At 35.9% G+C, this 133,571-nt stretch overlaps 6 protein-coding genes and 1 non-coding gene across 9 annotated transcripts in view; 4 read left to right on the top strand and 3 right to left on the bottom strand.

Annotated features, from left to right (window-relative positions):
* Positions 1-17,849: 17,849 nt before the first annotated feature.
* On the bottom strand, positions 17,850-31,142 carry LOC126726669 (probable LRR receptor-like serine/threonine-protein kinase At3g47570). Its single transcript, XM_050432022.1, has 3 exons — positions 30,825-31,142; positions 26,335-29,269; positions 17,850-18,243 (listed from the first exon to the last, which is right to left on the bottom strand). The coding sequence occupies exons 1-3, from the start codon at positions 31,140-31,142 to the stop codon at positions 17,888-17,890; spliced, it is 3,609 nt and encodes a 1,202-aa protein (XP_050287979.1). The 3' UTR covers positions 17,850-17,887.
* A 7,634-nt stretch (positions 31,143-38,776) lies between these two features.
* On the bottom strand, positions 38,777-53,414 carry LOC126724018 (protein VACUOLELESS1). The gene is made up of 15 exons (XM_050428081.1): positions 52,480-53,414; positions 51,380-51,670; positions 48,915-49,054; positions 47,083-47,188; positions 46,897-46,989; positions 43,814-43,903; positions 43,611-43,724; positions 43,367-43,474; positions 43,207-43,280; positions 42,455-42,509; positions 41,573-41,754; positions 41,063-41,192; positions 40,668-40,770; positions 39,712-39,809; positions 38,777-39,284 (listed from the first exon to the last, which is right to left on the bottom strand). Exons 1-15 carry the CDS (start codon positions 53,287-53,289, stop codon positions 39,120-39,122), a joined length of 2,559 nt encoding a protein of 852 aa, XP_050284038.1. The 5' UTR covers positions 53,290-53,414; the 3' UTR covers positions 38,777-39,119.
* A 21,623-nt stretch (positions 53,415-75,037) lies between these two features.
* On the top strand, positions 75,038-79,086 carry LOC126723999 (probable magnesium transporter NIPA6). Its single transcript, XM_050428049.1, has 9 exons — positions 75,038-75,322; positions 75,433-75,489; positions 76,303-76,393; positions 76,503-76,663; positions 76,751-76,878; positions 77,099-77,236; positions 77,654-77,746; positions 78,028-78,148; positions 78,269-79,086. The coding sequence occupies exons 1-9, from the start codon at positions 75,199-75,201 to the stop codon at positions 78,403-78,405; spliced, it is 1,050 nt and encodes a 349-aa protein (XP_050284006.1). The 5' UTR covers positions 75,038-75,198; the 3' UTR covers positions 78,406-79,086.
* A 1,420-nt stretch (positions 79,087-80,506) lies between these two features.
* Positions 80,507-88,436, top strand: LOC126723985 (protein ARV 2). Of its 3 annotated transcripts, none has more exons than XR_007654562.1 (11): positions 80,509-80,679; positions 80,786-80,833; positions 80,974-81,063; positions 81,595-81,640; positions 81,746-81,828; positions 81,938-82,032; positions 82,684-82,750; positions 82,888-82,963; positions 85,741-85,817; positions 87,343-87,455; positions 88,065-88,436. XR_007654562.1 is itself a non-coding variant. In XM_050428041.1 (10 exons), the coding sequence occupies exons 1-10, from the start codon at positions 80,584-80,586 to the stop codon at positions 88,131-88,133; spliced, it is 747 nt and encodes a 248-aa protein (XP_050283998.1). In that variant the 5' UTR covers positions 80,507-80,583; the 3' UTR covers positions 88,134-88,436. The 3 variants fall into 3 exon arrangements, 1 of the variants encoding a protein (XP_050283998.1); XR_007654561.1 differs by having other exon boundaries at positions 87,343-87,475; XM_050428041.1 differs by lacking the exon at positions 87,343-87,455 and having other exon boundaries at positions 80,507-80,679.
* An 18,917-nt stretch (positions 88,437-107,353) lies between these two features.
* On the top strand, positions 107,354-107,426 carry TRNAR-ACG (transfer RNA arginine (anticodon ACG)). The gene has a single exon. It is a non-coding gene; the product is annotated as a tRNA-Arg (tRNA).
* Positions 107,427-117,487: 10,061 nt separating this feature from the next.
* LOC126723982 (cytochrome P450 94A1-like) lies at positions 117,488-119,344 on the bottom strand. Its single transcript, XM_050428022.1, has one exon. It carries the CDS (start codon positions 119,177-119,179, stop codon positions 117,554-117,556), a length of 1,626 nt encoding a protein of 541 aa, XP_050283979.1. The 5' UTR covers positions 119,180-119,344; the 3' UTR covers positions 117,488-117,553.
* Positions 119,345-130,970: 11,626 nt separating this feature from the next.
* The window catches only part of LOC126726442 (uncharacterized), a 4,115-nt gene continuing 1,514 nt past the window's right edge, over positions 130,971-133,571 (top strand). Inside the window, exon 1 of the mRNA XM_050431726.1 lies at positions 130,971-133,571. This exon is cut by the window's right edge and continues 351 nt beyond it. Coding sequence (XP_050287683.1) covers positions 130,971-133,571 — 2,601 coding nt within the window.

Here is a 133,571-nt window from a genome sequence, read left to right as displayed (position 1 = left end):
CTTCTAAAACTTTTTGACATTTGGAAGTTGGATACAAAGTTATATGTATATATTAGAGGGTTTAAACCTTTTATAACGTATATATGCAAAAGCTCAAAAAGTAAGACCATTAATTTTTTATTCAAAAACGAAAAAATAGGAAAAAAAAAAAAAAAAAACAAACAAAAAAAGGTGGATTTTTCTTTTAGAGTTGAGGTGACTTTTGCCAAACTTTGATGGCGTTTGAGTTAATGGACTAATGGTTGAATACTTGAAGTTGTGCCTATTCATTATAATAAAGTGGTTCTAAATTTTAATAAAAATTACAACCATGCACCCTTGACGTGATAGTTATTCTTTTAAGTATAAAGTTTTTGTGGGATAAATTACTTTGATGGGGAGAGAGATGAGCATAATTAATAGGAGATGCAGAGGGAGGGAGAGAAGGAGGTTGAGGATGGAGAGAAGATGAGAGAAGACGATCACTCGTTTGCACTACAATTAACATAGGTGTGATTGATTAGCATTAATATCATCATCACCACAAGTCTCCCCATACCATTTACATCCATAGCTTCTTTTACTCCCATAAATGTTCTTATAATTTGGAAGTTGGGATACAAAGCCATATATTGCATGGCCTTTTATGGTAACACATATGGAACATCTGAGAAGATAAACTATTTATTCTTTATTCAAAAATTAAGAAAGAAAATAAAGAAGTGAGTTTTGCCTCTATGAAGAGTTGTTTAAGGTCACTTTTGCCAAAGTTTGGGGGTATTTAATACTGTGTTTGGTTGGGGGGATAATAGCGAGGATGGAAAACAAAGGGAGGAAAATAGGGTGAAAAACAGTGTTTTCCACTGTTTGGCATGCTGAGGATGGAAAACCCGAGAGAAAATTTTCTCTCCCGGGCCCACAATTTGCATCCTCCCAAATCGGGAGGAAAATTGTGGAGAGAAAACTGTTTTCACCGTGGAATTATATAAATGCCCTTTCCCACCTATCCTCTTCACAAACACAACGGCTGTTTTGGAATCAAGTAAAAAAGAAAAAAAAGAGAAAAGAAACAGAGAATGAGAGCTGGAGAAAAAAAAAGAGAGAATGAGAGCGCTAGCTGGAATGTTCTTGAATGAGGGAGAAAAAGAAAGAAAAGAAGGGGAGATAAAGAGATAAGAACAAACGTGTATGGAGGAAGATAAAAAAAGAAAAAAGAAAAAAAAAGGAGAGCGAGAGCTAGAGAAAAAAAAGATAGAATGTGAGCATTTCTGGGAAGGTAGGAGACAAAGAAAGAAAAGAAGGGAGAAATGAGATAAGGACAAACGTGTATGGTGGAGGAAAAAGAAAAAAAAAGAAAGAAAAATGTATGGATGAAATGAATTGAGAGAAAAGAGAAATAATATAAAGAATAGAAAATCTTAATTGAGAAATGTTACCACAATATTTTCATAATAAATTTTAAGTAATAGATTGTTATTAGTTAATATTGGTGAGTAAAAAAATAATTTCAATGGTGGGTTCAGATTAGAATTAGTAACAACTTTCCACATAAATTTTGTTGTGAAAGTATTGCAAAAAATGTTGTGGACGTAACACTTCTCATTGAAAAATATAATTATTGGTAAATTTTATATAATTTAATGAGTACAAATAAATCTATTTCTTACCTATTATGTAACAAGGGTATAATAGTTAATTTATATATAAACTACATTTTCTATCCTTCCACTTTTCTTTTCAACCAAACAAAAGAATTTTTCATCCTTCCACTTTTCCATCCCTCCAACCAAACACACACGAGGGAAAACTAAATATTTTCCATCTTCCTACTTTTCCATCTTCTCACAATTTTCTATCATTCCACTTTTCCACTCCTCCAACCAAACATACCCTAAGTGACTTTTGGTTGAGGTTACGTGACTTATGTCTATTTGCTTTCTAAAAGAGTTAATGGTTATCATGTTGAAGTTAATTAATTATGTCTATATGCTATATAAACTTATAAACTATAAAGTAATAAACGAATATACCAGTTTTTTTCTTTTTGGAATCATAACAAAAGGGTTTTATTCAGCAACTTGAAAAATCAGAAACAAAAATTCAAGAATGTCTGGAGGGACAGACTCCACTCGTACTAACAAAGTAAAAAATAATCTTACTATCCTAACTAACCTTCTAGATGTCTTAAGGACAGTTTGCAAGGTATATTTTAGTTTGGTCGAATAATATTGAAGCTTATTCAAAAAAAAGCATGAGCTACAACATTGCCTTGCCTTCTAATATGAGAGATGGAATGATTCTGTAATGAACCAACAATAGACTTAGACACTTAGAGTCTTTTACAAGATGTTCGATAGAAGATAGAAACGTATCATCATGTCAAAGAGCATTGATAACAAAATCTGAATCTCCCTCGAAAATACATTAAGAATACTGATATTATGAACAAACTAGACAGCCTTTTGTGTAGCTAATATCTCCAGCACCGCAATAGATGAAGACATTGGTATTTTCTCAAACATTTCTGCCATAACTTCCCCCTTTGAGTTTTAGACCACAACACCAATTCTAGCTTCATTTGAATATTCAAAACCGCGCCATCAAAATTTGAATAAACATATATACCAAATGATTTCACTGTTTACTATAATGACATAGTCACGCTAATGTTAATTAAACAAATTTTAACAACAAATAATCACAACTCACAGCATTAAATAAAGAAAATATTAGTCAAAGACTCGAAAATAGAATATTTAGAGGCATAAATGTCAAGTTATGTGAAGATACAACATAAAGTAATCAAGTTATGTGAAAACTAGTGGGTTCCAGTTAACTCAATTGGTAAAGTTTTTGATGGTTGAATAAGAGATCTAGGGTTCAATCCCCCCGCCTACACCAAAAACTGATTGGTATCTTAGTTTGATGATAAAAAACTATCATCAGGAGAGGACGCTATAAGTTAAAAACTCTCTAAAAAAAAGTTATGTGAAAACTATTATTTTTATTTTTTGAGATACAAAATTGATAATTAAGTTTTTTCATTTAAATTCCCTTTTAAAAGTTCTTAAAAAATTGATTGTCAATAAATAATTAATATATATATTTATTTATTTATTTATCAGTTTAAAGTTTCATTTTGAGGGGATTTCTTGGAAGGGGGGGGGGGGAGGATTGCAAAATTCACATATATATATTTGAGACTTAAAAAAAAAAAATTATAGCAATTTTGAGAGCCTTTTGTTTATGTAATGAGGGTCTTGAGGATACAATGCTAGCTCAGAATATTTGGGCAGAGGTGGCAATTCACCATTCATATTTCATTATTTCTTTCTCATGGGAAAAGGGTTAGCCTAAGTTGTTGGGCTCTCTTTGCTTACCCTTAGCATTGCTAGTAATCTAAAATTGGGTAGTGATATAGGCAGTCTACAAAATGTTTGGAAAATTATTACAAAACTTATTGACTTCACACTTATCCTTTATGGAAAAACCAAGATACAATTGTGCAAACCATGTATTATTAATGGTCTTGATACCAACTGCGCAGGAAACAGAAACAAATCTATGAAAATTAAAATTAAAAAAAGGGCCAACAATCCCCAATTCATAGATGTGGATCTCAGACCTATGGATGGGGATCCCTGAAACTCACAAAGAAAAAAGGAAGTGAGTTCCATCCAAGTCAATCTTGAACAAAATATTAGCCTAGGCCTCATATGCAGTCACTAAACAAATCATTGTATACATAATTGAAAGTTCGGATTTGTGTTAAAAACACAAGAGTTGTTCAGACCCATAAATTAAAAATTACGGCTCGGTTGATTTTACTCTAACTTAACTAAGTGGGGAATAGAGTAAATACGAGCGAACAAATAATAAAACTATTCTAAGCCATATTTATCATATATCAATAGCAAAATGAAAGCTAAAAGAGTAGGGAAGAAAGATGCAAATACAAGATAACACGGCAGTGTGTTATCGAATAGGAAACCGAAGAACTCGGTGAAAAACCTCTCCGCCACCCTTCAAGCGGTAAATCGATCTACTAGACAATAAGTTGGGATACATGAATAGCAAGAGACCTTCCAAGCCTAATCTACCCCATACACCTAAGCCCTCCAAGCTCCTACTCCAACAAGGCTTTTCGGAACTGTGTTTTGTCTAACTTTCCAGATCTCGCAATACGCTCGATTGCATCCGCCAACGCTTGGCTTCTTCCAATACTTCCCAACAGCACCAAAACCTCACTTAACACTTAGATTGGGTGTGGTAAGTGTTTGAGCTATCAACCTCTCAAGGATATGGATATGGATATGGAGAGGTAGGAGTAGAGGAAAACCACAAATGATTGTGTAGAGGATTGTGGGTATAACAATCTCTAACTCTCAAGTATGTATGCTAGGGTTTTCTCTCAAAAAAGCATTCCCTACAATATGTGGGGTAATGAGGGTATATATAGTGTGAGTGAAGACATGGTGTAGCAGATATGCCAAAATAGCAAAACGGAACATTTCACGGATATTTCGTGGGAAGGCCTAGCCCAGGAATTACTTGTGAAAACTAGCTGTCATGACTCTTCGCATTCTAGTCATGTGCTCTGCATGTGGCTCACTTCACGGGAAGGCTTCTCGCGAAACTTCTCACGAAATCCACTTATTCTTCAATAACAGCTTGAGTCTTCATACCCTCTCTCACACACAACCCATACAATGAAATCCCACATAAAATACAGGGTAAACATGATTGAACAAAATTACAATCAAATTTGACACGGAATTAAAGCCAACACAAAATAGTTGTAAATCACAACTTTACAATCTCCCCCTTTGGCTATTCCGTGACAAAACCCCTAAAACAGACTCTAGACTTAAATGTGAGTTTGAGGACAGTGGTAAAACTCACTCACACCTAATCTAGAAGCTGTGAAGCACTTGCACATATACACCTATATCCTGAAACACTCACACACAAACAAAACTTTCATCAAGCTTATGACAAGTTGAATACAAGGTACGTATAGGAACAGGTAAAATGTGATCAAGGAATTAAACAAGATATAAACTATGAAGCATAACTTGATCAAACAAGATCAGTCATTAAAGAATGACTATAATGAACATTTAATGAGTAAATGATCATCTGGACACACAATGCAAGTAAGAGCAATGCAAAAATCAATTGCATGTCCAACACACAACCGATACAAAAACACAAAAGGTATTTGCATTAAGGATAAAAGATCCAACTAGGGCACAAGTGTGTTCCAACACACAACCAATGCAAAACACAAGAGGTATTTGCATTAAGGATACACGATCCAACAATGGCACAAGTGTGTAGTTAAAGATAATGTATGCATTCATTTAAAAGTACTTAAAATGCTACAAAGCAAGGATACATTAAAAACAAAGTACTAAAATATAAACTAAAGTTTTAAACTAAAGTACTTTAAAGCTTTAAAAGAAAGCAATGTAAATATCCAAGAGTTATAAAAACTATAAAGGTAGACCAAAATAAACCACTAAACCACCAAAATAAACCAATATCTATGATATGCTATGTTATGCTCCCCTCAAACTTTCTCCCCCTTTTGACTGGAATGGCCAAAGAGGCTAGAACTGCTCAGATTTTGATTTAGAGCCCTTTTGTTGCTGCCGCTGCTCCATCATCATGTTATCAATTTGAGACGATAGTGCAAAAATCTGGCCTTCAATATAGATAAACTGATCCGAGGTGTGCTGCACATGGGATTTTAGCATACCATACATCTATTCAACCCATGCAATGAGACGATCAAGGCGATCGGGTGCCCGTGCTTGTGCTTGGGAGGATGGTTGTGCAGAGCCCTCTGGGGCTGATGTGAACTTGTCAATCTCCTCTTCCGTGTCCCTACCTTCTTCCTCAACATTGTCCCTTAGGATTTGAGAAATGCCGGTTTTTGGTCCGATGACATGGGCTTTGCTTTGGGTCATTGTTGGAGCACCAATCGGAGAATCCCTTTCAATGATGATAAGACCACTCAGAAACTTCAGCCTTGTTCTTGTTATAAGAGCCATGATGAGACTTGGTGATGGCTTTGGTCAAGAGGTAGTATATGTGACTACATATGTCAATCTCCTTATGTGTGAAGAGATCATACAGAAACATAGCTCTTGGTCTGGAGAATGTGGTCAAGTTCGTCATCGGGTAGAGGTTGTGGATCATGATATAGGCCAATGTCCTTATCTCCGTGGTGAAAGGAATTGTGTACATTGACTTCTTTTTGAGAGAACCACTGAGGAGATCCACCATTTGCTAAAGAGAACCAAACCTATCATCATATTGGATAGAAATTTGTTGAGATGGTGGACGAACTTCTAATACCTCTTGAATGGAGTCCCTCGTGATAAAGAACTCTCGTTGCCTCACCCAACAATTTATGCGCTCCCTTTCCACAAAGGCATTTGCAAAGAATTCCCTTATGATTTCGGAAAAGACATTCCTACTTGGGTTCAATAACTTTATCCATGTCCTCTCCTTGAACACTTCAGGAATGAAAGTGTTTTCAAGGGTCTCCATTCTTATAACCTTTTCCATGATGATCGTTGCTTTTGTAGAAGTCGTTGTAGGCCATGTCTGCCTCAATGCTTCAGAAATTCTCTGAGTCTGAGTGTGGATGCTTTGATGATTTCTTTGTGGCAAAATGCTTGGTAGGAGACATCTGCAAAAACAGTCACAAAACACAAGGAACAAGTGCAAAATCACAAAACAAGAACACAAACTTGATTGTTACCAAGTTAGTTTATAAAGCAACTACAAAGTCCTAAAGAGAACATAAACAATGTCACAAGATCATGTAATGAGTGCTAAATATGTAACAACATATATCTAGCATGAGTGATATGCAAAACATGACAAGTGAACAAGTGTGTGCATCAAGTGTGCATGTGGTGTGCGTATGTGATGCATGATCAAGACATGACTAAGCACATTTGCGTCAAAGTGTGTAAAACACACAACCAATGATCACAACATGATAAACATGTATAATCATGGTAATCCCTAAAGTTTAGTACTCATCATAGTCCAAAACAACACCAAAATGCTATGTGGGCATTTTATCAAACACTTGGTATGCACAAACACAACTAACATATAAGCAATGCATGAACATATGGAAATTTTGCCTAAATACATGTTAAAATGCCACAAGGGGCCAACACAAACACAAACTGAGCAAATGGGACAGAGCCCAATCAAGAAATTGAATTTTTTTTTGCACAAAAGTAAGTTTTTCCCGACCCTTTTTCAAAAATATACCCAACTCATGAAAATCCTAGAATCTAAGGCTTAAACCAAGGAATCAAAGAGTAGAAAGTGTTGAAACATACCTTAGAGTAGTTGTAGAGGAGATTGATTTTGAGTTTTTGTTAGGTTTTTTAGAAAAAATAGGTTTAGGGTTGAGAGAGGGTTGAGGGAGGCAAAGGGTGTAAGTTTGAAAAACTGTCTTGTTCTGCCCTTTAAAAACTGAAAACACACGTTTTTCGTGGGTTAGCTTCTCACAAAGTTACTCGTAAAAAATGCCACTGAAGCACAAAACTTTTCACGGGTAAGATTTACTCGCGAGACAGTTGTGAAAGTTTATGTTTGAATTTCTTGTTTTGCCTATCTCATTTTTGCAGGAAGAGCTTACTCGCGAGCTTCTCGCGAAAATGCCTCTGAAGGAGTTTTTTATGAAAAACATTAAAAACGCAATATGAACAAAAACTCAAAACACAAAAGCATAAAAACACTTTCAAAAACATATAAAATACTCCAAAATATTTTTGGGTTTGATCGACAAGCAATTGAGTATACACATCATATTTGAACATGTACAATCACACAAATGAAATAAGCATTCATTGAACAATAGATTTGTGTGTTGTGTGTGTGTATCAAATGTGGAATAATCCTTAGTCTTGAGTGAAGCTTCAATGATCAATTTAATTAAGTCATACATAACTAGTACAAGTCAAGTGGTCTATCTCAATTATAGAAATGAATATATATAACCTCTCACAAGAAAATGATTACATATCTTTGAAGCTTTTCTTGTTGGCTTCTTTCAACTCATAACTTTTGATCATTTTCGAACAAATACATCTCATTTTGAGATCGATGCCTGAAATTTTTTATATTTCAATTTTGATAGTAAGCCTTTGGGTTTTTGAGGCACCATACATTTCAATACAAGTCGCTTTCCCTTTTTCCTAGTCAAATACTAGCATGTACAATGGCTTTTGCAGCTCAATATCTCTTTTCAAGATTTGACATTTGATTGAACTATAAAGCAAAAACATAAAAAGTGGGAAGATATATAGGCACAAGTCTATGCATGTATCAAAACCATCAAGACTATTGACTAATCATTCAGGACAAGTTTGAAGATTGATTTACAACAATCACACATAGATGTCAAGATTTTTCCCACAAAGATAGATATGCATACATAACAAGCTAAGCTTGTAAATGTATTACGTCATTAGTACGAAGGTACTAGGCCAAACTCACATGTGATAAACACAACACAAGCGATCAAACTTTTTGGAGATTTTTCAATTTTTTATGGTTTTTGAATTTTTCAACACATTCAAAAACAGACTAAGTAAAGTAAGATCAATAAAAACAACAAGTACAAAAACTTGAAAAGAAACATGTTAAAAGTCGAAAGCAATGACACAAGAAGAATGTATATGTCATGATGCATGAACCTATGACCCTAAAACATTGGAAGTATTAATACATGGGCATAGAGAGTGATCATGCATGAGTACCCTTCTTCATCCACACTTTACGAGTGTTTTGGGTAAGATCCTTAGATGGAGGGGTACGACCGACATAACTTTCAAACCTCGGGGTGAAGCTAGCAAGGCATAGTGAGATGTTCTTCAACATTTCTATAACGTCTCTAATGAGGTGTCCCTCACTTTCTCCCTTAGCTTATGCTCCCTTTGGTATTATTCTTGAACTTTCTGGGCCACGCATAGAATCAGCCTTCTTGAGTACATGAAGCTTGAAGCAATTTGGCCTTGTGTGCCCTTGCACACCACAATGATGACACACATGCTTCACTTGAGGTCCCCTTTGATTTTTGGGTAATGACTTTCCTTTATCCTTTGGTTTTGCACCAATTGTTCTCTTTGCAACAACAGGGGTCTCAATCTCAGGCTTCACTTCTTTGAGTTTCTCTAGATTCTTGGTTGATACGAACCTTACTTCTTTTTTGGGTTCGCTGCTAGAGCTTCCTTCACCGGTATAACCTAGATTGGTCTTATCATGTGAAGATTTTTGTGAAGACCGCACGTTGTCAAGTTTCCTGGTGAAGATGCATTCAACCTTGACAATAGCTTGGATAATTTCAAGTTCGAGAAACTTGATCTTAGAATAAGCTTCCACCAATTCTCCCTTGAGTCCTTCTACTTCACACTTCGCTTCCTTAAGTTGCACGAGTGTACACTTATGCTCTTCTTCAATCTTCTTCATCTTTTTCATAGCATGGTTTGCAACCTTGGTGTATTTACCACAATCTTCTAACAAAGCATCATAGACTTCTTGAAGGTTTTTCTCACCTTCATTGTGGCATACTTCCTCATCATCCGAACCTTTAACTTCTTCACTATCCGAATGCACACCAAGTTCATCAAACAAATTGCTTAAATTATCCTTAGAATCAACAGAGCTAATTTCCATGAAGGCCCTATAATTTCCATCACTATCACACTTTCCTTCTGTGTCTGAATTTGAGCTTTCAGAGTTGCTAAGGGTAGTTGCAAACACTTTACCCTTCCTTCTCAGATAGTTGGGACATTCCTTCTTAAGATGTCCATGACCGTTGCATTCGTATCAAACGATTCCTTGAGGGGATTGAGAATTCTTCCCATCTTTCTTCTTGAACTCCTTCCTATCTCCTTTGAAGGATGAGAACTTTCCTTTGCTAAAAGACTTTCCACTGTTTTTCATCTTCAGAAATTTCCGGAAGTCCTTTGTAAGGAACGCTACCTCCTTCTTCACATTATCTTCTTCGGAGGAGTCATCCATTCTCTCGTTGATGGTTTTGAGAGCAAGTGATTTGCTTGGCTTGTGGGAAGGTAGTCTGAGCTCATATGTTTGGAGAGATTTAATGAGTTCTTGAATCTTGATCTCATCGAAATCTTTGCTCTCTTCTATAGCTATGACCTTTGCACGGAAGCTCTCCGGTAAGGACCTCAAATATTTCTCACCACCTTAGCATCCTCAATCTTCTCTCTGAGATTGAGCTTGGTAATCACAATCTCATTAAGCTTCCCATAGAATGAAACAAATGAATCATCGTCACTCATCTTGAACTCTTCAAATTGGGTAGTAAGCATTTGGAGTTGTGTCCTTGACTTTCTTGGTACCTTCATAGGTAGTCTCAAGAATTGTCCAAGCTTCCTTGGTGGTTTTCACAGGAGATATACTGTGAAATTCATCAGTAGACACACCACAAAAAATAGCGTTAATTGCTTTGCTATTGGCATTTGCCAAAGCAAGAGCTGCCTTATCCCATTCAGATTTGGCGGTAGTGGGTCTATCATACCTATTCTTGATGAAATCCGATACCGTCTCATCTATAGCATAAAGGAATGCCCTCATACGGACATTACAAAATGCGTAGTTGCTCCCATCAAAGAATGGTGGAGCATTAAGTGATTGTGATCGATCCATCACAGAAGGGGTTTAGGATCGCACTTAGGTAATGAAACCACAACAAGTGCACCCACTCTAATACCAATTGAAAGCTCGGATTTATGTTGAAAACACAAGAGCTGTTTAAACCCCCAAATTAAAAATTACGCCTCAGTTGATTTTACTCTAATTTAACTAAGAGCATAATAGAGTAAATGCGAGCGAACAAACAATAAAACTACTCTAAGCCATATTCATCATATATCAACAGTAAAATGAAAGCTAAAAGAGTAGGGAAGAAATATGCAAACACAAGATAACATGGCGATGTGTTATTGAAGAGGAAACTGAAGAACTCGGCGAAAAATCTCTCTGCCGCCTTCCAAGCGGTAAATCGATCCACTAGATAATAAGTTAGGATACACGAATAGCAAGAGACCCTCCAAGCCTAATCTACCCAATGCACCTAAGCCCTCTAAACTCCTACTCCAATAAGGCTTCTCGGAACCGTGTCTTGTCTAGCTTTCCGAATCCCGCAATATACCCGATTACATCCGCCAACGCTTGGCTTTTTCCAATGCTTCCCAGCAACACCAAAACCTACTTAATACTCAGATTGGGTGTGGTAAGTGTTTGGGCTATCAACCTCTCAAGGATATGGATATGGAGAGGTAGGAGTAGAGGAAAACCACAAAAGATTGTGTAGAGGATTGTGGGTATAATAATTTCTAACTCTCAAGTGTGTATGCTAGAGTTTTCTCTCAAAAAAGCACTCCCTACAATATGTGGGTAATGAAGGTATATATAATGTGGGTGAAGACATGGTGTAGCAGATATGCCAAAATAGCAAAATAGAACGTTTCACGGGTATTTCGAGAGAAGGCCTTACCTGCGAATTACTTGCGAAAACCAGCTGTCATGACGCTTCGCATTCCAATCATGTGCTCTGCACGTGGCTCACTTCGCGGGAAGGCTTCTTGCGAAACTTCTCGTGAAATCCACTTATTCCTTAATAACAACTTGAGTCCTCACACTCTCTCTCACACACAACCTAGACAATGAATACCCACATAAAATATAGGGTAAACATGATTGAACAAAATTACAATCAAATTTGGCATGGAATTAAAGCCAACACAAAATAGTTGTAAATCACAACTTTACAATAATATCTAAAATGATACCATGCTATTTGTGCAAATTTGAGATATCAAAACTAACTGAAGTCCTGCTTTTGAATAAAGACCAAAGTACCAAACAATGACGATGCCAGCTATGTGGCATAGCATACCAATTACCATGTGGAAGGTTTTACCCCAAAACTACATTCAAGACCTTAGCTTAGTTCAAACACCTTTTTAAGCTCATCTTAAATATATAGAAATAGGACTGAGTTAAGAAAAAAAAAATTATGTACCTGACCAATTGCATTCATTGCCTTCATAGCCTCATTCAGACTTGAGAACTTCTTTGCAGCAACTGCACCAAGAATGGAAGCACCCAAAAGCACTAACTCATTTTCTTGAGGAAGAATAATAGGGCAACCTACAACAATCATCAGCAAGTATGCCAATATTTCATATGCATACAATAATGCTTAAGAGAAGCTAAAATATAACATCATGGACATTCTTCAATAAATTTCTTTATTGGCAAGTAAATTTATTGCAATTTTTTTTGTAGCCCTGGTGTGGAGCTTTCAAAACTTTTGAAAGCACCCTCCAATTGCAGGTTTAGAACTTTGATATCAATAATGGTCCCATCAAATAATACCCCTTTGTAAACATAGTCAAAACCTCTAGTTCCAAGTAAGTTGCTTTCACAAAAGTTGTCCCACAACAAAGCTCATGATATGATATCATTCTATAATCCACTGCACGTAATGTGTTAATAAAACTTGGAATCTAGATTTTATATTTTGGTGTCTTTTTAGCATAGTGACCAGTGCAGCAAAGATTATAATTGATGCAATGGCAGGAACAATATATCTAAGCAAAAGTTGCTTCACCCTTGATCATTGAGAAGAAATCGGACTTGTGCAAGGTGGAACTCCAAAAATTGGGTTCCCACAAAGTTCTTCATTGCCTAAAAATGATTTTGCCGTGAAGTTTATAAAAACTCCACCAGATGGAATCTCTCCTGATAGCTTATTAAAAGACAAATTCAAATACTTGAGATATGAAAGTGCCTCAAGAGACTTAGAAATTGCACCGGAGAGATTATTATTTGAGAGGTCCAACAGATCCAATTCTTTCAAGTGTTCGAAGGATTTTGGAATATGTCCTTGAAATGAGTTCTTTGACAAACAAGACTATGTAGGCTTTCAAAAATACCAACGATACTTGGAATATTTCCAATAATTTGGTTACGACATAAGTTCATGAATATAATACCATCCAGTTCTCTCATGTTTGGAGACAAAGATCCACCAAAGTAATTCGATGATAAATCCAAGAATAGTAGATTTTCAGGGCTCCACAATTTCAGTGGGATTGATAACGTCAATTCGTTGTAACTCAGGTTTAATCTCTGCAAAAGACTAAGGTTTTCGATGCAATTTGGGATGGATCCAGAGATTTGGTTATGTGAGAGAAATAATTCTCCCAAATTCCTTAGCTGAAAAAGTTCTTCTAGAATGTTTCCTCCAATATTGTTCTCACTAAGATGCAATCTTTGCAACCCTTGAAATCCTTCTAATGTTGATGGTATGCTTGCAGTCAAATTGTTAGAGCTCAAATCAAGAAAGATCAAGTTTTTCAAGGAACCAATTCCCATTGGGAGTTGACCCTTTATTTGGTTAGAACTTGCAAGGAAGGTGTTAAGTGAAATGGAAGGAATTGTAGTATTGAAGGAATTGTAGGATATAACCAGCCCTTCCAAAAATGTGCAATTAGATAAAGATGAAAGGAAAGTCATTTCTTACTCTCCAGGCTCCCCTGTGAACTGATTGTTATTCAGATTAAGACTGCGAAGGTATTTCAAGTTTCCAAGACTTTTGGGTATTGGTCTAGAGAGTTAAGTTTATTGCAAAATCTACTTGGGCGAGATTGGAACAATTTGAAATATCCGGTTGGATATGACCACTAAGTTTGTTGCCACCCAAATACAGAGTTTCAAGATTAGGACAAGAAAGCTCAGTATCTAATGGAAGATTTCCGTATAAAGAATTTTCCATTAAGGAGATCCCTTGTAGAGAGGAAATGTTTAAAATGTTGTTGGGTATTGTCCCTGTGAGATCATTCAATTCAAAATTCAATATATATAGATTAGTAAAATGCCATGAATCACTCGGAATGCTTCCTTTAATATTGTAATCTTCAATATAGAACTCTCGTAACCTCAAAAGGTTACCTAGGCTAGGTTCGCTAGGAGGTATGTTACCACTTAAATTGTTACCACCAAGATAGAGCAGTTCAAGGTTTTCTAAACTCCCAATACCTTTTGTAATACTTCCAACAAACTTATTGTATGACAAAGATATTGCTACAAGGTTTCTACAGTAATGGATAATGCCATGTTCTGGTACTAGTCTGAATGAGGTATGCATGGGTGCATTGTTCTCAACTTTTGTGGGTCTGGGTTATTATTGATGAAGGGTATTGGTTGATTAATCTATTGTTGCTTCCTTGGATTGGCTCATTTCTTTACGTTTGCTTCAGGTGACACGTGTAGACTTCAAGAAAGCCAAGGAAAAAGTGATGTACAAAAAGAAAGAAGGGGTGCCAGAAGGGCTCTACATGTAGAAGGTGGCCAGTTCCACTGGCCCGAAAAATACATGTGCATCTTCTTTGTTGTTTATAGCTTTTGATGTCAAATTAATATGATGTGAAATATTTTGCTGAACAGTAGAATGCCAACACCTTTTTTTGGACATCACTAGTATCGAATTCAGGAACTGCCATGGGTTGACTAAAAAATTTTAATTTGATGAGTTCTCTAATCGAGATAGGAACCCTTATTTTAGGAATTGCATGTTTTAGGCTAAATTATGATCCAAAGTGGGATGTATTTTAGTATTTGGATACGACAAGCAAGATAGGTAATTACATGTTGGGCTCAGAGTGCCCAACAAAGTTTACAAAAAAGCATGAGGCAATGCCTAGCCCACACTGACACGAAGCCTAAGGCTCTTAGATTCACAACAAAACAACTAAATATATAGAACAGTGCCAAGAGATTATGTTTTCTTCTCCAAAACTGATTTGAAGTGTATGCCGTGTCAAAATAATCCTACTGTTAAAACCTCGAGTTTTGTTTGACATAGTGTTTCTAGTTGCAACCAATGTGATATGTATTAGTCTACTTAGGCCAAGTGGATCATTATTGGGTCTTCGTCTTGGCCAAGTGATAGAGCTACACTCTCGCCCAACATGTAGTACGTGAGTGGGTTTTGTCAGGGCCCTCAATTTCAAGCATTTTTTATTTTTCCCCCTCTGTAAATCCCTTGGTTGAATGCGATCAAGTTATAATTCGTTGTTTCAAGTAAAATCTAAATATGCATTTCTTAAAATTCTAATATTAAAACATGAAATTATTTAAGTTGTCTTTAATCATTCAAATCATTAAAAACCCCCAAATTCCAAACTAAACTATATGAAGATTTAGAAAAGTTAAAAAAATATATATAATGGAAGATTTCTTACCTTTGGGAATTGGGATGCCTTGATGATGTTGGTTCTTGCAATTTTCGGTTTGTGTATATTTATAACTCAAAAGGAGGTTGATTTCAGAATTAACTAACCTTATATATATATATATATATATAGAGAGAGAGAGAGAGAGGGTTGTCTACAAGTTTATAATTCACTCATTTACTTCAATTAAACTCACTAATTAAATTTCTATCCCTATATAATAATAATAATAAATAAATAAAATATAAATAAAGCTTGTTAACGAAATGTAGTAAATTTAAAGGGTAATCCTACGGAATTTTTAAAAATTCAATCATAGATATTTTTAATTTTGAATGAAAAATGAGGTCCTTTTTTTATAAATGAATGATTTGAAATATATTGATAAACAACAAGATTTTTATTTTTATATTTTTTATATTTTTTTCCGAATGCTAATTGGAATGGAAGTTTTGTTACATAAACACTCAATAATGGCATGTTGCACATTTTTAGGTGAAATTTTTTGTCATGGTTTGTTGTGTGTATGATTGGTTTAGCCTTTTATTATTCCGTATTATTTTGATTTCAAAAGAAAATGTGTAAATTTTTTAAAAAGCTACTGTTTATATATATATATATCAGACAATGTACAATTTCAAAAGAAACTATAATTTTTCATAAACTTATTTTTAAATCAAAATAAATCAATAAAATTAAATCTGATCAAGCAAACACTAAAAAACAAACACGCAAGAGATCCAACATGAAATTAGAGATTATTACTCTTTAGCATTTAGTGTGATATATTAGAGATACAATTTAGGTTCGCCTAATATTATATAACGCATATGTTTGCTTTTCAAGTCTATCATTTTTTATTGTGATGATATTGGTGGGACATATATATGATTATAAAGCTCTGTGTTCCCAGCTAGGACGAAGCACCTTAAGATTGGTTTTTATTTTGTTAAGGAAAGGATTGCCAATGGTTGCATTGTATATGCTATGTGTTAAGACATATGTGTTTCACATGTTAGGAACATATGTCACTATTTTATGTAATTGGCTAATCCTTTGACAAAACGCACTTTACTTGTAATTGAGTAGATCTAGGGTGTGTTTAATACTTCAAGGAACAAGATTTCAAGTTTAAGTGTTAAAACCATGCAAGTCTGTCCAAGATTCAAGTGTGAAAAGTGTTGTTTGTTAAAACTCGACAGCTAGCATCTATCGAGCCCTGAAGAAGCTGTTCCAACCCGTGGCTCGACAATTGCTCGACAGATAGGTATCTGTTGAGGTTTATGAAAAACAGATTTCTCAGTTCTATTTTCATCAAATCCATGAATATGTGTTTGGGCTTTCTTTTCTCACAACCCTAAACATATATAAGAATTATTTTAAGGGCCGTAAAAGGTTATGCACAATTGCACAAGAGCAAATTTCACAAGAGTAAATAAGTGTGACCGAAAACCTAGTTTGCCCTAGTTCTTGAAGAAACTGTTGTGTTTTGTACACCATAGGATTTTGTGACCAAGCAACTTCATGATCTTCATCTTAGGATGAACAGAAGAACTTTGTAGCTGACAACCTTCTCTAGTTGGTGATTGAAGTCGCGTACTGGGATTCGCGCAATTGGTTAGTCACGTATTGGGAGCGGTGCATTGAAAGGAGAGATTGTCACTACAGAACAAGTCCAATTAGGTATTGGGGTAAGGGTTCAATTGTAGGTTGGTATAAGGTACTAGGATTCCTTTACATGTAACTGCTTGTTTTGATAATAGTGGATTCTCGGGAGTGGTGACCTTAAAATCACTCGGTGGAGTTTTTGTTGTGTAGATTTTCCCCATTCGTAAACAAATTACTGTGTCAATTTATTTTCCATTGCATACTGTAGTTATTGGTGATTTGTTTGTGCTACCACGTACATTTCATGTTAATTTGATTAATTAATAAACTTGGCTAATTAATTTATCACAAAGGGTCAATACATTCTTGGCCTATCATTGTGTATCCCACAAAAGACTGGTTAGCTCATATTTTCATCAAGTTGCTTCCTTTTGCCAAATTCTAGATGATCAAATTCAACCTAAACCTTATTTCAAATTGTACTTAGTTATTAAGCAAAAAAAAAAAAAAAAAAACGCAAATTATTGCAAATGAATTGTATACATATTTGCATGTATTGAAAACATTTGTGTAATTACATGTGTCATTCCTTAATACAGTTGGTATTTATGCCATTCTTCATATAGTTGCTATAAAATACATAGTTCCACAGCCATTGTATGTGGGGTTGACAAATTGAAATTTTTTTTAGTCATTCTTTGCCTACTGATACTAAGAGTATAGGTTTTCTTATGCATAAGACTCCAAATACCTTTTTCATACAACATTTTAGAATGTTTAAGTAAATCATCTTTATACCATGTATTAAAAGCCAAATATATTAACTTCAAATACTAATAACTTGGGATAGTTTTAACTAATTTTGTTTTCCCAATTAACACCATTTGTAAGTACCTTACAGAATTAGAGGGCATACCAAACCAATGTCACATAATCACATCTCGAAAAAAGAAAAAGAAAAAGAAAAGAAAACTTGAGCAATAACACAGATTTTAATATTAGACACCCCTGCTTATGTTTCCATGTATTGCCAATTGGATTTTGTTAACCTTGGTCACAACGTCCTTGATGTCTGGTCTTTCATCTGGTGATTCTTCAGAACATCTTAAGCCTAATTCTAAGATAGATAAAAGAATAGTTTGCATACCAGTTACATGTCTTCCATCTTCAATCTTGAGTAAACCATCATCCACGACTTCCATTCTATCTGGAAGTGATGCAATCCATTGCCTCATAGCTAGTTCTCCAACAAACATTTCATCAGTGGGTTTCTTTCTTGTGATGATCTCCAACAATATTATTCCATAGCTATAAATGTCACATTTGGTTGACACTCTCCCTTCTGAGCCATACTCTGCCAAGTTCACATTTGTCAAGATGTTGATAAGTTAGTGGTCCACATGCTTGCCAACAGGAGAGAGAATAAGTTTATAAAAATAACCATTCACACATTTATGCAAGTTTTATATTTTATTTTTAAAACTTTTTTATTGTATTCATCTATCATCAATATATTGATGTATATATGTAGATTTGATTTATTGAAAAAAAAAATTATGATATGATCAAGATATGTCCATTTGCTATTATCTTGATTCTAATAAAAATAAAAATACATTTGATATTATGCTCTTAGGGTTTACCTTTGTTATAGGAGTATATATGTATATATATCATTTTCTGGTTCAATTACCCAAGATAAATCTAAGCACATTTACATCTCCTTGGGAGGTGGTTTAGTAGTAGGAATCCAAATGATTCATCACACATGATAGTCTTAGAATTATGGGTTTGACTAGTGGCAAGTCTCATTTGTTTCTAGGTGGTTTGATGCCATAATGCAATACTGGGTTTAAATGGTGTAAAAATAGCAACCATACTTGCAAGCTTTTTTTTTTTTTTTTTTTTTTTTAATTCTATAAAATATAAACACATCTTCGAGTACCTACCTATCCATTTACATCTTCATTTCCAATAAATATAGGAACACAATATTTTTCACAACTTTTATTTTAAGTATTGACATCACCAGATCTACCATGGCCACTATATTGTTTAGTGTCAATGGCTATAAAGTTGGTTCTAATTAATATGTGGCGTAAGGCAAGCTGAACATTACTGTAGTTCTATTAACAAGTCCAATATTGAAACTCACACTAAATTTATTTTATTGAAAAAATTCATATTTGATTAGTGAGCATGGCTCATATAACAAATGGCTTTAATACAAATTATTTATTTATTTTCTTGAAATAATAATTTTGTAGAAAAAATTAACACCAGTAACTCGAGAGACTAACAAGTAATTAATTAATTATCCATTGAACCAGTCACGCTGTAATTTAAAGTGTATGTTCATATGTATCTATTGTGTTAGGACATATGTGAATCATGTTAGGAACATAAGTCATTTAGAATTGGTTAATCATTTGACAAAACACACTTTACTTGTAATTGGGTAGATCTAAGATGTGTTTAATACTTCAAGAAACAAGAGTTCAAGCCATGCAAATTTGTCCAAGAAACAAGTGAAGAAGTGCTGGATTTTAAAACTCGACATCTAACTCGACAAATAGCATCTATCGAGGTTTAAAAGGATGGTTTTGCCCGATGTTCGACAGCTACTTGATATATACCCTATCTATCGAGATTTATGAAAATCAGTTTTTCAGATTTGATTTCATTCCAATCCATGTGCACATGTTTAGGCTTTCTTTTCTCACAACTCTAAACATATATAAGGATTATTTTAAGGGCGGTCAAAGGTTGCGCGAGTATAGAGCAAGGTTTTGTTCATGCAAATTGTGACTGGAGACAGAATTTGCCCTAGTTCATTTTTCTCTTGAAAAAGTTACTGTGTTTGTACGCTATTGGGTTTTGTGACCAAGGAGCTTTGTGATCTTCATCGTGTTGATGAACTGAAGAACTTTATAGCCAACATCTTTCTCAAGTTGGTGATTAAGTTGTGTACTGGGATCCGCACATTGATTAGTTCATCACGTACTAGGAGCTGTGCATTGAAAATGAGAGATTATCACTACAGAACAAGTCCAATTGTGTATTGGGGTAAGGGTTCAACTATAGGTTGGTATAAGGTACTGGATTCCTTTACTTGTAACTACTTGTTGTGATAATAGTGGATTTTCGGGAGTGGTGACCTTAAAATCACCTGGTGGGGTTTTTGCCTTGGAGGTTTTCCCCATTTGTAAACAAATCACCGTGTCAACTTTATTTTTTCGCTACATATTAACTTAGTTGGTGATTTATTTGTGCTACCATGCGCTTTGCATGTTAATTGGATTAATTAATTCACTTGGCTGATTAATCAATTAATTTATCACAAGGGGTTAATACATTCTTGGCCTATCAAATGGTATCAGAGCAAATACACTCTAATTAGGGTTAATCTTTGCTATGTGATCCATTGACCCCTGTTTTTCATGGATAGAGGATAGTCTCTAATTATACCTCCTTTATTTAATGGCACTAACTATGCATACTGAAAAATACGCATGTGAGCTTTCTTGTAGTCATTAGATGAAAAGGTGTGGCAAGCTTTGGAGATAGGTTGGACCAAGCCAAAGGAAGCACTGGCCGATTGGGATGATGATAAGATCAAGGCGGCAAACTTCAGCAACAGGGCATTGAATGCTTTATTCAGTGCGGTCACGAATGAGGAGTTTAAGAAAATATCCTCGATGGAAATTGCTAAGGAAGCCTGGACCATTCTCCAGACAACCTATGAGTGAACCAAAGCTGTCAAGGACTCGAAGCTTCAGAGGCTCACTAGAAACTTCGAAAAGATCAAGATGGAGGAGGGTGAGTTGTTTGATAAGTTCTATGCCAAGCTTAAGGACATAGTGAACTTAGCCTTTAATTTTGGGGAAACCATTCCCAAACCCAAGATTGTTAGAAATGTGCTCAGATCTCTACCTGAGAGATTTCATGCCAAGATCACCACAACTGAGAAATCAAAGGACCTCGACAAAATTCCTTTGACAGAGCTGGTTGGCAATTTGCAGACCTATGAGTTGGGTTTGACAAGAATTAGAAAATCGGGTAAGGATAAGAGCATGGCATTGAAGCCAAGAGCAGTGACATGGATGAGTCTTCAAACGATGAAGATTCTAAAATGAAGTCCTACATCACAAGGCAGTTCAAGAATTTCATGAAGAATGCCAATGGGAATGGCTTCAACAAGGACCGTAGGCAATCTAGTTCTTCTCAGTTTAAAAGCCAAGACAAAGGGAAGAAGAATGCTAGGGATGGAGGTCAGTACACTGTTCCCTCAAGACCTAAGTGTTTCGGGTGTCAAGACTTTGAACATATGAAACAGGAGTGCCCCACATATCTCAAGACCATTGAGAAAAGCAAGGCACTTGCTGTTACATTGAGCGACACCAAACCTGAGGATGATTTTGAAAATGAGGATGATGGAATCCTGAATGCTTTCACTACCACTGTCAATCATACTGATGGGATTATTGAAGATATGGATGAAGAAGAGGACTTAGTGGAGTCTAAGTTTGAAAAGATGGATGAGCAAGATGACATCCACACAGCTTATGCAAAATTATACAAGATCTTAGAAAAACATGAGAAGTTGTATAGGTTGGCCACCAAGAAGCTCAATGATGTGGAGCTTGAACGAGAAGAAATCTCCACAAAGTTTGATGAAGCCAATTAGACTATTGGAGCACTGAGATTTGAGAATAATTTCTTGGCTAAGAAGACCAAGAAGCTTGAGGCAGAGTTGTTCCAAGTCAGAACTCAGCTAGAAAGGACTTCAAGTGCAAAGCTTGATGAGATGCTCAGCCTTCAGAAATCTGTTTCTGATTGAACCGGTTTAGGGTATGATTTCTCTTCTCCTAATATTGCTTCCTTTAAGAACAATGATGTCAAAACTGTGCTAGCTAGTGAGAACATAGACAAGGGTAAATCCATCTTAGGAGCACCCCCTAAGCTTGTTAAGAAAGAAACTAAAATCCCTAGGGCTAAGAAGGGTAATACCCAAAAGTCTAAACAGAAGAAGCATCATCTCTGCCATCACTGTGGAGCAACCAGACATACTCGACCTAATTGCTATAAATGGCTAGCCATTCAACAAAGCAACAGTATGATCTCATCTGGAAACCAGAGTCAGTTTTCATCCTCTCTTGCTCCTTTTGGAGATCTTCTCAAAGCTCTCATGTTCCTTTCGAACTTGAACGGTTGCAATTCTTTCCCCTCTCTGCCGATTCAAGGGTTCGTTAAAAGGAGAGGTTCTTCCAAGGTGTGGAAGGAAAAAGGCTCAAAGTGATTTTGTCACTTTTCTCTCTCTCCCTTTCTATTTTTGATTTCATTACTTGTGTTTTTACTTTCTTGTTTCAAGTCAGTCTAGTTTTATGCTATGCTATGTTTAACATGTTTTTGTTTGTTTGTTTTCAACCTCGAAGGTGATAGTCCCCATCAAGCAGTTATGATCGTGTGTGAGTTAAATTGATTTGCTTATATCTTAAATCGTCATAAAATGTAGACACTTGTGCAATCTTATGATGCTTTTCACACATAACACACAATATACATATGCAAGTACAATGTGATTTGGCCATCACAAGGAATACAAGTGTTAATGTATGCTCATTAAACTGTCTTAACTTGTTTTTGAAATATAAAATCGGTTAGACTTATTTAGTGTGTGTTTGGGATCTATATGCTTGACAATTTCTTGCTGAGAGATGTTTTTGAGAGTTTAAAATGTTGTTTGGATCCTTGGTAGAGTAGCTTGATTGATTGCATTCATGTTTGTATTTTTCTCTCATTTGAAAAACTGTTTAGCAATCTCGATGGCTTCTCGATACCTCTCGACAGCTAGGCTATCTATCGAGCTCTTGATCTTCCTTTCTTGCCAGCTGCTATAGCAATTTCGATCCATCGAAGTTTTTGAGAATTTGTCTCGATAGCTTCTCAACAACTTCTTGATCTATCGAGAAAGTTTATGTCTCCTCGATAGCTTCTCAATCCATCGAGGTCTATTTGTTGTGGATACCTCTCGATAGCTCTTTCTGTCACATTTTAATTCTTGACACCTCTCGATCCATCGAGCTGCGTATCTGTCTATGTATAGGGTCAGCATGAATTTCTCTCATTTCTTCCTAATCTCTCTCGACAGAACTTGTCTTCTCACCTTCCCAAACTCATCTCTCTCTCTAAACTTCAAACCCAGAAGTTTTTCGGCCTAAAGATCTTCTTTTTCCTCTGGTATGATCTCATTTCACTCATCTTATCATGCATTTCATCTTTTTGACCTAACTTTTGGGATTTTTTTGAAAAATTTGGGGTTTTTCAAATTGATGAGTTTTTCACAAAATTTTTGGGTTGGTTTTTGTTTAAATCATCATGCATTGCATCACACTTGCATTTTAACAATGTTTCATTCATTTTAGATGTGTGTTTACTTTGTTGCAATAATGTGTGCTGGTAGGTTTGGATTGGGTTGAGCCCATGATGCTTTTATTGTTGCATATCACATGCTCAAGCATTTTTCATGCATACGTACCTTCCTTTTTCTATCTTTTGATATTAATTTTGTTGGTGCTTTTCTGCTTGTCTCTCCCTCTCTCATTCTTTTAGTCTGCATCATGGCACCTAAACGTAAGTCCATTCCGTCCCAAAATCTTCTTCATTCCCGGGCATCTTCTTCTGATTCTACCCCTTCTCATCTTTAGTTTCATGATGAGAAAGTCTGTAAGGACTTCTCGGAGAACTTCTCCCGACGAGGCATTCATTTGGAATGCCAAGTCATCTTATTGGATTTTTTTGATACTGACCTTCCCATTGTCATCTACAGTAGAGGTTGGGAGGCATTTTATGGCATCCCTGTCACTTGTCCTTCCGTGGTCATACAGGAGTTTTACTCCAATATGCACGAATTCGATTATTCAGTACCTCTTTTTGTCATTCGCGTTCGAGGAACGCGCATTATGGTCACTCTGAATCTTGTATCTGAGGTGCTTTACGTCCTGAGGGTAGCGCATCCTGACTACCCCAGCTATGATTGTCTTAGGACTGTGTCCAAAGACGAGCTCATGTCTCGTTTTTGTGAGACTCCTTCATCGTGGGGTGGTCATCAAAACACCCATTGCTCGGCCTTTGCTAAAGGTCCGAGGTTTCTTAACATGGTGATGACATTCGTTCTCCATCCATTGTCTCACTATAACTCTATCACAGAGCCTTGTGCTCAATTTTTATTATCTCTCTTAGAGAACCTCTCTATAGACTTCCCTTCTCACTTCATTCTTTCCCTCATTGATGTATATAGGGATACGGCGACCCGTGATAAGCTTATCTTTCCTTTAGCTATCACGAGGATCCTTCACCACTTTTTTGTCTCCTTTCTTGTGTCGGATTCTTTCTTTGTCATGTGTGCCATTGATGAGGTGACTATTAGACAAAGTGAGGCCCAGTTTCAACCGAAGCGGCCACGGACTAAAACGGCGACTCCTTTAGCTTCTTCAGCTCCATCCACATCCGCTCCTTCTTCTTCCGTGGATGGTGTAACCTTCGAGGTGATTATGGCGTAGCTTCAACGCATGGATGCTCGACTTAACACTCTCAGCGATAAGTTGTGTCAAGTGAACACCTGTGTCAGTCATATTGCACAATGACAGGCTCGCCTTGGTGGCTTCGTAGAGTCTTCCACTCCTTCTCTAAAGACTCTGTCTCCCACTCCTTCTCTAGAGACTCTGAGGATGAGGACAATGATGGTGGCTCTGATGGCGATGGTGATGAGGATGATGGTGCTAGCTCTTCCAGTGATGGTGAGATGACTGCTTGAGTTACTTGCCCTTTGTCATTTATGACAAAAAGGGGAAGTAGTTTTGGGTATGAGAGTAGTCATGTACTTAGGGGGAGAGTTAGTATAGGAGATTTTTGTTAAGGGGAGTGTCTATACTTATTGAGGGACGTAGTGAGGACTTATGTATTTTTTTTCACTTCTATCCTTTATAGATACATTGTTCTTACTTTGTGATAGCAAATCTTGTACTTACTATTGATATATATATATATATATATATATATATATATTGAGGTTGTTATTACTTTCTTTCACCTATCTCTTTATGTGTTGTTTCTTTTCTCTCTTTATGCACATGCTTCTTATTACTTGTATGCAATCTTTTATTTCTGTTTCACACATGAACTCTCTTCTTCAAGGTTTTTCAAGAGTTTGTGTTAGGATAGATTTTATTGTATTCAACAAGTGAGAATGAGTTGAGTGATTTATGACTTCTCTCATATGTTCATTTGTTTGCTGTGATTTTGTCACAGATTTCCAAAAGGGGAGATTGTTAGGACATTTGTCATTTAGAATTGGCTAATCCTTTGACAAAACGCACTTTACTTGTAATTGGGTAGATCTAGGATGTATTTAATACTTCAAGGAACAAGCGGTCAAGTCCAAGTATTGAAGCCATGCAAATCTGTTCAAAAAACAAGTAAAGAAGTGCTAGATTTTAAAACTCGACAGCTAGCTCGACAGATAGCATCTATTGAGGTTTAAAAGGCAGGTTTTGCCCAATGCTCGATAGCTGCTTGATAGATACCCTATCTATCGAGATTTATGAAAATCAATTTTCAGATCTAATTTCACTCCAATCCGTGTGTACATGTTTAGGCTTTCTTTTCTCACAACCCTAAACGTATATAAGGATTATTTTAAGGGTCGTCAAAGGTTGTGCAAGTATAGAGCAAAGTTTTGTCCATACAAATTGTGACCGAAGACAGAATTTGCCATAGTACATCTTTCTCTTGAAGAAGCTACTACGTTTGGTCGCCATTGGGTTTTGTGACCATGGAACTTCGTGATCTTCATCATGTTGATGAATCGAAGAACTTTGCAAGCCATCATCTTTCTCAAATTGTGATTAAGTCGCGTACTGGGATCCGCGCATTGATTGGTTAGTCACGTACTAGGAGCCGTGCATTGAAAATGAGAGATTGTCACTACAGAACAAGTCCAATTGTGTATTGGGGTAAGAGTTCAACTGTAGGTTGGTATAAGGTATTGAGATTCCTTTACTTGTAACCACTTATTGTGATAATAGTGGATTCTCGGGAGTGGTGACCTTAAAATCACCCGATGGGGTTTTTGTCTTGGAGGTTTTCCCCATTCGTAAACAAATCACCGTGTCAACTTTATTTTTCCGTTGCATATTAACTTAGTTGGCGATTTGTTTGTGCTACCACGCGCTTTGCATGTTAATTGGATTAATTAATTTACATGGCTAATTAATCAATTAATTTATCACAAGGGGTCAATACATTCTTGGCTTATCATAATGCAATCACAAAACTAAGCTATGAACTACCAAACAATATGTTAATATTTAAAATTGTATCTATTAAAGCAATGTACATAATTAGCCTAGTAATTAAATAGATAGACAAAGGCGAACTCATGTACCTGGTGCGATGTAGCCAAGTGTACCGAGAGTTTTGGTTTGCGTTGCGTCCTTGTTTAGGGCTAAAGTTTTTGCAATGCCAAAGTCACTAACATGTGCAACCATGTCCTCGTCCAAAAGAATATTGGAAGGCTTCAAATCACAATGCACCACAGCTTCTGATTGACCATTGTGGAGATATTCCAACGCTGATGCAACATCAACCATAATGCTCACTCTTTGGACAAGATTCAAGTAGTTATTATGAGAGTATAACCACTTTTCAAGGGTACCATTTGACATGTATTGAAGCACCAAAGCTCTAAACTCAAGGTTGGAGCATGTACTAATGACTTTGACAAGATTCCTATGTCGAACTGCCCTTAACACCTTGCATTCAGCATCAAAACTTTTGAAAGCAACCTCCAATTGCAGGTTTAGAACTTTGACAGCAATGATAGTCCCATCAGATAGTATTCCTTTGTACACAAAACCAAAACCTCCTATTCCAAGCAAGTTGCTCTCACAAAAGTTGTTTGTTCCACAAGAAAGCTCTTGATATGATATCATTCTATGATCCACTGTAGGCAATGTGATAGGCAAACCTGGAATCTGCATGTTACATTGTGGATGTCTTCTTCGCATTATGACCAATGCTGCAAAGATTATTATTGATGCAATGGCAGGAACAATATATTTGAGCAAAACTTGTTTCACCCTTGATCCAAGAGAAGTTGGACTTATACAAGGTGGAACTCCAAAAATTGGATTCCCACAAAGTGCTTCGTTACCTAAAAATGATTCTATGGTGAAGTTTGCAAAAGGTCCGGTGGATGGAATCTCTCCCGATAGCTTATTGAAGGACAAATTCAAATACTTGAGATATGGAAGTGTCTCAAGAGATTTTGGAATAGCACCAGAGAGATTATTGTTTGAGAGATCCAATTGATCCATTCCCCTCAATTGTCCAAAAGATTGTGGTATGTTTCCTTGGAATGAGTTCTTTGACATGTTTAGATAACTTAGGCTCTCGAAAGCACCAATGATACTGGGAATATTTCCAGTAATTTGGTTATAGGATAAGTCCATGACTACAATAGTGGACAATTTTGTCATGCTTAGAGACAAATTTCCGCTGAGGAAATTCGATGATAAATCCAAGAATAACAGGTTTTGAAGACTCCACAAATTCAATGGGATTGATGATGTCAGTGCGTTATTACTCATGTTGAATTTTTCTAAAAGACTGAGGTTTCCAATGCAATTCGGGATGGGTCTTGAGAGACTGTTAATAGAGAGCGACAATTCTCCCAAGTTCTTTAATTGACAAAGTTGTTCTGGAATGGATCCTTCAATCAAGTTCTCGTCAAGAAACAATCTTTGCAATCTCTCCAATCCCCCCAATGTGGATGGTATGTTTCCCATCAAATTGTTACCCGACAAATCAAGTAAGTACAAGTTTTTCAAGGAACCAATTTCCTTTGGAATTTGACCCTTTATTTGGTTTTCACTTGCATCAAAGACTTTAAGAGAAAGTGAAAAATTTCCAATGGCATCTGGAATTGTAATATTTAAGGAATTGAAGGATAAATGTAGCTCCTCCAAAAATCTGCAATTAGTTAAAGATAAAAGGAAACTATGCTCTTGATATCCAGGGTTCGCTGTCAGCTGATTTCCACCTAGATAAAGCCTTTTTAGATTTTTTAAGTTCCCAAGATTTCTGGGTATATGTCCAGAGAGAAAGTTATCAGCAAAATCTACCAAGAAGAGGCTGGAAAAATTTGAAAGATATGATGGGATATGACCACTAATTTTGTTCAAACCAAGGGTTAGAATTTCAAGATTAGGGCAAGAGATCCAAGTATCTAATGGAAGATTTCCAGACAAGGAATTTTCAGACAAGCTGAGCTGTTGTAGAGAGGTAATGTTGAAAATATTTTGGGATATTGTCCCAGTGAGATCATTTAGTTCAAATAACAAAAATTTCAAATTTTGGAGACGCCATAAATCACTTGGAATGCCACCTTTCACGTTGTTTTCTTCGATGCCAAACTCTTGTAACATCGACAAGTTGCTTATGATAGGAGGTATATTTCCAGTTAAGCTGTTACCTCCAAGATATAGCACTTCAAGCTTTTCTAAACTCCCAAAACCTTTTGGAATACTTCCATCAAACTTATTGTATGACAGAGATAAGACAGAAAGCTCTGTACAGTTATTAAACTGTGAGGTGAGCTTACCGTTGAATTCATTGTCAGAAATATACAGTCCTTGAAGATTAGGACATTGGGTGCAAAGATTCATTGGAAGGGTTCCTGAGAAGTGATTATTTGTAAGACCAAGAGTTAAATAGAAGTTAAAGATGACAAGAGGAAATGGACCAGTAAGGCTATTATCTTCAAAACTCAAGAACTCTAATGACGACATATTGCTGAGGGACAATGGAATTGTACCACTTAGACTGTTTCTACTAAGACGTAAAACTCGAAGTTTGGGTAACATGCCCAATTCTTTAGGTATGCCACCACTAAAATTGTTGTTATAAAGATTTAAATATTCAAGCTTCTGGCAATCATGTATAGTTGGATGGATACTACCTTCCAATAAGTTGTTTGACAAGCAAAGTTTCCTCAAGCGGTGTAGACGACTAATCTCATGTGGCAGAAAACCACTGAAGCTGTTGTTTTTAAGATCAAGTGAGACTAGGAAGGAGAGGTTGGCAATATGAGGGGAAATGGTGCCATGGAGACCCACATAGGAAAGGTTCAAGGCTGTGACTCTTTGTCTGCGTCGGCTGCAAGAGACCCCAAACCACTCACAGAAGTTTGTTGTTGTGGACCAGTTACCACCAGCAAAGACAGAATCGTTTGGGCTAAAAGTGATTTGAGATTTGAAGGCAATGAGAGCTGATTGATCCGTAAAGTTGTTGGAAGATTGGGAAAATGGAAGTACGCATGGCTGCATTAACAGAAAAGCCAACAGGAGGAAAATGTATGAACTTTCCATTAGCATAATGTGTGTGCACGAGAGACAGAGAAGGCTTTTTGGAATAGGATAGTCTTGCTGTTTCATTGGTACAGCTTATTAATACAAAATCATTTCAGATGTATCATATTCATGATGGGTATGCAACATGGTTATTCGACCCTATGTGTGAACATAATCTAAATTTTTTCCACTTTACCAAAAGGGGCATGTCCCAAAATTCTAGTCCCGTCAATGTAGACGAAGAAAACAGAGGGATAAACACGAGACATCTATGGAACATGACATGGGATAAATTATAGTGGTTGTAAGATTTTTTTTCTCGCTGAAGTTAGGCTCATCTCAATTAGAATCCGTTTTTCTATTTTTTATTGGTAAATTTACAAACGCACTTAAGGAGATGCCCTTTGAACTGTAAACTGATTGACAATCTCACTTGGAAGTTGGAATTCAATACCCTATCATGATTACGGGAAAAAAAATGGCCAAGTAATTATGGAAGTGAGATGATGACAGAGAAGAATTAAGATGCCCTTTGAACTGTAAACTGATTGACAATCTCACTTGGAAGTTGGAATTCAATACCCTATCATGATTATGGGAAAAAAAATGGCCAAGTAATTATGGAAGTGAGATGATGACATAGAAGAATTAAAGGTAGCATATATATTATATACATGGAAATGGAATCTAGAGCTTGACTAATTCAAGTAGTATGATTTGAATCCAAAGTCCTGGAATAAAGTGTTTTTTTTTTTTTTTTTTTTTTTTTTTTTTTTTTTTTTTTTTACAGGGGAGTTAGCTTCAAGGAATTTTAAAGCTCCGTCAGAATGAGTATTTCCAAACTAAAATCAAATACATATTTACTTTCCCAGCATATTATTTCCTCTCAATTAAGTACAACTGAACATTCAAAAGAGCAGTGAAATCCAAGAAAAAATTATAATGCATGAGGACTAATCTCACGACTGATATGAATGTTGGCCTCAATTTCTTCGTTCCTACCATGGACGAGTGCAAGTTGATTGCTTATGCTGAGGAAGAAGCTAGTGGAGATCAAATTTGGGGAGCCCTAACTTGTGGATTTGGGTGTTCCCTATCTGAAAATTAGGTTTTTTTGGTAGGGTTAATTTGGTGTTTTATAACGCAGAACGAAAATATAGTAAAGCAAGATATTGTTTTACCTCAATGAAATCTTGACGAATCAAGGGAAAAGAAACTAAGAATCCATTAAAAATTTGAGATATTCTTAGATAAGTATTTTATTTGAATCTACTAAAATCAGTCTAAATAAAAATACATATTCCAAAATTACAAAAAGATACCATTGAATTTCCTATAGTATCGCTACAAACCAAATTATCAAAATAAAATAACTTAATTTTGGCCCCAAAAAATAAAATAAAATAAAGGAACACAAGCTTTAACGAGGTCTCTTCAAGTGCACACATTCAAAATTTGAGCAATAACATAAATATCAGACACCCCTATTTTTGTTTCCAAGTAGTGTCAATTTGATTTTGTTAACCTTGGCCACCACATCCTTGATGCCAAGTCTTCCATTTGGTAATTCTTCTGAACACCTCAAGCCTAGTTCCAAGATAAATGAAAGAATAGTTTGCAAGGCAATTACATCTCTTCCGTCTTCTATCCTAAGCAAACCATTGTCCACAACTTCCATTAGGTCACAAAGTGATGCAATCCATTGCCTCATACCTACTTCTCCAACAAATATTTCATCAATAGGTTTCTTTCTTGTGTTCATCTCCAACAAGATTATCCCATAACTATAAATGTCACTTTTGGTGGATATTCTCCCTTCAGAACCATACTCTATCATGCTCATATTTGTCAAGAAATTTTTAAGTTAGTGACCCACATATATGTTTCCAAAATTAATTTACAAATATAACCTTAATACACTGATATATATACACAAATTTATACATTAATTTTTTTTTTTTAATGTACCATCCTTGATCCATTAAATGATATATATATATACTTGATTCTTTTATTTATTTATCAAGTATGCCATTGTGATTTGCAAATAATAAAATTAGTGTTAATGTGGGTTCTATATAAAAGTAATGTTGACAATTTGTTAAAAAAGGTTATGTCCCTAATACTGATGGAATAGTTTTGTAATCATTTTCAACTCTCAAACTGAGCGCCATAGCTGAATTTTTCTAGTCAATTTTTAGATAACTTATCAAATAGGATCATTACCTTGAATAGTGTCAATGGCTATAAAATGGGCTATAAGTGGGCATAAGGCAAGCCATGCCAATACCATGATTGCATTAATGATTCCAATATTAAAGTAATATTAAATTAATTTGTATTTGTTCTATCAACAAAATTAATTTGTATTTGACTTGTGAGCAAAATGCATAAAACAAATACTTTAGGGGTATATTCATAAGAATCTAATGCAACTACATTATTGAGCTGATGAAAACTACCACACTCATGGTTATTTCTAAAATTAACCACTATTAATGTTATTCACGAAATTAACCTTAATACATGCATATTGGTGCAATGTAGCCAATTGTACCCTCGATGGTTTTGGCATGGGTTGTGTCCTTGTTTTCAACTAAAATCTTTGCAATGCCAAAGTCACCAACATGCGCAACCATGTCCTCATCCAATAGAATATTGCTAGGCTTTAAATCACAATGCACCATGGATTCTGATTGACCATTGTGGAGATAATCCAACGCTAATGCAACATCAACCATAATGCTTACTCTTTGAGCAAGATTCAAGCAATAGTTGTGAGAGTATAACCACTTTTCAAGACTACCATTTGACATGTATTGTAGCACCAAAGCTATATAAACTCAGGGTTGGAGCATGTACTAATGACTTTAACTAGATTCCTATGTCGGACTGCCCTTAACACTTTGCATTCAGCATCAACACTTTTAAAAGCACCCTCCAATTGCAGGTTTAGAACTTTGATAGCAACAATGGTTTCATCAAATAGTACCCCTTTGTAAACAGAGCCAAAACCTCCAATTCCAAGCAGGTTTCTTTCATAAAAATTGTTTGTCCCATGGCAAAGGTCATGATATGATATCATTATATAATCCACTGCATGCAATGTGTTAGTAAAACTTGGAACCTAGATTTTACATTTTGGGTGTCTTCTTAGCATAGTGACCAGTGCTGTAAAGATTATAATTGATGTAATGGCAAGAATAATATATCTAAGCAAAAGTTGCTTCACCCTTGATCGTTGAGAAGAAATCGGACTTGTGCAAGGTGGAACTCCAAAAATTGGATTCCCACAAACTTCTTCATTGCCTAAAAATGATTTTGCCGTGAAGTTTATAAAAACTCCACTAGATTGAACCTCTCTTGATAGCTTATTAAATGAAAATTCAAATACTTGAGATATGGAAGTGCCTCAAGAGACTTAGGAATTGCACTAGAGAGATTATTGTTCGAGAGGTCTGTTAGGACATATGTGATTTAATGTTAGGAACATATGTCAATATTTTATGTAATTGGTTAATTCTTTGACAAAACGCACTTTACTTGTAATTGGGTAGATCTAGGATGTGTTTAATGCTTCAAGAAATAAGGTTTCAATTTTAAGTGTTAAAGTCATGCAAGTTTGTCCAAGAATCAAGTAATGAAGTGTTGGATTTTAAAGTTCAACAACTAGCATCTATCGAGGTTGAAAAGCTGCTAAAGCCCGTGGCTTGATAGCTAGCTCGATAGATGGCTATCTATCAAGGTTTATGAAATTCAGTTTTTCAAGTTGATTTTTCATCCAATCCGTGAATGTATGTTTGGGCTTTCTTTTCTCACAACCTTAAACATATATAAGGATTATTTTAAGAGCCGAAAAAGGTGATGCACAGTTGCACAAGAGCACAATTCCACAAGTGTGAAGAAAAGTGTGACTGGAAACCTAGTTTGCCCTAGTTCTTCTTTCTCTTGAAAAAGCTGCTGTATTTGTACACCGTAGGGTTTTGTGACCAAGCAACATCATGATCTTCATCGTATGATGAACTGAAGAACTTTGCAGCCAACATCCTTCTCAAGTTGGTAATTAAGTCGCGTACTGGGATCCGCGCAATTGGTTAGTCACGTATTGGGAGCCGTGCATTGAAAATGAGAGATTGTCACTACAGAACAAGTCCAATTGGGTATTGGGGTAAGGGTTCAACTGTAAATTGGTATAAGGTATTGGGATTCCTTTACTTATAACTACTTGTTGTGATAATAGTGAATTCTTGGGAATTGTGACCTTAAAATCACCCGGTGGGTTTTTTGTCGTGTAAGTTTTCCCCATTCGTAAACAAATCACCGTGTCAATTTAATTTCCACTGCATACTTTAGTTTGTTGGTGATTTGTTTATGCTACCACGCATTTTGCAAGTTAATTTGATTAATTAATAAACTTGGCTAATTAATCAAATAATTCATCACAATGGGTCAATACATTCTTGGCCTATCAAGGTCCAATAGATCCAATCCTTTCAAGGATCCGAAAGATTTGGAATATCTCCTTGAAATGAGTTCTTTGACAAATTAAGACCACTTATAATTTGAAAAAAACCAATGATACTTGGAATATTTCCAATAATTTTGTTACAAGACAAGTCCATGAATATAATAGCATCTAGTTCTCTCATGTTTGGAGACAAAGATCCACCGAAGTAATTCGATAATAAATCCAAGAACAGCAGATCTTCAAGGCTCCATGCTTTCCATTAGCATAATGTGTGTGCACAAGAGAGACAGAGAAGGCTCTTTGGAATAGGATAGTCTTGCAGTTTCATTGGTATAGGTTATTAATACAAAATCATTTTAGATGTATCATATTCATGATGGGTATGCAACATGGTTATTCGACCCTATGTGTGAACATAATATAAATTTTTTCCACTTTACCAGAAGCGGCATGTCCCAAAATTCTAGTCCGGTCAATGTAGACGAAGAAAATAGAGGGATAAAATGGAACATGACATGGGATAAATCATAATAGTTGTAAGATTTTTTCTCACTGAAATTAGGCTCATCTCAAATAGAATCTGTTTTTCTATTTTTAATTGGTAAATTTACAAACGCACTTAAGGAAGTGCCATTTGAACTGTAAACTGATTGACAATCACACTTAGAAATTGGAATTCAATACCCTATCATGATTACGAAAAAAAATGGCCAACTAATATGGAAGCAAGATGATGACAGAGAAGAATTAAAGGTAGCATATATATTATATACATGGAAATGGAATCTCAGAGCTTGACTAATTCAAGTAGTATGATTTGAATCCAAAGGCGTGGAATTAAATGTTTTTTTTTTCTTTTTTCTTTATTTTTTACAAGGAGTTAGCTTCAAGGAATTTTAAAGCCCCATCTAGAATGAGTATTTGTAAATTAAAATCAAATATATATTTACTTTCCCCGCATATTATTTCCTTTCAATTAAGGACAACTGAACATTCAAAAGAGCAGTGAAATCCAAGAAAAAATTACAATGCATGAGGACTAATCTCACGTCTTATATGAATGTTAGCCTCAATTTCTTCGTTCCTATCACGGAGGAGTGCAAGTTGGTTGCTTATGCTGAGGAAGAAGCTAGTGGAGATCAAATCTGGGGAGCCCTAACTTGTGGATTTGGGAGTTTCCCTATCTGAAAATTAGGTTTTATTGGGACGGGTTAATTTGGGGTTTTACAACGCAGAACGAAAATATAGTAAAGCAAGATATTGTTTTACCTCAATGAAATCTTGACGAATCAAGGGAAAAGAAACTAAGAATCCATTAAAATTTTGAGAAATTCTCAGATAAGTATTTTATTTGAATCTACTAAGATCAGTTTAAATAAAAATACATATTCCAAAATTACAAAAAGATACCATTGAATTTCCTATAGTATCGCTACAAACCAAATTATCAAAATAAAATAACTAAATTTTGGCCTAAAAAATAAAATAAAATAAGGAACACAAGCTTTAACAAGGTCTCTTCAAGTGCACACATACGAAATTTGAGCAATAACATAAATATCAGACATCCCTATTTATGTTTCCAAGTAGTGTCAATTTGACTTTGTTAACCTTGGCCACCACATCCTTGATGTCAAGTCTTCCACCTCAAGCATAGTTCCAAGATAGATGAAATTATAGTTTGCAAGGCAGTTACATCTCTTCTGTCTTCAATCCTAAGCAAACCATCGTCCACAACTTCCATTCGGTCACGAAGTGATGCAATCCATTGCCTCATACCTATTTCACCAACAAATATTTCATCGGTAGGTTTCTTTCTTGTGATCATCTCTAACAAGATTATCCCATAACTATAAATGTCACCTTTGGTGGATACTCTCCCTTCAGAACCATACTCTATTATGCTCACATTTGTCAGGAAAATTTTAAGTTAGTGACCCACATATATGTTTCCAAAAATAATTTACAAATATAACCTTAATACACTGATATATATATATATATACATTCATACATTAAAAAAAAAATTACTGTAACTATCCATGATCCATCAATTGATGTATATATGAATATTTGATTCTTTTATTTATTTATTTATTTATTTATCAAGTATGCCATTGTGATTTGCAAATGATAAAATTGGTATTAATTTGGGTTCTATATAAAAGTAATGTTGACAATTTGTCAAAAAAGGCTATATCCCTAATACTGATGGAATATGTAAGGACCAAAAAATTCTATCAGCCCAAGCCCACTTAGAATAGTGAACTTGTATAGTTCAATTTAGGCCCAAATCAATAAATTTGTAAGAGAGGGAATCAAACAATAAGAGAGGGCTTAGACCGAGGATGAGAATAAGGGAGTAAGGCTTCCTTCTATAAAATATTTTTGTCTATCATAAAATAAAATAATAATAATAATAATAAAGAACACCCTAAATTTTTATTAGGTGATTGATTTAGGGAATTAAACCCAACAAAATTAAAACTCGGCATCTTTTAACAATATCCTTGGCCCTTTTAAACAAAAAGAATAAGTCCAACAACAAATTTTATTTATCTAAAACAAGGGGAAAAAAGTCCAATATCAAAAATTAATTTACTGATCTTAAATCTTAGGGCGTGGCGGGAAAGCCCAACAACAAACTTACCACTTAAAAGTTAAAGAAAAATTTTGCCACATGTGGCTTGTACTGGGAATATGTTACTGCTAGTTAATAAATAAAAGAATAAAGGCAACTAGACAATGATAGAAACCAATATGTGTAAACATATCTACAAACACCAGTGAGTTGAGTAACAACTAAAATAATGATGTTGACACAACAAAAATGTACTATCAAAAAATTTGAATTGAGTTAGATTTTTTTTTTTTTTTTTTTTTGATGAAAGAGTTAAATTGTTGATAAATCAATGTTATGGACACAATAAAAATTAAAGTAATAAGAAAAATTCTTTTTAATAGTGTTATACATACAACAAAAATATTGCAAGGACAAAAATTAAAGTTAAGTTTAATTGAATTTTAATAAAAGGAAATTGTAAAATTTCATGTATTTGTGTTTTTTTTTTTTGTTTGTGATTTTAATATATTCAAGTTCTTTTTTTATTAGATTTTAGGGTAAATTGCAAATTACACCCCTAAAATTTGGAAGTGTTTGGATTTTATATGCTGAAGTTTTAGAAATTGAATTTTACCCTCTAAAGTTTGGGAGCATTTGAATTTTTTACCCTAACATTTCTAAATTTGGGTTTTACCCCCTAAATTTTAGGGGTGTTTGAATTTTACTCCTTAAAGTTTTGGAGGGTGTGGATTTTTACACCCTGAAGTTTTAAATTTGGAGGTGTAATATCCCAACACTCCCAAACTGTACAGGGTAAAATCCAAATTTTGAAATATCAAGGTGTAAAATCCAAACATTTCAAATTTCAAAGGGTAAATAAAATCCAAATTTTGAAATTTTAAAGTGTAAAATCTAAATATCCCCAAACTTTAGAGGTGTAATTTGAAAGATTTTATATAATTTAAGTCTCTTAACGTCTTTATAAGCGCTGGATTTGGAAGCCCAAGCCCACTTAGGTTAATGGTGCTTTGCACTTCAACCCAAGCCCAAACAATAGAATTGTTTTAGTGTAGAGATGGGAGGGCAATTACAATTGAATGATTACCTAAGTTCAAAGCTAATAATGTGGTTCCTAGACAAGGAAGAGTATGACTTAAGCAATTGATGAAGAGAGTGATCCTCGATCCCTCCCGAGGGTAAGTTCTTATATATGTTTTGCTTTAATTTTGTCAAGTAGTACACTGCTTACTTTTCTGTTTTTCTCTCTCTCTCTAAAAGAAGTCCACCCATTGTAGAACTTCTTTCTTCTTATATATCCTCTTTTCTTTGCATCCTAGCCTTCCACGTGTATGTCCCAAAAACTCTTCCTTTGATACTTGTCCCATCAAGGCTCTGCTGAAGGTGGTAGAAATGGGTTGCTAGCTGTGAAAATACTGTTCAGGGGTCACTTTTTCATTAATGCAACTGATAACTTTGTTACAGAGCATTCGATGCGAAGGTGGTAGGTATACCCTTTCAGATAGCTTCCTACCACCACACTGTTCCTCCCCTAAAGTGTTACCTCTCCTCCTCGGGTGTTCATAAGACATCACGTATCCTTTCCATCCTCTTCTCAAGCAATTGAGGCATTTTACATATGGCTCGGTGAAGGATGTCCCGCTCCTTGTTCTTCTCGGTCCAACCCACAGTCTTAATAACCACTCTAGAAAAAAAAATTCTTAGAGCGGGTTTTGAGTTCAAGCTCAACCTATACCAAAAACTAAATAATGTCTTACTCTAATTATAAGAGCATACACCATATGTTTAATATGTTTAAATTCTACTGTATTTATCAAAAAAAAAGAAGTAAAAGATAATTATATGCTTAAAATTAATGAAAATAATTAAACATTTGTTAATCCACTCAACAATTGGCTCATTTCATATTCCTGATTGTCCTATCTTTTTAATGACGTGTCATATAGTTTAAGTTGATTACTCAAATATTATAAGACATAATAAGTATTATACATAGGACATTGTTAAAATTTATTACAAAATGTTTCAAAATGCACCACTTAACATCTAGTATACTACAAATTTATCACATGAGATTTGCAAATTGATATGTTACTAATCATATTCATTATCACATTAATTTACAAACTTTATGTAATAAAATTCCTAATATTTTTAGCTTTTTTCAAATATTTCTTATATATTTAATTTATTATTATTATTATTATTATTATCATTACCAAGTACAAGGGTAAAAGAGCTGAACCGAACATACTTTCTCACACACACACAGATATAAATATATATATATATTATCATTATTATTTTTTTCAAAGAAAACTTGATAGTCTTGTTTACAAATTTATAAGGGATTCAACTCGCGATGATACATGGTCTCAAGACTCTCAAGTCTCAACCAAGCGTATACTGGAAGGAAAGATGACATCCATGTTTTCAATGCCTTACACCATCAATATTCATTAATCCAAGAAAACATTTACACAGCAAATTAAGTTTCTGCAATGTCTTTTTGATAATATTCTGCAATTACCGAGATAAAATACAGGACCAAACAAAGTAGTATGGATAAATTAGAAAACATCCTAATCAGAATAGTGGGGCAGCACTTCACCAATTACAAAAACTCCAGTTGTGACTGTCAAACTATTGTGCCTTTACATTCATCCAGCAATATACACAACTTAATGGGAACAATATGCACACATTGCACACAGAAAAGAAGCTTGAAAGGAAAATAATGAGAGTGAAACACAAAAATTGGAGTCAGAATACTATGAAACACCTTGGAAGGACAGTCTATCTCTAAGAGTATCGAAAATTGATGAAGCTGCTGCATTTTGTGCAAAGGTCAATTTTAATCTACCAAGCAATTCACCATCTTTTGCCTGAGAAGCAGCATCAGCAGCTTCCTTGGCCATTCCAATCCGAGCATAAGACTGTTCAAAATTAAAGAATGGCACTTTAGGGTGCTTGAATATGTATTATACAGATAAATTTTTTCAACAAAAAAAAAAAAAAAAAAAAAAAACCCAGTACTCTCACGCAAGCAGTCACAGAAAAATGAAAGCAATAATAAGTTTAACATGAGCTATCATTAAACCGCTGAACTGTTTATGCATACAACACATAATCAAAAATGAGAAATTTATTTTGAAACAACATATACGGGCAGAAAATAACAAGTGGGAAGCTGGAACCTTGAACTTCTATTTTAACAGACTAGATTCTTAAGTATCTTTTCTTAACCAGTCTATTAGGCACGTTTAGTAGCATGAAATTCATTCAGCAAAAAAATGATAGCACTGAATCTGGGCAAGCAGCAGAATCTGAAGTGCATATAATATGCTGAACAAGTTTAATTACCTCAGCTCTTTCTCGAGGATCAGAAAGTTTTGGGATATATTTTAGAGCTTCTCCTTTTTCATCTGCTTCAATGCATGCCTCAACAAATGGCCTGTAACCTATTAGAAGAGAAATGCAAATAGGTAATCAACTTATGACATCAAGAGAGATTAGATAGAAAACCTTGACATAAAACTCTTTTGAATCCATTATATCTTATAATATAGATAAAATTATTGGATATAGACTAGGTCATATCTCCCTAAAAATTACTCATAGACTTGGATATTAGATCATTTCTTGTTTACCCTAACATAGATAATTAAGAGCAATATGATTCGTTTTAATTATAATTATTGAAATCTGTAAGATGCTAAAATATATATATATATATATATTTTTTGGATAGAAGATGCTAATATTCATTATTTTATATAAATTTGACATTTTTACTGTATTCCTTGCAATTAAGGCTTAGTTAAGTTACAGTTGTCAGATGCTAGTATTCAGATACTCCACCTAACTTAATTATAATTATTGAAATCTGTAAGATGCTAGTATTCATTATTTGATATAAATTTGTCATTTTTACAGTATTCCTTGCAATTAAGGCTTAGTTAAGTTACAGTTGTCAGATGCTAGTATTCAGATACTCCACCAAAATTAAGAGATTTAAGAAGGCCAGCAGACCATAGTAATCAGATTGGGTTAAGGCAAGATACCAATATCCAAGATTTCATGTATTTCCTGGTCAAAAATCAACTATTTGACAAATTGGAAGAGCACATCACTGGAAGGAATACTTGACAATAGTTACCACCTAAACTAAAATACTCTTACCCAATGCATACATTACATCAAATCCATGATTCAATATTAGACAACTAGTGAAGATTACATGTAAACAAAATAAGATTACTATTGTGTTTGCTTCTTTTCATGACCATCTTAAATTAAACTAGAGTCGGAAAACTTACCAATTGGCGGTCTCTTCTCCTTCGAAAACTTTTCCAGGACATCCCAATCTCGGATTGTAGCCAAAGCAAAAACCTTAAGCCAATACCATCTCTTCTCAGAAACCTAAGACAAATCAACAACAATCAACTTCAAAAGTGCACCTGATAAAACAAATAGGTGGCACATAAACAATTATGAAAGCTGAAAATTGCTCAATCTTTTCTCACCCAAGGACATGCTTCAGCACCCTTTTTCTATTAAAAATTTCATGGAATGAGGAACAAGTTGAACCCTATTTTCTCACCCAAGGACATGCTTCAGCACCATTTTTCTATTAAAAATTTCATGGAATGAGGAACAAGATGAACCCTATTTTTAGTTTACCCTAAGAAGCAATTGAAGAAACTTTACAAACCTTGAATTCTGTTTTCACTTTCATTGCGGCTCGATGATTTCCCAATACAATACAAGTGCGGATTGTATCACTGATGCTTGAATCAACGAAAATGGCCTGCTTTGTAGTCACCTCCAACTCATGTTGCATTCTATAGAAATAGAAGGAAACAAAAAAAAAATAGTAGCATTATTTATTATTCTACATCTTGTATTAATAGTTATTTCATACTCCAGAAGCAGTGTGAATAACTATGTCTAAACCCTAAATACTTGGCATATATTTTTATTTAATATAACCTTGTAAAACCAATAAAACATGCTGCATCTTGAAGAGTGATATAACAAGGGGCACTATAACTTTTTTTTTTGATAAGTAAAAAAGATGTATATTCAAAAAACTGCTTTATGCAAAAACACAAAGCATATCAAAGATTACAAAGAAGAGAAAAAGAAAAACAGAAGAGAACTAATTACAAAGAGAGAGCTAAGGAACAAATGGTATGAGTAATCTAAGTAAATCATTTCTCACCTTATCAATTTGGCATGCTCTTCAGCAGCCTTTGACTCAAAGGTATGTTCCTTTGTTTCTGAGAAAAGACTATGAGCCTTCTCAATAAGTTTTATGCGTGGACCATGGAGAGGAGATCCTCTGCTTGCCATGGGATTCTTTCCTATTGCCCATGACTCTTTCCATAAAAGAAAAGCCACCTCCTACAAAAACCAGAAGAAACTTTTAGCATAAATCAATGTTCTAGCGTACCAGAGATTATCAATAGAAAATTCATTTAAGTATTGAATCAAATACCAAATTAGCTTTGCAAGTCCTGTACTATAAACAGAAATCAGCTAATAAGAGTAGGGATCAACAACTGTACAAGGATCCACTGTTCTAACTAGTCACACAGAGAAACCCCCCTTGTCCTTTGGGTTGACAATTATGATTCCACTTTCAGCTAAATCTTTTCTAGATTTAGAGAAGTAACCCTATCTGGAAGTTTACAGTAGTAGAAAATAGAACTAAGTACTATCATTTATTAAAAAAAATAGAACTAAGAAATCAATGCATGGCTGGAAGCACAAAGGAAACATCAATTGCTAGTAACATATTATAGTATGGCAGTGGATTAGATATCATACTTGTATTTATTGCTACATCTTCTTTGATATGCAAACACCAAACACCCTTTATAATAATCAGATGCTCAAACCATATCTTACACTAAACACCCTTTATAATAATCAGAAATACAACAAACGATTACCAGCCTATGGTTCCCTAATCCTTACTCTCTACAGGACCCTTTCAAACACAAAATGTACTCTCAACGGAAACTTTTATATACACACAAACATACATACACGCGTGCATACACACACACACAATCATTGATCTCAAAGAATTAAAACATACTTGGAGTTGTCCATTTGATAGGAAGAAGTCCTTCAGGAATTCATGCTTATAGCACCTGAAACGGTTAACACAATGAGCATTCACACATAGAACACACACAAACTAGATACTTAACAGCTAAAGATTCCATTTTCACCACCGAAAAAGCACAACCTAGGCACAAAAGCAGAGAAAGATGCAGCCCAAGTGCCTCTCTCTCTCTCTCTCTCTCTCTCTCTCATATTCCATTTTTTATTTTAGTATAATGTTTCAACCAAAAGGCAAAGAAATTGAAAAAGATTATAAGAAGCCCTGCAATCCCGTTGAAATTCCTCAACACCCCACACCCCCCCCCCCTTCCTTTTTCTCTCCTCTCCTATGCTGTTCGTTGATTTCTCCTTGTTGGGAATCGTACCTTTTACTCTTAAACCTAAAGGCCACTTAAAATCTATTTATGTTTTATCTTCATTGTATTTTTTTAAGCTCCAGAATATATTTTTCAGGAACATGTTTTCAAATCCCAGGATGTATACCTTCCTTCATGGTGTTTTCAAGACTTTATTTCACTGAATCAAGAGCATTACTTTGGACCTGTTTGTAGAGTTGCCCCCCCCCCCCCCCAAAGGATCTACCCAACCTTAATGCCTCAAGTGTTCCATTAGCATCTAGTAACTATGATTTTTTATTCACTTGCAAACTATAGTACCTAGAAAAGATTAATTACATGGGAGAAACGAAAATATAAACTAAATCAGACAAGGCTGTATAGCTACCGTGCATAAGTTATAAACAAATCCCTTGCTAGCATTCTGGCCTGTATCATTCCAAAAAACTCCAATGGTTGCTTCTGCATCAAACCAGAAGAGAATATGTATCACATCTGGTGATATCATTAAAAAGAGAAACTTTGGTTTAAGTTTGTGGCAGTATTACCTTTTGCCAAATATGGAACAATACAAGATAAACAAGGTCAGTATCGCCACTTTCAGTTGCCTTCATCAAAGCTGTATCTTCCTCTCCTATGCTTAAAAGAAGAGGGACCTGTAGTGAAAGAATCATAAATCGTATATAATAAACTTTCCATTAAATGCCCCAGCACTTCTTTTGGTGGGGCATCAAAACGTAGCAGATTTTAGCTAATGAAATGCAAAAGAAAGAAAGAGAAGTAGAAAAATACCTGTTTGGAAGAACGTGGTTCATGTTCAATAAGCATAGCAGCTAATTTCCGGCGGCCATTCTTATCTGCATGAGCAGAAACTGCTGCATAGGATATTCCTTTGCATAATCTCAGCTGAAACACAAAAGAGCATGATATAAATTGTATTTGCACAGAATGAAATAAGTAGATATCACATAGAGTTTTGAAGTAACCTAGACAACCTTATCCAGTAAGATTTCAAGGAGAGCAGCATCCGGGATTGCTAATGAAGCAGTTATCTTTGAACATGCCCAGTGCATTATAACCACCTCCTGCAACACTCATAATCAGGAAAAAGTTATTTTACATATACAAGAAGTTATGATTCCCATATAAGGCAGCAACTACATTGAGGTTAAAAAAATTTTAGTTTGCAATTGAACACCAGAGAGTATGACAGTATCTTAATGTCCAAAATTCAGTAGGCAGGAAAGGGATATAAAGAAGCATTAAGAACAAGGACGTACACAACATATGCAAGTCACTCACTGTCAATATACATTGCAGAGAGCACAAATCATTTTCAGCAAATGAATTAGAACATAAACAAGCAATCAGTAATACCCATATTCCATCTCATTAATATTTTGGTCAGATTTTATTTCTTGGTTTTTTAAAAAAAGGCCTTTGAAGTAGAAATTAGTAGAGATGGGTTGAAAGAGGCAGGATACGCGATTTTAGCTTATTCATTAAATTATTATTAGTATGGTGCCAATATAGAGAAACAACCACCTCCACATTATAGGCACCACTTATACAGTGGCTGAAGAAATAAGTGTAGCTCAGTCGGTTTTTAAAAATCTTCAAGATTGTTACCTCATGTACTTTGCATTTCTCAAACATTTGTCTCAACTACTTTCCCAATCTCCAAAAAGAATTTTATTCAAGAAAATTATACTGCTTAAAACACCTTTATTATTATTATTTTTTTTTAAAGATATATATATGAACTTGATAAGATATGAAAAACATCAAAAGTTTCACAAACTCAACACTTTTTTTTTTTTGATAGGTAATAAAACTTTTATTCAAAAATGCTGAGCTTCATGTTCACGATGGTGAACATTCTGATCAAGAAAAAATACAGCAGGTTCAAAAACTTAATCTAATAGAGTGTAAGAATTTAGAAACGGAAATACAATTCGTAAAACCCCAAACACGCAGCCACTAAAACAAAGTACCGAAGAGAAGAGCTTTTAAAAGATCTAAGGTTCTCTTATTGTCTTCAAAGATGCGTGTATTACGTTCCGTCCAAACCAGCCACATTAAACATGCCGGGACCATATTCCATATGGTTGACAGATGCTTTCCAAACCAGTTTCTCCAAGCAAAGAGGAGAGAGCTAACTGTCTTTGGCAATACCCAACGGATCCCAAATACCTCGAAAATTGCACTCCATAATGCATGAGAAACCTTACAGTAGAATAGAAGATGATCCACAATTTCCCCATCACAACAACATAAACAACACCTATTAACCAAGGATTGACCTCTGTTAACTAGATTATCAATAGTGAGTATCCCATCCCTAGCTGCTGTCCATAAAAAGAAAGACACCCGTTTAGGCACCTTTGCACACCAAATACACTCCCAAGGAAAAACCTCATTGAGAGGACCAAACAACAACTTATAGTAAGAGCGCACATCAAACACCCCCTTCTTAGTCAACTGCCGAGTCAATGTATCATCCCCCTCACCCCTTGGCATAGAGGAATACAGAAACTCAATGAAAGAACAAACATTTTCCTGCTCCCAATCCTCTGGAGCTCGGCGGAATTGAAAATTCTAGCTCCTACTTCCCCCTTCTGAGGCAGATACAATGAGGTCAAAAATCCAAGCCTCTTTAGACCGAGAACAGGTAAACAGATTAGGAAAAAGGTCCTTTAAAGGAGTAATCCCACACCAAGGATCATGCCAAAAACTAATACGGTGACCCTCCCCCTCATTATACACTACCTGTCCAAAGAACTTCTTTGCTCCTTCTCTAATGCTCTTCCACATCCCACACCCATGAGTACCTCTTACAATTCTAGTGCTCCAGCCTCCTCTAGCCTCACAAACTCACACTAAAACCTCATCAATAACTACTCAAACTAAATCTCTAATGTAAATTTACAATCAGCCTATCTTGTCGCTAGCTTAGATATTTATTTTCAAGTCACATTACATTTAAACTAAACTTTTATGATTATGGTTCACTTAACTATGGTAGATATGCGTCAGCCAAAAATCATTGTTAAAGGTAATTCTTTAGTACCCTGTGAAATTGAGCTACATTTTTATTATTATTGGTAAGTTACACAAGCACACAATGGGTCTTTAACCCATGACCTCACCTCCATCCCATTTTATGGGAGGAGGAAACACTAATTAAGTTATAGCTCATCAGCTGCACTTGAGCTACTTTTAGTATGAATATTTTTTTTATTAATTTTAAATAAATAAATAAATCGTTCAAAGCGTTCAACAATAATTATATGGATTTGCATCTTAAATTCGTAATTAAATGTTCAATTTATAACTCTAAAACCTAAACATATTTGCAATCAGCCTGTTTCTGATATCTGCCTCCATCTTACATCCTACCTATCTATCCTCTGATGTTTCCATTGGAAAGAGTAGGGTTCTTTGATGCAGTAATCCCCAGATGAACCTTATTGAGCTGCTAATTAATTTCATGCTTCAATTTTCACATTTCCAGTCTCATGAGTTTCTCTCCCTACTGGTGCCAGCAAAAGATTTTACATTTTTGGCACATCTATTCTATATGTTTTAAATGCTTTAGTTTTGATATATGTTTATAAAATTAATGATGAATCCTCATAGCTGGATAAGTCTTATTTAGTTTTTTGTATCTGTACTTCAGAGTAGGCATATGGTATCTAACAAATCTCACAACAATGGAACAATGAAATGGGAAGCAAAAAGCATTGCTAGTCCATGGTATCAATAAAAATAAACTACCACAAGACCAATGACATATTGTACCGTACAAATCTCAACATATAAATGATTATCCCAGACAAACTATGGTCCAATAGGTGGATGGGGCATGCTGCATGCATACTTATGGAAATCCAGTGTAAAAAAAACAATGCAAACGTAACTTGATATGAGGATGTCTCATAATTTAAAATTATCCCTTGTACGATTTCTTTGTTTGAATGAAATTTCTTCCTTAAAAAATTATATAAAATTAAATTAAATTAAACAACAACACAAATCTATCATAACTGCAAAGTCTGTATAAGTTATATAGACTTACTTGATTCATTCCAAGGTACTCTGATATCCGTAGAGCAAGAAGGTGTTGGTGTGCATTAATCAAACGACCAATCAGAACGGACGGTGTGAGCAACTGGGGCAACAAACTTATTCAGTTTAATTCAAAGAAAATAGCATGCAAGTTTAGTTTTGAAATTGGAGACTGAATTCAGTAAGCTTTGAAAACCTTATATTGCTGAATACTAAGAGGGATGCCAATCTCAGGGTTGCGCACAGCATTTAAGACTCGCAGAGTTTTACACATTTCTTGAATACGGTCACGTTGAAAATTGCTGCCAAAGCCAACTGGATATCATTACCGACAGCAAAAAATCAGAAAATATGTTTGTTCTTTTAAGACTTTGGATTTAAAAGTCATGCAATTAACAGGCAATAGAAGGAAGTAAACGCTAGGAAGCACTAATACTTAAAATCCATAGTCATATCCATATCAAACATGTCAAATACTCTTAAATACCAGGAGATAATTGTTTAATTTTTTTATTGTTTTCTCCTCTGTATCTTTTCTCTAAAAAAACTAATAGCTTCTAAATTAGTTTGATTATTTAGACACGTTTCACACCTTTTAGCATTTATTGTGTATCGTTTTAAGATAATAAAAAAATTAGCATAATATATACTTAAAAATAATTATTGTATATTATCTAATTTAAGTATCTGTGCTGTATATGCCCTAGATTTTCAAGAATTGATGTATCCCCATGTCTATTGTGTACTAGAAAACATATCCCGTATTGGTATTGATGCTTCTTAGGGGGAAAGAGTCCAAGATATGTCAAAATGAGTGGCAACAGTACCAAAATACTCTTCGCAAATAATTGTGCTCTCTTTTTGTTTTTATAGTTAATACAAAGAGGGAGGGAGGATTTGAACCCTAGGCATCTACATAAGAAACACCAGGAGGTGCCAAACAAGCCACAAGACTCTTGGCAATAGTGCTCTCTTTTTTTATTAAGTAATTAGAAACAAAGATTCATAACTCAAGCAATGATGTAAAGCATCTGGCCATTGGCCATTTCCAGCACCATGTGTAGCCACTTCAAATGCAAAAAAAAAAAATCAGGAGCCAAAGAGGAAGCCAAAATGGGAGTAGCTGAAGGCTGGGACATATAAAACTTTCTTTCTTTTTATATGTAAGATAAAGTTGCATTAAAAAAAGACTACTTCATGGAAAAGAACATGAAGTAGCCAAAAACTACAGTAAAGACTCAAAACTATGTACAAGAACAAAGGGAATCTGTAAAAATCGAGAGAGAATCAATAGATTTGAGTCCCTAAGCCCAAGAACAATCAAATAAAGACCCTTTAAATGACGCTAGAAGCTGCTACCCCGAGCTCTCCACATCCTCAAAAGTGCGCCTATTCCTCTCCCTCTAGATACACCACATCAAACATAATGATGTCCAATTCCATATGTCAAACAAGTGTTTCCCCAACCAATTCCTCCAGCTGCTCCCCCAACCTTTGTTTCTTTCTCAAAAGGTTTATGCGGATTCTTTTACATATTTGTGTGTGTGCGCGCGCGTGGTCTCTGCGTATGTATAGTTAATTATCAAATATTGTAACACCAAATTTGCAGCCAGGTTAAATCACTGGAATCATTTGATTCACCAAAATATCCCAAAATGAGAGCAATGAAAGGACTTTACACTTCCATATGACCCAATGCAACAAAGCAATCAAGCCTAACCTAAAACTATGTACTCTAGAATGACAATAAAGGTCTGGTTCAAACATGAAAGTCAGAGCCTGGCCCAAGCCTGATTTTAGTTTAGCTATATCCAATCCATTCCATATAAATATATCACAATCCAGTCTCATTTGAGCCATGGCAAAGTGGGTATACTTTATTCCTTACAACTTAAGCTGAAATGCCTATATTTTGAATATCAAATACATAAATATCAGAATGTTAGCTATTGATGAGTCAAATACTAACAATGTCTAATAACATTTCTCATAAGATTAAATGCTAATGCATCAGCTAACAACACCTACCTGCAAAAGGCCTGACCATAGCTTGCAGCTCTTAGTAGTGTCCTTTGACGAGAAACATCAAATTCATGACCAGCAGCGTCAACACATGCTTCAACAGCCTCTGGCAATGATGATCTTATCAATCTCAAATTTTCATCTGCCTGGCAAAGAATGAGAAAAAAAAATCTTTATAAGTAACTCCAAAGATAGCATTAAACCACTGATATAGTACTTGTGTAATTTTTATTTCCTTCACACCAATTTATAATCCAAAATAAAATAATAAGTAAAAAGGAAATAGTAAAACGTATATGCAAACCATTCTTAATGTTAAATTCATATTGTGCTGGGTAAAATGACTATGACATGAGATGATAAATTTGAAAGGGGCACCAATAGGTAAACCATTCTTAATGAAATATTTGGGTCTTCCTTTGGGGGCAAAATTTAAGGAGAAGTCAATTTGGAACCCAATTCTAGAGAAGATAGAAAGAAAATTAGCAGGTTGGAAAAAATTATATTTATCCAAGGGAGGTAGTCACTTTAATTAAAAGCACTCTCTCAAATCTTCCTACTTACTTTCTTTCTTTATTCCCTATTCCTGCTTCAGTGGCCAACCGAATTGCTAGACTTCAGTGGGATTTTCTATGGGGTGGCCTAGGAAATGAGCCTAAATTTCATCTGGTTGATTGGTCTACGGTGTGTACTCCACTTGCTTCAAGTGGGTTGGGGATGAGGAACTTGAGAACTTTCAATGTAGCTTTAGGGAAGTGGTTATGGAGATTTGGGCAAGAAAGGGATGCTCTATGGCGTCAAGTGATAGAGGTGAAATATGGTTATGATTGGGGTGGTAGGTGTTCTAGCTCTTCCTCTGGTCCTTATGGAGTTAGTTTGTGGAAAAATATTAGAAGGGGGTGGCACTCTTTATCTCGGTTTATTCTGTGTGAAATTGGAGATGGATCAAAAGTGCAGCTTTGGCTAGATAGTTGGTGTGGTTCTTCTTCTCTCGCTGACCGCTATCCTGAATTATTTAGGATTAGTCGTAGAAAAGAGGCAAGTGTGGTAGATCTAATGAGGTACACCAATGGTGTCCTCCATTGGGAGATACATTTTTGTAGGGATGTGCATAATCGGGAATTGGAAGCTTTCAGGAGCTTTATCAATACCATTTATAGCACTCCTATAAGGGGGATCGGGGAGAATAAGAGATGTTGGCTGCCTTGTAAGAGTAAGGGGTTCATGGTTAGTGCATACTATCATCTTCTAGTTGGCTATAGTAAGCAGTTTTTCCCTTGGAAAAGCATTTGGAAGCAAAAGATTCCCTCTAGAGTGGCTTTCTTTGTTTGGACTGCTGTCTTGGGGAAATGTCTGACAATTGACAATTTAAGGAAAAGAAAGGTTTGCATTTTGGATTGGTGTTATATGTGCAAGTGTAATTGTGAAACTGTTGACCATCTTTTCCTTCATTGCCCGGTTGCTTTGGAGTTGTGGGATATGGTGTTTGGTTTATTTGGAGTTTATTGGGTTATGCCAATGTCTGTCATTGGGCTATTCGCTTGTTGGCAAGGTCGATTTGGTCGCCATCGTAATGAAGATATATGGATGGTTGTTCCTCATTGTTTGATGTGGTGCATTTGGAAGGAGAGAAATAGTAGGTGTTCTGAAGACATTGAGCGTTCTATGCCTGACCTCAAGCTTCTATTTTTCAAAACTTTATTGAACTGTTTCTCTGTGTGGAGGAACCATCCTTTTTCTTCTATTTTGGATTTACTTGATTTTTGTAATGTTCGTTCTTGATTTGTTCACCCCTTTCTCTGTGTGGAGGAACCATCCTTTTTCTTCTATTTTGGATTTACTTGATTTTTGTAATGTTCGTTCTTGATTTATTCACCCCTGTATACTCCTTGTGTACTTGGGTGTCTCTCTCTTTTTATTATCAATGAATCTTTATTTCTGATCCAAAAAAAAAATTGTTAAAGACCTTCACACGTACACAACAACAAATTAACAAGAAAATGTGGTCTGATCAACAAAAAAGAAAAAAAAAAATGTGGTCTAAATAGGTATATTGCAATCCTCATAAGCTTTTTATTATTAGTAGTATTTGTAAATTACACATACACCTAGTGGGTCTTGAACCCACAACCTCACAAGTATAGGAACAAACATTTCAGAAGCTTCTGACAGTTGACAAAGTATGCCCATGCCAGTTTTTTTCTGTATTCATCAGCAAATGAGATTAATAATCAATTTCCACTGTCTTTAACTTTGATGACTCAAAAATAAAAGGAAGAGAAATATGGTAAATCCAATAACATACTAATCAAGAAATTGGAATCGCTCAAAATAAATAGAATTTTTTTTATAGATACAATAGAATTCAACCTATGGCATCAGCTCCATGATGATTGCTCTTTATTATCAGGCCAAAATAAATAAATGAAATTAGTCATTTCTGTTTACACTATGGAGAGAGAGAAGCCTACCTTGGCACTGCGCCTGTCAAAATGATCCAACGCATCATACAGTAAAGCTGCAGGTGATGTACTCCCAATCTTAAAGATGGATACTGTGGAACTAGGTACCAGTTGTAAAAATTCCATACTTGTATTAGTCAATATCCTCACTCCATCACACTCAGGAACAAGAACTACTGGTTCATCATATAGGTAGCGCACTGGTTCGTCAGAAGGACCCACCATCAGAAGCATATCATCCCAATAAAGTAACACACTGTCTAATCCACACCAAGCTAGCTGCTCAGGAGGAAGAGCTGACTGTACACATGAAAATTATATAAGATAATTTGCATATAAGCTACTCTAATTTTCATTCCAAAAACAATGAAAAGGTACAATAAAAAACCACACAGGCAGTGTGCTAAGAACCCATCAAAAAACAACAAACTATAGGCTACTCTAATCCTTTAATCAACGAAACTAAAAAACAATAAAAGAAAGAAGGGTAGGATGCCACATGAAGATTAAAAATATCCATTTTGTTCGAGAAATTATTATAAGTGAGTTGCATTTGGGGCAGCAGTTAGCAGTATTTATACAATCTTTCCTCATCACTTTAAAAGACAGCATCACTCTAATTGCAACATCAGCTCAGAGAACAGGGTTCTCACTAGGTAGGCATTTAATTTAAAAAGAATTAAACCCACCATCAAATTTCCATTACAGTCAAATCACAATCAAAATTTTATAAAACCAAACCAATAATTCACTTTGAAAGGCAAAAAGAAGCAATCCTATTTCTATCAAACTCACACAAACTCCAAAATCGCATATCAAAATATACAATCTCTATAAGCTCAATGAACCTTCAGCATATCATAAAATATAGCAATAAGTAACAACATAAATAGCTCAAATAAAACATATTCCATCCCTACTATCCTAACAGACCTCTTCAAAGAAACCAATATAGTTGCCAATAGTGAATTCAACATGTTCATGACAAATTAACCTCACAATCACCAATAAAAACCTAAGCTTTCAAAAGGGTTTTGTCCAATTATCTCAAACCATAACACACAACCTTCCTATCTTATCATTCTAGGCATTGTATATAACAATCATACCTCGCATTGGTACTCAAACACCTTCTCGAACCTAGTCGAGTACACGGCCAATCGGCCATCATGCGTAAACGCCGCGACAAACCTCCCATTACCGGAAACAACCATCTTCTGAAGCGGCCCGTCCCCGGGCGGCACCGGCAAAGCCTGCACCTCATCCTCCTCCACCATCACAATCCCATCCCCAATCGCCAACAACACCTCCACATTCCCAGACAGAGTATACTGCGGCTCGATCACCGCCACGCAATGCGGCAGCTCCAGTTCCAATTCCAACTCAATCGGCGGGGGTGGCGGATCCGCCAGCCTCACCACCGTCCTCGTCTTGAAATCCGGCACAGCGAAAACCTTACAAGTCTCGGTAATGCAAACGACGCCGTTTCCCCAAAACACGCACTCTACCACATTCTCCTCGAAGTAATCGTGCCCTAGAATCGAGAGATTAGGCTCGATCAGCTCCGCGTGAACGTTGTAGCGATAAACGGTGCCGTCTTGAACGATACAGACCAAAGTATGATCGTCGCTCCACGACAAGCCGATCAAGCGACCGCCGGTGTTCTTCCAAACGACGTCGGAAAGAGAAACGCCGGCGGAGTTGAAGAGGCGGAGCTTTCGCAGTGCGGACTCGGAGTAGAGCTGGACGATCTTGGAATCGTCGCGGATGAGAGCGATCGGACCGCCGAACGGCGCGCAGGCGACTTTGTTGCGGCTGAGATCGATGTGCCTCCACTGCATCGGGTGGTAGAGTTCCGGTTTCCGGTAGTAACGGTCGCCGAGAAGTTGCCACTCGGCGGCCACCGACACGTTGGCCATCGGAAATGAGAGGAATTCAGATTGGGCGTTTGATCGGAGAGGTTTGGTTCATGAGACTTTCCTTTTTTTTGTTGGGTACTATTTTGTTCTTTCGATTTGTTGCTTTTGATCTGATAAAAGACGAAGGCATTTCCGTTTTTTTAGTCCGTTTGGAATAATAATAATAATAATTTTTTTTTTTTTTAAAAACACTATTCTTTTTTTGATAAAACTAAATTTCAATTTTATGTGAAACAAAATATTGATTTTTATCAATTTATTCACTCATTTGGAAAAAAAATTTAATAAAGTTAGTTTTATCTTTTCGTCCAAATTTACTTGCAAATTAAGTGGTTTAAGCATTATTTTATAATTTTTTTTGAATAATACTCATTAAACAACTCGGTCTATTAAATGACATATCTCATTAATGTTTTGATTCTTTTGAATTAGATTATTAGCTAAAAAGAATGTTTGAACAGCATCATTTGCTAATAGATTTGGGAGAAATGATCGTATTGACTCAATTTTATAGAATGAGGAACTAAATTGATAAAAATTAAATATTACATAATAATTTGACAATTACAGTAAAATTTAATGGACGAGTTTGAATTTTAGACTAAAATAAATTGGGTGATATTATTCATATTACCAATAATAATTAATTTCATGAACATAACCAAGCATATTGAGATTAAGTGAATTTTAAGATTGTGTAAACCATAACAAAGTGAATGGCACAACATTTATGTGAGAAATATAGAAAGTTTATGGACACAAAAGAATTAACAAATTATTTTACACCCAACTGATGTGAGTTAGGGATAGGTAAAAAATAATATCAGTGGTAGGTTTAAATAAGAACCAATATAAGCTTGTCGTTTAACTGTTGTAAAAAATATTTTGAAATTTTTAGTACCGGTTAACATTGTTAAAATAAATTTAAAAAAAAATACTAAAACCTATTAAATATTTGAAATATATACAATAAATTAATAACTACATTATGATGAACAAGTACAACCCATTTTGCAATGACATAATGAGCTATGTAAAATGTTTTTTTTTGTTGTTGTTGTTGTTGTTGTTTATTACACTTTCCTCTCTTGAAATTAGGGGGAACCACTCCAAATTTGAAGAGGGAAAAAAACACTCTCTTTCTTCGAGGTTTGAAGAAAATAACACTTTTCATAACTAGTAAATTTAGAATAATAATGCAAAGCTTATCATCAAGCACCAAAAAACTTGCAATGACAAATCTCTTCACAACCTAATGAGAAAACAAAAAGTCATACTAATTATGCGTTTGGATTGTGTTTCTCCATGCTGTGTTTGCGTTTACCTTTTTTTTTTTTTTTTTTTTATTGAGACCTGCGTTTCACGTGGGACACGGTACTGTTAATGGGTCCCGTGCGTTGTGCACAAGACCCACTGCCTCTTTGACCAGCAAGTATTCCACAAGCATGTATTTGTCAATGGATCCCGTGTACTGTTCACTGAATGCACAAACCTTTTTTTTCAGCAACTTTTTTATTAAAAGTGGGTCCCATGATACTATTCACATATTTAAAAATTATTTTACTACAGTTTTTCAGTTTTTAGCAAAATAAGTAGTATCCAAACAAACCCTAAATATATTAAAATACTCTTTAAAATTGAAATAAGTGGATTTTAATTTTGAAATAGAGGATCATTTCGGAAACTTGCTCTTAAGCAAAGGTTAGGTTAGTACACACTACACACTATTTGTAACATTAATTTAACAAAGTTTGATCAAACAGATTTCTAGAAAGAAAGTATATTTTATTTTACTTAAAAGTTTAGGGGTGAAGTGTAATTGCATACTCGCTAATGCACTTTGGCATAGGAGGGAAAAAACAAACCTTCTGGCTTCTATGATGGAAACGACAATGACTGCATGTCGACACAAGAAGGGTTTGTTTTTAAAATAAAACAAATAATTTATTTCCTGTGGTAAAATGTTGTCGTTTCTGTTTTCTCTATCTTTGATCTTGCTTCCGACAACTCTTCTAATAGCCAAATCTTGAAATGACTGACTTAGACGCTGAGTAAGTCATTCATTTCAAGTTTTATCTCGATCAATGAAAAGGTGGCGTTGTTGAGGAACTTTTAGCTAGGGAAGGTGAAGTCTTTGCTTTCTTCTTGGAAAGCCCAAATCAGGTCTATGCAACTATGCTCCGACCTGAATTTCGTAGCATGCCCACAACTAAATCTTTTAAAAATCACACCAAGTATAAAAAATCAGGCAAGAAGATCAAAACTGTCTGTTACAACTTACAACTACTAGTGTGGAAAATGGAGAGTGGAAAGCTAAGACACTATAAGTTTAATTGTAAAGTCAAGGAAAAAAAAAGGATTAGACATATCCCAAGAATTAAAAGTATATTATTGTTAAGCAATTTAGAAAACTCAAGTGATTAAGAAGCTTCATATATATGATCATTTATTTAAAATTCAATAAGGTAGTTTTTAACATTTTGAGAAAGCTCTTATAGTATATTTAATTGATAAATATTGGAACGGTGTAACACATAGTTGAAAGAAGAGAAAGAGAGCAATGAATGAGATATTTTGTGTTAGGGCTGTAATCGGTTCGGTTCGGTCGGTTTTTTTTTATCCGACCAACTGAAACCGAAATTTTCGGTTTTTAAAAGTCTCAAATAGTTGAAAAACCATCGGTTTCGGTCGGTTTTTCGGTCGGTTTCGGTTTTTGGGCCTGGAGTTTGGGTCAATTGGGCCTTCAGTTTTTTTTTCCAAAAATTTTCTGTTTGGGTTTTTTTTTTTTTTTTTTTTTTTTTAAATGCAGTATTCAGGCCTTTAGGCTCTTATTTTATGGCCCTTTTATGCTCTAATTAAGTTTTTTTTTAGAAACCTGTTTTGGGCCTTTGTTAGGAACCAGTTGTGGCCCAGATTTGGGCCTTCTCTATTTTGGCAATGGCCATCTTTGGGCCTTTTTTAGCTTTCTGTTTTGGCCCAGATTCGGGTCTTTCCTATTTTGGCCATTTTAGGGCCTTTTTACACATGCATTCTACAAACAAGAAAAAAATCACAACCTGCTTTTCATTTGAAATTTTTCATAACTTTCTTTTGCTCAACATAAATCTAGAAATACACATTATAGCAGATTCTTCAAAAAAAATAATAACCTGTTACAAATTCATAAATCCAAAAATACAACACATATAGCAGATTTATAAATCACAACCTATCATAAATTCATAACCTTCTTTAGAACTTCTATTATACTCATTAAAATACACATCACATTCATAAATCCAAAAATAACTTGTCAACATGATATAACCTGTCCACAATACATTTGCACAGGTGCTCAATGCCTCAAACTATTCTGTAACTTGTTACAAGCACCCATCAAATACAAACAAGATTAAAAAATAAATTGTACAAGTCAAAATAAAATAACTAGTGCATATTTCATTACTTCATTAGTAATATGTCAAAGTTCACATATTGTCCATATGTTACCTACATAATAGCATTATAGCCAAAGACTCAAAATAAATTGGCTATATGTCAATGTCAACATATACACTGTCCATATTTAATATTTGGCCAAAGACTCAAAATAAATTGGCCATATGTCATTGCCTATTGCCTAATGTATCATATATTGTCTATGTATTATGTATAGGCCAGCCACTGTCAAAGCTCAAAATAAAGCCCATCTCTATATGTAGGCCACTGTCTACTAGTGTCTAATAGCAAAAAATGTACATATCAAAAGTGTACAACTATACATATCAAAAAGTGTACATATCAACATCAATACCACCCGTCAACCGTCAACTTCAATCGTTGTTGGTGTGGACATGCCAAGTTCCGACGTTAATGCAGCATCACTCACGAGTTCTAAAAACAAAAAATGAAAAAAACATAAAAGTCACTTGTACAATACAACAATAAATATGCCAAGAATCCAAGACATTTAGGTTTTTTTTAATAAAGAAAGAAGTAGACATGCAGAATGTACAATAAAATAATAAAGATGCCAAGAATCCAAGACATTCAGTTTTTTTTAATAATAATGATAGACATGCAGAATTTTTTTTAATAAATAAAGAAATAGAAAGTCATTTTTTTAATATAATAAATAATAGTCACACCTCCATCAAGCTTTTCAAACTCCTCAACATCATCCATGGCAGCACGAAGGCAGATTGGAGCCGATGAAGGACAGAGCTAGTTTTGACCACAAATGAGGGCTTCCACCATAAGTGGAGACAATGAACTCCGGAAGGGATCAAGGACACGACCAGCCGTACTAAAGGCAGATTCTGAGGCCACAGTGGATACCGGAATTGCAAGAACATGTCGTGCAACTCTTGAAAGCACACGGTATCGTGGGGAATTAACCTTCCACCAAGCCAAAATATCAAAATTATCATCAAAGACATCTTCACAACTCTCTAACAAGTATTTATCAACCTCTGATTTGGTATTTGAAGAATCAATAACCTTCAAGTGCTTCTTAAATCCCATCATCCTCATTGCCTTCACATCAACCACACTAGAATCATCGCCCTCTATTGATCCACTTGGGTTTTGGGCCTGTGCAGCAGCACTAGTACTACTACTCCCCACTTGATTTTGAGTATAAGATTTATATAAATCCTCCAAAACAGCCTTCACTTTTCCTGCCATATCAACAGCCTTTTGCCTCTCATACAAAGTACCAAAACAGTACTCAAGATACCTTAACTTGTATCGAGGATCAAGAACTAAGCCTACATACAACAAGTGATTCATATTATCAAAATTCCCCCAATACTTTTCAAATTTGTTCTTCATGTAATCAGCCATTTTTCTCAACAAATAACTATCTTTTTCATGCTCCAACTCAATTGTGTCATGAATTGACATAAGCTCCAAAAAGAAAGAGTTACTAGTGACATAATTAGCACCCGAAAACCGCAAGGTTGCATCATAGAAAATTTTAAGAAATTTTGAAAATATCCTAATCTTTTCCCAATCCACATCATCCATTCCCCAAGCAACCTCATGTCTATCATTTCCTTCTTCCTTTGCCTCCTCTCTAATTGTCATAAGAAAATTTGGATCATCTTCCTCCAATCTCTCAAAAGCCTTTTGATACTTCTCGGCCTTCTCCAACATAATATAGGTGTAGTTCCACCTAGTGGGCACATCTAAACACAACTGATTTCTAAAGTCAACTTTCTCCTTCTCTGCACATAACTTAAATGTGCTTTGTATTTGTGGAGATGATCTCACATATTTCACAGATTTCCTCACCTTCACTATTGTCTCATCCATTTCAACTAACCCTTCACGAACAATCAAGTTCAAGATATGAGCACTACACCTCACATGCAAGTATTTATGCCCTAAAATTGTTGCCTTCCTATTCTTAGTCTTTTTTTGAATAAAAGAAATCAGCCCACTATTAGAGGCAGCATTATCAACTGTAACAGTTAGAATTTTGTCTATCTCCCAATCAAGTAAACACATCTCAACCGCCTTCCCAAGTGTTTCACCCTTGTGATTTTCCACTAAACAAAAACTAAGAATCCTCTTGTGTATTTTCCAATCACTATCTATAAAATGGGCAGTGAGACACATGTAGTTCAAATTTTGAACGGATGTCCATGTATCTGTGGTAAGGCAGACCCGCTGCTCTCTTAGGGCTTCTTTCAACTTTTGTTTCTCATCTAAAAACACCCTAAAGCAAGTTTTGGCAATTGTTGTGCGGCATGGGATTGGATTGAACCTAGGTTGGGTAACAGACATAAACTTCCTAAAACCAAAACCCTCTACAAACCTAAAAGACAGCTCATCTAGAATAATCATCTCTGCCAATGCTTTCTTACATTCCTCAAAATTAAACACCCAAGGCACAAGTTTACTACTACTTTCTCCTTCTTCTTTAGGTTTGAAAGCTAGGGTTGATTGATTTTTTTTGTCTTCCCTATAAGGATATTTCAAACATTGTGATTGTATGTGATTTCTCATGTTTGTAGTGCCATTACATTTAGTGTCACAAGCATAGGTTGTGCCACAGTAGTTACAAGCTGCCCTAGGTTTTTCCCCCCCTTCAATAATAGTAAAATGACCCCAAACAATAGATCTTTTTTTACCAATATTACCTTCACTTGGTGGGAGTGGGGGTTTGCCTTTGTCTTCATGCACATTGGTTGCCCCTTGACCCGCTTCATTGTGTTGACCCTCTGGGATTTCTCGTCTCATTCATCTACAATATATAATAAAACACAATAAGTCAGCAACTATAAAAAGTAAAAAATAAAAAGAATGAAAAGGACTCTTCACTTTACTCTAGTATACAATAACACAACAAGTCAACAAGAAAGAAACAAAAAAAAAAAAAAAAAAAAAAAGAGGAATGAGAAGGACTTTAGCATACAGCAACAAGCCGACAATAAACACGTCAATAAGATAATAATAAACACATCAACATCAAGGCAATAATAAACAAATACCCCAACATCACAGTCAACTATTAACAAATACACCAACATCACAGTTAAGCACATGGGGTTATTGATTTTCAAATCTGTAACATCAATAAGAAAATAACAACTTAACATCACAGTCACAGATTCACAGCATGTCAACAACAATGAACAAAAATATATCAACAATAAATAAATAAAAAAGCAGCTAACTTTATATGCGTATATCCAGGTACTGAAGAGAAAAGAATCACGGCATAAACAGTTGCTATCTTCATTAAGGTGTGAGTTGGCACATAAAATACATACAAGTGAGCCACTGCCTTCTCAACTAAAGTATGCAGTTGATGCCTCACATTCGTCCTTAATTTGGAAAATTAAGTATTAAATTCTTGAAGGTATGTGACTAGTATAATGATGGAACTTTTTTCTTTTCATTTTCCACGTTAGCTGTCAACAACTTTGGGGACTGTATTCAAGCTTATTTGGTTATTCTTTTTCCTAATGCTTAGTAAAAAGTAGAAAGTCATGCTAGAGACTTAACAAAATAAGAAAAGAAAAAGAATGTTATGTTTATTTGCATGGAATAAAGCTAGGATGCATAGACAGTCCAATGTAGTAGTCATAACCGCATTTGTTGCAACAGACAGAGAAATATAAGGGAGATATTTTTATTTTTATTTTGGAAATTCTGCTTATAAATCTGTTCAACGATAATTTGCATTCTACACCCAACAATTTGTTATTGAATATTTTTTAAGTTATATACTTGTTTATGATATATTGTCGACTAAGTACCATATGTTAAATAGTCAATAACGCACTGATCTAAAATTTATAAATTCTTCTAATCCCTTAATCCCATCTTCAATCTGAATAGAATCAATAGATGCATGTATATGTTGGTAAAGTCTGAAACATGTTTTCATTTTTGTAGACTTAAGACTCATTGTTTTCTGTTATACCTTCTTTTCACATAAAGATGGACTCCACATGACAATCCTCCACTTAGAAGTTAGAACTCATTTTTGTGAGAGGGGGAGGCATACAAATGGAACTTCAATTTTTTCTTACCCAAAAAAGAAACCAGAAAAAAGAGAACCAATGTATATTTTCCTATTATAGGAAATGTAGGGATGTCTTCGCATCTTTTTTTTTTTTTTTCAAAAGTAAACTCTTTGCATCTTCATTGAGTACCTATTATTATTTTGGATTGCAGGTCTCTCCTAAATAAACATCTTGATCTTATGTTGTTTCTACAAAACAGAGATTCACTATTTTCAAAACCTAAAACCCAAAACAGAGAGAGCTAGAGAGGGTACGAAATCAACATTATATAAAACTAAATTACACTAACTCAGTAACTCAAATCATTCACTAGCTCAACAAAAGAAGGAAAAAAAAAAAACCCTCTAATCATTCACATGCATACACCCTGGATGGAATAAATAAAAAAAGTGGCTTTTTGTCATGTTTTCAACGTGTTTGAAAACCCCTATTTACTTATCATCATGCATCAAAAGAAAAGAAGAAAAGAGCATCATCAAAAGAAAAGAAGAAAAGAGCATCAAAATAGAGACTCACCGTGAGATCACTGAGATGAGAAGTTGATGATCAAGCCAGCGTGATAAAAGAGCATCAGAAGAAAAGAAGAAAAGAGCATCATCAAAAGAAAAGAAGAAAAGAGCATCAAAACAGAGACTTACCGTGAGATCACTGAGATGAGAAGTTGATGATCAATGATCCCCGAGAAAAGAGCATCAGAAGAAAAGAAGAAAAGAGCATCATCAAAAGAAAAGAAGAAAAGAGCATCAAAGCAGAGACTCACCGTGAGATCACTGAGACGAGAAGCTGATGATCAAGCCGGCGTGAGGAGGGTGGCGTGTGGAGGCGGCGGCAGAGGGTGATTCGGCGTGAGAGGACTGTGGAGTGGAGGCTGAAGTTTGATGAACGTGAGAGAGAATGGAAAGTGAGAGTGAAACTGAAGAGTGTGGGCTGGGTTTGTAGGGTAGGGTTTTCATCTTATAATTTTATACTCTAATTAGTTTTAATTTAATTAGTTTAATTAGATATTTATTTAGTTTAATTATAGATGATTAAGCTAATGAGTTTTAAAATATTATGTTTAAAAAAGGTAAGGCCGGATCATTTGTTTAAATTTTGAAATCTTGAATTGCTGAATTGTGAATCACTGAACGTTGGAAAGATGAAAGCCGAATGGTTGAATTGTTTAATATGAAAACGTTGGAAAGATGAAAGCTGAATGACTGAAATCAGAATATGAAAAGATGGAAGGCTGGAAGCCCACTGCCCCACGCAAAAGCTGCGGCCAAGCAAATCTCTCTTTTCTTTAGGCGTATCTCAGAGGACAAGCTACAAAGTCACAAAGTGACAAATGGTTAGTCACTAGTCAGAGTCAAAGTATATATTTAATATTATATATTTAATATAAATTATAATATAATATATATTTCGGTTCGGTTCGGTCGGTTCGGTTTATTAAAATTTGAAACCGAAAACCGAACTGAACTTTTCGGTTTTTTATTTAATAAAATCGAAACCGAACCGAACCGAAACCGAATCGAAATTTTTGCATCGGTTCGGTCAGTTTGAATCGGTTTTTTCGGTTCTTCGGTTTTTTGCACACCCCTATTTTGTATTATTTATTTGACTTACTGGTTAGGGCAGCACATGCCTTGCACTTGCTAGCCATGGAAAAAAAAGTAGTGATTAGAATCCATTCTAAATTTTATTTGTATCACAAAATAAAGATATAAATCATTTTATTTTTAAAATATATAGAGATTTACATTAATTAAAAAAGACATTAATTTTAAGAATTTTGATAATTATGTCATAAAAAGTTAATCTCATTTGAATAAGACCATAACGGATCCCAGATCAATATTTTATTATTTTATTTTGACCTATAACTTATACCTCATTAGTTGTGAATATATTGTAATAACAACAATATGTTACGACATTTTTAGTTGTGCTAGATCTCAGTATGATATTTTATTATTTTATTTTAATTTATTTTGACCCATAAGGAATTGACACATGCGTCAAAACATTTTCACAATATTTCTATGTATACATTGTACTTAATTACAATGTAAATTTATATTGTAGACACAAAAATTGTCAAATTTTGTACACATTTACAAAATTTGTACAATATTTACCATTTTTTGTGCAAATGTGTATAATATTAACCACTTTTGTGTTTTTATAATGTAAACTTGCATTGCAAGTACAAAGTAAACATATAAAGATCTTAAAAAAAACAAAAACAAAAACAAAGCTCAAACCAATTGGCATACTTGAAGAAAAAAAAAACAAAAAAAAAAACAAAAAGTGCACCTCACTAATTGAATAAACCAATAAAATACTATTCATGAGCCTTTGGCTCTTTTTATATAGTTAATAGATATGGCAGCTTACATAAATATTTAAAAGGAAAAAAAAAAAAAAAACTTTTGGCACGGTAGAAATTAATGTTAAAATGTTATAAACTTAACATTTTTTTATTTGATTTATAAAAAACTGAGATCTCAACAATTGTGAAAATATATATATATATATATATATATATATTAAGAGATAATTACAACATGCTACTAACCCCCCAACTCAAACATTTTTCCCCCTAGACCCCCAAGCACTTTGTACATGGAGAGGTGCCAATTCGACTACAAGGCCTTTGGCAATATTGAAAATATTGTAATAACAATAAGTGTTGTAACATTTTTTCAAAACATTTATTTTTAGTTGTGATTGGTTACAGTCTCATATTTTATTATTTTATTTCGACTGGTAAGAAATTGACACGACAATAATTGTGAAAATATTGTGAAATTTGTTATGTCAATATAAAAATATATATACTAGCTTACATAAATATTTAAAAGGAAAAAAAAACCGATTACTAAAAAAAAAAAAAAAATTTAGGCATTGTATCTACCGTGTCAGTTGAATAAACCAAAAGCACTGTACAATAAGTGTTGTAATATATTCTCAAAACATTTATTTTTAGTTGTGGTTGGTCACAACCTCATATTTTATTATTTTATTTCGACTTGTAAAAAATTGGCACTTCAATAATTGTGAAAATATTGTAAAATTTGTTGTGTTAGTATAACAATATATATACCAGCTTACATAAATATTTAAAAGGAAAAAAAATAAAATAAACCGAGTACTGAAGAGAAAAAAAAAAAAATTAGGCACTATAACTACAGTGCCAGTTGAATAAAGTAAAAGTACTACATAATAAGTGTTGCAACATTTTCTCAAAACATTTATTTTTAGTTGTGATTGGTCACAGTCTCATATTTTATTATTTTATTTCGACTTGTAAGAAATTGACACGTCAATAATTGTAAAAATATTGTGAAATTTGTTGTGTCAGTATAACAATATATATACCAGCTTACATAACTATTTAAAAGGAAAAAAAAAAAAAAAAAAAACACAAACCGATTACTAAAAAAAAAAAAAAAAAACTTTAGGCATTGTATCTACCGTGTCAATTGAATAAACCAAAAGTACTTCACAATAAGTGTTGTAACATATTCTCAAAACATTTATTTTAGTTGTGGTTAGTCACAACTTCATATTTTATTATTTTATTTTGATTTGTAAGAAATTGACACGTCAATAATTGTGAAAATATTGTGAAATTTGTTGTGTTTGTATAACAATATTGTGGGGCCCAATAATTTATGGGCCCGGCCCACTTGCTCATGGAGAGTCCACAGGCCCAAGCCAAAAAAAGTTATGGCCCAAATCTTAAAAAATATAAGGCCAAAGATGGCCCAGAGACGCAGCCGAGGACGGCTTAGTCCTCGGCCGACCCAAAGCTCCCTTAAGAAGAGGGGTAAAAAAGAGGTAAAGGAAAATTGGTAAGAAGATCTAAAATATCTTAGGTAAGTTACCCTTATTACCCTCCCCAGATAAGACTCTGTACCTAACAGAACCATATTCTTAGGCTTTATCAACCATCCCCAACAATTGCGGGATTAGACTGACGGGACAAATGTCAGTCCTGGAAAAATTGACCCTACACGTGGACGAGGGACATAGAACGTAGGCTGGTATAAAAGAAAAGGTAAACTAATCAGGGAGAGAACCCCCCATCTCACTTCCTGGGAAAAACTCCAGGGATGAGAATGCCCGAACAATATATGTACACCACCACGGAAAACCCACCGCCGGGTAACCGGAGAAAGATATTAGTGCTCCTCGGACATGATCCGAGGAGTCCAATCCCTCAAGTTACAAAGCTGTAGGGTTTGGATATCCAGGCTGAAGCCTTTTGTTATCTGAGTTTCACTAGAGTCCGGTTCGGACCAACGCCCTGTGACCAAACGCTAGCCTTTTAAGCCCACTCTCTACAAATCTTATTGTGAGGGATCCTTCACGTGCGAGCCCAACGTCATTGTTGGGCCGTTTGAGAATCGTGTCCTTACAATTGGCGCCGTCTGTGGGAAGGCTTGCGCGTTGGCACGGGTGGCGCATGAGTCAACTCTCTAGCAAGCAGAGATTCGCAAGTTTTTCCCATCTCCGGTGACCTGCAGTTGTCGCTCCGATATAAACTAGAGCCAGGGCTTACATCCTGTAGTGCCAACGGCACGGGCAGCTCTAGGGGCTTCCGACCTCAAGTCAACTCTCCCAGTCATGGCCAAGGGGCTGACCTGCGAAAAAAGCAAATAAGTACCCAAAAAGTTTTGGACAGAACCAAGGCCTTGCATGGTCCTCAGACTCAAGCCTATGGGGAAACCAAGTACTCAAAAGAAAAACTAAGTTTTGGACAGAACCAAGGCCTTGCATGGTCCTTGGACTCAAGCCTATGGGGAAACCAAGTACTCAAAAAGTTTTGGACAGAACCAAGGTCTTGCATGGTCCTCGGACTCAAGCTTATGGGGAAACCAAGTACTCAAAAAAGTTTTGGACAGAACCAAGGCATTGCATAGTCCTCGGACTCAAGCCTATGGGGAAACCAAGTACTCAAAAAAAAGTTTTGGACAGAACCAAGGCATTGCATGGTCCTCGGACTCAAGCCTATGGGGAAACCAAGTACTCAAAAAAAAGTTTTGGACAGAACTAAGGCCTTGCATGGTCCTCGAACTCAAGCCTATGGGGAAACCAAGTACTAGAAAAAGTTTTGGACAGAACCAAGGCCTTGCATGGTCCTCGGACTCAAGCCTATGGGGAAACCAAGTACTCAAAAAAGTTTTGGACAGAACCAAGGCCTTGCATGGTCCTCGGACTCAAGCCTATGGGGAAACCAAGTACACATAAAAATGTAAGTCGCTAGAAGCACGATCAGAGTTCCCTACTTCTCAGTCAGCTGCTCGGATGGATTATTTCGAGATTATCGTTCTCGGACAATATTTTCGCACTTATTACAGAACGCTCAACCGTTATCTCGGTTAGTTTCCTAAGTTTAACTTACTATGAATTGTTATTATTATGCCTGGTAGTGTCGGTAAATTAGAATTAGTTGGATTGTGTTTCAAGGGCTTTTGCTCTAAATATTACTGAGGAGAAACACACACATGAGGCACACCCATTCACCAAGTGGTACTGCCAAAAGAACAGTATCCAAAACAAATAAATAAATTTCCATTTTTACTAAAACAAAGAAATAGTACAGCGTACAATGAAAAGCTGGAATCAGCTTATGTTAAAGCTCACTGTATAATTGAAAGGAAAGATACAAGAGAATAAGATAAAGCCGAGGAAGTGAATGAGAGGAGAGGTTGGCTACTGCTCCAAGACCTAGTTCTTCCTCAATACTTTTATGTGCCCATAACTCAGGCAGCAAAAGAAAACCAACTTGAGCCTTACACCGCTGAAGGAAAGGTGCAGGGAGCCGGAAGTTGAGGGGCTTTCTCTAAATATTTGTCTGCCATAAGGCAGAGGCGTTGATGGCGGAGAATCTTTCTTCTGACACACCAAAATTCTGGCATGAACAGAACCTGCTTCGGATTTTAACTAAAAGAGGGAGAGACACCCTTTCCCCTCGATCGAAATGGAGTATTCTCTTGAACTTATGCTTCCTGTGCCCATACCTCACTATTTTGAGTCTCAGGAGAGCACGGCGCTTCCGTGGCGGAGAGAGTTCCTTCTTCCCAACCCTCGCCTCAAACATGTTATGCTAAGGGAGGACAGCACTGAGTATAGGAGCTGTGATTTGGGAGGAAGCTGAAGGAGTTGTGTGTAGGGAAAGCAACTATCTCTCCCATTTATTTAAGGGAATAAGGTGGTGGCAGCTAATTCACGCAGCATCCCAAGGGACGCTACAGACAAAATGGTTCTGGCTCAACTTCCAACGTCAACTGCAACCACAAGATTAAAGAAGTCTCGTAAAGGCGCACCTCGAACATTGGGACGTCAGAGAGTACCGCGTGGCCAAGGGCTGTAGAGATACCTCTTAATTCGTGGGCTTAGTGACTTCGCGGCCCAGGCCCGCTCTGCATGAGGGCCCAGGGACTGTGGCCCATGCCGAGAAATAGCCGTTGCCGAGGACAACCCCTGCTCGGCGCCTCGTGAAATACCTGAAGAAAGGGAGAATCTGAACTCAAAAAGTTTTGGACAGAACCTAGGACTTGCATGGTCCTCGGACTCAAGCCTATGGGGAAACCAAGTACACAAAAGAAAAAACATAAGTTTTGGACAGAACCAAGGACTTGCATGGTCTTCGGACTCAAGCCTATGGGGAAACCAAGTACTGAGAAAAACATAAGTTTTGGACAGAACCTAGGACTTGCATGGTCCTCGGACTCAAGCCTATGGGGAAACCAACTACTCGGATGAGGAAGGTTCTCGGCTCAAATGCTATAAAAGGTTAAGGCCAGTGTGTTAAGAAGATGGCGAAATGACCCAATGATCATTAGCTTAAGGAAACTGTTCATTTGGCGGGTGACATGTCCTCGGATAGTTACTTCCTATACCGTATCGAGCGCTTAATCCTCATCTCGGCTAATTTTAAGGTGAGTTTCGTCCCTCACTGGTCGGCATTGCTATGTCAAATAATTTTATTAAAGTTATGATGACATCTTTTTATTAGCAAATATTTTAGCCTTAGTTGTCATTGATTCAAATGCTATATTATTGTGCCGAGCAGCGCTTGCAAACTTGTAAAAACATAAAGACAGAACATGCGAAGTAAAGTAACAGCAACTTTTATTAATATGAAAAAGTATTACAACGTACAAAAAGGGGCTTAAACAAGCCTATACAAAAGATGAACTGCTGAAACAACTATAACATCCGCAATGCAGATAAGTAAACAATCAGGTGTCTTTTAAACTCGTCTTCAAAGTCTCTCCAATCTCTGCCGCAGTACTGCTCATATCTGGAGAAGAGTCTTCTTAAGAAAAAGATGAAGGAGAAGGAAGAAGAGGATGGAGGAGATGAATGAGGAAGATGAAGGACAAGGAAGAAGAATTTGAAGGAGAAGGAAGAAGAAGATGGAGGAGATGAATGAAGAAGATGGAGGACATAAGTAGGAAGGAGGAGAAGAAGAGGGAAAAGGTGAGAAGGAGGAAAGAGAGGCAAAAGAAGGTGCCAGTGAAAGAAGAGAGGAAGAAGCGGGGACACTTAGTCCCTGCCCCAGTCCTGACTCCTAACACACTGACGCCATGTTAGATATGCTCATGAGAGAGCGGGTGGTGGTGATAATGGATGGCTTTGACTCGGTCACGCCGAAAGTGGGACGTGACGAGTCCCTGCTTCGGATTTTGGCTAAAAGGAAGGGGAGACGAATCTTGAGTCTCCGCCATCCCTGCCCTGACCGAGCCATCTCGAGCCTTATTAGGACATGGTGTTTTTGGGAATGAAATGGTTTACTCATGGCTGACTACTGTGGTGAACGTATTATCGGATAAGGTATGACCAGAGAGAAGAAGTGGACTCTGGGAGGAATCTGAGGGACTCAGGTATGAGAAAATCAGCCTTTGTCTTCTCTCTTTATATAGGGGACGAGGAAAAGGGGTCATAATACATTCAGATCTCCAGGGAAGTCTGCAAATAAATGCACATCCGTTTCGTTTCCCCACGCTATCAATAACCGTTAGATCTGGGAGGTCTCGTAAAGGGAAGATATTAAAGACGCGCTTCGGATAACCAAACGGCATAAGAGCATCGTGCGCAAATTAAGGGAAACATCTCGTAGACCGGTGCATTCTCTGAGCAGGTGAAGAGTCGCCCGCGTCAGTCAAGGGCTGAAATAAATGAGCCATAATAAAGGCTCGGTATTACCAAAACCCACCTTTCCAACCAAGATGTTGGACAGCAGGGTTTTGAGGGGTTATTGTGGGGCCCAATAATTTATGGGCCCGGCCCACTTGCTCATGGAGAGTCCACAGACCCAAGCCAAAAAAAGTTATGGCCCAAAACTTAAAGAATATAAGGCCAAAGATGGCCCAGAGACGCAGCCGAGGACGGCTTAGTCCTCGGCCGACTCAAAGCTCCCTTAAGAAGAGGGGTAAAAAAGAGGTAAAAGAAAATTGGTAAGAAGATCTAAAATATCTTAGGTAAGTTACCCTTATTACCCTCCCCAGATAAGACTCTGTACCTAACAGAACCAGATTCTTAGGCTTTATCAACCATCCCCAACAATTGCGGGATTAGACTGACGGGACAAATGTCAGTCCTGGAAAAATTGACCCTACACGTGGACGAGGGACATCGAACGTAGACTAGTATAAAAGAAAAGGTAAACTAGTCAGGGAGAGAACCCCCCATCTCACTTCTTGGGAAAAACTCCAGGGATGAGAATGCCCGGACAATATATGTACACCACCACGGAAAACCCACCGCGGGGTAACCGGAGAAAGATATTAGTGCTCCTCGGACATGATCCGAGGAGTCCAATCCCTCAAGTTACAAAGCTGTAGGGCTTGGATATCCAGGCTGAAGCCTTTTCTTATCTGAGTTTCACTAGAGTCCGGTTCGGACCAACGCCCTGTGACCAAACGCTAGCCTTTCAAGCCCACTCTCTACAAATCTTATTGTGAGGGATCCTTCACGTGCGAGCCCAACGTCATTGTTGGGCCGTTTAAGAATCGTGTCCTTACAAATATATATACCAGCTTACATAAATATTTAAAAGGAAAAAAAAAAAAACATAAACTGATTACTGGAAAAAAAAAAAAAACTAAAAACTATAAGTGTTGTAACATTTTCTCAAAACATTTATTTTTAGTTGTGGTTGATCACAGTCTCATATTTTATTATTTTATTTAGACTTGTAAGAAATTGACACGTCAATAATTGTAAAAATATTGTGAATTTTTTTGTGTCAGTATAACAATATATATAGCAACTTACATAAATATTAAAAAAAAAAAAAAAAAAACACTTTAGGCACTATAGCTAAACCTAAACCAAAAGCACTGTAACTACAGTAGCTACCATGCATACGCGCATTCGCGATAAAGCAAAAGTACTGAACAATAAGTGTTATAACATTTTCTCAAAACATTTATTTTTAATTATTGGTTGGTCATAGTCTCATATTTTATTATTTTATTTTGACTTGTAAGAAATTGACACGTCAATAATTGTGAAAATATTGTAAAATTTGTTGTGTCAGTATAACAATATATATACCAGCTTACATAAATATTTAAAAGAAAAAAAAAAACACAAACCGATTATTGAAAAAAAAAAAAAAAACTTTAGGCACTGTAGCTATAGTGTCGGTCAATAATTGTGAAAATATTGTGAAATTTGTTGTGTCAATATAACAATATATATACTAACTTACATAAATATAAAAAAAAAAACAAAAAAAAACCTTTAGGGACTGTAGCTCCAGTGTCGGTTAACTAAACCAAAGGCACTGTATATAAAGAAGAAAGAAAAGACAAAAAAACAAAAAGCACAAAACAAACCAAAAAAAAAAAAAAAAAGACTCATGAAACCAAAGCACTGTTGCCATTACAGTACTTGCATAGTGCAAACACACTTAGTGCACAATGCCGAAGCACTGTAGCGGCATAGCCACTTTTTATATAAAGAAAAAAAAAACACAAACTGATTATTGAAAAAAAAAAAAAAAACTTTAGAGATAGTAACTCTAGTGCCGGTTAACCAAATCAAAAGCACTGTATATAAAGAAGAAAGAAAAGACAAAAAAAACAAAAAGCACAAAACAAACCGTAGAAAAAAAAAAAAAAAGAAAAAAAAAGAAAAAAAAAAAAAAAAGACTCACGAAACCAAAGCGCTGCTACCACTACAGTGATTGCATAGTGCAAACACACTGAGTGTACAGTGCCGAAGCACTGTAGCGGCATAGCGGCTTTTTAAATAAAGATTTCATACTAAGGAATGAAATGACTAAATCAAGGATTCTTACAATGTTTGTTAATCTGTTTGGTGATATAACAATTAACAAGAACAACAACCTTCATGCTATTCTTTTATGCAGAATTCCTTATAAAGTAGAACTTCCACAACCATATATCATTGCAAGTATGAGTTAAAAAAAAAAAAAAAAAAACCATTGCAAACCATTTCTTCGGTAGAGGTCCTTGAGGAGGGGTGAAAAAGTCATAAAATCACACTTGACATTACAAATGCTTTCCATCATAAAATCACATATCATAATTTGACAGGGCTCATTATTCATTAATTAATATTCTAGGGTACGTGCCTCTATTTTTATGCTAGGCAAATAAAAGCTTAGCATACCAATTAAGTTGCCAAAATATTATTGGACAATCATGAGATCCACCTGAATCACTATAACACTAATTTCCATTTTAAGGGAATGAAACGCTGGAAGTTCTACGTGTTTTTCCTTATAGTAGGAGTATTAATGTCCAGTTTGGTACTGGTAACACGGTTTTTATTTTTTTAGATTAGATTAGGTCATCGAGTTAATTGAATAATCAGATTATTATTATTATTATTATTATTATTATTATTATTATTTTTTTGATGAATATTATTATTATTATTATTTTAAGTAGAGGTCTACCGGAGTAAATCATTGGTTGAAGCATGTAAGGCCCTGCAAGTTTAAACAGTGTGTTTGGAAGGGGTGAAGTGAAAAATGAAAGAATGTATATCCTTTATGTTGTTTGGATGTACAAGAGAAAAGAAAAATAGATAAGGTTGGATGATTATTTTTCCGTGGAGCCCATTGTTTTGTTATCAGCCCAATTTGGACGGAAATGGGAGGAAATGAGAGACAAATTTTATGAGATCCACCATTTTATATAATAAAATGATTAATATATCTTTAACACTTTCAAAATATATGAATTTTCTCATTACTTATAAGAATACAAAAGTAAAAATATGCATTTTTCCTTTCTCTTCCTTTTTCAATTCAAACAAAGGAAAGATAGAATTTTCATATTTTCCTCTTCTCTTTCTTTCCTATATCCAGAGAAATGTTTTCTTCTCTCTTTCATTTCTTTTCCCCCTTCCCTTCCTCTTTTCCTTTCTCTTCCGTTTCCCTAGCTAGAAGCCTAGAACCAATCATAGTGTAAAAGTTTTCCACTCATAGGCCATGCATCCTATTTAAAATAATGTCAAGGAAGAAACGTGTCTAGGCCTAGAGAGGCCGTAATAAAGTGTTCTCTTTGAGTCTCTGTGACTTGACCCAACAAAAGATAAAAATCCATGGCATGTAACTCGTTATAGATTGGGATTCCAAAAGTGACATTAACCCATGTGAGGTGACAAAATTTTTTTTTTTCAAAAAATGTTTTGTTGTGAATCTTATGATTCTTTTGAACGTGAATGTAAAAAAGAAGAATCCAATTAGGATTCACTTTCTTAATAACAGAGATAGATATAAGAAGAAAAATGCGTATTTGACTATTTGACCCTTGGGTCAAGAGAATTTTTTAGGTAGGGTTTAGGATTTCCATCGCTTCATTGAACTCTCAGTAGTTTTAATTTCTAGTTTTTGGCAAAAAATTTGAGAAGATAGAGTTTCTCCTGTGTATAAGTTCCTTTTCCTTCCTTCAAAGTTGATGTTTTTTCGTGTTAACAAAGATTTTATATTTGTATGGATCGAGCCTTGGTGTGATGTCAGGTGCCTTCCACTAAAATGTGCAACTTCTCGTAATTTCCATAAGTTTAATTTAGTTATATTGTTGTTCAAAAAAAAAAAAAAATAGTTATATTGAAAAATCTAAGTTTAAGGATTAAATTTCAAGATCTTAGTAATTCTATGCTCTAGGATTTTAATTTTTGCAGTATTTAGAATTTTAAACTCTAAAGATTGAATTTCAAGATCTTGGAAATTATGCACTTGGGTTAAATTATAAAAATGAGATTTTTATGAGATTATTATTTTTATTTTTTATGAGTGGAATTGTAAAAAAAAGAATTTTATGTTATATGGGTTTAAATTCAATATGAGTCAAGTGCTTTAAAAACATTTGTTAATTAAAATTTTTAGAAATTTTTTGATATTGCTTTCATATATAGATAATATAAAAAACTATAAAGAAGAGAAATTAATTACCTTTTCTTTTCACATCACTATTTTTTAAAAATATTTTATAGGGAAATGCTAACGAATGCCCTTAGGGCACTGGTTAAAAATTCAGTTAAAGAAAACTTTTATGGGAAAAAAAAAAACAATTAATGTTTTGACATCACTTTTATGGGAAATGAAAAAAGCTGTAAAAATATTAATTGTTTTTTTTTTTTTTTTTCCTTTTCGCATAAAAGTTTTCTTTAACTGAATTCTTAACCAATACCCTAAGAGTACTCGTTAGCATCACCCTATTTTATAAACTAATAGTCGTAAATCATTGGTTAACTTTTGCTTTCCAATATTGCAGCATTCGAGGCAAATTTAAGAGAATAGCACACAGAAAAAGTTAGGAGTATTTAGTTACGTATTCAATTTGTTTGAACTTGTGCTTGAATTGAAGCTCGAGTCAAATTTGCCCTCTCGGAAGGCAGCTGCCGACATGGCTGTAATGTAATTGACCCCGAACCCGAATCAAAGAATCCGAAAAGAGCAAAAAGCATAACGTGGGGCCATTCTCATTGGATTGCTTGGCATATTCTTCTTCTTCTTCTTGATTAGTTTATTACTCTCTGTACTTCTAAAAATGTTCAATCCCTAACTTGTAAAAAAACAACAGGTACCATTTTTCCTATATTTTATAATCCAGGATCTGTAACAATGCGGTGTTTGTTTGTATTGTCTTAACTTCGAATTAAAGTACCAACAACAAACAACACACGGCTCCATGTATTTCATGGATGACCTCACATCTAGGCCCATGCTCTCTATTTTATTTTGACTCGGACGTTTTCCAGCTAAAATATATAATAATGGGAGAAGGAAAGTTTATACTGAGTCAATTTGAACCTTATAAAAAATCTTCTTCATAGTTGCGGTCTTTTTCTTCTTTCTTCTTTTGGTAAAACGTAACATTGGAACTAATAAAGAAAATCATACTCCTATAAGACAAAGAGCAATTCTATAAATACAACTAAATCTTAAAAAGAAAAGGTAATGCCGAGGACATAATATATTTTATAATTTCTTTTAAAATCTGTTAAGATAAAAGTTATCATTGAGAATCCATTATTTGTATCATGTTCCACCTATTTTTGAAAATAATTTACCACCTTAAAAAACACCTTAAAAAATTACAAAAAATTATAAAATAGAATATTTTGTAGTAACATCGGTTAATAAATGACATTACATTATTTAATATATTTTTTAATAGAAAGGTTTTATATTCATAATATTTTTACAACAAATTTTATAATTTTTTAGAGATAGTTTCAACTTATGAGATCTATTTCTAATAATTGTTCTTTCTAAAATTAAAAAAAACACTTCAATTGGTTTTTTGAGTAGGCGGAAATTGAATTTAAATTATTATTGGTTTAAATTTGAACCATTATTTAAATTACTTTTTTGTCTACTAATAACAAATTACTACTTTAAATATGTTTTGAAAATATTATGAATATAACAATTTTTTTTATAACTATGATTGAAATTAGATAGATATCTTTTTAAAGCAAAAATAGTTGTGAAAAAAACTGTGTAGCATAGAATGACATATCAGTATGGATAAAAGAATAACTCTCTCACATCAATTCAATGGGTCTATCAAAAAAAAAAAAAAAAAAAAAAAATTCAATGGGAAGCTTTTGTTAGTAAAATCTTGTTTTCCTATTATGTGGAGCCCATTTAAACATGTTCACAAATAAAATGGTTGTACATGTTTTTACACCATAGCTATTCCCAACTTAATGATTTTTTTTTTTTTTTTTGGTTAAAAACTTAATGATTGTTTAAACTTCAGAATATACACAACAGATTTGCAAACGAGGATGACCTGGAAAAAGCTTGTGATTGCCAATTTTCGATGAAGAAAAGAAGAAAAAAATAAAAAAAATAAAAAAACCCAGAAGAGAAAAAGAGAGAGAGAGAGAGGGAGAGATTTTCAACATGACTAAAGAAAATCTGAAAGGGTTCATTTTGGCTTTGCTATCAAGCGGGTTCATAGGGGCCAGCTTCATCATCAAAAAGAAAGGCCTTAGAAAAGCAGCTGCTGCTTCTGGTGTTAGAGCTGGTGATTTTTTTTTTCCTCATTTCATTTCTTTTTTGGTCTCAATTTTTGTTTTTTTATAATGGGTTTTTGGTTTTCTCAAAAGGGTATGTGTTTGATTCTTGAATTTGTAGGTGTTGGTGGATATTCTTATCTTCTGGAGCCACTATGGTGGATAGGCTTGACCACAAGTAAGCTTTTTAATTTTGTTCTCTTTTATTGGTTATGTATATTCTGATCGTTTTCAAATCAAAATTGGTTTGATTTGTTGTGTTTGTTGCTTAAGTTTGTTGCTTGTTTTGGGTTATGCAAATTGTTATTTTCATGTATCATTGTGCAAAAACTTTTGTGTTTTCTATGTGATCTCATAATGTCCCAATTTGGTTGATTTTGAATGAGCTTTTACTTTGTGATAAATCACGTATTGTTACAAAAGTTGAAGTTGTTAGGAAATGATGAATTTAATCTTTTAACAATTATTCTTACACTCCCTTCCACGCGTGGGCGTATACTCCCCTTAATAAGTGGGACTCAACATGTCGGATTTTTAGCTTTTTAATGAGAGTTAGTGGAGATAATGTTCGAACTCAAGACAACTTGGCTTTGATACCATGATAAACTATCAATTGTCTCACAAGCTTAAGTTGTTAGGAAAATGGTGAATTTAATAATTTAAAAATTATTTTAAACACATTGATGATCAATTGCGGTGTCCCATATCTTGCTCCAGTTTGTGTATTGTATATTCAGTTCTCTTTCTTAAGCACAAAAAAAAGAAAAAAAAAAGAAAAAGAAAAGTTCTCTTTCACCTTTTTGGTGGCATTAGGAGTTGATGAGCAGCTTTTAACCTTTTTGTTTTTATTTTTCTTTCATTTTTGGTCTAATCATAGCAAATGGCTTTATTAATTGCCGGTTATAGTGCACAAATTGTGAACCTTTTTTCAGCATTTGACGTTGCTCTGACTGTCTGCACAATCTATCTTGTTTTATGATTTCTGATACAGTGATTGTTGGAGAGATTGCAAACTTTGTTGCGTATGCATTTGCCCCTGCTGTTCTTGTTACTCCTCTAGGTGCATTAAGTATTATTGTCAGGTAATTTTTGGTATTGCTTTCAATTTCTTTCTTAGTGGATGCGGTATATTCTTCGAGTGTCATATTATGTGATTGTTTGTTATGATAATGATTTGGTTGTATGGTGTAGTGCTGTATTGGCTCACTTTATCTTGAAGGAAAGGTTACACAATCTTGGGATGTTGGGCTGTGTGATGTGCATCGTGGGTTCTGTCATAATTGTTATCCATGCACCACAGGAGCATCCAATTACTTCTGTTCAGGAAATATGGAGTATGGCAACTCAACCAGGTTAACATTTTACCTTAATTCTTGTGTATTGCTTTTGCATTTACCACACACTTCATGGTTAACTTGAGTAATTTTGTTTTGTTTCAGCATTTCTGCTTTACGTGGGCTCTGTAATTGTATTGGTTTTCATTCTGGTCTTCCATTTTGCACCACGTTGTGGGCACTCAAATGTGTTAGTTTTCACCGGCATCTGTTCTTTGATGGGTTCTCTCTCGGTATATCATTTCAACTATTAATGGTTTATAGTTTTTTTTTTTTTTTTGTTCCTTTCCTGCTGAGCATTTATGATATCTACTATAAAGATGTTCACCTTTTAGCTTTTTAACCTCTTACATGCTGCAGTGGTTTCTTCTTCTGAAATTAGTACGGCAAAACTATTTATGCACTTTTTTTTCTTTCTTTCTTTTTTGTGTCAATTTTGTCATAATTTTTCAGGTGATGAGTGTTAAAGCCCTTGGAACTTCAATAAAGTTAAGTTTTGAGGGAAAGAATCAGTTAATCTATGCAGAGACATGGTTTTTCATGATGGTTGTGGCCGTATCTGTCATCACTCAGATGAATTATCTCAACAAGGTTAGTAGTGGGATAATTCTAATTTAGCCTGCATAATTTTCAGAGTTTTTGTTCTACCCTTTTACTTGCTTTGAAATTTTTCTAATTTTTCCATGATTTGTTCTTTTTCCCTCTACATTTGCTACTTTATACTGTTAAAATGCCTTAAAGAACATAAGCATACTTGCCTATTGTGGTTTTGACATGCTTCTTGACATGTAGTCTTGCCAAAATTTTTTGAGCAATCCATAGTCCAGAATATTTCCCTTTTCCATGATTCTTTGTTTGCGAGCATCCCTATTTTATCTATTGTTATATCTTGCCTAAAGGGTGCTTCAACTTTTATGTAAATTCAAAGGACTTAGACATGGATGCCTATGAGTTGAAAATTTTCAGTCGGTAGTATCTGTTCTAACAAAAATTACTCTGATGTTTCAGGCACTTGACACATTCAACACTGCTGTTGTGTCCCCCATATATTACGTCATGTTCACAACGCTTACAATCCTAGCCAGTGTCATAATGTTTAAGGTATTTTAAGCTCTGCCTAGTTTACTACGATTTTATAACTGAGACTTTGATAAACACATATTATCTGAATCTGGAGTTCCTGGGGGCAGAGACCTGGTGTATAAAAAGTTTTCTCCTGCTATCTCTGTGATCACCCTTATGTCTAGTTGGTTATTTTCTTTGCCAAGCCAAGCATTATTTTTATTATACACAGAAAAATCTGGCTATTATGGCAAATCAGGCATTATTTGATGTAAATCCAATTTGTTGAGCACCTTATACATTGAAACTTATGATTTCAGGATTGGGATGGCCAAAGTGGAGGAACCATAGCATCAGAAATATGTGGCTTTATTGTTGTGCTCTCTGGTACAATCTTATTGCATGTGACCAAAGACTTTGAGAGAAGCTCATCTTTTAAAGGTGTGAAATCAATTCATTTTTACCAAAATTTCCCCCTGATCTACTCATTTCTGAATTGCATCAGTATATTGAACCTAGAGTTATTTTGGATTTTCATGCTTTATTGTGAAATAACTACAGGTAGCTGTGCACCTGTATCCCCTTCATTGTCTGCCCGACTTTGCAGTGGAAATGGGGAATTGCTGCTGAAGTATAATAATGAGGAAGATGTGCCATCTTTGGAGGAAATTTGCTTAGGCAAACACGAATTGTATTAGACAGTTTTGTATGAGATGGTACCATCCAGTTACCTCCAATGGAAGGGCAAGGCAAGACTGGAATTTGAAGAACTCTGAGAAAGATGCCCTCAGATGATTCCATGCTTCCAGTTCTGGTCATAACCACACCTTCAATGGTGGAAGATTTTTAGAACTTGTTCAGTTGCTTTTGAGAAGCACTGGGATTTCATCAATTTTATGTCTTTTGGTGTCTAGTTTGGAGGAATGCATTAACAAATGAGAGTTACTTTCTGAGGTGCATAGTTGTACAGTTTTTCCAAGATTGCTGGTTTCTAATGGGTGGTTTGTTCACTTGTCAAATAAAGAAAATGGCTTTAGGGAAGTTTGATCGGAACCCTCTGAAGACTTGGAAACCTGAATTCCAGCAAGGAAGGCAAGTGTACTTTGTCAAAAGTATCTACAAAGTTGATGAGCTCCTTGGTAACATCATGGTTTCTTCTTCTTTTTTCCCCTTTGTTGGGGTGGGGGGAGGATCTTTTGTCTTTGACAAGAAGCAGATGCTTGTAAATTAGCATTAAATTAGGCATAGCCTCATAAATTGATTGATGTAGATTATTGTAGAGGTGAATATTTTTTAGAGAGTGGAAATGAGTGATCTGTTTTAGGCTTTCCCTATAAATGAGAATGTTTGGCCCCCTTTTGGTAGGTACACTAATTTTACCCATCAAAGTGATAAAATCTTCTCTCTTACATTGTTGCATCAGCTCATGCAGAGTTATGAACCGTGTGTGTCAACGTTGGAAACAAAAAATTGTGTTCATTTTGTAAGGCAAGTAGTCAGTTGTGTTCCAGCAGAAGTTTAAGCCATATAAAATAGAACAATCCAATTCAAGCAAGCTTTTCTGAGTAGAGACTTTTCCTTGAAGTTCTTCCATGTTGTTTAGTCTTTTAAAAAAATGTCTCTACCCTACTTAAATTTGAATCTGTAGATATTTCAGATATAACAACAAAATAAGTTATAGCAGAACACATGTGAGTGCGCGCACACACATTCATGATTTGAAAAGCCAAAAAAATAGACTTGTCTAAAGTTAATTGTGGGTTACCCTATTTATGTTTTTGTATGGAATGACAAATTCATCTTAAGTGAGGCAATTGTTAGAATTATGGTTTAAATGAAAATTACATGTTTTGGTATTGTTTTAGGAAGTGGAATTTTAGTAGTAAAGCTTTAACTGAATAATTCTTAATCGTTTTGAGTGTTTGACTAAATTACAATGAAAGTTGCTTTAAAGTTAAAATTTTAAATTTATAAAGAATTGAGTAATGACTTGATAGAGTCTTTCTCTAAAAGTTCCAAATGTTTAGCATTCCTTTGGCAAAACATAATATTAAAGTGCTTTAAAGCTATGAAAACCTTATTTGGAATCAGTTGTTAAAGAGTTTTTAAAAATGTGAGAAATGACAATAGAGGGTAATGCACTAATGCGTAATAATTTAATTAATTAAGAATTGAATAGATTTGTTAATTGGTAAATAGTTTTATTATTATTATTATTATTATTATTATTATTATGGGGAAAATGCAATTTGTTAATTGGTTAAATAATTTTGTTATATTAATAATTAATCTTGAAATTAAATTTTTTTTTTAAACCATCATTTTAATGCTCCTCTCTCTCCCTCACCAAATTGCAATCAAAAGGGCTCATTCCTTTTTCACGGTGCAGTTTGGCCCATAATAGAGACCACTGGCCTTGTCAACTCAATGTGAATTTCCTTTTTTAAGTAACTCGGATTTACATTTCTGATTTCTATTAAAAAGCCAATATGGTAAGGTTTTTAGTTAGTTCAACTGGTAAAATTTGTAATAATTAAATAAAATATTTGAAATTTAAACTCTGTTTACACTGAAAACCAATTAGTGTTTTAATATGATAATAAAAAAGATCATTAAAAACGGACGCTATGACGGATTTCATGCACAAATTCACTGTCTTTTTTGGTGAAAAATAATTTGGATTTTTATTTTATTTTATTTTATTTTTTTCAGCCTTGGAAAAAATAATTTGGTTGAAGTATTCAAGTAACTGGGCCAAAGAAGATTTTGGGTCTAGTACTTCATATAAAACGGGTCAACATTTCTCTGTCTCTAAACTGAAAACTAGGCCTTTCTCAATACGTGAGTGTAGCTTTGAGAAGAAAGAGCTTAGAGAGATGGAGATGGATATGTACAGATGTGTGGAATGTGGGTTTCGGATCAAAACACTGTTCGTGCAGTACTCACCTGGAAACATCCGACTCATGAAATGTGTACGTACCCATTTTGTTTTCTTTCCTTTCTTTCTCTCTCTTTTTTGTCTTCCTTAAATTCCACTTACACAGTACAGTTAATTTTCTGATTTGTTGGCTTTGATAGGAGAATTGCAAAGCAGTTGCTGATGAGTACATCGAATGTAATTTCTTGGTATTTTTTTCTCTCTTCTTTTTAATGGGAAAGCTAATAATATCTCTAATTTTTTCATATTGGGGGCTTCATAGTACATACATATATCATTTATGACAGTTAAGATTATTGGGTGTTTTTTTTTTTTTTTTGGGTTGTAGATTCTTCTAATTGATTTGATTCTGCACAAGCCCAAAGCATATAGACACTTACTCTTTAACGTTCTTAAACAAGGAGCTCCACATTTTGAGGTACATCTACTCTCTAATATCACTTTACCTTTTCCATGCTATTATTAGTGTGAATTGCTTAATTGCTCTGTTGTATTTATTCCCATTGCTTTTGAATTTTTGCTTTACAAGTTCTTTAACATGTACCCAAAATACCTTTTTTTTTTTTTGGTTGGGATGAGTACTATGGAATAAAAGTCATTTGTCCCACCCTAGGTGTTCTATTTTATGCTCCACCAATCATAGTCTGCCACACGTCCCCCTTATAAATTAACTAAAGTTTAAAATGAAAAAAATTAGACACATGACATGTTGCAGTTGTTGGAGCATAAAGTGGAACGCTAAGAGTGAGACATGATTTTTATTCTATACCATGTACCTAGAATGTTGTAAGTTCTTATCCTTGTTTATTGGAGTTTACAGTTCCACTTGTTCTTAGAATACAACTGGTAGTTCTTCATTTTAGTTTATTCACTTTAATCTCATAATGACGTTGCTCTGTTCAAGTTTTCTAATTCTAACATGGGTTTGTTATTTGTTTACAACTTGCAGGGTTTATTGTGGAAGTCAACTGTTGGTTATCTTCTTTTGGATGCTTGTATCCATTGTCATTGGGACAATATTTCTTTTTTTGATCTAAGATTTTCAATAATGATTTAAAGTCATGCTATGATTATGATTGAGTGCCTTAGCAATATCCTAGACAGGAGTATTGTTCTAAAAAGTTGTGATGAAGAGTGGAGTTCGTCCATGAGCCTTTCTTCATTAGTTTGGACATGTCGAAAGGTTCGCTCATGCATATGTGTAAAGTGTACATGAATTTAATTTTCAAAACTTTCATGTGGCTTGTATTTTGTATGATGTCTAAAAAATGGGTTTTCCATTTATGTTTTAGTTGTTGACAGATGTCTTTCTTGGCAATCTTTTGTTTCTCGGTACTTTTCTTCTTGCAAGAAAGATATTTCTGAGCAGATCAGCTGGAAGCCTAAGGTGAGCATTTGCATTACATTGAGCTTTTTGCTTATGTTAAGACTTGGCAATCTCTAGAGTGGCTTCTTGGAATAAGATTTTGTTAGGTAGTCCTTAAGCACTGATCAGTTGGGAAGCTTTCTCAATGTGATCAGGGAATTAAGGGTAATTGATTTAGTGGAGAAAGAAGGATCTCCTGGATTTGAATGATTAGTTAATAGGTACAAGTTATGGTGTGATAAATTGAAAGGTAAATAACATGAGAATAAGCAAGTAGTTGAAATGATGGTGTGAAGCCCAATGACTGTCAAACTCTAAAATACCAAGAGATTTGAATTCATTCGTGAGAATTTGGAGTTAATACATATGAGCAATGTTGCCTTGAATGGTATACCCATTTGCAAATATGGTTAAGCTTGTAGAGAATGAATTATTTTAATCTTGAGGTGATATGATACAACAGGAAAGCCTAATAGACTACAGGTTGAGTATGTGAATGGATACAAAAAGACAACATATCATCTTGGAGGCATGGCCTAATAAGACCTAATAAATTAGGACTCTTTTAGCTAACCTTAAGTATTTAGATGAGGCACTTCTGTTCGTAATGTTATCATAGTTGCATCTGGAACAATATTGATTGGTTTGGCTTATTCTTCTTAAATTGCACAGGAATAAAGATATTTTGCTTGCAATCTTGATTTCAAGTTACTTCAAGATGTTTCTTATCGTCATGATGGTATGATTTTCTAATGTCACTTGGCCATCAATAGTATGTGAATGACACATTTTATGGTTCCTTCTGCCTTCCTTGGCTAGTCTCTATTGATTAATTAAATCCCAATATCCCTCTAACTTTAATTAAGCCTTCTACAGGTCTGGGAGTTTCCATCTTCTGTGATTTTCATCATTGATCTATTTGTTTTATCATCCAACACAGTGGCAGTAAAAGGTACCTTGTAGTTACAGTTCTTAGAAGATGATAAACGACCATTACTTTTCATTATTGATAATCTTGTATGCACTGTTATTGATTGTTATTTCATGCCTCATTGTGTTGATGGTAGATGGGTTGTTAGCTGAGTTTTTATTTTCTTCTTTACTAATAAGTGATTACTTTAGCTGAGAATATAAAGTTTTATGCTTACTTTAGAATTCCACTACCACTTTAATGATCTTTAGGCCTTGTACCATTTCAGTCTCTAGTATGTCTTCAGCTCCCTTTGTCTATGCTGTTAAAATTTTAATGTGCAGTAAACAATTCAATTTAATGTAAGCATTTAATCAGAGCACGAAATTTGGACAAGTCCTAGATTTTGAGTCCAAATTTGATTTTTTTGTTTAAATATGTGCTCAATCTTTTGAAATAATACTCTATTTATTAAAAAGAAAAAAGAAAAAAAAAAGAAAAGAAAAGAGAACAAATATTTCACATCTATCATCTTCTTGTTAGAAAAGAGACTTTGGCTGCCTTCTAAGAGTAAGGGGTTCACGGTTAGTTCCTACTATCATCTTCTTGTTGGTCATAGTGAGCATTTTTTCCCTTGGAAAAATATTTGGAAGCAGAAGATCCCCTCTAGAGTGGCTTTTTTTGTCTGGACCGCAGCCTTGGGGAAATGTTTGACTATTGACAATCTTAGGAAAAGAAAGATTTGCATTTTGGATTGGTGTTATATGTGCAAGCGTAGTAGTGAAAGCGTTGACCATCTTTTCCTTCATTGCCCGGTTGCCTCGGAGTTATGGAATATGGTTTTTGGTTTATTTGGAGTGTGTTGGATCATGCCCTCGTCTGTTGTTGGTCTCTTTGCTTGTTGGCAAGGTCACTTTGGTCGCCTCCGCAATGGAGCCATTTGGAAGATCATTCCTCTTTGCTTGATGTGGTGTATTTGGAAGGAGAGGAATAGTAGATGTTTTGAAGACTCTGAGCGTGCTTTGCCTGACCTCAAACTTCTTTTCTTCCGAACCTTACTTGAATGGTTCTCTGTGTGGAGAAACCATCCTCTTTCTATTTTGGATTTACTTGACCTTTGTAATTTTCATTCTTGACTTGCTCCCCCTTGTACACTACCTGTGTGCTTGGGTGTATCTATCTTTTTTTCTATCAATGAATTCTTATTACTTATCAAAAAAAAAAATATTTCACATCTATCATCTTTATTTGAGGGTGCTAAAAAAAATTCAGATATGAAGTACATAGCAAGCAACTAAGCCCATGTGTGGACCTTAAAATCTTCAGAGTGTATCAGTTTAGTAAATACTTCAGTACATGGAGTATGATTGAATATTTATATCAAGAGTTGTTTCGCCCTAGTTACTGAACAGAATTTTGGCTTTTTTAGGCTTTATGGCTTGTGGGCTCTAATTGGAAAAAGCATGAAATCAAAGTCTGAAGGTTTGGTAGGCAGTGATAGCACTGTCTTAATCTTTTAGCAAATGGAACTGTCGTTCGATTTGAAGGCCCTTTGGTGTACCTTCCTGTTAGTAGATCTCAAAGTAAACATCAGTTAGGTTTTGTAAAATAGGTATATGAATATGTGGAATTTTGTGCTTTGCAAATGCTAGACTAACCTGCTGTTATGTTTTAACCTGATATGTGCATATTGTAGGTTTAGAAAAAGTTTCTGTAATACTACTACCCCTTTGAGCTATTAGTTGAATTCTATGATATAAGAATTGTACTTGATTCAAAAGATGCTGTTAACTTTAGTAACTTTGAGAATTGTAATCCTTCTCAATTCCTTTCTATAAGCTAACGCCATTGAATGGAAAATGTAAAGCATAATTTATCTGTGTTTCTGATTGTAAGAGGCCATAGAAACATGATAGCCTAGGCTCAAAGCTACATATTTAGAAATGCAGTTGAAGATGGTAGGATGATGGGTAGAAGCACAAATGACATAGGTTCAATAGGATGGTACTAAGATGTTTTCTAGGTGGAATAACATGCTTGAATGCGATATGTCATATGGGATTATTTCGTCAGTTCTAAAGGCTCCAAATGGTGAAGGGTGAAAAGGATTTGATGTAGTTGCTTAGGGAAGATTTGAAAGCTAATAATTTGTGCATGAGTGCATCAAAAAGAGCTACAGAGTTCAGAAGCATGAACTAGTTATACATGTGTTTCCCTCTTATCAACTTTTACAAGTTGATTTAGGAACATTAGGTACTTCTTAGATTTATTTTATGGCTTTGACTCAGTTTTCATCTAAATGGGGTTTTGAGTATTTCAACAAACAGGTAGGCAATTTCTTTGCATTTATCTGGAGTAAATCTCAATAAAATGTCATCATTTTACTAGCGCAGTTTGCCATTTCTTTATTTAATGGTAATTTGTAGATGCAGGCTGCAATGGTTTTTTTATTCAAATAGATATATATGTTGCTTTGATCCTTGGGATCCCAATAAATGTGTGCATTAGATAAATCTATTTTGGCTTCCCTCAAATGTTATTCTCTGGAGCTGTTTCTGGGCTGAGCATAAACTGCTTAACCCATTAGGGGTGAATGCCCCTGGATTACCCGACTGGCGGGTGGGATTAGTTGCCCGTAGGTTTTGTTGGCCAGAGTTGAGTCCAAATGGCTCTCCCTTTAGAAAGGTTCCCAACATTATTAAAAAAAAAAAATGTTATTAACTTGTGCAATTTATAACTATTGGGTGATTACTGTAGTTGAATAAAAGATAGTGCATGTTACAAAGCCCCTTACAAACTAATTCTCTTTTGTGAACCAGTGATGACTGAATCAGCTATGAGTAGATGCATAGGAGCCTGCTTCAGTGCACATGCTGTTAAGATTTTCACCTCTCAGGTGCTTGAGCTAAGATCATTGAGATATTCTAACTTCTTTACTGATTTAATGCCCTGATTGTTGTATTGAAATACAGTAAAATGCAAATTAATTCAATTATTGTTTCTTTTCTCAAAAATTTTTAGGACTTTTCTCATACTGAGATAGTAGCAGTGGGATTTACTGATAAGAGTGTAATAGACTTGCATGTTATGTTTTCTGGCTACTGCACATGCGGGTTATTCAAATATTATTTTTAGATGACAGCAATAAGAACCAGCACTTAGTTCCAAATATTTGGGGTTGGTTATGGACACTTGACATATTAATCAAGATCAAAATGTATTCTTTCATTCTATTATATCCGAAATCATAGTTTTTGTTACATCTTTAATTAACAAGTGCTCTTTTACTAATTTTATTGGTATTATTTTAGGACTTCCTCTACCTTTTTCATTCCATTGACTAGAATCCAACTCACTGTTTTTTATTGGTGCATTAATTGCTCTACTCTGCATATGACTAAACCATTTCACATGACTCCCTCCCATCTTTTTATAAATAAAGGCCATCCAATTTTTAAGCGAAATTCCTCATTTCATATTCTATCTTATTTTTTTCATTTATTCATCTTAACATTCTCATTTCAATTATACGTATTTTATAAACATATTGCTTCTTAACAACATTTATTACCAAAGAGCATAGTTGGTATTATAGCAATCTTATAAAAAAATTCATGTGACTTAACAAATATTCTATGATCACACAATACTCATAATATGCTTCTCCATTTTATCCACTCTTCTATTATCCTATCATTCATATTCTCTTATCCTATGATTCATATTCTTTTAAAATCTTTCTATTTTTATGTATTATGGATTCTAGAAATCAAAAGCTTTTGTTTTTTGGTATCTCTTAACCATTAAGTTTTATATCTCCTTTGTCTTTATTTCTGCATGTACTAAACTTATATTTCATCTACTCAGTTTTAGTCCTACTTAGCTGAAATCAATTATATTCTAAAGCATCTCTCCAAATTTCTTACTTAATATTAACTCCACATCTAGTTTTATCTACTAAAACTGTGTAAAAACATACACCAAGAGACTTCATCTTAAATTGAATTAGCTGAATTAGTGAGTTCATCCATCACTAATTCAAATAATTATGAGCTTAATGTTGATCCTTGACGCAACTTATAGTGAAAGGAAATTCACTAATGATGCATCTACTTATTCTCGTAATAGTTACAATTGTCGTACATATCTCTAGGGACTCAAATTGTACAATCAAAATAAACCCTAATAAATGACAATGTGGATAATTTAGTAAGATTAGGGCATATATTTGGAAGCTTTAAAACACTCAATCCAACATAATGGAATGTTTCTCAAGGAAATTGGGGTTTAAAATAGGATATCATAATGGAATGTTTCTCAATCAAATTGGGTCAAAATAGGATATTGAGGGTTATATTACACTTAAGAAATAATATTCTATAATGATATTGCCACTGACTATTTACTTCATTTATCTTCAGTAAAAGTTTTGTAGAGATGTTAGACCTTACTGTGATGGCAAATGTTCTCTAAACAAGCGGGTGTAAGACTGTTTAGCAACTACCTTTTCCATTTCTACTCAAAATCTACAAAAGTGAGAGCCTAATCAACTTGGTACGCGTACGACCTTAAGTTTTCTCTTCAATCTGTGACTACTTTCCACTTTAATTTATCTTTAATTGTCAAGTGTATCATTGCTTGAAAATTATTTTAAACTGTCTCCATGCTTTGACAAACGTGATTTACCAAATTACCAATAGGGTAGCTTTTGGACATGATTGTTGCTCTTTTTTTGGTTGCACCTGAATGGAGACAAATGTAGGCTGCATTTAAAATATCTTTTTTTTTTTTTTTTTTTTTTTTAAAATAAACTGTGTAAAGTAAAATTATATCTAGAACAACTGTAACTTTAAAAACCTATATACTAGTTTGAGGTGATAATAAATTGACATTTTAAACTAAAATAAACATACCCTAAAAAAAATACCGATCAATCATTATTGTGCTCTGTCTTAGTTATTTCTGATTTCTTACACTCTATTAGATTAAGTTTTTAAACCTGCTGTATTTTTTCTTGATCAGAATGTTCACCATCGTGAACATGATGCTCAGCATTTTTGAATAAAAGTTTTATTACCTATCAAAAAAAAGTTATTTTGTCTGTGAGTTTATCAAAACACTAACGTTATTTTTGTGAATTTAGATGGCACTATTGGCAGAGGCAATCCCATGGCTGGTTTCCATTGTGGCAGCATTGCCTAAGATTAAGTAGTGATCCAACTCTTTTGAATTCACTTCCATGCAGAAAAAAACTGCTACCTTGCTAGTTGCTATCACCCTTTTTGTGAGTCAAAAAACTTACTATGAGATGTTGAAAGTCGGGAAGAGTTTTAGCTTACTTGGTTTGATCATGATGTACTACTACTATATTTTAATTTTTACAGAGAAGTAGGGAACTATTGGTAGTTTGGTAACTTCGGTTTTTTTATAGCTAGTTACATGAGTTAATAATTTTGGAAAAGCTCTCAGATTGAAAATTTATCAGCCGTGCCTTGCATTTTGGATTTTATTTTAACTAAGCCTTTTTGGGTGGGGGAGGAACAAGAAGAGAAGCAATTAATTAGCCCATTTATACAAAGTGACTTTTGCTCGAAGAATCTCTAGAGTTTGTCTTTTTATCCGACAAATGCTGCTTGTCCTATATACGGAATGATATTGTGAAAATGCTCAAGTAGCAGTCCCAGAAACCAAAAGAATAATGCATGCATGCATGCATGCATTCCTCTTTCTTGTCCATGACTGCATGTTATCCTTTTCATCTCCACATCACCAAATACCCTCCATTCTTTGTTGTCACCATTGAAACAAAGTAATACGATATTATTATATTCTCTTGTCGATGATGTTGGTACAATGTTCTATTTGTATCCTTACCATTATCATTACCAAGGTGCAAACTCCTACACCTACTTCTACACTCTAATATCTTCTTCTCCCATGCACACCTTTACTTGATTCTCCGAGTCACAAAATCAGGAGGCTCTTAAGAATGCAGTCATTATTGAAAATTATATATTTAACATAGTAATCATACCAAAATGGGGACTCTCTTCATGGTTAGAATCTATTCCTTTGATAATGGGGAATGAGATCTAAGTACTCCTGAGGGAAGCGGGGAGCCCCTTAGAAGACGTTATGATAGTAATGTCTCATGCAGCTTTCTTTAGGTCAAGGATGAGGCCTTTAAAGATAGTTTGGTTCCTGATCCACAATATGTCCTCAAAGAAGAGGATGGAAGCAAAATTGAACCATGTAAACTTTGATAGGTTTTTTATATATTAATTTTTAAGGACTAATCTCTTCTCTCTTTTTCCTATTTTGGTTAAGAAGATAAGAAGAGTACCTTTATATATCAGACTAGCTAATAACGCTACGTAATTTATAAAATCATGACAAATTTTTATTCATTATGGACATTTGCAGCAATACAAGATTAATTTAGAAAAAGATAAACACTAACTTCTTATAATGTATCAATAAAATTAATCATAAGTCTTCCTAATCTAAATTAACTTATTATAAAAAATAATAAATTTTATTTATTTATTTATTTATCGGCAATAAGTTTTATTAGAAGAACAATGAACATTAAGTACACGGGATGCATACTTGGATGTAAATCACACTTAAGCTTTAAAAGTACTTTGATTAAAAAAAGTCCTCAGTTCAAATCTAACGTGAACCTCCTCAAAATATAAAGAGAGAATAATAAGAGCTTGTGTTTTAGTTTGCTTCTTTACAAGATAAGAGATAACTATGCTATTGTATTTGAATTACATAAGAACTCCTAAATACTATCAGATTGCTTGGAGATTCTAGTGGCGGTGATTAATGATAATCCAATGCCTTGATTTGAGCGGTATTTGGATTACAAGAGAACTTCTAAATGCTATCAAATTACTTTGGAGGTATTTTGATTACAAGAGAACTTCTAAATACTATTAGATTAATTAGGATTAACTTTTTTGAGTCTATCAATAACATGCTTTAAATTTTAAGATGCTTGAACATGAATGTCAAAGCACTAAAACATTTTTTGGAACACTAGTTGGCACCGTAAAATGATAAAGTACATTCAGGAATGAATTATGGCAAGAAGAGAATAAATGTGAGAATAAATGAGTGTCTATAAGAGTAATTATACAGTAATATTTAAATTTAAAACAAAGGTTCTCTTGTTGATATTGTTGTTAAACACAATCTCCCTTACACCTTCATTGAATATACTCCACTCTTCCTCTTCATCGTCTTCAAAACCTTTGAGCACATCCTCCTCTTTGCCTTTCGGTAAACCATTTGGACAGAACCAACAAAGTACTGCCCTCTTCATTGTGTACCCATGCACTGGCAAATCCAAAACGGGCACCCTCCACATCGTGCCAGAACAGTACAATTTGTATTTGTATCCTTATCAAGGTGCTTATTCCTACACTCTTCAATATCTTCTTCTCTCATATTAAAACAGTAACCTGGTGGAGACAAGAGGTTTGGTCAGAATGTCTGCAATTTGATCCTTGCCTGAAAGAAATTGCACTTGTAGAAACCCATTTCGAACTTGTTCTCTGACAAAATGAAAATCAATTTCGACGTGCTTTGTTTGTGCATGAAAGACAGGGTTCGCAGTCAAGTAAGTAGCACCCACATTGTCACACCACAACACTAGACGCGTTTTGACGTGAATGCCCAATTCATTGAGAAGCGACTTAAGCCATAGGACCTTTGCAGTAGCATTTGCAACAGCCCGATACTCTGCCTCCGTACTCGACCTTGCGACAGTTTGTTGCTTTCTTAAGTTCCATGAAACCAGATTGTGACCAAGGTAGATGCAATAGCCTCTAGTGGACTTGCGATCATCTGGACAACCAGCCTAATCTGCGTCAGAGTATACCGACAAGTGAGTGGAGGGACTGGGTCGAAGATAAAGACAATAGTTGATGGTGTCTTTGAGGTATCGGAGTATACGCTTGACTGCACTCCAGTGAATATCAGTGGGATGATGCTTGAATTGGCATACTTTGTTGACTGCAAATGACACATCAGGCCTTGTGATAGACAGGTATTGCAAGGCACCAACAGTGCTACGATATAGTGTGGGGTCAAGAAAATTCCACACCAGCAAGAAGAGACAGTTGAGATGAGGATGAAATTAGGGAAGAAATGGGCCTAGCCTCAGCCATTTTGGTGCGGTTGAGAAGGTTCAGAATGTATCGGCGCTGAGTGAGGAAGAGACCAACTTTGTGTGGCAATAGCTCAACGCCGAGAAATTAGCTAAGTTTCCCAAGGTCTTTGATAGCAAATTCACGGCTGAGAGACTGAATAACAGAATTGATGACTGAGATGGATGAACCAATGATGATGATGTCGTCGACATAGATAAGGATAAATATGGTGATGGCATTACATCGAAAAATGAAGAGAGAAGTGTCTGTGTTGGAGTGTTTGAAGCCAAGTGTAATGAGTTTTTCATTGAGTCTAGAATACCAAGCACAAGGGGCTTGCTTGAGACCATACAATACTTTATGGAGCCGACACACATGATTTGGGTACTGTGGATGGATGTAGCCTTGTGGTTGGCTCATGTAAACAACTTTTGAAAGCTTTCCATGCAAGAACGCATTTTGTATGTCAATTTGCCGCAAGGTCCAACCTTGAAAAGTAGCATGGCTGAGTACAAATCGAACGGTAGTGGGCTTGATTACAGGACTAAAAGTGTCAGCAAAATCAATGCCTTGCTGTTGGTGGTATCCTTTGGCAACAAGCCGAGTTTTGTAACGTTCCAAGGTACCGTCAGCTTTTGATCTTATAAACCCAACGGCAACCAACAACATTCATGTTTGGCCGCCTAGGAACAAGAGACCAGGTACCATTTTTAATGAGGGTAGAGAACTCAACATCCATAGCATGACGCCATTCAACATTTTTATTGGCTTGCATAAAACAACCTGGTTCCTCAAGGGAAGAAATATTAGTGAGCAAGGCTGTAGGTAATGGATGCCGAATGGTGCCATCATTAAACTGCTTGGGTTTGAAGATGTTGTTTCGGGAATGAGTGGTCATTTGATGGTGGCAAGGCAGCGATGAAGTATCCCCTTGTGGCAGACTTGAAGATGGGCAAGGATTGGTATGAGATAGAGGTATTTGAGAGGATTGAGAAGTGGAAAGAGATATAGGTGGTGGAAAGGATGGATGGGGTGATGAAGAAGAAGGTTGAGAAGGATTTGATAAAGGGACAAGAAATGGAAGAGAAATAGTGTTGGAGGGAGACTGAGTGGGAGATGAAGTTTGTGAGGAGAATGGAAAGACAGTTTCATCAAAAACTACATGATGGGAGATGAAGATTCTGCCAGTGGTAGGGTCAAGACAATTATAGCCACAATGAAGGTTACTGATGCCTAGAAATACACATTAGAACGGTAATCAAGTTTATGGCGATTAAAAGGTCGAAGAAATGGATAGCAAGCACAACCAAAAATGCGTAATAGGAAGTAATCAGGAGCTTTGCCAAAAATTTGTTCAAATGGAGAGAGGGACCCTAAAGGTTGTGTAGGAAGACGATTGAGAAGATAAGTGGCCATAAGAAAAGCATCATCCCAATGTTTGAGAGGGACAAAACTATGAGATAACAAGGAAAGACCAGTCTCAACGATGCTGCGATGTCGCCTTTCAACAATACCATTTTGTTGAGACGTGTGGGGGCAAGTCAGACGATGTTGGATTCCTTTTGTGACAAAGAATTTATGGAGAGAACGAAACTCACCACCTTAATTAGTTTGGACAGCTATTATTTTCCTATCAAACATTCGTTCAACCATATTTTGAAGAGCACAAAAAATGGAAAGGACATCCGATTTATTTGAGATAGGAAACAACCAAACATAATGACTATAATGATCAACAAAAGAAACATAATATTTATTTCCACTAGTTGAGAGTACAGGAGATGGTCCCCATACATTGGAAAAATTTAATTCTAAAGGAAAAGTAGACTTGGACTCAGACGAACTAAATGGAAGTCTATGGCTTTTGCCTTGTTGACAAGCGATGCAAGAAGCAAGTGCCTTATTGGTGGAGACTGGAAGTTTGTGTTTGGACAGAATTTGTTGAACAGTGCAATATGATGGATGGCCAAGACGATAGTGCCATACTTCAAGAGGGACACGGTGGCAAAGGAAGCTTTGAAGAGATCTGGAAAGTTGTTTAGCAGAGGGAAAAGGGTATAGCCCATCTCTAGTCTTGTCGTGGAGGAAGATGGTCCCCGTTTCCTCGTCCTTCACAACAAAATAACCAGCATGAAATTCAATAAACACATCATTATCAAGGGTGAATTGGCTCACTAAAATTAAGTTCTTTTTAATGGCAGGGACATGAAGTAAATTGCGTAAATGAAAAGAGGATGTACGATAAGGGATGGTAGAAGAACCAATGTTAGAGATACGCAAACCTGTCCCATCGCCGAATAAAATGTTATCATGACCATTATAAGGCTCAGCATGAAGATTGAGGTTCTGAAGATCATTGGTCAAGTGATTTGTAGAGCCGGTGTCGGGGTACCAATTCATATCAGCTGCATTTTGAGGAGCTATAAAGTAAGCTGACATATTAGGAGACGAACCTTGGTAGGAGAGGTCAAAGCGATGAAAGCATTTGGGCACAATATGACTGGTTTTGCCACATAATTGACAAGTTGGATGAGAGTCAGAGGAGAAAGATGAGCCACAGCCATGACTGCGGTTTCTGCCTCGACTTGAAGCAGGTTGTGGAGAACGCTGCTGATTGGAGTTGCGACCATTGTTGCGGCCACGAGAATGGTCATTGTGAGTGGCCATGTTGGCTGAGCCCATTGTAGATTCCACATTAGTAATGTGTCGCCCAAGACGTTGTTCAAAACTAAGTAGGTGACTATAAATGTCTTCCAAAGTCAGGGGATCCACGTGAGTGGAGATAGAGGCCACGAGTAGATCATAGGAAGAATCAAGACCATTGAGTAGGGATGAGGCTATCTCATAGGTTGGGAGTGGCTGTCCAATTGCAGCAAGGGTATCAACAAGTGTCTTGACCCTTTGAAAATACTCCGTGACAGAGGAGTTGCCTTTTGTGATGGAAGACAATTAAGAGCGTAGATGCATCGTTCGTGTAGTGGATGTGGATGAGAACATTCTCTCTAATCCGGACCAAACCTCTTGAGAGGTGGTGCAATTGATGACTTGACTTAAAATGCCTTCAGACAGAGAAGACATTAGAATGCTAAGGATGACTTGATCCTTTTGAAACCATTGACTATAGGCTGGATTCTCAATCTGCACTGGAGTAGTGGAAGATGGTGCAGATGTAGTAATGAATTTTTGGGGAGCAATAATGGTGCCATCAACATGGCCAAATAGTTGTTGACCACGTAGATAAGGAGTAACTTGGGCATGCCAGAGAAGGTAATTATCTTTGGTAAGTTTGACAGTCACCAAGGATTGAACGTTTACAGGATTAAAAATGGGAGTTGTAGGGATGGTTGATAGTGAGGTAGAAGAGGAAAGGGAAGAAGAGGATTGATGGGCCATGATGACAGACGTGAGTCTTTATTTGGCTCTGACACCATAAAACAGTTTATAAACCAAAAGTAAATGAATCTCCCTTGATTGAATGGTTCAGGGAGTTAATGTAATATATATAGAATGGTTTGTTACAAGTGATAATTACAAACACATAAGAGATAGTTTACATAGCAGATTACAATTGTCCTTTATCTTTATCGAGTTACAATTTGTCGTTATCTCTATCTGAGTGATGAGCCTTATCATTATCATGAGGCTTTGCTGCATTATCCTTATCACATACACACCTTTCCCCGATTCTTTGAGACATAAACCACAACTCTCTTAAGCATGCAACGATTATCGGATATTATATCTTTAACATAGTAATGCCTCCGAAATGCTTCATCAATATAAAAATAGTTAAAAGTAAAAAAAAAAAAATGATCTTTCTTCTTTTGATCCATAGAATTTGTCAGTTCTACTTGTATTCTCTATAGGGTCGTTTATCTTGTGGAAGGATTTTGCAAAGAGAAAGAGGCCGTCACGAAGTTCAGCCCCGAAAAATGCCTTCCACATTAAGAAGCCTGAAGTGAAAGGGTGGTCTCTTCCGGCAGAGTGACTTTGGATTTTCAGACATTTGATCTCTCGTAAGATCTTTAACACATCAGAAGCTCTGATCTCCTTTTGCAGCACTTGATCCCCAAAAGAGGAGGAAATAGAAACCCTAGCAGGCTTGGGCTTTCAACCAAGTCTGCTTAAGAAGTTGGTGAAGCGGTTCTTGAATAATCTTCTAGAGGGTTTCTTAGATTGAGGAATGGCAGGGGGCTTCGTTTCCATTGGGAGAAAAACAGTGTTGGTGTTGGTGTTGGTGTAGGCTTGAGAGATGAGAGAAGCGAAGTGCTTGGAGACTAGAAAGCAACTGGCTAGGGTTTTGGGCTCTAAGTCCAAGATTTTGTAAAAGATTAATAACAAGAGAGCGTCTGGTAATTTTTGGAAGGGATTATCTTCATGGTTAGAATCCATGCTTCGATGGTGGGGAATGAAATATGGAAAATGTTATGATATTAATGTGCCCATGAAAAACGAAAAAGAAAAATAAACAATGTAAAGTAAAAAATCCATGGCACTAGTACTATTGGGGATAATATACAAAGTAATAAAGGAAAAATAAGAATAACACAAAGACAAACAGAAATAGATAACTTGGAGTTACAAAATTGTTATTCATAGACAATATTTGCCCCCACACTTGTTGCTAAAGGGTTATCGCAAACTTGTCCTCAGAATACATCTAAGTTGTTGGGTTCTACATATAGCAATTCTGGAAAATAATCACAAGATTTTTTATAGAGAGTTAAAATGTTTCATAAAACTGTTCACAAGGGATGAAACTTCTTTAAACATTCAGAACAGTTACTAAAAAATTCTACAGAAAACTCAGTTTTACGTGTTTCGATCGGTCAAGATTTGATTTCCTTTCAATCGATCGAACATGAATCAAACAGCGATCAAACCATCCAGTGATTTCAAGATTATTTTCTCCATCATTTCGATCAATCGAGCAAAAACTTCGATCGATCAAAAATACTGAATTTCGAATTTAACCTAGAAAATTCCAAAACTTGAATTTTCACTTTATGAAACAATACTCTCCAAACTCAAACATCATTATTACAACATATCCATGTATATACCTATGTATACAACATGTACAAATTCTTATCTAACTATTTCATATCTAACTGTTTTCTTTATACGTCAAAATATAGTGCATCAAATCAAAGTCAATAAAACTTGGCCAACTTTCAACATTTTATGGTATTTTTGGTTTCTGGACTATATCACAATTAATGAGCTTTTTTATTTTGTAGGACAGCCATTGAAATGCTTGTCATGATGGTCAATTTATTTATTTATTTTTTCTTTTGGGAGAGAGAGAGTTTCAAATTTATGGCGTCCGCTTCTGATGATAACTTTTTATCATCGGACTAAGACACCAATTAATTTTTGGTGTGAGCGGGAATTGAACCTCTGATCTCTTATTCAACCATTAGAGATTTTACTAGTTGAATTAAGTGGAACCCACGTCAATTTATTTCCTTAATTCTTATCAACTTTGCAATTTGCGTATGTAAGGAAGAAAAAAAAAAAAAAGAAGAAGAGAGAGAGAGAGAGAGAGAGAGAGAGAGAGAGAGAGAAGTTATAAAGCTGCATCGAGTATATAATGCAGGACGTGAGTGACAATTTAGTAATTTATCGAGCTTTTTGACTCACACAAGTGAGTAAAACATATAGCACATCAAACCAACAATTTGGGTTCAAAATTGTCTATATAAGAGTTTTTTTCTTTTTTGGCATGAAATGGAAGTGAATTAAAAAGAGTTGGATCACTCCTTAGCCAATGTTGCCGCAATGTACAACCCTTTGCATATAGCACATCATTGGTAAAACCGTAAAAGCGCCCGCACGCACTTAAGCCTGCAGCCTCCTAAAGCCTAGGGGCAAAAAACACAACGCAAGAGTGCATGACTGATTGAAGTGAAAGACTATAATGATACTTTCATGTGTGGTTTAATGGTCCGTAATAGTATTCTCAATCAATCTTGTGTGAATGTGTTTTCTCTAAAAAAAAATCTCGTGTGAATGGCTACCCAAAGACCCGATACTTTCTTCCATTTTTGGTGTGAACTTAGATGGTGCTAGGGATATGCAATGCTGCGACTAGTATCCATTGCCTAGTAATCCAATTCCTTTGAATTCACCTCCATGCGGAGGGATTAAAAAAAAAAAAAACTTTCATATGAAAGTGCTTATCCTCAAATTCTACTGCCTTGCTATAACATTTTCTTTGGTGTGAGTCAAAGAACTTATTATAAGATGTTGAAAGTCCAACTAACAATTTCTAATTTAGAAACCCATATCTAATTCGTATAAATTTATATACTTACAACTAGAAAATAGATAAATACTAATTTTTAATAAAACTAATCATAACTCGTCCTATACTGAATTAATTTATCTGAATATTTCATAACCATATCAGATTAATTAGGATTAACATTTTTGAATCTATCAATAACATGCTTTAAATTTGAAGATGCTTGAACATGCATGTCAAAGCACTAAAGCATTTTTTTTGGAACACTAGTTGGCACCGTAAAATGATAAAGCACTTGCAGGAATGAAGCATGGTAAGAACAAGAAGAGAAGCAATTCATTGGCTTTTTTACAAAGAGCAAGTTCTCCAGCAAATTGATTTGAAAATAAATGAGAGAATAAATGAGTATTTGTAAGAGTTATATAGTAAAATTTGAAACAAATGTTCTCTTTGTTAAAGACAATCTCCCTTACACCTTCATTGAATATCTTCATCACTCTGAGCACATCCTCCTCTTTGCCCTTCGGTAAACCAGCTGGACAGAACCAACAAAGTAATGCCCTCTTCATTGTTCATTGTGTACCCATGCATAGGCAAATTCAAAACAAGCACCCTCCACATCGTGCCAAAACAATACAATTCTGTACAGGGATAGAACCATGTACAAGCTGAGGGGGACTGTGGCCCCCCCTAAATTTTTTTTTAAATATTAAATAGTAAGTATATATTTAAGATTTTAGAAAATAAGTCCAAGAAAAATTATATTTGCCCCCCTCAAGAAAATTATATTTGCACTCCTCGACTTTGAATCCTAGTTCTGTCGCTAATTTTGTATTTATAGTGCATATTTGATATTCCTACCCTTTTCAATATTTTCTTCTCTCATGCACACCTTTCCCCGATTCTTCGAGTCACAAACCACAACTCTCTTAAGAGTACAACGATTATTGGATATTATATCTTCAACATAGTGATGCCTCTGAAATGCTTCATCAATATAAAAACAGTTAAAAGACTCAAAGAAACCTACATTCTTCTTTCGAGTAAACCCTGTCACTTCTATTAAAACGTTATATTCTCTAAAGGGTCGAAAGAATTCTGCAAAGAGAAAGAGGCTGTCACGAAGTTCAGCCCCAAAAAACGCCTTCCACATTAAGAAGATTGAAGAAGCTCGAATCTCCTTTTGTAGTACTTGGTCCCAAGAAGAGGAGGAAATAGAAACCCTTGGCTTGGGCTTTCTACTGAGTTTGCTTAAGATGTCGGTGAAGCGGTTCTTGAATGATCTTCGAGAGGTTTTCTTAGATTGAGGAGTGGCAGGGGCTTCCATTGGTAGAAAATCAGTGTTGGTGTTGGAGTAGGTTTGAGAGATGAGAGAAGTGAAGTGCTTGGAGACTAGAAAGCAATTGGCTAGGGTTTTGGGCTCTACCTTTAAGATTTTGTCAAAGATTAATAACAAGAGAGCGTTTGGTAATCTATCGAAGGGATTATCTTCATGGTTAGAATCCATGCTTTGATGGCGTGGAATGAGATCTAAAGTCCGTTTGGATAGAACTTATTTTGCTGAAACTAAAAACTAAAAACACTGTAGCAAAATAATTTTTAAATGTGTAAATAGTGTCGTGAGACCAATTTTTAATGAAAAAATGACTGAAAAGTGAAGTTGTGGGACCTGTGAACAGTGCACGGATGCACTGTTCACGGAATAGTCAAAAGTTACGGCTAGTGTTCATGAACAGTAGCCGTAACTGCTCAAGTCCCACTGAAACGCAGCTTGAAAAAAAGAAAAAAAAAAAAGAAAAAAAAGAAAAAAAAAGAGAGTAAAACGCAAACACAAAACTTAAAACGTGTATCCAAACCCCACCCTATAAAAAGGTTATGATATTAGATCTAGGTTTTTATGGAGTGGATAGAGGACTTGTTGGTGTTAATATATATATACATGCATGTGTGTGTGTTTTTTTTGTTAAATAAATATTAATATTATTAGCAATAACGCGATGTGTTATACCATGTTGTGTATGCTAGTATGGATGCGGAAGATGAAGCATAGAATAGGAACACTGAGAACACGAGAGTTACGTGGTTCAGCCTTGACGGCCTACATCTACGGAGGAATCCCTTAAAGGCTACATCTTTATTCTGTAAGAGTGTAGTATAATAACCTATGTTACAATGAACCATAATATGAGTATAGGCGACTAAACCCTAGACTACTAATACAAGCAGGACTGGGTTTGGGCCTATTACATTGGGCTAATATATGTCTAATATATATCTCTAACACCCTCCCTCAAACTCAAGGTGGAAGCCCAATGAAGGCTTGAGGTTGGATAAGCATGAGAAGATCCCTTGGAGATGCCTTGAAGAATGCCTTTGAAGAAACCACAATGAAGAATATGCCAATTGACCAATTTTGGCGTTTTAAATGAAGAAACGGTGTCCAAAATTGGAATTTACACGAAAAACTAAGCAAGATAGGCCCTTTCAGAAATTTTGACTTTTGGTCAAAGGTCAACACAAAAAGTCAAAGTCAACTAGTTCGGGTAAAGTCAACAGATGTAGGCCGTTAGGCTGAATGTGTTCTATACTTTATGCTTTCGCTTCCACATCCATACTAGCATATTCAACATGGTGTATCAATGCTAATATTTAACATGGTATCAGAGTCACCTTCTTGTGGCCATGGTTTTCTGTTCTTACGGTATATTTAAGAGTAATCTTTGTCTTCCTCGGTATTTTTTTTCGTTGCGTTCATCTTCTTTGGCTTTCTACTGCTGCCGTCAAAACTCTCCGGTATAGTCAAGCCACTGTTAGAAGTCGCATCAACACTGCAAGACCATTACCTTCCTCAAACTACCGTCACAGAGCCAAACTTCATTCAAGTGATCTTCTCAACCTTATCAAATCTCAAGATTTCATCAAGCTTCCATCTTGAGTTTGAGAGGGGGTGTTAGAGATATATTAGCCCATTAGCATAGGCCCAAACCTAATTCTATTTTGTGTGCAAGCCAAGTCTCCTACTTGTACTAAAAGTTTATTAGTCTAGGGTTTAGTCTACTATATATACACATGTTATGATTCATTGTAACATAGGATTTGTTTTACACTATAATATATTATTGATGTAGCCTTTTAGGGTTTCCTCTGTGGATGTAGGCCATTAAGCTGAACCACGTAACCCTCGTGTGTTATTGTGTTTTATACTTTATGCTTTCGCTTCCGTATCTATATTAGCATATTCAATATGGTGTACAATGCTAATAGTTAACATGGTATCAGAGCCAAACTTCGTTCTTGGCATCAAACAAAACATCTCTAGCAAGCAAAGAAGAATATCACGTGCACATCACCATCAGAAGTCACACATGCTTCTCTGCTGGATCTAGACTCCACGGCTCTCGCAGCCACCGTGGCTCAGTATTGTGTCCAAGATCCACAAACTCAACAAAGCCGTGACTTAACTTTTCAGATCTGTGCACATCAAGCCTTCGCCTATCGAAATCGACCCCACAGACGTGCTCCTCGGCCTCTCGTGAGGAAAATCCAGAAATCCGGTCAACTGAAAACTAGCCACGCGCCTCCACGAGCCGCAGTTAGCTTCGGAATACCTCTTATGCACCGCCTCAGATTCCTGACTTCTAGATTGTGCTCTTGGCACACGCGCCACCATTACGGTCTCCTCGTCCACCGATCTACAGAACCTGAGAATCCGGGCATCATCCGAGCTTACACGCGCTCTCACGAGCTTCCAGGATTTTTGGCATATACTTCACGCGCCGGTGGACTTGGCATGCGCCTTCCACGTGTCGAAACTGTCGCTGATGTCACCTGATGACATCATCACTCCACAACAGCATGACACGTCATCAGACACGCAAGCCCTAGTACATGTCAGCGACACGTCAAGGATGACGTTAGCGGCTCTACTGCTCAATCCGTGACCCGACCCGGAAACCCGGAACCTACCCGAACCAGTATCCGTTGACTTTACTCGAACTAGTTGACTTTGACTTTTTGCGTTGACCTTTGACCAAAAGTCAAAATTTTCGAAAAGGCCTATCTTGCTCAGTTTTTCGCGTAGATTCAACTTTTGGCTTTCTACTGTTGCTGTCAAAACTCTTCGATATAGTCAAGCCACTGTTAGAAGTCGCATCAACACTACAAGACCATTGCCTTCCTCAAACTACCGTCACAGAGCCAAACTTCATTCATCAAGCCTTCGCCTGTCGAAACCGACCCCACAGACGCGCTCCTGGACCTCTCGTGAGGAAAACCTAGAAATCCGGTCAACTGAAAACTAGCCACGCGCCTCCATACGCCGCAATTAGCTCCGGAATATCTCCCATGCGCCACCTCAGATTCCTGACTTCTAGATCGTGTTCTTGGCACACGCGCCGCCATTACAGCCTCCTCGTCCACCGATCTATAGAACCTGAGAATCCGGCCATCATCCGAGCTTACACGCGCTCTCACGCGCTTCCAGGATTTTTGGCATATACTTCATGCGCCGGTGGACTTAGCGCGCGCCTTCCACTCGCCAAAACTGTCACTGATGTCACTTGATGATGTCATCACTCCACGTCAGCATGACACGCAAGCCCCAATACATGTCAGCGACACGTCAAGGATGACGTCAGCGGCTCTACTGCTCTGATACCATGTTAAATAAATATTAATATTATTAGCAATAACGCGATGTGTTATACCATGTTGTGTATGCTAGTATGGATGCGGAAGAGGAAGCATAGAATAGGAACACTGAGAACACGAGAGTTACGTGGTTCAGCCTTGACGGCGTACATTTTTAAAGATGATAAATGATAAGAATGTGTTTCTTAGTTAAACTAACCCCACCTATATTGCCGCTTAAACTGGTTTCAGCAGTGAGGAATATGTTTCGTTTTAGGAGTTTATTTATTTATTTTAAATGTGTTTGGAATGTGTTTTAGAAAGTTATGTTTTTTAAGGTATTTGGTTCTTTTGGTTTCCGTGATTAACTTGCTTGATAAGATCCAATCCATGATAAAGTTCTTCATAAGCAAGCCTGATCAACTTCCTTTGAGTTGCCTGTTGGTGTCCTTGCTAGTATCAACAATCTTATCACACGGTTCTGCATCTAAACCAAATATTTAGAATAACAAGAAAATTATATCAGCCATTGTCTTTGACAATTAGAACTCTAAAAGAATTTTATTTTAAAAAAGAAGATATTTGGTTCTTGAACTATGTTGTTAATGTTCACTTTAGTTATTGAATTGGGTTAAAAAAAAATAGTCATTAAACTATTAATTATGTCAATTTAGTTCTTGAAGATTTAGAAATAATTTAATCAATGTTGATATTTCTTCTATTCGACTTTTAAAAATCGAGGTATTTTGATGAAACTGCCATACAAAATGAGTCATTCAACCTATATATTTAACCTCAATATTTAGTAATCTAGGATCAAATAGTTCAAAGGATGCACATTCTATGTGATTTTGGCCATAAACTTTGACCATAAGTAGGAATGATGGTAAAATCAGACTGTTACTTGAAATCTTAGAGATAAAATTAACATATACTGATAGTTTAGAGATAAACGAATATACTTTGACACACACACACCAAATGCAAAAGTAATAGCTGCTTTAAGAATGTTCATGGGGGTGGGGGGAGGAAAATAATGATCATGTGTTTTAGACTTTTAGCTACATGAGCATGGGGGTATCTGTTTGTTTAATTGTAAAATTTTGGTCAATTTGAAAACAAGTGAAAAATATGTGTACTAGTGTAAACTATTTTACCAAAATAGTTTTGATAAAATATTTTCCAAATCTTGGTTGCACAAAATCCCCATCTTCCAACTTGGCTTCCACATATATACCCTCCTCCCCCCACCCCAACCCACCCACCCTTTTCTCTACCTCACATAGAAGTGGTGGTCTCAAGGATTGGCAACACGGTGTCACAAGCAAGTAGTGATAGTTTGCAGTGGTCGTCCACGGTCAAATAGAAAACATCTATCTCACTATGAGTATTCCACTTCATACTCCATCAATTATAATGTCATGTGTTTGATTTTTTTTTTTTTTCCTATTTTAAACTTTGATTTTTATATAAGGCAAGAAAAAATTAATAGTGACAAGTTGTGATTTGGTCAAAGCACTACAACATTTTTTTTTTCACTACTACAGCATTTTTGGTAACACAAGGTGCTACTATGGAATGATAGAAAAAAAAAAAAAAAATATATATATATATATATATATAGAAAATAAAAACACTTGCAGGAATGAACTATAACAAGAAGAGGAGCAATTTATTAGCCCATTTTTCTGCTCAGAGCAGCTCTAGAGCTTGTGTCTTTTTATACATATGCAAATTGCAAAAATGATAAATGAATTAAAGAAACAAATTGACCATAACCAAAAGCATCACCAATTCTAATCTATCCTATAGAATGAAAATGTTCATAGCTAAGGAATAATGTACATGCACATGCCTCTTTCTTCAGCAAAGATCCTCCATTCCTCATCATCATAAATCAAGCGAATTTGGAAAAAACATGAATAAGTTCACTGAAAATCTTCCACTCGTCTTCATCATCTTTATAAACTTTGAGGGTTTCTTTGAGAAAATCCTCATTTTGAAATCATCTGGAGCGAACAAAGTAAGTGTCGCCTCCTTCATTGTGTATCCATTCACGGGCAAATCCAAGATGGGCACATGCAACACCATGCCACGATAATGGGATGTTTATTTGTATCCTGATCAAGGTGTGAACTCCTAGTCCTACATTCCACAATATCTTCTTTTTCCATACATATCTTTCCTTGATTCTCCGAGTCACAAACCACAACTCTCTTAAGCGAGTCCAAATTTTTTGTTCTACTTTTCCTACTTCACTCTATACTCTACCAATAAAAACTTACCACATGTTCACCTAATTAATTAAATACTACTATTAATTAATAACGGTAGTATTAATAAGTTAATAATGATAGTATTTAATTAATTAGGAAAACACGTGGTAAATTTTTATTGGTAGAGTATAGAGTGGAATATTCCTCTTAAGCATGCATTGATTATCAGATATTATATCTAGCCATAGGCAGAGCTAGGCTCTGGAAGAGTCACTCTGGATTTTCAAACATTTGATCTCTCGAAACATCTTTAACACGTCAGAATCTCTAGACTCCTTCTGCACTACTAGGCCAGAGTCGGAGGAAGAGAGAAGCGAAGTGTTTGGAGACTAGAAAGCAACTGACTAGAGTTTTGGGCTCTAAGTCTAAGATTTTTTTTTGAAGATAGAGACCAAGAGAGCGTCTGGTAATCGATCAAAGGGATTATCTTCATGTTAGAATCCATTGCTTGGATAGTAAGGAATGAGATCCGGAAAAGGTTATGATATTAGAGCTAGGTTTTATGTAGTGGAGAGAAGACGTGTTGGTATTAATAATATGTACGAAACATTCAACCGAAGCTACGTAACTTTTTTACCTTCAAGCTCACGTTGAAACAGGCTCAAGTTCGAACGATTATCTTAATGGTTAGACTTGGGCTCACAAATAAAGATGAGCCCAAACTATAATAGGTCCTTTACGATATCACCGATTCACTCCAGTTTTTAAAAACCGAAAATTTAATTAATTTAAGCCCAAGTTAACAGAAGCTTTTCAGACTATTTCTAAGATTTTTTTTTTCAAATACAAGGTAGAAATTCTACCCTAACTTAATTTAAATATTCTCTTATAGAGAATGCTTCTAAATATATATATATATATATATATATATATATTTTTTGTATTTTTTTAGATACTGTCTAAGGATATTTCTAAATTCTAAGTATGTGTTTTTTTGTTCTATGTATCTACCGCACAAATATTGTTTTGTTTCCAAAACATTAAAAAAAAAAAAAAAAAAAAAAAAAAAAAAACTACCTATATTGTCACTTCAAACCGATTTAAGCAATGATGAAAATGGTTTGGGATTTTTTTATAAGGTGTGTCGATTTGGAATATATTTTAGGTATACTATATAATTAAGTACTAATATTTAAGAGTTTTATTTATATTAAAAAAAATTCATATCTGGCCCCGAAAATTGAAAATCAGCTTTTTCACAGAAAAAAAAAAATGAAAATCGGTTCTTTGAAATTGAAGTTTGACTACAAAAATTCAAAATTAAAGTGACCACTTCATTCATATATGTGGCGAGTGGCCCCATTCTAAAACAAAAACAAAACTCCCTTTTGTTACCAAAACCAAAAAAAAAAAAAAAAAACCTTTATTTAAGGAAAAAATTGAGTTATGATTTATTATAATAATGTGTTTGGTATAATAGTTTGGTTTTTTGCTTATTTGTTTCTTTGAAATCCAAAATTAAAAGAATGAGACTTCAATATTTGGATATTGTTGTGTTGTCTAACTCCATCTAAAAGATTGTTTCTAAGGCTCTGTTTGTTTTAATGTAAAATATTTTCAAATGTAAAATATTTGCAAGCGTTTGGTTATTGTTGTGAATTAAACATTGCAAATATAAATCAGTCACCACTAGCCACCATATACCCGGCCACCACCAACCATTGCAAAAACACACCCACTGTAATCCCATCCAATCAGCTACTGTCATCCACTTACCTAAACACCAAAGAGCCACCAGAATCACCACCGACTATTCAAAAAATAGCCGTCAAAACCACCACCAACCACCACCAAAGATTCAAAAAACCGCAACCAACTACCAAAAAAACAACCACCAACTACCCAAAAAACAACCACCAACAACCCAAAAATCCATATTAGAAAGGCAAAAACACCCACAAAACCATATCAAAAACTTGAAAAGAAAACCCACGAATATAGAATCTAATCTAAAAATCCAACAACCCAGCAAATCTAGCAGTGGCTAGATTAGAACAGTCACTAGCAAGATCAGAGCTACCACCAAAAACCCAAGCCGCAGCTCAACAGCCAAATCTCGATGGATTTTGTGAGAGAGACGAGAGGAGAGAAGAGGTGTGGAGTTGGTCTACGGGTGGCACCGTAGGTGGGTGGCGCTGTTGGTGGGTGGCACCAATCTGTGGATGGTGTCGGTCAATGGGTAGCGCCAATGGGTTATGGGAGAGATGGATTGGTGGGTGAGAGAAGCAATGGGTTGGGTTGTGACTTGTGAGAGAAAACTGAGAAGGAGAGATAGTGTGAGAGTTATTAGGATGAGAGTTAGTGAATAAATGTAAAATGTTTTATCAAAATTTTAAGTGTAAAATATTTTACACATATTTGTGTAGGTTAATTTGGTTGACTAAAAATATTTTACTTTTGACTAAATATTTTATTGCAAAACAAACACCGTAAAATAAGAAAATATTTTCCTACAAATATTTTACATCGAAACAAATGGAGCGTAAAAAATTGTTTTGGTCCTTTTTTGGGTCCTTAGAATAATAACTTTATAATTGAATATCATTATTAATGATAAATTTTCTAAATTGTAAAAAAAAAAAAAAAAAAAAAATTAAATATTAGTTTAATGAACATGCTGTAGAGTTTCTTATTTTGAGTTTGGCTTTAATCCTTTAATCCTTGAGAGGTACGCTTAATCTTTTTCTAGAATAGATTATATTTGTTTGTTGATAAACAATTTTTATCCATAAGAATTCACAAACAATGGAAATCTACCATTGATATAATTTTTTTTTTTTTAAATTTTAAAAAGTTGTCCTACTAATTTGTTTATAGAGTGATTGCACTTATACTTACTTTTTCATTTTTTATTGCAATTGTGGAATGAGCATTTTAAATCGTAAATACCATCAAAATATTCTAACAAACTTTTGAATTCATATTTTGGTCCCCTTTAATGTAAATGGGCAAGTATCAATATTCTTGGGCCAATTAAAATATTCCAACAGGCCCAAGTTCAAACAACTCGGTGCACTCTAGGCTCAAAAAACTTATATGAGTTGACAAACAGGAACCATATAAATTAATGAGATTGGTGTGCGCGGTTTTGTAAATTGAAAATAGAGCAGTCCGTCAGCTTGACTCCATGGCCCAATGGATAAGGCGCTGGTCTACGGAACCAGAGATTCTGGGTTCGATCCCCAGTGGAGTCGTTTCTTGCATTTAATAAATAATTTTTTAACCTCATTTCAGTGTTTCAGCTTGGACCCTACGACAAGCCTTACCTCCACAAAAAAAAAAAAGAGAATTTAGTGGCTCAAATTTTGATATACAATGACAATACACCACCCCTTGTCACCAATGCTATAGAATTCGTTTTCCAATTCCAATCATGGCAATTGATGATGAGGATTGAATCTGAATATTCTGGTTAAGGCAAATATTATGGGTTTTTTTTTTCTTTTTTTTTTGGGTGTGTGTGTACTTCTCCCAATTAGCTAACCACTATCATCTTTTTGAGCTACACAAAAATTCCTAATTTCCCATTATCATCTCAGTGGTCACCTATCTGTTATATTTCAATTTCTCATCGATTTAACGGTCTCCTGCTGAAGAGGTAGAAATATAGATGCATTATTCGACCAAGCAATGTACATATATAATTATATATGCATTATGCCAGAAGCAATAATATTCTGGATTAAGAAAACTTGGGGAAGTAAAAAACCTGGAAAACAGCATCATTGGAGTGTCTGAACATTTTGGCTTCTATGGGCTAAACAATTATTAATAATTCAATACAATACCGCTGCCTTAAAAAAGTGTTATATTTTGGAACTTTGGGTGTTTAATTTGATGCTCACCACATGATTTCCTGCATACCTTTGATGTGTCAATCATTGCTGGATCAACACAGCCCGAGGGGCTTGTTTAAAGAAGTTTTCATTTAAATATAAGTTTGAACATGTGTCTATTTGAAGTATTGACATGTGTGTATTTTTGTAGAAGTTGCTGCAATTTAAGGAAAACAAATTGAGTTATGCTTTATTATAATAATGTGTTTGGTATAATACTTTGGCTTTTTTGCTTATTTGTTTCTTTGAAATCCAAAATTAAAAGACTGAGACTTCAATATTTGGATATTGTTGTGTTGTCTAACTCGATCTAAAGGATTGTTTTGGTGCTTTTTTCGGTCCTTAGCATAATAACTCTATAATTGAATATCATTATCAATGATAAATTTTCTCAATTGTAAAAAAAATTTAATTAAAAAATTAAATATTAGTTTAATGAACATATAGTAGAGTTTCTTATTTTGAGTTTGGCTTTAATCACTGAGCTATCCAGGACCAAAAAGAAGGTTAAGGAAGGACACCATGCTGAGTTTAATGATGGCTTAAGCAAGGGTGGACATTCGCAGGGAGGCCAGAACTCTTGGGGGACTCCTAAGAAAACCTTCAAAGATAAATTGGTGGGTGAGATTCCAGGAGCTTATGCCAAGGCATTTGACTTCTCGGACCTCATGGATATGGAGGCGGATTCAGATGAGGAGGTGGAAGAGCTCCGTGAGGGGCTAGCGGCGGTGCAACTCACGAGGGAAACCAAACTTCGTATCAGAAAACTGTGGTCTAATGCGTTGATCATTAAACTATATGGCAGAGTGGTAGGATTCAATTTTCTCCAGAGTAGACTCAACCTACTTTGGAAACCGACTGAGACATTGGATTGTGTTAATCTTGATAAAGAATTCTATTCAGTCAGATTCTCATTGAAAGAAGACATGGATGCAGTTCTGAAAAATGGGCCATGGTTCATTGGGGGTCACTTTTTATCCATTAGGCCATAGGAGCCATTCTTCAAGCCAGCTTATGCTAGTGTCTCGTCTATCACGGTCTAGGTTAGATTGCATGAGTTGCCTATGGAGTTGTATGAGATGGAAGTGCTTAAACAAATAGGTGAATCTATAGGGAGAGTACTTCAGATTGACTCCCATACTGCCATGGAAGCCGGAGGGAGGTATGCAAGACTTTACATACAATTAGATATTAACAAGCCGCTTATCAACACTGTCCTTATAGGAAGGTTTGAACAACCTGTGGTCTAGGAAGGGCTCCATAAGCTTTGTTTCTCATGTGAAAGGATAGGGCATAGGAAGCATGCCCACTCACCATTGAAAGACCAGAGACGCCGGTAGAGGGTGGTCTGATGAGAAGTGGAGCGGATAATAGTACGTACCAAGGAGCAAACCAAAGTGGAGTGCATGACTCGTCCTGTACTTTAATAGGTAGTGGCATAACGAAGGACAGAGGTGCTGGCACAGAGGATGACAAGTACGGACCTTGGACGTTGGTGACACATAGAAAGCCTGGGCAGAAGAGGACAAATACTTCTGTTATCTCTAGGGACCATTCAAGCCACGAGTTGGGCCAAACTGTACATGGGCTCAGGCAGGAGCCAAATGGTGAAATAAGAGGTTAGATTGATATTAATAGGAGTGCTGAGGTCATTGGGCCATTGAGTGTGGGCCGAGAATCAAACTTTGGTGTTAAAAAGGTGGACGAGCAACTGGATATCTAATCCAACCCTTCAGTTAAGGGCAAAAAAGACATTGCGAGGAGTAGGGCAACTAAGTGGATGTCTAAGTCAGATACAGGGGGAACGGGAAAACACATTCCAAACACTACTCCTATTTGGAATTCTTAGGGTAAAAATGGTGACGGTGAGTGCTCCATTGATTGCTTCCAATTCACAGCAAATGGACGAATCAAGATGGGCCATCAATCTCGACTGCAAGGTTGTGGAGATTTCGGAGGTGGTTATTGCAGAGATCAAAGCAAAGCCAACGCATGTGATGGGATGGTTCGACAGGAAGCTGGCAATAGCATGGAGAAACATTTCTCGATTGACGGAGGACAGTGCAAGGTTGGGCTTTCTGCCACTCATGGATCCAACTTGGGAAAAGATGCCGAATTCGTGGTGGCAATTCCTGGTTGACGGCTTGTCTCCAGAGGAGGAACGAAGAAATGTGTGGAGGGGGTGCTTCCCCAAATGTCGTAGGTTCCAGTGTTGTGCAAAGAAAACACAGTGGAGACACACTCGAAGAGAAGGATGTTAAAAGCTCAACCCATGTCCACCTCCATAATGGGGAATCGACATTGCATGAATATTATCCAAATGTTCAAGCCAACTCTAGAATTCAGCATCTGTTGACTCTATGCCTAGGGAAGGGAAAGACAAGAGAGATGGTGCCATTGATGGGATGGAATTTGAGGAGGGAAGCAGAGATTTTCCTCCTCCGAATGAATGTCCTACTCCTTTTCATCAATTAACCATGAAAATTATAGTGTGGAATTGTAGAGGGCTCTGAAGCCCAACTTTCAAAGTCATGTTAGGGAGCTGACTAGGAATCATAATCCTGTTATTTTGGTAGTCATGGAAACACGGATTAGGGGAGACAGAGCAAAGGAAATTACTGACTGTCTCCCATTTGATGGTGCTATCCATATGGATACGATTGGATATGCGGGTGGCATTTGGCTATTATGGAATTCAGATAGAGTGGAGGTTGTGTAGCTCACAAGCACGAAGCAAGAAATATATGTCGAAGTCAAGGGATTACCTTCTAACCTTTCTTGGACTTTTACTGCTGTGTATGCTAGACCTAGAATTGTTGAGAGGCAGGTGTTGTGGGAAAATCTTTTAAAAGTTGCTAACCTCCATAATAAGCCTTGGATAATTGCGGGTGACTTCAATGAGCCCCTTGCAGAAGATGATAAATTTGGGGGTAGGTCGGTTAGCATAAACAAATCACTGATGTTCAAGGAATGCCTTGATAAGTGCAACATGGTGGATATGGGTTTTAGTGGGCCGAGATATACGTGGACGAATAGAAGGGAGATCAATAGTCTTATCCAAGAAAGAATTGATAGATTCTTTATGAATCTAAGCTGGTGTCTGCTCTACCCGGCTGCTAAAGTGTTGCATTTAACTAGGTGTCACTCGGACCATTGCCCCGTGCTGATGGAAACCAACCCCAGAAGGCAGTTGCATCTCACTAGGCCCTTCAAGTTCCAATCCTTTTGGTTGTCTAATCCCTTCTTTCCTAATGTGGTGAATCAGGCATGGCAGCAACCAAGGAAGCTTATGGAAGCAATTGAATTCTTTTCCAGGCAGGCCAGTTTATGGAATAAAAATCAGTTTGGGAATATTTTCCAAAAAAAGAAAAGAGTATTGGCTCGACTTGATGGGGTGCAAAAAGCTTTGGCCAATCAATTGTCATCCTCGCTAGTAGCTCTGGAGAATCATCTAATTAAGGAGCTGGATGTTGTGTTAGAACAAGAGAAAGATCTTTGGGCCCTTAAATCCAAAATTAATTGGATGATTTTGGGGGATAGGAACACATCCTTTTATCACGTTTCAGCTTTTGCTAGAAGGAAACCAAATTTTATCATTGCAATTAAGAATGATGAGAGGGAATGATTGACTAAGGAAAGAGAGGTTGCAAATCACATCAGAGAAGGATTTATTAAAATTTACACTACATCTCAGGAGGCAGCAACCTGAGACTTCAGTTATAATTTGCAGTGGCAACCCAAGCTCTCGAATGAAGAGAAAAATGGTATTAGCCACATGGTGATGAAGGAGGAAATTGGAGTTGCTCTCTGGTCCTTAAAAGCCTTTAAAGCCCCTGATCCTGACGGGCTGCACGTCGGATTCTTCCAAAGATATTGGCTTGTTGTGGGAAGGTTGGTTAGTGAGGAGGTGCTTGCTGTTTTTAGAGAGAAAAAAATTCCGGAGTACCCAAATAGAACCAACGTTGTGCTCATTCTAAAGACCCAAGGGCTTGAATCCATTGTTAGTTAGCACCTCATAAGTTTGTGCAACTCAGTGTATAAGGTAGTCTCCAAGATTTTGGTTGGAAGAATTAGACCCTTGTTAGATTAGCTTATTTCCCCATGCCAAGCGGCTTTTGTGCCAGGTTGGATCAAAGTTGATAATGCGATTGTCGTGCAAGAGATTATTCACACCATGGGGAGAGCTAAGGGAAAAGGTGGCTATATGGCTCTTAAAATTGACTTAAAAAAGGCATACGACAAACTCGAATGGAGCTTTATAAAGGGTATGCTGATTAGATACAATTTTCCCGACAACCTCATTGAGATCATAATAAGTTGCATATCATCTGTTTCGACATTGCTTCTTTTTAATGGAGGGAGTCTCGAACCTTTCAGGCCTTCTAGAGGTATAAGGCAGGGAGATCCACTGTCCTCGTACATTTTTATCCTATGTATGGAATTCTTAGGTCAGCTCATTCAAGAAAAGTGCGAGGTTAAAGTGTGGTGCCCGGTCAAGGCTTCTAGGAGTGGTCCTTCCTTCTCCCTTCTTTTTTTGTCGATGATCTAGTGCTCTTTGCTAAGGCCAATGCGGAGAATTGTAGTGCCATCAGAGAGGTTCTCGACACTTTTTGTAGGTGCTCCGGGCAAACAGTGAGTGATACTAAGTCCAGGGTATATTTTTCACCAAATATTAATCAAGATGATAAGAACGCTTTTAGTGATATCCTCAGCTTCCATCAGACGGAGAGTTTGGGGAAATACTTAGGCTTTCATATTAAGCATCAAGGAAACAATAACTAGGACTTTGGATTTGTGTTGGACAGAGTGAAGAGTAAGCTTGCGGGTTGGAAGGCTAACCTTCTATCCATGGCCGGGAGTGCAGTTTTGATTCAAGCTTCATCTTCAACGATATCGACATATATTATGCAAAGTAACTTGCTGCCTGGTAAGGTGTTGGATGGTATTGATAGGGTTAACATAAATTTCTTGTGGGGATCAACTGAAAATAAGGGGAAAATGCATTGGGTGGGTTGGAGGAAGGTTACAAGACCTAAAGATGAAGGAGGATTGGGGCTTCAAACAACAAAAGGAAGGAATACATCGCTTCTAGCAAAGCTGAATTGGAGATTCCATACTGAAGACAAGGTCCCGTGGGCTAAGGTTCTTAGAATGAAGTATTGCAACCCTCAGAGGCTAAACTCGAGAAATGCAAGTAAGCTTCCTAGTTCTAGAATTTGGAAGGGAATATTACGAGTTGAAGAAAACTTTAAGAAAGGAATTAGATGGCTTCCGAGCTTTGAAAGCAATCTGGAATTTTGGAATGATAATTGGACTAATTTCAGCCCTTTAAGGAATATCATTCAAGGTCCTTTGTCTAGAGAGGCCTCCAATTTAAAGATTAAGGATGTGGTGGGTTATACTGGCAAATTGGATTAGTCTTCAATTCAAATAACCTTTCCGGATAAGGTTTTTAGAGATATTAAGGCCATTCCAATCCCTTTCACTACCAGATTAGAGGATAGGTTGGCCTGGAAGTACTTGGCTAAGGGGGCATTTTGATCTTACGAGTGCGTACATGCTTGCCATGGATTCCATGAGGGATGCTCCTTTCAAAGGAAAGTGGATTTGGAAGTTGTAAACACTATCTAAAATTCAAGTTTTTGTTTGGAAGTGTATGCACCATAGTCTCAAGGTCAATTAGTGCTTATTGGACAGAGGGTTGCAAGTTGAGGCTTGGTGTCCTCGGTGCAATCGTGAAGTAGAATCCATCCTATACATGTTGCGTGATTATCCCTTTAGCAAAACTGTGTGGCATCAACTTGGAAGGCGGGTAGACAACTCCAACTTCTTCACCTTGAGTCTTCAGGAATGGCTAAACGCCAATGCCACATCTAATCTTCACCACATATCAGGTCCTTTGCCTTGGAATCATGTTTTTCTATTTGGTATTTGGTTGCTTTGGAAAGATAGGAACTCATGCATTTTCAAAAATAAAAATCCAAATCCCAACTTGGGCAAAGAAATTGTGGATCGTGCCTCAGAGTATTTTTTTCTTTGCAAACAATTCTCTGGTCATGACCAAAAGAATGATCCTGAAGAGCATCAAATGGGAGAAACCGAGGGCTGGTTGGCTCACCTTGAATATTGATGTCTCGACAACAAGCAACTCTGGTTTAGTGGGTAGAGGTGGTCTAATTAGAGATGAAAAAGGTGATTGGGTAACAAGGTTTGTAAGGAGGATTGGGAATACAACAAGTTTCATGGTAGAATTATAGGCTCTTCGAGATGGACTGCAGTTGTGCTTACAAATTCATGCTCATTCTGTCATTATTGAGTTAGATGCTAAAGCCATTGTGGATGCCTTTAACTCACAAACTTATTCTAATACTATTGTATCCTCTATTATGGATGACTGCAGGCACATGGTTACCCGGATTCCTCAGAAGAGTTTTAGACATATTTACAGGGAGGCAAACAAGTGTGTAGACTACTTGGCTAGATTAGGCACTTTGCTTGAGAGTGATTTTATTGTGTTTTCTAGTCTACCTGTGGACTTTTCTAGTATTTTGGAAGCTGATGCCAATAGATTGTATGTTAACAGGCTCTGCCCTGAACCCTTATTTGCTATTTAGTTTTTAATGAATTTCCCTTTCTACCCAAAAAAAAAAAAAGAAAAAAAAGAAAAAGAAAGAAAGAATCTAGTGGCTCAAATTTTGTTTTACAATAGACCACCACTTGTCACCAATGCTATAGAATTCGTTTTCCAATTCCAATCATGGTAATTAATGATGAGGATTGAATCTGAATATTCTGGATAAGACAAATATTATGATTTTTTTTTTTTTGGGTACATCTCCCTATTAGCTAACCGCTATCATCTTTTTGAGCTACACAAAAATTCCTAATTTCCCATTATCATCTCAGTGGTCACCTATCTATTATTTCCAATTTCTCATTGATTTAAAAGTCTCTTGGTGAAGAGGTAGAAATATAGATGCATTATTCCATCAAACATGTACACACACACACACACACACACATATATATATATATATATAGGCGAAAATAGCCAAATACCACATTTTGGCAAAATTTGTGGCAAACTAACACTGTTTCAAAAATATTTAGCAATCTACCACTTTTTTAGTACTCGAGTTCCACAAAATTGAGTTCTAAATAGTACTTGAGTTCAGTGAACTCGAGTTCCTAGTGAGTCGCTAGCATGACACTACTGACCAGGAATTTGTGTAATTAAAAAAATAATGTAGTACTCGATATTACTGAAATCAAGTACTTCTTTATAGTACTCAAGCTTCATACAGTCGAGTACTTCTTTTTTTCTTTCTTTTTTCTTTTTTTCCCCTTTTTCTACTTTTCATACAGTCGAGTTCTTTTCTATCTCTCTGTCTCACGTAGTGACACTTTTTTTTTCTTTTCTTTGTCTCTTCCGTAGGAACTCACTTTTGCAAGTCAAAGAAACTTATCAAGTCAAAGAAAATGGCAAACATTTATGGCCAAAGAAAAGAAGCATGAATTTGGTTTGCATGTCAAGTGTTGTTCGTGACCATCTTCTTTGATAATTCATAAAGAACATTTAATGCAAGCTCTTGCATTTCTTCATGGATGAAACTTCTTGAATATCATGCATCTTCTTGACATGGGCATGCAAGCTATTTAATGGTTTGTTGGCTAATGTCAAGCCACTAAGTTTGATTATTCAAGCTATTCAAAAAAAAAAAAAAAAAAACTCAACTGCACTAAGCTCGAGTACTATAAAGAAATATTTGATTTCACTAATATTGAGTATCACATTTTTTTTTTTAATTATATAAATTTTAGGTCAGCAGTGCCACACTGGCGACTCATTAGGAACTCGAGTTTACTGAACTCGAGTACTATTTAGAACTCAATTTTGTGGAACTCAAATACTAAAAAAGTGATAAATTACTAAATATTTTCAAAACAATGCTACTTTGTCACAAATTTTGTAAAACATTATATTTGACTATTTTTACTCTGTATACATATACACACATTATTCCAGAAGCAATAATATTCTGGATCAAGAAAACTTGGGAGTACAAAACCTGGAAAACAGCATCATTGGAGCGTTTGAACATTTTGGTTTCTATGGGCTAAACAATTATCAATAATTCAATACAATCCCACTGCCTAAAAAAAAGTGTTATAGTTTGAACTTGTGTTTGATTTGATTAGACATGGCAAAACGGGCGGGTCGGGTCGGGTTCGGGTCGGGTCAATCGGGTCACGGGTCAAACGGGTCACGGGTCAAAAACGGGTCATTTTAAGCGGGTTGAAAACGGGTTCGGGTCAATCGGGTTGCGGGTCGGGTCGGGTTGGGTCGGGTTGACCCGTATTTTTCACATGAGATTTTTTATTTTTTATTTATTTTATTTTTTTTATTTTTTTATTTTTATTATAAAGAAAACAATATGTATTTGTCATTTGGATAGTTATGCAACATATTATTTGATGTAAAATGCATTATTTTGAATTCACTACTTATATCATGAATAAACTCAGTTAAACTTATTAATACTTATTCAATAATTTTAAAATTATACAAATCCTAACATTGCTATCTAAAACAAAACAACACAAAGATAAGTAAAACAAATATACAAGTTTTATTTTTACACAATATCAACATTCCCAAAAAAAAAAAATTACAAATGACTTATTGGATAACTCATTTGATAAAGAATAAAAACATATAAGAAAGTTACAATTTTAAAATTTAATTTTATAATCTATTATCAATTGTGGTTGACACTCTATTTCAATTTGAGATATACATTAAAGTTTGATTGCTTACTTACTTATACCTAGTCTCTTTTATGAAGGTCATATCATTGTTAAGCAGCACACACTCTAGGAAATATCATAATTTATTTTGAAAAGCCATTTATTTTGAACATAAATTGTTAAAAAATAGATCTAAGCATTCATAATTTATGTTAATTTGATACTTTGGCTTTACTATTTTCACACTTGTGAATGTGTCTCACACATATTTACAATTTTAAATCTGTTTTTAACTTTATTGTAACCAGATTATCTTGGCATGTACTTTGCTATTTGATATCTAAAAATCTTTACTCATTATAGAATGCTCAATCATTTATTTTTCAATTAATTTGCATGCAGTTATGTAAATGTATCAATTGTTTCCTTAAAACTCACAATAAACAATTAAACCAATATTGTCTTAATTTCACTATTTTTTTTTTACCAAAAAAAAAAGTTTTAAAAAAAATGGTTCGGGTTCGGGTCGGGTCGCGGGTCGGGTCGGGTTGACCCGCACAAAACACGGGTCGGGTCACGGGTCAACCCGTTTTTGCTTCGGGTCAAAAAAATCGGGTTCGGGTCGGGTATTTTTCGGGTCGGGTCGGGTCGGGTCGGGTTAGAAAATTCTGACCCGTTTTGCCATGTCTAGATTTGATGCCCACCACACAATTTCCTACCCGCCTTTCATGTGTCAGTCATTGCTGTCTCCTCTTTATCCTCACAGGCAATCCACCTCTCATCTTAACTAGTAGTGATAGCATGTAAGGCGGGTTCATCATCTTCTCTGGACTCGCACCACCATCAATAGCCATGATCTCAAACTCAAACATCAAAGCTGCCACCACAGACTTCATCTGAACATAAGCCATCTCTTTACCCAAGCAAATCCTGGGCCCACAATGAAACACAGGGAACCTAAACTGATCCGACGGCTGAAAATCCCCATCATCATTTAACCATCTCTCAGGCCTAAACTCCCTACAATCCTTTCCCCAAATCTTCTCCATCCTCCCCATTGCATAAGCTGAGTAATCACAAAACCAGCCCTTTCCCACGTAGGTCCCATCAGGCAAAACATCATCATCCACCGCTAATCTTGACTCCATCGGTACAGGTGGGAACAACCTCATTGACTCGGTTATGGCTGCGTGTAGGTAATGGAGTTTCTTTAACTCATCATAGCTGAGAATATTACCGCACTGTTTTCCTTGCACCATTGATGAGTTTGACAACAGCTCTTCGTATATTCGTTGCTCACATCGAGGATGCCCTGAGATCAACCAAAAGAACCATGTCAAGGTCGTCGAGGTTGATTCACTCCCAGCAAGTATGAAGCTTATGACTATATCTCTCAAGAACTTCCTGTTTTGTTCTTTGTCTTTAAAATCCTGTGTGTTCAAGCTCGAGGAGTACATGAATCTCGATAGCAAGTCTTGATTTCGAAGTGATTCTTCACTGCCATCTTGTTGTTGTTCTTCTTCTTCTTCTTTGGACCTAATGATTTCCATTGCGTAGTGGTTGATCACTTTTAGTGCTTCTTTGTATCTCTTTTCGGAGCCCATGTTGAGAAACCTCTTGATCTTCCATATTATAGGCAGTGGTGACAACATCCTTAAAGAGCTAATCTCCACGGCAACATTGAAAGCTTTAACAAAGTTAGAGCTTGGCGAGTTCTGATACATGTTGTCGGAGGCTAAACACGTGGGGTTTACACCAAAAGCAACGTGGCATATGTTGTCAAAACCGAACCTTTGCAACGCGTCTTGAAGATCAATGACTTTATCTTCGTTGCTAGAGAGGTAAGGAATGAGGGAGTTCGAGATTTCGGAATTGACAGTGAAAGAAATGAAGTGTTTGAGTGATCTGGTGTTGAATTCATGACTTGCAATCTTGCGTTGAAGAGTCCAGAGATGACCGTCGACATTGAAAATACCATCACCAAGGAGTTCATTGAGGACGCTGTAGAAGCGAGAGCCTTTGATGTAGTTTGGGAAGTTTAGGTGGAGGAAGTGTTCGAGGTTTGTGGGGTTTGCGGTGCCGATTCCATGGGAGAGGTCAAGGAAGGAACGGACTCGGAGAGTAGAAGATGGGGTTTGGGAAAGCATATCGGTGACCCAATCATGGAATCTATGGCGGTTTCGAAGGAAGCCTGGGAGGTTTCCAATTATGGGGTATGATTGTGGACATGGGGTTTTGGAATGGGGATGAGAGTTTGAGAGGAAGTGGAAGATGATGAAGATGAAGATCAGTGGGATGAAGAGGTAGCTGAGAGATAAGGTGGTGAAGAAGGGAATTAGAGAAGAAGGGTTGAGGTCCAACATGGATTCTTGTTGCGAGAAGGGCAAAGCCTCAATGAAGATTAATGTGGAGTTTTTTTTTTTTTTTTTTGAGAATCAATTAATGTGGAGTTTTGTTAAAAGAATTAAGGCCTTTTAAATTGTAGCCAAAAATGCTGTCACACATACTGTATTTTACACATTCATGTGGTATTGGAATGGATAAGACTTTTTTCGATTAATCAGGATTGATAATATGCCTACAACCTATTTTGTAACATTTATATATATATATATATATATATATTTTTTTTTTTCTGGAAAGAAAACTTTTATTAACAAAAAGAAACAACAACAACTCAGCCTAGGCAGCCTGCACCAAGGTGAGATTAGCAAAACTATCAAAAGAGACAAAAAAAAAAAAAAAAAAAAGAAAAAAAAAAAGAAAAAAAAAAAGAAAAAGAACTATCAAGAGGCCACTTAGCTAGAGTATGAGCAAACTAGATGGGCTCAACCTGAACCCCTTATCAAAAGAGGCTAAAAAGGAACTATCAAGGGACCACTTAGCTAGAGAATGAGCAGCAAGATTAGCTTCTCTTTATACCCAGCAAAAAGGAACCATCGTGTTTAACAAGTCTCCAGGTTATTTTCTCCGAACTAGCACTAATTAATGGCGTCTATACAAACTTTGGAGTCGCTTTCAATAATAACACAAGTGGTTGGAAGGTTGGGCGGCAGCTATAATTATATATAAAAAAAAAATAAATCAAGGCCATCTCCCATATAATTTATATATATAATTATAATAAATAAATAAGAAGACTTGCAGCACTATTTTTTTTTTTTGGTAAACAGACGATTCATTACGAAACTAAACCATTACAACAAGATCAGAGCACTGTCTATTAAAGTGCATGCCAGAAAAATCATCCATAAACACATTTAGAATGTTCTCAGGCGGACTAAGAAAAGAAAGAAAATCAATGTCTTGCTCAGCGCCCTTCCTAGCTAGCAAATCCGCACATCGGTTAGCTTCGCGATAGCAATGCTTGAATTGAATCCGGTGGAATTGAGTCACCAACTACCTACAGTCTTCCAATATAGGAGATATGACATTGTTCTCATAATTTAAATTAAGCAAAGCATCCACAATTGCTTTGGCATCAAGTTCTATAATCAAAGAAGGTAGATGTAAGTTGCTGCAGAGAATTAAGCCATCTCTTAGCCCCCATAACTCAGCCATAAAGCTGTTTGTTGCACCGATACGCCTGGAAAAACCAGCCATCCATTCACCCCTGTCATCTCTAACAACTCCTCCACACCCAGCTGAACCCGAGTGAGTGCAAAGGGCTCCATCAGTGTTCAATTTTGCCCATCCCTCAGGTGGTCTTTCCCAATAGATTCTCTTGATGACTTTACGGATTGGACTTCTAGGAGAGTATACAAAATACAAAAATTCTTCAGTTTGTTTGATTATCTCAGCAGCCAGCCCTAGGTTTTGGGTCTTCCTTTTAAACACAAAGTTATTTCTACTTTTCCAAACATTCCAAACCGCAAAAGGAAAGATCATACTCCAAGGAGGCTTTCCAACAATGAGACTCTTAAACATCCTTCCATTTGCATTTAGCCACTCCTGCAGGTTTGCATTCCAAAATTCGCGGTTTGTAGCTTGAATTCCCAGGTAGCACCAAACAGCTTTGATAGAGGAGCAATCTCTGAGAGCATGAAGAATTGACTCCGGTTCCTTTTGACAAACAGGACACATCTCATCATTTACCACTCCCCTTCGCACCAAACAACTTTTCACTCCAATACTATTGTGTGAGCACATCCAAAGAAAAGTCTTAATCCTTGAGTGGTATATAATTTTTATTATTTTATTATTTATCCTTTGCCTAAAATACTTTTGTATATTAAAAATAGCCCACTCTGTCTCACGCTTTCCTCGTGGTCCGGATCAATTTTGTTTGCTAAAGTCACTACTAGAAAATTCAAAATTGCCATACAAGTTTACAACCATCAATTAATTTTGATTATATAATGTATTATAAACATGATTTAAAACACTAGTATTACTATTTTCATGTGTGTTCTAATAAGTATTAGTTTAGAGATGGCAATGGGGCGGAGTGGGGCCGAAGGATGGGGTCTTCATCCCCACCCTGCATGGTTTTGACTTGCCCAATCCCTGCTTCGTCCCGTATGACGAGAAAAACTTTATCAACCATCCCTGCCCCTTGGGTCTCGCAAAGCCCCCCTAGTAAAACTCTACTTTTTGTTAATTTACCCTACAACTAGTACAATTTTTTTAATGAAACTTATTTCATTAATAAAAATATACTTGAAATTACAACTAAATTTATCCCATCAAATCTAATTAATTTTTAGAAAAAATTGAATAATATATCTAAGTATTTAACAAGACAATCATAAAAAATAAAAATCTCATAGTATAATACATAACAAAATAAAGGCAGAGAACCACATTGGGTAGAATAAAATAAGCTAATATTGATATGTTTGTTTAAATAGTAGGGTTTTATGGTATGAAAAATTTACAATTATAATCCTTAGCAACGCGGCTTGAGGTGGGGCGGGGACGGGGAGGGGCGGGGCTAAAATCTTGCCCCATCCCTGCCCCACTACCTTTGCGGGGTGGGGAAAACCCACGCAGGGTGAAGTGCGGAGGGGGGGGGGGGGGGTTAAGCGGGGCGGGGAAAAATTGCCTTCTCAAAGTATTACTGTTTACTAAAAAAAAAAAAAAATTAACTCCCTCACAACTTAAAATCCTATCCAATCATCTTAAAATGAGATCAATAAAATAACCAAACAATTATATAGTCAATGTATTTTTAAATGTTGATAATATAATAAAATTTATCCTAAAAATATGGTATATTTATCCTTAAAATATTAATGTTATGTTTGGAACAATGGATATGGAAAGAGAGGTGAGGAAAGTAGACTAAATAGTAGCCGAATTATTTCTTTATTAAATTTGTTGACTTGTGGAAATCAAATCTTTTGATCTAACGTAATCAGATCTCTAAAATCTCTCCTATAAAATAAAATGGAGAGATGTTAAAGATTTGATTTCAACACCTAAGTCAACAAATTTTATAAGGAAATATTTGATATACAATGTCTTAAATCAATGTTCTTAGAACATCCATTAACTTTTCCCTTTAAAATGTGCAATGTCTCCAATAAAGTAGGCTCATATTCTTTCTTACTGTTTTCCCAACAAAAAAGAAGAAGAAGAAGAAGCTTATATCCAATTCCTAAATCAAAACACATAATAAAATAAAAATGTTAATGCAAAGCGAAATTACAGAATAACTAATTAAAATAGTATAATGTTTATAGTACATATGTGATGCACGAAGAGAAAATAAAAAATGTAAGGGTTAGGCTAAACGAACCATTGACATTATGGACAACAAGTAGTAGTAACTAGTAACCCAACAATGAACATGGTCATGACTGAAATGGTTCCCATTCTTTCGACTCTTCTTACAGAATTCCCTCAAAACTTCTTTCTTTCTCTTATTTGGCCGGAGAAGTTGACAAAGATGTAGTGTGAGTTTGAAATTTTGAAATATTTTTTTTTATGACTATTGCTATAGGAATTTGCTATAAGTGCTTAATATTTTTAAATTTTGTGGTTTGATTGTCATGAAAGATTTTAAATAAGTTTAAATGTGCAAAATTTTTTTTTTTTTTTTTTTAATTTTGTTTAAGTTTTTGTTTAAAGTCTAAATATGAAATTTGATAATTATGATAATTGTTAATAAGATTTTATTATGATTGTGTTTATATATGAAATTATTTATTTTATTATTAAAAAATATGATGGGAAAAAAATCCTAATATGTTGGTTTAAATATATAATATAGTTAAAAATCAATTAAGAATATCCATTTTTATGATAACATGTAAAATCGAGAGCATTTATATATATTTTTGTAGGGTCACAATTTAGGGCTTAGGCCCAAAATGTATGGAGCCTTGTTCCAATGAACCCGATACAATGAATTTATAAAGAGTGGGCCAAAGAACTAAGACCTAACGAATGGGGCAACGACTAGAGTTGGGTTCAATGGTAATCAAACATAAATAAGAGATGTTGACATCACTGAACTTTCAGTCCGAGGAGGCCATCATCCTCGTATATTGATCACAGTGGGGTAATATAACAGTTTAAGTTGCTATAGTGTCCTCTCTTTCTATCTTTCGATCCCCCTTTCATGGAGAGTCTTTTACCTTATATATCCTCTTTGGTGTCATCTTTACCCTCCACTTGTCGATTATCTGAGCCCCCACTTGAGTACTTGTTCCATCAGCCACCCTCCCTGGCGCTCTATGAGTTGCAGTAGCCAATGTGGCACTGTTCAGAGGTGTTCTCCACATAAATGCGGCCAGTAAAGTAGCTGTTGTGCATTTAATGCGGTGGTGTTAGCCTTCTTTTAGATATTTTTAGGCTTTCTTCATTCTCTCATGTCCACGAAGCATGTTTCTATCATTGAACCTTCTCGGCAGACCGCCTTGATCGTTGGGTTATGTTTTTTGAACCATATTCACAAGTTCAAGGAGCTTGTGCTTTCTCGGACAACCACTCGTTTGCTCCACTTACAAGTCTCAGTTTGAGTATGTCTCATCATTAGTTGTTTCTCCTCGGATTTATTTATCCCCTCGGACAAAGCCCAAGGCCCAACATGCAATTTTGGGCCCTTACCCCTACAATTTTATATTATTATTAATATTAGTTTCAAAAAACATGATTCTCAAAAAAAAAAAAAAAGTTTCAAAAAACATATATATATTTTTTAATAAACAAGTTCAATAAAATATGAGCTTCTCTTTAATTTATTTGTATTTTGAATAAGAGATTTAATCTTATGATCCTTATTAATAGACATTGTAGGGACAAAGTTTGGAGCCCAAGCCCGCACCGTATGGAATCCTGGTCCAAAAAGCCCAATACAATGAATTTTGTAGAGTATGGGTCGAAGAACTAGGTTTAGACGAGTTGAGCGGTGGCTTGCATGGGATTAAGGAACACAGACAAGAACAAAAAGCTATTATGATGAAATGACCTCTTGTTCGAGGAGACTTAGAATTTTATTTATGGATACAGATCACTACATTAGGTTTCTTTTGCATGCTACAGTATTCTCTTCCTCTTTTTTTCTCGTCCCTACCTCATGGGGGCTTCTCTACATTATATAAGCTTTTCCAGATCATCCGAGCTTTACACTTGTTGATCATCTGAACCCCCACTTGAGCACCCATCCCATCAGGCACCCTTTTCAGTCCTTTGTGAGTTGCGGCAGCCAAGGTAACATTGTTCAGAGGTCTTCTCCACATTAATGCGGCCAGAAAAGTAGTTGCAGTGCATTTAATTTGGTGGTGGCAGCTTTTGCTTAGATATTTTGAGTTTTATTCCTTTTCACGTGTTTAGGGGGTGTGCTTCAGCGGTTTGAACATACATTTGCTCCAGATTTTCAGTGTCCAAGGAGAGGTCCCTCTTCGGAACTTCTTTCTTGTCTCCCATGATAAGGCTTGTAACGTAGATCATCTAAGTCACGTTGTCTCCTTGGACTCGCTAGTGTCCTCGGACAAGCCCAAGGCCCAACTCGTCACTTTGGGCCATAGCCCCCACAGACATTATTATGATTATGTTTATAATATTCTAATAGAGGAACTAAATATGGGAGATTTTATAGGAAAAATAAAGCCATCATAACAATTTCACAAAACCTCATCATTTGTCTATTACCTGGTTCACCTCACACATGGGACATTAATCAAAGTTGCAAATTGTGGGGTAGGGGGTGATATTGAGTAGGATAATTAAGAATGAATCAATGAAAGCAAAGCAGAGCCTTAAATGGCAATTAAAATGGAAATTTGTTAGAAAAATATATCCTTTAGTTGTATTTCCACTTTTACTCTATCTTTTTAGAAAAAAAAAAATACATTGATTCATTCGAATTTTAAATGTCTCTATTGAAAACATCTCAAGGTACCAATTGAATTATAATGCTCTTGGCATTTCCATTTAGTCCTTACCCTTGGCTGTTCTGAGGTATGGGGAAAGATTGGACTTTTTCAAACAATCAAGGGCATTTCATTTAGGAAGGGCAGGATACTCTCCAGACTCCAATTAACTTGAAAAATTTTATAATAAAAAAAAAATGAAAGTACTAAAAAATTAGAGGGATGGAAATGTGCCTAACCCAAACAAAAATGACCTTGATAGAAATTATTATAAAGTCTGATTGCATTATTTAAAAGTTCAATCTCCATCTCATCTATTCCAAAATGGTTGTAGGAGGAGATGGCCTTGGCCCTTCTTCTATATAAGCTCATTTTTATTAATATCTCTTATCCTTTTTTCTTTTTTGACCAAATAATATTTCTTATCCTTATTCAGCTTTTTTTTTTTTTTGGGCATAAATAGGACTTATATTAGATAAAAAAGGGTCTTACAATAGAAATATTATAACAACTACAGTGCAAGGGACCACATCATTACACAAACAAACTTAGAAAAACACAAACTAACTGATAAGACACAAACCAAAAAACACCAACAAGAAGAGAGGACTAGCTGAACCAAATACAACACTACTAGATCCTTATTAACCGCGACAACTCTGAGATGAGACAAAACCCATGGAGTCCCAATATATACATTGCAACAAAAAGGTGGGGCATGTATCATACAACACTTCCCTTTTCCGATTAAGAAGCACCCCTCTTTGCCAATAAGTCTGCACAGCTATTGGCCTCTCTCCATATATGCTCAACGCGCACCTCCCAATCCCTGCTGAGGAGCCATTTGCAATCCAAAACCAAATTAGAAAATTCCATAGGATAGTCCTCATTAGTTTTCAACCATTTGTAAGCAAGAAAGGAATTTGTTTGGAGACAAACTTGGTAATAGCCATTGGTCCATGCTTGAATCAAAGCCTCTCTAATACCCCACAGTTCAGCCATAGTATTATTTGTGACTCCAAGGTGCAAGGTGAAACCCCACAACCATTCTCCATTTGCTGAGCGAGTCATGCCACCCGCACCGAACTCGCAAGGGTTACCTAAAGAGCTACCGTCTGTATTAAGAGTTATAAAAGGAAAAGGGGTCGGGCTCCATCTAATGTAAATGAAGGAAGACGATGGTGAGTGTCCTGACAAAACTGTACTGAGAAAGAAGAATTTTGTGGCATGAGATATAGCATTTTGTTTCAAAGAAAGATAAGGAATGGATTTCCCTGTAAAGATCAACGAATTTCGTCCCAACCATATTGCCTACATGGTAAAGGTGAAGATAATATACCAAGGAGTATAACACAAAGGGGAGGTTAGTTTGGAATTAATCTTGCACCAATCATGGAGTTCCAGTTTGAAAAAGTCAGCAATAAGTAAGTGCCCAGGAAATGAGGACCAAATGTGACGGGCAAAGTGGCAATCCCACAGAACATGAATTGGCATTTCAATCTCATTGCAATGGGGACACACTTGGTCTCTCACAACAGCATGCGGGAAAAGGATCGATTTTGTAGGGATGCAGTGGTGCGCATATTTCTAGATAAATTTTTTAATTTTAGGTGGTATTTTTAATTTCCAAATTCAAGACCATGTCACCAACGTCCTCCTGTTGCCTCGTTGGACTTAGACACAAGGTAATGGTATGCGGATTTAACTGAGCAATAGCCTGCGTAATAGTCCCAGACACAGTCATTAGTAAGAGTTGAAGGAGTATCGAGAAGAGGCAGTGGTTGAGCATAAATAAATTGGGTTATGTATGACGGTAAAACTATACTAAGAGATGTGAAATCCCATTGGTGATTATTAGTGATCATGTCGGCCACCCTATACCCATATTCATGAGGGAGAAGGGGCTATGAATAAGGCCACGAATTGGTCCTGGTGGAAGCCAATGGTTTGTCCAAAAATTTATGCTATGGCCATTGCATGTAATCCACCGCAAACCACCCTGTAAGAGGCCCCTTCCCCGCAATAAAGCCTTCCACGAGTGAAATCCCGTATGCGAATTGGTCCCCAAAAAATCAGTTGTTCGGTAATGCTTCTGAGAAAGAAACTTAGCTAATAGAGACTATAGGTTTCTCCATAATTGCCACGCCTAATTCATTAGGAAAGCATCATTGGTAGTATTTGAATCCCTGATACCCAGTCCACCATAGGTCTTAGGTTTGGTGAGCGTGTTCCATTTGATGAGATGCACATGTCGTTGTGTTGGTGTATCACCCCATAGGAAATCTCTTATGGCCTTGTCTATACTACTCGTGGTACCCGTAGGGAGGACAGTTGTTTGCATTTGATAGTATGTAAGGGGGGAAAGGATAGATTTAATCAGAGTAAACCTACTTGCCTGTGAAAGAAGCTTAGATTGCCAAGCACGTATACGAGTGTGAATTTTATCCAGTAAGGGTTGGAAAGCCGGTGTCGATTTCCTTTTAGTAAGGAGAGGCATGCCTAAATATTTGCCAAGATCTTGGACAATAGGCATGTTTGTGAATGAGGAAATGTTACGCTCGGTGTCCAAAGGAGTGTTCCGTGAAAAGAATAGCTTAGATTTAGTAGCATTGCAGATCTAACCCGACACCTCACAAAAGCTCGAAAATAGATTAAATAGGGTTGTACACTCCTGAAGATTTTCCTTGGCAAACAGGAAAATATCATTTGCAAACAAGATAGATTAAACCCAATAGGGCGATGACCAACCCAAATAGGAGAAAGCCTTTTAGTATGAAGTGCCTGGTCTAATGATAACGACAAGTGGTTCAAGTAGAGGATGAAAAGATACGGAGATAATGGATCCCCTTACCTAATGCCATGGGATGGCTGAAAGGGCGCACTCACCTATCCATTCCATAAAATAGAAACTAAGGATGGTGATATACAAGCTATAATTAACTCAATAATAAGAGTGGGGAAATGATAAAACTTCAAGGTATACTTAATGAAGGACCATTCCAATTTATCATATGCTTTCTCCAGGTTAATTTTGGCTACTAGGAGATTAGTTTTCCAAAACTGGTGGTGAAAAAAGTGAAGAAATTCTTGCGCAAGAATATAATTATCCGTAGTTCTTCTACCCAAGACAAACCCTGATTAGGCCAGGTGAATCATGGCTGAAAGAAAAGGTTTAAGCCTATTGACTAAAAGTTTAGTTAGTAGTTTGTACAATGTGTTTCACAAGCTAATAGGCCTTAACTGAGTCACAGATTCAGGGTTAGGAACTTTTGGGATGCACACTAATTTTATTTGAGTTAAGTCCTCTGGAATACATGCTGTGAGAAATAGTGTTTGTTATCCTTATTCAGATTTAAACTAAGGAAAAAAAACCTACAAAAGTCTCTTTTTTTAATAGGTAACATATTATATATCCACCATTCGTTCTTGTCCAAAGTCGGCCCTAGGCCTAGGTCACATAGGTCATGGCCTAGGCACTCAAATTGGAAGGGCAATAAGTAATTTTTTTTTTTTTTTAAATGTGAGTTGTAAATTTTTTTTCCTCTTATTTTAAGAAGGACAATTTTTTTTTTGAGTAATGCTAAAAATACTACAAATTTTATTACATAGGTCTTACAAATTGTTGTATCACCAATTACAAAAAATAATATCAAATACTTGTTCATTATCTTGTTGAAGTGCTACCAATCATATTAATTTTCACATCATTCTGTTTTATTTTTGTAAAAAATTTATAGAAGCTTTAGCATTTTCCAAAAAATAAAAATAAAAATAAATAGAAATCCAACCAAATCATTGTTAAGTGAGTGAAAAATGCAAAAGTTGCTATAAATTTTACTATAACAAATTTACAAATTAATGTGGTAAAACTATGATTGATGACACTTTAGTTTGTATGGCTTACGTAGTAAAATTTCTCATATCCTTAGCATTGCTCAAATGAATTAGTCATAATAAAAAGTAAAAACAATGGATTTAATTTTTTTTTAAATTATAGTATAATATATTAAATAAAATGATAGTTAATAAATTAAATATTATTTAAGTGATATTTAAATATAAAAAGACTCATTTCAAGTTTTTGTCTTAAGCCTCACATTGTAATGAACCAAACCTATATTCCTTGTCTATACTTGTAAAAGAGTCTTTTTGGAGATCCATTTAAGTATCTGAATCTTACCAACTAACATATATAACATTTTTGATGGATGGTTTCTCTGGTGCAACAGGAAAACGCTTCCTAAAGCTCAGTAGAATTTGTGTCCCTTCTTCTAGAAGGAGTTGTGTGTCCCTTGGAATAACAAGTTATTCCTAGGCTAGTGGGTTTTTGTCTCTTTGTGGGGTTTGGGAAACAGAATTCTTTTAGAGTAGGAAGATTTTTGTACTCATCCATGGAAGAGTTGACACAAAATTGGAACCGCCTAACTTTGTTAGACAGAGAGGGGCCGGGGTGTAATCTTACAAATGAGGACAGCTACAGTTCTTATTCTATAGTAGCAAAGTTTTTGACCAAACGAGCTTTGAATGTTGATGTCATTGCAAAAACTTTCAATCCGTTGTGGAGATCTCGGAATGGGTTTAAGATCCAGAACCTTGGTGACCACATAATGCTCTTTACTTTTGATAACAAATCTGATGTGGATCGGGTCCTTGCAAGTGAACCATGGAGTTTTGACAAACACTTGGTTGTCATGCAAAGGTACGAGCATGAAACATCCATTGAAGAACTTTCTTTTAACCGAGCTAGTTTTTGGGTCCAATTGCATGGTATTCCATTACGCTACATGACGGCAGAAGCGGCAGTGAAGATTAGTTCCGTCATTGGAGAAGTGGCCCAACCAATTGACCCAAAGGAATTAGACGGGGGGAAATTTCTACGCCTCAAGATCTCCATTGACCTATCTCTACCATTGTGCCGAGGGCGCCTTATTTTGTTGGACAATGGAAAACAAACTTGGGTAAGCTTCAAGTATGAACGACTCCCAAACTTGTGTTATTGGTGTGGGCGTCTAACACACGATGACAAGGATTGTGAGAATTGGATTAATAGTGAGGGCACTCTCCGCCCTGAGGAACGTCAATTTGGCCCTACTCTACGTGCCCCTGCCTTTGTGCCGTCAAGGAATACTAGTGTGACTGTACCAGGGTTCTATACAGCAAGGAAGAAGACTGAAGCAACCAATCAACACAATGTACAAACCTCCCCTGCCAAGCACGGCAGCGATCAGATGCCTCACGGTAAACGAAGTAATTCAGGCAAGGACGATCCAATAACTCAGGGAAGTTATGCAACGGGTTGCAACGGAAAAAAGGTTATAATTAATGACCATGGTGAAACGTTACCTGAAGTGCTACCAGGGTTTAAAAGTGCTGTCAATTGGGTATTAAACCCTAAAGTTGCTAATAATAAGGGTTTAAATGCAGGAGCCGTTTGTGATAATCACCATGAAGACCTGGAGCCAGACGTTAATTACTTTGATGTTGAGGTGTCAAAAGGTGATAATGAAAAGGATGAGCAGGGAAAGAACCCTAGCACACCACGTGACTCACTTATCTCAAACAATACCAGGTGTAGTGAACCACGTGACACACAAGAGGCAGGTAGGGTTGAAGCCTCTCACACTCAATATCGCAAACTCCCGTCGTGGACCCGTAGAACTCGTCCAGTTTCTTCAAGCCACGGCCAAAATTCCAAACACATCTCAGGCAGCAAAAGAGAAGCAACACCATTATACAGTGAGGATGAACCAGTTATCAAGCGTCAACAGTACTTGCAGGATGAAACAGAGGAACTATTCGAAGTGGTGGAGGCTGGTAGCCAGCCCCGCCAACCACGATGAACTGCCTCAGTTGGAACTGCCGTGGATTGGGCCAGCCACGTGCAGTTCTGGAACTCACGGAGATGGTCAAAAAGTACTCTCCGGCCATCATTTTTCTCATGGAAACCAGATCAAAGGAAGGCTTCTTAAAAAAACTATGTTCGAAATTACAGACAGACAATGTTTTTATTGTTCCACGAACAAACATAGGAGGAGGTTTGGCTCTCTACTGGAAAAATAGCATTGATCTCAATGTAATGAGTTCCTCACCAACTTATATTGACGCAGTGATTAACCCAGGAGTGGATGACGCCTGGCGGTTCACAGGTTTCTATGGAAATCCGGTAACAACCAACCGGGAACACTCTTGGGCGCTACTTAAACACTTATGTCTCAAGATGGACTTACCATGGATGTGCGTAGGAGATTTCAATGAAATTGTTAAAGTGGAAGAAAAAATGGGAGGTGCCCTTAGGCGGGAAAGACAAATGAGGGAATTCCGGGAAGTGTTGGATTTTTATGGCTTTCGTGACTTGAGCTTTGTGGGTTCACCGTTCACTTGGTGCAATAACCGTCCTGATGAAGGGGTGACATGGATTCGGCTAGATAGGGGGGTGGCTATACCTTCGTGGTCCCAATTATTCCCAACAGTCCGAGTACATCACATAGCTGGTTCCTTATCAGATCATTGCCCATTATGGCTAAGTTCAGATGATGAGAACAAGCGCTTCTACAAGCGAAATAGACCATTTCATTTTGAAGCGGCCTGGTTGAAGGATGAGAGGTGTGAAGGGGTAATCAAGCAGGCATGGCAAAAACATAGTCCAGGAGAGCATATGGAAAAGGTAATACACAAAATTGAGGCATGTCGTACAAGTCTTCAGTGTTGGAGCAGATTGTCCTTCAGAAACATAAGACAATTACTGGAAAAAAAGAAGAAGCAGTTGGTTCAAGCAGAAGCTTTATCAATGAGAGGGGGCAGCCATGAACAGGTTCGGATTCTAAAAGGGGAAGTATACGATCTCATGGTGAAGGAAGATGTCATGTGGCACCAAAGGGCACGGGTTGAGTGGTTGCAAAGTGGAGACATGAATACCTCCTATTTCCACAGTAGAGCAACTCAACGAAATAAAAGAAATTTTATTTCAAAGCTGGTCTTGGAGGATAACTCAGTTGTTGAAGATGAAAAAATGATTGGAGAAGCCATGGTGAACTATTTCAGAAATATTTTCACTTCAACGTCCCCATCTGATTTTGAGCCTATTCTCCAAGGTATTGAGCCAAAGATAACCCCTGGTATGAATGCAGACTTGACCCGAGATTTCACAGCTGTAGAGGTGGAGCAAGCCTTGAAACAAATGAAACCACTGATAGCACTTGGACCCGATGGTATGTCTCCTATTTTTTACAAATCTTGTTGGAATTTTATAAGCCAAGATGTAATTGCTGTTGCCCTTTCTGTTCTTAATTCGGGTACAATGCCAGAAAACTTGAACCACACTTACATAGCCCTCATTCCAAAGACCAAATCACCAGAACAAGCAAAAGATTTTAGACCAATAAGCCTTTGTAATGTCCTATACAAAATCATCTCCAAGACCATAGCAAACCGCCTAAAAAAACTCCTACCCAAACTGGTTTCTGAGTCACAAAGTGCCTTCATGTCCAATAGATTGATATCTGACAATATCCTTGTTGCCTTTGAAACACTCCACCACATTAAAAATAAGCGGAAAGGAAAATCGGGTTTTATGGCTCTTAAGCTTGATATGAGCAAAGCATATGACCGAGTGGAATGGATCTTTTTAGAAAAACTTATGGAGAAATTGGGTTTTGGTAGCAGGTGGATTTCTCTCATAAGCTCATGTATGCGTACTGTGTCATTTTCGGTATTGATTAATGGTGAACCCCATGGTCACTTTACCCCTAATAGAGGACTCCGTCAAGGGGACCCCCTCTCCCCTTATTTGTTTCTCTTATGTGCAGAAGGTTTACACTCTCTTATCCAGCAAGCTGAATGTTCCGGTTCACTTCGGGGTGTGTCTCTTTGTAGGGCTGGTCCAAAGGTGTCTCATCTCTTTTTTGCTGATGATAGCTTGCTATTTTGTAGAGCTAATCAGAAAGATAGCAACACCATTCTAGAGATACTACATCAATATGAGAAAGCATCGGGCCAACAAATAAATAGAGAAAAAACCCAACTATTTTTTAGTCCCAATACAGATCACGCGATGCAAGAGCACATCAAATCCAAGATAGGAGTATCGGCTACCCATCATATTGAGTCATACCTTGGCTTACCAACTTTTGTTGGAAGAGGAAAAAAGAAAAGCTTCAGTTACATACGAGAACAGATTTGGCATAAGATTCAAGGATGGAAGGAAAAATTGTTGTCACAAGGGGGTCGGGAAGTCTTGATAAAGGCAGTCCTCCAAGCCATGCCATCCTACACCATGGGTTGTTTTTTGCTGCCCAAGTCTTTGTGCAAGGATATAGAGTCTCTAATCCACAAATTTTGGTGGGGGTACAAGGGGGAAACAAGGAAAATTCATTGGATTGGATGGGACAAACTTTGCCTTCCAAAATGCCAAGGAGGATTGGGATTCAAGGACGTGGAG

The sequence above is a fragment of the Quercus robur genome, chromosome 1 (genome assembly GCF_932294415.1).
Source record: "Quercus robur chromosome 1, dhQueRobu3.1, whole genome shotgun sequence".
In the NCBI taxonomy this organism is placed as follows: domain Eukaryota; kingdom Viridiplantae; phylum Streptophyta; class Magnoliopsida; order Fagales; family Fagaceae; genus Quercus; species Quercus robur.
This window is presented reverse-complemented; position numbering and strand designations above follow the sequence as displayed.

Excerpts from the sequence above, each read along its gene's own strand:
- LOC126726669 (XM_050432022.1), bottom strand. The coding sequence starts at position 31,142 with ATGAGCATGATAGAGTATGGTTCTGAAGGGAGAATATCCACCAAAAGT. Across the intron at positions 29,270-30,824 it reads TCAAGGATGTGGTGGCCAAG|CCATGCGTACTTCCATTTTC; the intron begins GTTAACAAAATC and ends CTGTTAATGCAG. Across the intron at positions 18,244-26,334 it reads ACTTGGCTACATCGCACCAG|AGTATGGCTCAGAAGGGAGA; the intron begins GTACATGAGTTC and ends TGAACTTGGCAG.
- LOC126724018 (XM_050428081.1), bottom strand. The coding sequence starts at position 53,289 with ATGGCCAACGTGTCGGTGGCCGCCGAGTGGCAACTTCTCGGCGACCGT. Across the intron at positions 49,055-51,379 it reads TTGACAGGCGCAGTGCCAAG|GCAGATGAAAATTTGAGATT; the intron begins GTAGGCTTCTCT and ends ATTCTTTGCCAG. Across the intron at positions 47,189-48,914 it reads TATGGTCAGGCCTTTTGCAG|CAATTTTCAACGTGACCGTA; the intron begins GTAGGTGTTGTT and ends TGGCTTTGGCAG.
- LOC126723999 (XM_050428049.1), top strand. The coding sequence starts at position 75,199 with ATGACTAAAGAAAATCTGAAAGGGTTCATTTTGGCTTTGCTATCAAGC. Across the intron at positions 75,323-75,432 it reads TGCTTCTGGTGTTAGAGCTG|GTGTTGGTGGATATTCTTAT; the intron begins GTGATTTTTTTT and ends TTGAATTTGTAG. Across the intron at positions 76,664-76,750 it reads GAGTATGGCAACTCAACCAG|CATTTCTGCTTTACGTGGGC; the intron begins GTTAACATTTTA and ends GTTTTGTTTCAG.
- LOC126723985 (XM_050428041.1), top strand. The coding sequence starts at position 80,584 with ATGGAGATGGATATGTACAGATGTGTGGAATGTGGGTTTCGGATCAAA. Across the intron at positions 80,680-80,785 it reads ACATCCGACTCATGAAATGT|GAGAATTGCAAAGCAGTTGC; the intron begins GTACGTACCCAT and ends TGGCTTTGATAG. Across the intron at positions 82,964-85,740 it reads CAACACAGTGGCAGTAAAAG|TGATGACTGAATCAGCTATG; the intron begins GTACCTTGTAGT and ends TTTGTGAACCAG.
- LOC126723982 (XM_050428022.1), bottom strand. The coding sequence starts at position 119,179 with ATGTTGGACCTCAACCCTTCTTCTCTAATTCCCTTCTTCACCACCTTA.